General features: G+C 38.4%; 2 protein-coding genes across 3 annotated transcripts; both read right to left on the bottom strand.

Annotated features, from left to right (window-relative positions):
- Nucleotides 1–37,253: 37,253 nt before the first annotated feature.
- Nucleotides 37,254–65,305, bottom strand: LOC104000092 (protein-L-isoaspartate O-methyltransferase). Its single transcript, XM_009422039.3, has 4 exons — nt 65,060–65,305; nt 48,570–48,840; nt 38,798–38,962; nt 37,254–37,753 (listed from the first exon to the last, which is right to left on the bottom strand). Exons 1-4 carry the CDS (start codon nt 65,288–65,290, stop codon nt 37,503–37,505), a joined length of 918 nt encoding a protein of 305 aa, XP_009420314.3. The 5' UTR covers nt 65,291–65,305; the 3' UTR covers nt 37,254–37,502.
- Nucleotides 65,306–68,986: 3,681 nt separating this feature from the next.
- LOC135599125 (MA3 DOMAIN-CONTAINING TRANSLATION REGULATORY FACTOR 1-like) lies at nt 68,987–87,224 on the bottom strand. Of its 2 annotated transcripts, XM_065093886.1 has the most exons (4): nt 87,018–87,223; nt 86,680–86,928; nt 71,210–71,304; nt 68,987–71,075 (listed from the first exon to the last, which is right to left on the bottom strand). In XM_065093886.1, exons 2-4 carry the CDS (start codon nt 86,903–86,905, stop codon nt 69,303–69,305), a joined length of 2,094 nt encoding a protein of 697 aa, XP_064949958.1. In that variant the 5' UTR covers nt 86,906–86,928; nt 87,018–87,223; the 3' UTR covers nt 68,987–69,302. The 2 variants fall into 2 exon arrangements, with proteins under 2 accessions (XP_064949958.1, XP_064949957.1); XM_065093885.1 differs by having other exon boundaries at nt 86,680–87,224.
- Nucleotides 87,225–141,464: the final 54,240 nt, after the last annotated feature.

The following is a 141,464-nucleotide window of genomic DNA, read 5'->3' as shown; positions in this document are numbered from 1 at the left end:
TCATGGCAACTTGAATGGTAACACTGTGGCATATTCTTCAAGAGTACCCGTCTCCACGTCCTCTTGCCCCATGCCAAGGCCTTTTGAACCCAACTTCGCCTCTGCAAGTTGAGTCGCCTTAGTTCCTCCATCAAATGCTTCTTCGAGATAAGGTGCATATGCCCAGAAGCTCCCTTTGTCTTTGGCAACATGCAAGATGAGTCCGCTCTATCAGAATGAAGGACCCATAGAATAACATGATCCTACTCTTACCTCTCCAAGAGTTCATGTCCTTGACCTCTGTCCAAGGAAAGCACTGTGCCTCCGCTCCATGTTCCATCTTCTATGCTGGCTCCCTTCATGCGGCTTGGGTACTTCGCCAAGTTACACCCAAGTTGCTCCGCTCCTCGTTTTTGCATTGAGTTGATAGTGGCCCTCGCACCCACCATTCCACGGGTCAGCCCTCCTTTGAGTCCGATCTCCATATCGACTCCAAGTGTGCCTTCATTTGTGTTGCTTTGGGTCGCTCCCCCACTTAATCTCATAATGCATCCACCAATGCATTCTCTCAAGTGAGATCATGTGATGACTCCTCGCCGTTTGCTCGGTCCATTGAGCTTCGTGGGGTTGTTGTTTGTTAAGGTACTCCTCCTCAACATATGCGGTCTGTTACACATGATTCTCTCTCTGGAGTCTGTGTAGCCTTCAACCTTAAGGCTACTGCCTTCATATACTAGTAAAAGATCCTTAGTCCTTCTCAAGTACTTAAGGAGACACTTTACTGCTTTCCAATGCTCCAAGCCTAGATCTGCCTGATACCTACTCGTGACACTCAGAGCATGCGCTATATCAGGCCTGGTACATAGCATAGCATACATGATAGACCCTATTACTGAGGCATAAGGTATCATATCCATATTCGCCCTTTCTGCTGGAGTCTTTGGGGACATACTCGTAGAAAGCGATATCCCATGTCTCATCGGTATGAGACCTCTCTTGGAATTTTCCATGCCAAACCTTTTGATAATGGTTTCTATGTACCTGAACTGGGACAAGCCAAGCATCCTCTTGGATCTATCTCTATAGATTCTAATCCCCAAGATATAGGATGCTTCCCCTAAGTCCTTCATGGAGAAGTGTCTAGATAACCAAGCCTTTACTATGGATAGCATTCATACGTCATTCCCAATGATCAGGATGTCATCCACATATAACACCAAAAAGGTAATAGTGCTCCCACTTACCTTCCTGTATACACAAGGCTCATCTTCATTCTTAACGAAGTCATAAGATCTGATTGTCTCATCAAATCTTATGTTCCAACTTCGAGAAGCTTGCTTTAGTCCATAAATGGATCTAAGCAACCTACACACCTTATCTGGGTAGTTCTTGGACACGAATCCCTCAGGTTGCATCATATACATCTCCTCCTCTCATTGAGGAATGCGGTTTTCATATCCATCTACCAGATCTCATAATCATAGTGTGCTGCAATAGCCAATAGAATTCTGATGGATTTTAGCATTGCTACGGGTGAGAAGGTTTCGTCGTAGTCAACACCTTGCCTTTGACGACACCCCTTAGCCACTAGCCTTGCTTTATAGGTCTCTACATTTCCATCTACTCCAATCTTTTTCTTAAAGATCTACTTGCAACCCATGGGTACAATATTTTTGGGTGCATCAACTAGGTTCCAAACCTTGTTGGAGTACATAGAATTCATCTCAGAATTTATGGCTTCTTGCCACTTCCCGGAGTCTATACTTATAATAGTCTCCTCGTAGGTCTGAGGATCAATATCCTCAACATCCTCTCCTCTAATATGTCCCACATATCTCTCAAGAGGATGAGATACTCTATCAGACCTATATAAAGTTGAAACTTGTGTATTAGGTTCTTGAACAGACTCGGGCTGTAGAGTGGTGCTTGAGCTTAGTTCTCCAACCTCGCTCAACTCTATCATTCTCCCATTATCTCCGCTAAGAATGTGTTCCTTCTCAAGGAACATTGCTCTCTTAGCTACAAAGACCTTTTGGTCCTCGAGATGATAGAAATAATACCAACAAGTTTCCTTGGGGTATCCCACAAATTTGCATCGCTCTGTCCTTGATTCTAACTTATCGGGGTTGTGTCTTTTAACGTGGGCAGGACAGCCCCAAATCTTAACAACCTTAAGATCAGACTTCTTCCCTTTCCATATCTCATATGGTGTAGACACTACCGACTTAGTTGGAACTCTATTCAGAAGGTAAGCTGCGGTTTCTAGGGCATATCTCCAGAATGAGATGGGTAGGTCAGCGAAACTCATCATGGACCGTGCCATATCTAATAGCATACGATTTCTCCTTTCAAAGACACCATTGAGCTGAGGTGTATAAGGAGGTGTCCATTGGGATAATATCCCATGGTCCTTGAGGAACCGAGTAAACTTTATACTTAAGTACTCACCTCCTCGATCTGATCGAAGAGTTTTGATACTCTTTCCAGTTTGGTTCTCCACCTCATTCTTATACTCTCTGAATTTCTCAAAGGCCTCGGACTTGTACTTCATTAAGTACACATATCCATACCTTGAGAAATCATTAGTAAAGGTAATGAAGTAGGAGTAACCACCAATGGCATGAGTTGACATGGGTCCATATACATCACTATGTATGAGTTCCAACAGCTCAGTGGCTCTCTCTCCAGTTCCACTAAATGGAGAGTTGGTCAGTTTTCCACGAAGGCAAGGCTCGCAAGTTGCATATGACACATAGTCGAATGGATCTAGATATCCATCATTTAGCAACTTTTGAATCATTCTTTCATGGATGTGACCTAGCCTACAATGTCATAGGTATGCACTATTCATCTCATCTCATTTCCTCTTGGACACATTTACATTCATGATATGTACCTGAAGCTTCATCAAGCTTTTGTTTCGCCCTTTCTACAAGGTACTCTTTGCAGTTCCTCTTCCAGTGCCTATCTTTACCACAGTGGAAGTACCGGCCTTTGTCCTTTGTTGGGTCTTTCTTAGCAACCTTTGCTTTACCTGGTCTGCCCTTGCCCTTTCCCTTCTTAAGGGACCTTTTTGCTTTCCTTTTTTTTCTGGTCTCACTAGTGTAGAGAACTGGCTTCTCTTTCTTAATAGTACTCTCTACCTCCCTCAACATATTGAGGAGCTCTAGGAGAGTCACCTCAAGCTTGTTCATATTAAAATTTATTATGAACTGTGAAAAGGAATATGGTAGGGACTGAAGCACAATGTCCACATAAGTTATCCTCTAGGACCATTCCTAGACCTGTGAGTTTCTCTATCCACTCAATCATCTTTAGGACATGGTTTTGAATTGGTGTCCTCTCAGTCATCCTAGCGCGGAAGAGGCTCTTGGATATCTCATATCACTGAGTCCTTCCCTATTCCTCAAACAATTTACGGACATGTAGGAGAATGGATCTGGCATCCATCTTTTCATGTTGTCTCTGTAACTCAGGAGTCATAGAACCTAACATATAGCACTGAGCAAGAGTGGAGTCATCAATGTACTTCACGTAGCGAGCGATCTCATCCTCGCTTGCCCCTTCTTCAAGCATAGCATCACTGTATCAAGGACATACACGATTTTCTTCCCCGTGAGAACAATTCTCAAGTTACGGAGCCAATCTGTATAATTTGGACTAGTGAGGCAGTTGACATCAAGTATGCTACGCAAGGGATTTGAAAGCGACATTTTCTGAAAATAAAGATGCAGCAGAAATGAATAACATGTAGATTTTACAAGAAATAAATTATCAAGATATGGACTTCTATCTTAATATGCTCCCACTATTTTACTAACGAGTCACGCGACACCCTCAGCACGTGAAACGGAAGTCTCCGGCAGACTTCTAGTGGGGATCAGGATCCAATCAGCGTTTTAGTGTAACCTCGAGGGACTCGACCAATCACACTAAGCCTAAAAGGTAGGCAACTCTTGCCGATCACAACTTCTTGTGATTTCTGTCCTGTTCGGACTCCGAATCACCTTGGTCTCGAGGGACTCGACTAATCATGATGCTCGGTTATGTCAACACCTTCGTTACAAGATAAGTCTGATTTGATGATATACCCTCGAGGGACTCGACCAAGCATATCATGTCCTCAGGTCACCGGTGACATCTCTATATCGTAAGCAAGATAGCGAATCACAATATAGGTGAGTCTCGAGGGACTCGACTAACTCAACCTACACCGGGAATTTGTTCCTACTTATAATGATGGAAGGCCATGTGGGTCAATCTAATTGCCTCACGTTTACCGACATAATATTATCGAGAGAGATGTTTCCATGATTTGGTCTCCTAATATGACATGTCACGCATATACATATTTAATATATATCTACATCGCATACAAATATATATACATATCTAGTATGTGTATAAGCAATCACACCAGATGATCATGGACCACAACCTAATATGATTAGGCCCGAGCCAGTAGGCCTAATCACTCACATCAAGATCTATGTTTGCAACGGTGCATCTCCATGCCCTGTGATCGTCCATCTTGTCCTCGTCGGTTCCGTCGACATCTCGATGCATCTTCTTGCATCGCGATCGTCCATCTCGTGGGTCCCGCTATCGTATCCACACTCCCGCTGCGCCTCCTCATGTGATTACAACTTAATCATATGCATGCAGGCCCGACAATAAACGAGAAATATAATGGAGGCTCGCAGACCCCAATAATAATAATCACAAGTACACATATCATACGGTCCATGATCATCCGTCCACACATCATACATCACATGTATAAATAAGCATCATCATGTAGGACTACTAGATAATAATAAAAATAATAATCAACTAAAATTTTTAATTAATTAGTATTTTATGAAATCAGGGACATATAGGAAATTTCTTAATTCCTATGGGTATTTTCATAATTTAGACAAAAGACAAAAACTGAAATTTCTCAAATTTCGAGGGGCAAAATTATCTTTTGCCCAGAAAACCCTAATGCCCTCATCCTCCCCTGCTGTTGCTGCTACCGCCGCCTCCGCCACCCTGTCGGTAGTGGGCTGTGCGGCGGAGTGTCACAAACTTAGCTGGTTTTGCCTAAGTCGTGCGGCACCCTTGCGTGTCCGTCTGTAAAGGTCAGCTTCCCCGAAGCCTCCCATGTCCCTTAGGACCCACAAAAGAAGGAACGGGTTAGAGAAAATGCCTCATTCGGGATCCACAAGCAAACATCTCCGAAAACACTTCATAGACAATGCAAATTACAAACAGACTTTACAAGCTCTGAACAGTTGCACAACAAAGGGTAAAATGGTCCATTATAGATCAAAAATCTCTCACACGTGTCCACATGACGTAACCTTTATTTACAAGCCTAAAGCGACCACCAACCTAACTAAAATGGGACTATTAAGCCTTCGTCCATCCCTCTACATGATGTACAAAGCACGAACATACCGAAAGATACAGACATACATAAGCATTATATCAAACATCCTATTTAGAAGTTTGTCTGTGACATTCTCCCCCACTTATTCCTTCGACGTCCTCGTCGAAGCCTTTGTCGACACTACAACTCCTCGCCTTTGCTGAGTCTTCAATCTTCTACTCCAGCTGCAATGCGCCTCCTGGCTCCTAGTTGCTCTCCGCTTTTGCTTTCGAGTAGTCGAACCTTTGATCCGCAATGCTGCTTCAACTCGCCAATGACTCTGACTTTAGTGTGGGGTTGGCTGAGTTGTGTTGATCCCTATTGGTTTCTACGGATCCTCCAGATGAAGGAAAAGACCATCCTTACTGCGCCAGTCTCTCAAATGCCTCATGCTGCTAGAACTGGGTGGATGCTTGTTGGAGCTTTAACGAGCATCCTCTCATAAACTTCTGACGTTTTGGGTCCTTCCTCCACAAAATTTGCTCATTGACCCTTCTTTCACTTAGTTGTCACATCCAAGTAGGTTCGCATCACTTCCGCTTTTGATTGGCATTTCGTTGGGAAATGAAGCGGACAATCTACTCTCAGTAGCACTGATCACCGTTGGTGAGGATTTGACAACTATTATCTTCTATTATCTTCGAAGGGTCTTTGAACTTGTACAGAGCTCCTCTGCTGGATAGATAAGAGAATTGGGGTACTCGGTTTCGCCCATTCTCTTAAGAGTTGAGAAGGCAAAGGTTACTTGACTTTGCCCGCCTCCTCGAGGTTGTACTCCATGCATCGAGCTGGTTACTGGCCTTCGCCTACTCTTTGCTCACACTTCTGAAGCACTTGAAGTGTTTGCACTCCTTGCGTTGAGTTAGCTACTGTGATTCACCTTCTCAATGCCATCGAACTTCTGGAATGCAGGAAGTTTTCACCCCAACTTGGAGTAATTCTCTAATAGATTTAGTCGCCTCTAGGATTGTACCGTCTTCTCCATCAACCCTGCTGCCTACTCCACTGAGTAGCAAAGGTACAGCACCGCGTACCGCCTGCTTCGTTCCTTGGTTATGCACTCTTGCATGACCCGAAGTCCTTCACTTTCGGCTATCTTGATGAGAAGCTCATTAACACCTGTCTTACGAAGTTCCTCGGCCTCTGCCCTTCAGCCTTGTCTCGGTACTTGGAGATTGCCTCTGCATGCTCCACCTCCTCGGCCCCTTTCACGACTAAGCGCTCTCCCTCCATGAGAGCAAGGGATCAATGACTTTCACGGAAGTCCCGCCTCAGTGGTACCATGGCGCTGCCATGCCCATGGCCCTACTATCCGTCGCCTCGCATCTGCATCCCTTTTCTTCACGATCAGTAGATGTATCTCCGTGGCATTCCTCTGAGTCCACCTATATTCTAACTGATGCTTGATTTTGGGTAGCTAAGTCCCTCTGGACTCGTCGTCGCTTCCTCGCCCCTTTCGACCCCCTACTTCAACACCTCTGTGTTCTCCAAGCAGCTCCTCTTTGGTCGATGGAAAGACAGACTGCAACTCCTATGCATGGCCTCTGCCATCGCATTATAGGGTTTGCACCAATTCTGTTCTCCTTAGCTTCCTTGGTAGCAACGTTCGCTTACTCGACCTTATCCTCTGACTTGTCGGGCACCCTTAAGCGAATATGGACTCTAGAGCAATCCAACTCTCCAACTGTTTCGATCATACCTCTGCATGATCAAGTCCCTCCCATGGGACTCACTGGTACTTGCATTCGAACTTTTCCCTTGGTGGAACCTAGCCCCCATATGCTGATGACCAAGGTTTTCATCCGATGCAAAATTCGATGCACGCACGGAAGACCCGCCTCTACGGTACCATGGCCTTCACTCCTTGAATCTATAGCCCTTCTTGCCGTCATGTTGTTCACCGAAGTGGAGCTTCCAATAGCTCCCGATCATACCTCCATATGATCTAGTCCCTCACGGGACTAGATCGTGTGTATCGCATTTGCCACGAACTGTTCCACCACGATCTGCTACACCATGTCGCCTCTTGGTGACATCTCTATTGCATTTTGATCCTTGTGGGATGAACTCGAATTGTGAACCCTCCATGTGTGGCCTCTGCCAATACATCGCAAGGTCTCTTTCACCTTCAATTTTGTTCGCTCCTTTGGCAATCGACCTTCATCCACCCACTCTTGGGTCACACCTAGATGAAGCACCGCTCTAGGACAGTCTGTCACCTAGTAGCTCCCGAAGTCCCCCGACTTCGCTGCAATTAGTGCCCCATTGTCTGGATCCTGGGCCTCTGCCCCTACCAGCACAATCTCCGCTGTGCACCGCTTCCTGCCTAGCAACTTGATTTGCAACACTGTGGCATATTCTTCAAGAGCACCCGCCTCTGCATCCTCTTGCCCCGTGCTAAGGCCTTCTGAACCCAACTTCGCCTCCGCAAATTGAGTCACCTTAGTTCCTCCATCAAATGCTTTTTTGAGATAAGGTGCATGTGCCCAGAAGCTCCATTCGTCTTTGGCACCATGCAAGATGAGTCCGCTCCGTCAGAATGAAGGAACCATGGAACAACATGATCCTACTCTTGCCTCTGCAAGAGTTCATATCCTTGACCTCTGTCTAAGGAAAGCACTATGCCTCTGCTCCATGTTCCAACTTCTATACTGGCTCCCTTCATGCGGCTTGGGTACTTCGCCAAGTTACACTCAAGTTGCTCCGCTCCTCGTTTCTGCATTGAGTCGAAGGTGGCCCTCGTGCCCACCATTCCACGGGCCAGCCCTCCCTTGAGTCCGATCTCCATATCGACTCCAAGTGTGCCTTCATTTGGGTTGCTTTGGGTCGCTCTCCCACTTGATCTCGCAATGCATCCACCAATGCATTCTCTCGAGCAAGATCATGCAACGACTCCTCGCTGCTTGCTCAATCCATTGAGTTTCGTAGAGTTGTTGTCTATTGAGGTGGTACTCCTCAACATGTGAAGTCCGTCCCACATGATTCTCCCTCTGGAGAGCCAAGACTTATCCCTCTAGGATAACTGTCCTGTTGGAGCAACATCTCTCTTCGTTTCGGAGACCACCATCCCCTTGGACTACTCCGATCTGCTGAACAAACTGTGCATTTTTCTGCCTCCTGCAAACGCACTTGCTAGATTGCGACTCCACGTCAATACAGCCCCCGCTGCACCACTCAAGGCCTAGCAATATGCTGAACTCGTTGCTCACTTCAGCCTCCTACGGACGTATCCTTCACATGCCAAAGAGAAAGTTTCAATGCTCCATGGCGCCGAGTTTCGGTCGCCTTAGGATGGCCACGAACATTCCATCATTCGCATACAAGTCCATGCATGAGTACCAAATTCTTCGAGTTCGCAATTCCTCTCACCTCTGTGAGCTTTGCATAACTCTTTTGGTCATTGAGCAACTCATTCCACCTTGCATGGTCTCAACCTTTACCAAGCGCCTCGCTTGTCTTGAGCACCATCAAGTATAGTTGTCAACGTTGAGTCGTAGCTCAAACTCAACCATCCCAACCTTTGTGCGCTCCGCATTCTTCCAAGCTTGCTTGTTCTCGTGATACCTCTTGTGCGAAGGGTTGGCCATTCCTCTGAATGTCAATGTTAGATGCCCGCTCCTCCAAGCGACTCCTTTTCCCTACATCTCTATGCTCGTTTTCCCCCAAACGGTCGCGCGTGTGCTGACTGCCCTCAACGCAGCCCCGCTAAGTTCCCCACGTTTGCATGCTAAGTATTTCTATGAGTGCTTGTCCCACTCTGATACCATCTGTCACGAACTTAGCTGGTTTTGCCTAAGTCGTGCGGCAATCTTGCGTGTCCGTCCGCAAAGGTCAACCTCCCTGAAGCCTCCCATGTCCCTTAGGACCCACAAAAGAAGGAACGGGTTAGAGAAAATGCCTCATTCGGGATCCATAAGCAAACATATCTGAAAACACTTCATAGACAATGCAAATTACAAACAGACTTTACAAGCTCTGAACAGTAGCACAACAAAGGGTAAAATGGTCCATTATAGATCGAAAATCACTCACACGTGTCCACATGACACAACCTTTATTTACAAGCCTAAAGCGACCACTAACCTAACTAAAATGGAACTATTAAGCCTTCGGCCGTCCCTCTACATGTTGTACAAAGCATGAACATACCGAAAGACACGAACATACATAAGCATTACATCAAACTTCCTATTTAGAAGTTTGTCTGTGATAGGAGGGCGAGGTCGCTGCCCTCGCCTGCAGGCGGCACGCCCGTTAGCGGCGCTACCCCTGTATTTGGGCGCCCCCGCGGGCGCCGCCGGCTCCGCGGGCAGGCACCCCTGTGGGCGTCGTCCCCTCCGCGGGCAGTTCTGCCCATGAGGTAGTGCCCGCAGGCGGTGTTGCCTCGCCGAGTGGCCACCCCTGCTGGGTTTTTGCCCGCGGGAGCAACGGCCATAGGCGCCGCTGCCCTACGGCGCGTCACCACGCGAGAGCAGCGGTCGCAGGCACCGCTGCCCTTGCGACTACTGCTGCAGGCTGCCTGTCTGCACGCAGATGGCAGTGCTGCCATCTACGATGGCAGTGAGGGCAACAACAGTTGCTGCCCTTTTCCGCTTTTGCATCAATGATTTTGACGTCAAAAGCTTCTCCAAAATACAACACACGTAGTTTAAAACTAATCTATCGCATAAACAACCTGGCTCTGATACCAGTGTTGGGAAAATCTTCGAGGGCAACATCACATGCGTAGCGGAAGAATAAGAAAAACAAAATCCCCGATTCCTAAAGAGATGTTCGTCGTCGTGCACAAAATCCGCGAAACTGAAAAACTGCGTATAGAAGTGATTGTGTTACCTAGGGAGATCGTATATCCCTGTTTCCTTGTAGATCCTTAGGAGAGAGTGAAGGAGGTCAAGCATCCTCCTCTCTAATGGTGATCCACATAACAGGGCTGCGACGACGCTCCTCAAAACTCAGGCCTGCCCTGAGGTGGAGAGGGGAAAGAGAATAGGAGAGGCAAGCAAAGGCTCTAGCCTATGAGGCTCTTAATCCCTCCTATTTATAGAGGTCCCTTGTCAAACCCTAATGGATCCTCGCCTAGTGGGTATTGGATCTGCATCCAATAACCCAAGCCTTTTAGATTAGTGGAACTCTATCCAATAATCTCTCATGGGCTCTTATTGGATCTCGTCCATGGGATCCAATAATTCAGGGGCTTATTGGATATCCAACAAGACAAGGGCTCCGTCGGATATCTTATATCCGAACCTCTACTCATCGCAATGCCTACCATATGTGTGTGACCCTCTAGGCCCAATATCGAGCTGGCCGTGAGTCATACCTGTCAGAACTCCTTCTAACTCAGTGAATTATTATCTCTGTAATAATTCACTTGACTCATCGACTACGGATGTACTAGGCCACTACGCCGTAGTCCCCAGACGATACAGGGGAATCCAATCCATTGGACTTGTCTATCTTCAGTTACCGTGTACCTATAGTCCCTCATCCATCTAATATCCCAAAGACCGTATATCGGGCATGGTGCTGTTAGACCCATATGGTTTCTACTCGAGTCTCGCTCTAATCGGATTCTCCTGGAGAACTTTTTCTCTCTCAACCCGAATGGCCCTAGCCAAGGATTTGTCTGAGCAAGAACACGTGGGATATTCCTCTCATGACGCCGAGAGTGGATGATCCTCTATCGACACTCAATAGCCCTCGTATGGTCGACTACCACTCCCAATGACCAGCTGTACTAGATCTGGGACAACCAAACCTATAAGTCTGGTATCAAAGAGTTGAGCGCTCATACAGGACATCCTTGGTGTCTCAAATCTAAGGACCAGATATACCACTAGGACTACTGAATCGCTGTATGACAATAAGGCATCATCAACCATCCAACATTCGGTAAGCGGATTAATCAATAAACTCATTCTCCAATGAGCACCTGTACTGTATCCCTAGTATCCCTACATAAGCAGCTATGAGCCCCGCTGCATCCATCATATAGGCGGGTATATAGCACACCAGTCTGTCCGGTTATCACGATGTCCCTCTCGAGTAACCTATGACCGGGATTATTTATAATATGTATTTAAAGGTGAATCGATCTCATTTTTGTGATCTCATCACGATCTGATTCTTATTGCACAAATCCAAGGACATCACAATATATATATGCATTTATGCAATAGTTATAAAGTGATATATGCCAAAATATAATAAGCAAAAAGATTCTATATATCAAGTCATACATGCCATCACTCACGTGATTGGCTTGCTGGGCACCTATGACTAGCAATTACGTGCTAAGTATGAAATCTAAGACATAATCTGAGCTAAACAAGTCCGTAAGTCTTGGTTCTTCCAACGAGCTTCTAGCGATCTTCCGGCAAACTTCCGACGATCTCTCGGCAATGTTCCGGCGGACTCCCGACAAGCTCCTGGATTTCACGATGATCTTCTTGGCGAGTTCCGACGAGCTTTTCTGGCAAGCTCCGAGACTTCTTGGCTGGTTCCGTCAGAACTTCCGATGAACGTCCGGACTTCTGACGAACTCTCAAACTCCCAATGAAGTCACGTCCTTGACTCCGAGACTTCATTTTACTTCATGTCTTGCTATCGTAGTTAATCCTACACATGTAAAAATATACTTCGATCTAGACAATTAATACTAAGCATTAATCATGTTGTCCGGCATGTCATTGTTCCCTCGACGCTTCGTCCGATTCTTCGACGCATCGTCCTCTCTTGCGGCCTATTGCCCAATCGGTCAATTGACTCCGCATCTTCGGTATCCTTGACGCAATGTCTGCTCTTCTTGGCCCTGTGCCCGAATCCATGGCCCGAAGCCTTCTGTCGATATTTGGACCAATCCTCCAACCCAACGTCCAATCTTCTAGCATGTTCCTCCGGCCCAACATGATTCTTTTTGCTTTAATTGTCTTATCCTGATCGAAGCATCCTACATCACTCGAAACGTAAATTAAATCATAAATAATTATTAATTGGTTTCATCATCAAAATACGAGATTCAACAATTTTGGGCTAAGAGAAAGGCCCATTCAGTGACCCAAAAGTTGGTCAGGCAATGGCACTACTAGAAGCTCAGTCTCCAAGACACAATCTCCAAGATTGTGTTAGGTGGTAGTACCGCTAGACTGGGCGATGGTACCGCCTAGTGTTAGGTGATGGTATTGCTAGTCTAGGTAGTGGTACTGCTTAGATACAGTCTCCCAAATTGTGTCAAGTGATGGTACCGCCAGACTAGGTGGTGGTAGCACCCAGTGACCACCACCCAGTGTTAGTGCTGCAGGCGGTGGCACCACCTAGCATAGGCGATGGCATGATTAGTTTGAATGGAAACAATTGGATGATATGGAAACCAAGAATGGAAGATCTCTTGTATTGTAAAAATTTGTATGGACCTTTGCAAGGGGATAGTGCAAAACCGACAATTATGATAGATGATGAGTGGGAGACGTTAGATCGAAAAACAATTGGGTTTATTCGACAATGGTTTGATAATAGTGTCTTTCACCATGTTTCTACTGAAAGTTCTGTATATTCTCTTTAAAAAAGTTAGAATGTCTCTATGAAAGAAAAATAGCTGGTAACAAAGCTTTTTTTATCAGAAAACTTGTGAACCTAAAATATAGAGAGGGTGCTTCTATTGCTGAGCATTTGAATGAAATGCAAAGTATCACTAACTAGTTATCCTCTATGAAAATATCTTTTGATGATGAGTTGCAGGCATTGTTACTTCTCAGTTCATTACCAGAAAGTTGGCAGACACTAGTGGTTTCCCTCAGTAATTCTGCGCCAGAATGATTCACAAGCACTTATCTCAGAGAACAAAGGAAGGTCAAAGTCTAGAAGTAGTTTACGCATGGGTAGAAGCAAGTCAAGATCAAGAAAAGATATTGTGTGCTATAACTGTGGTGAGAAAAGACATTACAAGAATCAATGTAAGCAACCTAAGAAGAGCAAGACAAAGGGAAAAGAAGTGGAGTCTACAAAGTCAAAAGATAATATCACAACTGCAGTGCAAGGTGGTGATTATTTGATTTTGTCTCCTTCTGATAATATTTTTTCTTGTGTGTGTCAGGATCTTGAGTGGGTGATTGACACAGGTGCTTCTTATCAGGCTACACCATGGAGAGAGTTTTTTGCTACATACAGGACTAAAAATTTTGGTGTTGTCAAGATAGGTAACTATGGCATGACAGACATCATTGGCATGGTTTATATCCATTTAAAGACCAAGCTTGGCTGCAAGTTAGTGATTAAGAATGTGAGGCATGTGGTTAACTTGAGGCTGAATTTAATTTCAGTTGGAAGACTAGATGATGAAGACTATGATAGCAGATTTCACAAAGGGTAATTAAAGCTCAGTAAGAGTTCTCTTATTGTGGCTAGTGGAAAGAAATGTAATACCTTATACAGGTTGCAGGCCAAGGCTTGTGGTAAGCAGTTAAATGCTATAAAGAAAGACTTCAGTATAGAGTTGTGGCATAGACGATTGGGATACATGAGCGAGAAGGGGCTGCAAGTTCTTTCCAAGAGAGAGGTATTGCTAGACCTCAGAGGTATACATTTGAACCCTTGTATTGATTGTTTGGCTGGTAAACAACATAGAGTTTCATTTGCTAGTCCTGCTTTGTCTAGAAAAATGCATGCCTTAGACCGTGTTTATATTGATGTATGTGGTCCTTTGAGGACAAAAACTCTTGGTGGATCTATTGATGTTCCTGATATTAGTGGTGCACTTTATTTTGTCACTTTTATAGATGATTTTTCCAGAAAAGTTTGGGTCTATACTTTGAAAACCAAAGATCAGGTTATTAATGTCTTCAAAAAATTTAATGCTAGAGTTGAAAAGGAGACAGAGAGGCAATTGAAATGCATAAGATCAGATAATGGTGGTGAGTATTCAGGATTATTTAATGATTATTATAGGTCACATGACATCCAACAGGAGATGATAGTTCCTAGTACACCTCAGCATAATACTATTGCAGAGAGGATGAACCACACCATCATGGAAAAGATAAGATGTATTCTTTCACAGGCCAAGCTACCCAAAAAGTTTTGGGATGAGGCTTTGAGGACTACAGTTGATGTGATCAACTTGTCACCAAGTACAGCCCTAGATGGTGATGATGTAGAGCATGTATGGTCAGAGAAAGATATTTCCTATAGGCATTTAAGAGTGTTTGGTTGTCGTGCATTTGCACATGTTCCAAATAATGAGGTCTCAGCTAGATGGTAAGACAAAAGAATATATTTTTCTTGGCTACTCACATGATCATTTTGGTTACAGGCTTTGGGATCCAAAAAAGCAGAAGGTGTTTAGAAGCAGAGATATGGTCTTCTTTGAGGATCAAACCTTTGAGGATTTGAAGAAGAAGGTACCAGCCAAGACTTCTACAGAAGGATTAACATATTGTGACCCAGTTACTCATCCAATATATTAGGGTGATGGGGAAGATGTGCAGGAAGATGGTGTAGAGCCTGATGTTGATCTACCTGTCAGACATGTTGAGCAAGAAGAAGTTGGAGAGCAACTTCCCGCAGAACCTCAGTTGAGAAGATCTTCTAGACAACTTCAACCTTCCAGAAGATACTCTACATATAAGTATGTGATGCTTACTGATGCAGGTGAACCAGAGAGTTACCAGGAAGCAATTGAAAGTGAGCAGAAAAAGAAGTGGTTAGTTGCTATGTAGGAAGAGATGGATGCTCTTTAGAAGAACCACACTTATGATTTGGTGCTACTACCAAATGGAATGAAGGCCTTGAAAGACAAGTGGGTTTTCAAGTTGAAGACTCAAAAATATTATTCTCAACCAAAGTACAAAGTTAGATTAGTTGTAAAAGGCTTTGGTCAAAGGTAAGGTATTGAGTTTGAAGAGATTTTTTCTCCTATTATTAAAATGTCTTCTATTCGTGTTGCTCTTGGTATTATTGCTAGCTTGGACTTTGAGGTTGAGTAGTTAGATGTTAAGACAACTTTCTTTCATGGTAATTTGAAGGAGAAAATTTATACGAAGCCATCATAAGGCTTCAAAGTCAAAGGTAAAGAAAATTTTATATACTAGTTGAGGAAGAGTTTGTATGGGTTGAAGCAAGCTCCAAGATAGAAAGTTTGATTCATTTGGTGAGAATTTTATTATTTTCTTACTTTATATTGATGACACGCTTATCCTTGAGAAAAATATGTCTACAATTGATAGGTTGAAGAAGGAACTGAGTGAGTCATTTGTAATGAAGGACATAAGGCTAGCAAAGCAAATATTGGGCATGTAGATTTTCCGTAATAAAAAAAAATAAAAAGATTTGGTTGTCACTTCAAGTTGTGCCTAGAACAAAGTTTAATATATGTGATGGTATGTACGAGGTTAGATTTTTTATAAATATGAGCAAAGAGCATTTGTAACATTCCATTAGTCCCATATCGGAAGTGGACAATGAGTATGATTGGTTTATATGGGCCCGAGTCATATCTCTAACTCAATTAGCTTGATGTCCTCGTCAAGGCCCAACATGACTCAGATCGAACCCTAGTGCATGTGAGGTTTTAACTCAATTAGCTTGGCGTCCTCCTTTTATGCCTCCAAATTCAATGATGCAAAGCTGTGTTAATTGTGAAGTTATATAGGTTCTTAAAATGTTTTCTTTCAGTTACTTTTTTATTTTTGAACATTTGACCTTTCACAATTATGATGAAGAATATGAATTTTATATGACTAATATATTATATTTAATTTGAAGGAGAAGAGGAGGAAGAAAGGTGTTTTTTTCTTTCAATCTTCTCACAATCTCAAAATTACAGTAGTCATTCTTCAAGTTTTCTCCGTAACTCATGAATTGAGAACCCTAACTAATACTTAGTTATTTTTTCTTAAACTACCCATTACTTGAGTGCAACATGTCTGGTGTGACTATGGTAGATAGGATTCTTAGCCATTGCTATTGCTAATTTGTTGTTACAAAAGATCTTCATTTCCTTCAGTTTAATTTTCTCCAAAATCTTCTAGATTCTTGTCAACCAAATTGCTAGAGAAGTAGCCATACATGATGAAACATACTCAGCTTTTGCGATGGATTATGCCACTGATTGCTGCTTCTTTACGCTTCAAGAAAGCACAAATGCACTAAGAGAAAAAAACATAATCAGAAGTACTTTTCATATCATCTGTACATCCTCCCCGATCACTATCACAAAATCTAATCAGTTCCAAGTTTTCTTGCTTGTCAAAATTGATTCCAAATTCTTTAGTATTTTACAAATATGTAAGAATTCTTTCTGCAGCTCAAAAATAAATATGACTAGGACTATTGATAAATCTAGAAAGCATACTTGCAGCAAACATAATATCGGGCCTTATAACTCTTGAATCTCGGATTTTGATGATAAAATCAATCAATATGTATTTATGTTTCAATCTGTGTTTTGAGTGACGCAGGATGCTTCGATCAGGATGAGATAATTAAAACAGGAAAAATCAAGTTATGCTGGAGGAACATGTCAGAAGATTAAATATCGAGCCGGTGGATCGGTCGACGTATCGATAGAAGGCTTCGAGCCATGGATTCGAACATCGGGCCAAGAAGAGCGGGTATTGTGCCAAGGATATCGGAGTTGTGGAATCAACTGACTGATTGGGCAATAGGCCGCAGAAGAGGACGATGCACCGAAGAATCGGATGAAGCATCGAGGGACCAATGACATACCAGACAACTTGATTAATGCTTAGTATTAATTGTCTAGATCGAAGTTTATTTTATATGTGTAGGATTAACTACAATGGCAGTAAGATATGCAATAGGAGTTGTGCCGGAGTCTAGACATAATCACATTAGGGATTCGAGAGTTCGACGGAAGTCCGGACGGTCGTCGGAGGTTCTATGGGAACAAATTCGAGAAGTCCAGGAGCTTGCCAAAGAAGCTCATCGAAATTCGCCAAGTGGATCGTCACAAGTCCAGGAGTTTGCCGGAAGTCCGCCGGAGCATCACCGAGGGTTCGTCGGATGTTCGCCGGAAGTTCGTCGGAAGCTCGCCGGAAGAAGCGATTGATGCACCGGAGCAAGTTGCAATATTAATGTCTTAAATATCGTAGTTAGCATGTAGATTAAGTTAGGAATAGGAGGTGATCTCATTAACTTAATTTGGGGGCAATTGGGCCCTTGACAAACCCAAATTAGGTCGAATGAATCAACCCATTCGGACCCAGAATTCCTGGTCGACGGTGGCATCACCTAGGAGATCAGTCTCTCAGGAATGCTAGGTGGTGGTACCGCCCTTGTCAGGCGGTGGTACCGCCTGAGCTCGGTCTCCGAGCGAAGCTGAGCGGTGGTACCGCCCTTGTCAGGCGGTGGTACCGCCTAAGCTCGATCTCTAAGCAATGCTAGGCAGTAGTATCGCCCAATTATGGCGGTAGTACTGCCCAGTTATGGCGGTAGTACCGCCAGGACCCCGAAAATCCGGGAGATGACATTTTTAAGCTCCAAATTCGAACCAGTTGGGGCCTATATAAACCCCACCCTTTCTTTCATGAAAAGGCACTGAAATCTTGATCTTATTCTGAGAATTTGAGAGCTCAAAAGTGTTGTAAAAGGCCAAAAGTTCTTCTCCCTCTTTTCATCTAAGTTTTGATCATTCAAGAGAGGAGTGAAAATCTGTAAGGGTTGTCTCCTAAGCCCGTCAAAAGGAGTAAAGCTGTAAAAAGGTAGTTGGCCTTCGCCTATTGAAGGAAGGCTTTTAGTGGATGTCGGTGACATAATCGGAGGAGGAAGCCAAAAGTGGATATAGGTCAAGTTTGATCGAACTACTCTAAATCTCGATTTGCATTAATCTTTAAATTGAAGAACTTTTCGAAATGGTTTTTTATCGAAAATATTTTTATTGTACGAACGTTGTTTTAAATCGTCGAAAGTTTTTCACTGCACTAATTCATCCCCCCCCCTCTCTTAGTGCTCTTGATCCTAACAATAACTGTCAGGTATAACAAATTACCAATATAATTTATGTAAAGAGTAATATCAATCTTCTTTCCTTTGTATCTTTCATCTTTTATTTTTCACCAATTAGTAAGGGTAGTGCAATGGGATGAAATAAATATATCATTTTCATCTTGATATATCTCAATGCCAAGAAAGTGTCTTAGTATTCACATGTCACTTATTTAATATTTATTTACCATGTCATTTTTGAACTCTCCTATTATTTTTGTACTATTTTCTGTAAATACTAAATTATCAACATAAAGTGCAACAATGATTATACATAAACCTCCTCTCTTTTTGGTGTATAAAGAAGGTTCACTGTTACATTTCATGAATCCTTTTGCATTGAGGTAGTCATCAATCTCACTATACCAAACATGTGGTGCTTGCTTCAATCCATACAGTGCTTTATTCAATCTATAGACTTTGGTTTCATTATCTTCAATAATAAAACTAGGTGGTTGTTCAACATAGATCTCTTTTTTTAATTCTCTATTAAAAATACTGATTTCACATCAAGTTGATACAATAACATCCTTTGTGACATGCTAATGCAAACAAAATTTTACTAGTGTCAACGCGAGGAACTAATGCATAAGTTTCATCATAATCAATTCCATATTGTCATGAGTAGTCTTTTGCCACAAATCTTGTTTTGCTTCTTTGCATTGAACCATATATTATATGGTATTTCACCTTATAGATCCATTTAACACCACTAACATCTTTATTTTGAAGTTTATCAACTAGTCTCCAAGTCTTATTCTTTTCAATCACATTAATTTCTTCTTTCATAGCTTCCTTTCATACTTTCTATTTGATTGCTTCTTCAAAATATTTTAGTTCTAGCATACAGTAATTACACCTTCGGTAAATGTCATTCAAACTTCTCATTCTGATTAGAGTTAGGGTTGAGATATTCTGAACTTGAATTAGAAGATGATGCAGTAGAACTTGAGGTATTTGAAGATGAATCTCTATGATTCACAACTTCTTGAACCAGTCCTTATAATACTATTTCAACATATTCATATTTTTCTTCCCTTCCCTTTCTTTCTAATTCAAGACAGCACTCTCATCAAATATAATATCCTTGCTAACTCATTTTTCTAACCTTCCTTTTCTTTCTAATTCAAGATAGCACTTTCATGAAATATAGCATCTGTGCTTACTATTATTTTCTTGCTTTTTAAACTGAAAAGCCTGTAGCCTTTAGACTGTGATGCATAGCAAAGAAAGATACACCTCTTACTTGAGTTTTCTCTCTTTTGAAACCTGAGCATAACATAGGCTTCCAAAAATTCTTTGATGTCTCACTGAAGGTCTTTTTCTATTCCAAGCTAAAAACTTTATATTTTTATCTCATAAAATAAACCCAAATCATGCCTATATAATCATCAATAAAGAGAATAAAGTACTCATTCTATGCATGAGAGAGGGTCTTCATAGGTCCACAAATATTTGTGTGCACTAATTAAAGTATTTCTCTTGTTCTCAAGCAACACCTTTAGGGTAATCCTTCCAAGTGCATGTCCTTCACTAATGCCTTCCAAGTGCATGTCCTTCACTAATGCCTTATTTTTTAATAAAGGGTAATCCTTCGACCATTGATCTTTGTGATAAAAACTTGAGGCTACCAAAATTCAAGTGATCAAAGCCTCTTGTGCTACAACTGTGAATCATCCATTACATTTTCTCTTCTAACAACATCATTTATATACCTGAGGAAAAATGTGAAGCTCTTATTCACCATTCTTACTTGTGTCAATATGTCTTCTATCTCTTTTGTCATAGATAATATATCTATCACCTTCAAAATGTAGAGAATATTTATGCTTCATAGTCCAACACAATAGGTTTTGATCCAAATCAGGTATAAATAGCACATCATGAATTTTTTCAACTCCATTTTTATTTAATACCGATTGTGCCCTTTCCTTTCATTCTACAAGTGCGCCTGTGCCCTTTTGAACTTTAGATTAAAATGAGGTGTTCATGTTAAGAAAATTGTTTTCTTTTGCCTGCTACAAGCACTATCAACATACCATTATTCACCTTTTTGTTCTTGAACACTTTGACATGCATAAAATAAGTTCACTTCATCTTCTTTCCTTATGAAAAGTTTGCTTGCTAATTTGTGTTAAAATAATAATCTTTTTATTGGGATCAAACTTTCTACACTTGTAACGTTATGCTCTTTCTCTGAAATATCATTCTCTTTATGATTGGTCCTATTGCATATTCTGTATCTTTTTTGCAGTCCTTCGTTGAAATTTTTATCATAATTTTTTCTTCCTCTTCCTCTTGATAAACTTCTATCTCTTCCTCTTTCTTGATTTTTACTTCTAGGTTACTCCCTCTTTACTTTATGATTGTTATTTGATTTTTGTCACCATTCTTAGAAGTAATATTGAGTTTTGATTGAAATATATTCTCCACAACTTTCTTTGAATATTAAATTAACCTTTGTTTATAACCTTTCAGGGAGGTCGTAAGTTTTACAACACATAATGTAGAAAATCTTTTGTTTTGTCAATCATAACCATAATAGGATTAAGCTTTTCTAGGATAGATCTTCTCTATAATTCTTTGGTCACTGATCTCTTCACCATAAGTCTTCATTTGGTTGACCAACTCTATAAGCTTTGTTTTAAAGTTATTCAAAATCTCAGTTTCTTTCATTTTCATGTTCTCTAACTCTTCTTTTAAGGTTTGAAGTTTGACAACTCTAACTTTCATATCTTGTTGAATTTTCTTTTTTGCAAAAGATCACACGCATCTTTTGCTTTTGTAACCCTCATGATCGCTAGGAAGATTGCATCCGAAACACTAATTTTTTCAAGAGCCAATGCATTTTGATGTTGTTTCTCTTTTAATATAATTGTTTGATCTCTTGTCATGGTTCCCATTGATAGCAGATAAGATTTCTCTAACCATACGAGGAAATCTCTTTAAGGAAATCCTCTAATATATTGAGGAAAATGCTTCCTCCTAACTTGTATAAATAGGAGAAGGACATGTTAATGCAAACAAGTTTGTTCTGTAATTTATGTCTCTATCCTTCTTCTAACATGGTATCAGAGCATTCTCCCTTGCGGATGTAGGCAGCTCTGCCGAAGCCTTCTACTACTCCTCTGGGTGTCGGTGTGGAAGCCAGAAGGACTGGTGTTGACTTCTTTCCTCCACTGCAGTTTCTCCCCATCCTCCTCCCCTTCTCCTTCCTCCACTATAGTTCCTCCCCATCCTCCTCTCCTTTCGGCCCTTCTTTCCCTTTGCCGGTCACCTTCACCATTGCCGCCAGTTGTGGCATCTGTTTCTCTCACAAGAAAAGCAAGAACCGAAGCTTCCGCTGCTGACACCAACCTCTCTAACTTGGCATAACTCCACGATCGCTTCCTGGCCAATAGCAGCTGCTGGCGCATAACTCGAACCACTGTGAGATTCCTCACCATTGGGAAGATCTCCTTCTGCCCAAGTATACTGGGAAGAACATCTTTAGAAGGACTGCTCCCTGCGGATAGAAGACCGGTGATTCCTCTCTCACCACCTCCTCCTCTTTCCTGTCCAACTGGAAAGGGCAACATCACTGCTTACCTCTCTTCCGGCGCCTATGGACTTCTTCTCCCGCCTCTCCGACTCCATCACCCGTTGCCTCTCGGAGTACTATAGTTGGTCCGAACATCACCAAAGGTAATCTTGATCCTATGGGTCCCATGCAACACTCTCCTTATCCTCCTAATCATAACTTCTCGTAAAGTGGCAACTCAAATACTTGTCCGCCTTGGCATCCTACCCCTTCAAGCCAATAACGACGGGTCGTATGCTAGTTGTGTCATAAAATCAGACACTTCACTAAAGTTTGTTAGTCTCGACCCTGCCTTCTTACTCCGTCACACTAGCCACAGGCAAATCTCCTCACTACTCTGATGACTAGCCAGCCCAACTAGATTTTGGACTCTAGCACCTCCCATCACATCACCTCTGATCTTCAGAATTTGTCTCTCCACAATCCCTATGGTGGCGATGAAGATATCATCATCGGTGACGGTAAAGGCCTTTCTATAACTCATACTGGTTCCACAACGCTTACTTCTGATACTACCATATTTGTACTCGATGATGTTTTATGCGCCCCTAATATTAAGCGCAACCTCATCTTTGTTTCTCAATTTTGCAAAAATAATAATACTTCAGTTGAATTCTTTCTTGATTCCTTTCTTGTTAAGGACTTGAGCACGGGGGCATCCTTGGTCCAGGGCCCGAATAGAGGCAACATTTACGAATGGCCATCAGCTCCATAAATAACCCAGCCCACTGTTCATTCTTCCGTTGCGGCTCCAATTGATGTGTGGCATCATCGTCTTGGTCATCCCTCGTCCCTTATTTAGTAGAAATTACTTTCTCGTTTCTCTCTTCCTATTTTTAAATCGCATAGTTCTATAACGCATTGTGATGCATGTCTTAGTAATAAAAGTTATCAACGGCCTTTTGGCACATCTTCCATTTCCTCCTCTAAACTATTTGAAATTATTTATACAGATGTTTGGGGCCTTGCCCCAATCCTATCTTTTGATAAATTCAGATTTTATGTCATTTTTATAGATCACTTCACTAAGTACATATGGTTATATCCTCTTCACCATAAATCTTATGTTTTGACCATCTTTCCCACTTTTCAAAAGTTGGTCGAAAACCACTTTCAGTCTACCATGAAAATGACTTACTCTGATGGTGGCAGTGAATATCAAGCCCTAGCGTCATATCTTTCATCTTGTGGTATCCAACACCTCAAGTCTCCCCCGTATACTCCTCAACTTGTTGGCTCCGTCGAACGCAAACATTGACATATAGTAGAAATTGGGCTCACACTTCTCCATCAGGCCTACATGCCTTTAAACTTTTGGACAGCAGCCTTTTAAATTGTCGTCTACCTTATTAATAGAATGCCTACACTAGCCCTACAATACTAGTCCCCCTTTGACATACTATTTGATAAATCCTCAAACTTTCATAAACTTAGAGTATTTGGTTGTTTTTGTTATCCATAGTTGTGTCCCTATGCCTCTCATAAGTTAACATCATGATCTAATCCTTACGTTTTTATAGGTTACTCTCTTGAACATAATGTTTTTCACTACTATAATATCCACACTCACAAAATCTTTATATCACGTCACGTTATTTTTGTTGAGTCTGTCTTTCCTTTTCAGAACCATATCTCTCCTACCATTCTGATCACCTTATTAATCATTCCTCACTGGAGTATACCTCCGATCCAACCGGACGAGCCTCCCATGACATCATCTAGTTCCTCCTCTCGTGATCCATACTATTCCACTCCTCCAATTCAGCAATTGCCCATTCCCTCCATTCCTACTCTACTTTTTTTTCTCCGACTATTGAGGTAATTAGTTCAGGATCACAATCGTTATCTTTACCTCTTACTCGGCCAAGTGACCCTGACGTACCTCCACCTGACCCAACCTGTGTCAATGACTCTCAACCACTTCTTCCAACAACACAACCTCACGGTCTCGTAGTCTCCAACTATCCTATGACCACACGCTCTAAGAGTGGTATTTTCAAACCACGTCAGGTCCTTGATCTACATGCTATCATGGATTCCTCATCCACCATCGTTGAACCCACCACCTTTACTCAAGCTCAAAAATCTCCGCATTGGCGTACCACCATGTGTGAGGAATATAATGTCCTCCTCCATAACTCAACATGGGATCTAGTACCCTTTCTTCATACACAAAACATCATCGGGTGTAAGTGGGTTTTTTGAGTTAAGTGGATCCCCGATGGATCTGTTGCCCGATATAAAGCACGCCTCGTCGCCAAAGGGTTTCATCAAAGACCTGGAGTTGATTTCACTGAGACATTTAGTCTCGTTGTTAAGCCCACTACAATCAAACTTATCCTGAGTCTGTCCATCACTAAGGGCTAGAATTACGACAACTGGATGTTAATAATGCATTTTTACAGGGGACTCTAACTGAAAATGTTTTTATGCAACAACCTCCTAGTTTCACTCATCCTCAGTATCCAAGGCATGTCTGCAAACTTTGAAAAGCTATTTATGGACTCTATCAGGCTTCAAGAGCTTGGTACACTGAACTTGGCTCTTTTCTAACTTCAGTTGGCTTTCTCAACTCTAAATCCGATTCCTTGTTATTTTTACGATAACATCATAGCGACACAATATATATTATGGTATATGTGGATGATATCATTATCACAGGCAACAACCCCGTAGAAATCTAAGCGTTCATCAAACAGTTGGCAGCTCGATTGTCACTCAAAGATCAAGACCCCTGAACTACTTTCTGGGTGTAGAGGCTACATTCACATCTTCCGGACTCTTTCAAGTACATTCAAGATTTATTATCCAAAACAAACATGTATGATGCAAATGTCGTTACAACTCCTCTCTCTGCTAGTGGTTCTCTCAAATTTTCTGATGGGAGTCCTATTATAGAACCCACTCAATACCGACAAGTCATTGGTTCCCTACAGTACTTAGCTCTCACTCATCCCAATATCTCATTTGCAGTCAATAAATTATCACAATTTATGCATAGGCCATCTACTATACACCGGTCCGCGGTCAAATAAATCCTGCGATATCTTAAGGGGACCCTCAATCATGGTCTCTTTCTTCGTAAACACTCTCCACTTTAGCTTCATGCATTTACCGATGCTGATTAGGCAGGTAACTTTGATGATAGAACGTTCACATCGGGTTACATTGATCCAAAATTGGTGTAAGGGTAACTTTGATGATAAAACGTTCACATCGGGTTACATTGATCCAAGATTGGTGTCCTTGACAGGAGCACTACGAGGGCATGATAGCAGATAAGATTTTTCTAACTATATGAGAAAATCTCTCTACTCTATTGAGGAAAATTCTCTATTCTGTTGAGGAAAATCCTCCCTCCTAACTTGTATAAATAGGAGAGGGACATGTTAATACAAACACGCTTCTTATGTAATTTTTGTCTCTATCCTTCTTCTAACACTCATGTCATCAAAATCATTCTCAACCAAATTTCATAGATCAAGTGAAACAATACAGTTTCCATCTTCACAAACCAGAAATCATAGTTCTCATCATTGAAAATCAGAACACTTACATATATGTTATTTGAGTTGCTACCACTTGCCATGATCATCTCAAAATCTTCTTCTTTTTAGTAATTTGAGTCTTCAAGAATGATCAAAAGAGGGCTTTGACTCTGATAGCAGTTGATGAAAAATATGAGATTTATATGACTAATATATTAGATTTGATTTCAAATAGGAAAAAAGGATGAAGGTGTTTTTTTCCATTCAATCTTCTCACACAATCTTAATTATTTCCTTAAACTACCCGTAACATTTCATAATATTTAAAGACCCACATGCAACATATTAATATAACAAATTAAGAGCAAAAGTAAAATTTTATTTCATTTTTCATATTCAGGATTCTCTGAATAAAATTTTAATGACTTATTGAATGGTTGAAGCTCCAAATCATTGTGACCACATTGTGACCATATATATATATATATATATATATATATATATATATATATATATATATTTATATATAAAGAATAAATGGTGGTGAAGATAAGATTTGGTCCAAAGACCTTTGTATCAACAATTAGATAGATAGCATCTTAAAAAATTTGTAAGATTTCAAGCTCAACCTATTTTCAAAAATTGGTCAGATATGTCATCTTCTTTTCTTATTTTGTTGTGTTGGTTCACTCTTTTATCAATATTCTTCAGTATTTATCACTAGTAGCATCCGAAGTTATGTAGGAAATATTTGACTTAAGTTCCAGAGAAACCTATTCTCCTTTCTTCCATGTGGAGAAAAAAGATTCTTGTTTGCAAGAATCTCTGGGTAAAAAATTCTAAAAGAAAAGACTATAATTTTTATCCAGCTTCACAACAGGTGGATGGCATTCATACAGTGACAGGTGCTCCTTGCACCATGTACTTTACTTTCACAGTAGGGTTTCCAAAGACCAAAAGGCATACAGAGAAACTGGAGTGTGAATGAACAATGAACCCACTCGGAAAGGATCTACTGGAGACCATAAAGAAGATTGAGGTGACCATTACCTGGTGAATTCTCTCATAATTCACTGCATTTGATGATAACAGCAATAATGCCATGGTTCTTCTTGCTTTCTGAATGTGGGGGCAAAAAGCAAATGCCCACTATCATTAATATACTATGATTAAAGCGAACGCTGGCTGTAAAGGAACGTCGGCATGGTTTGAGGAGAAGAAAGCATGTTTCTTATCTGAATGGTATATAATTATTGGCTTTATATATCCAAAAGCTGGAATGCTTCTTTGCCCATTTGATACTTTCACGTGGGAATACACAACTTATGGAAGTGATGAGGAAGTGGTTTATTTAAATTTGTAATGAGAAGCCCATGAATGGCTTGGAAGCAGCTGGCAGATTGCCAAGTCTCCTCCGTGGCTCTAAGCTGGAAACTTAACAGTACAAGGACATACTACATGATCCATAATTGCAGCCTTTCTCTTACTCGGTTACAGCTAAATTATGCAAACAAGTCTTGTTTGTAATACTACTACTACTAGTAGTAAAACTATCCGATGGGGATATAAACAGGAATAAGAATAAATACTAGAAGACCAAAATACGCAGCGGAATAAAATGAAAACACAATCAAACAGAACACCAAGATATACGTGGAAAACCCCTTCAATGTGAAGGGTAAAAACCACGGGGCAAACTAGAGATAATCCACTATGAGAATAATGAATTTACAAATCTCAATCTCTTGCCCAAAACCCTAGCAACAACCACAAGAGAATAACTGGGATACAAGGATCACGTCACTGCCCACAATATCTAAAACCTCCCAAGTAATCACAGCAAGAGCCTACTGTAGATTTGATCTAACCTGATATGAGAACACTGCTAGATGATTGAGAACAGTCTCTCTGCGTTGTCCTTGTCTTCTTCCCTTTCTTTCTCTTCCTTTTCTGCCTTGTTCTCCTTCTTCTCTTTGGAATCTCGTGGCTGCCAAGATCTGCCTCGTTGCTGCCTTTTTATAGCTTTAATCTGCATCTAAAATGCAGCCACCACACCCCCCTAATCTTAATTAGGGTTAGGTTAAGAGGGGGTGTGGGCTGTGGGTTGATAAAGCCCACATGGGCTGAATATGGGCCATCAGCCCAACAACCTCCCCCTTCAGCCCATAAGGGAGGCTGTCTCATGACTCCTCAATGTAAAGCCATGCCGACTAACTGTCGGCATATCTCCTGTCTTTCTTTTGGTAAGGTCTTCGTCAACATGTCTACTCCGTTGTCATCTGTATGAATTTTCTGAAGCTGCAACTGCTTCTCTTCAAATACATTTCGAATCCGGTGGTATCTGACATCTATATGCTTTGACTTGGAATGAAACATTGGGTTCTTACACAAATGGATGGCACTCTGGCTGTCACAATGCACCACATAATTTTCCTGTTTCAGCCCCAATTCTTGTAAGAATTCTTTCATCCATAACATTTCTTTGCATACCTCTGTAGCAGCAATATATTCTGCTTCTGTGGTAGAGAGAGCAATACACCTTTGCAACCTGGATTGCCATGACACAGCTCCCCCTGTAAAAGTAAGTACATAACCTGAAGTAGACTTCCTCGTATCTATATCTCTTGCCATATCTGCATCTGTGTAACCTGTTAACACAGGTGGTCCACCTCTAAAGCTTAAACAAACCTTAGAGCTCCCTCTGAGATATCTAAAAATCCACTTCACTGCTGCCCAGTGCTCTTTGCCTGGATTTGCAAGAAATCTGCTAGTAACACCCACTGCATATGCGATGTCTGGCCTCGTACATACCATTGCATACATTAAACTTCCAACTGCTGAAGCATAAGGAACCTTTTGTATTTTCTCCTTCTCCTCATCACTTGACGGACTCTGTTCTGAGCACAACTTGAAGTGACCTGCAAGAGGAGAACCAACTGGTTTAGCATTGCTCATACTAAATCTTTCCAATACCTTCTCGATGTATTTCTCCTGTGACAACCAAATCTTCTTGTTTTTCCTGTCACGGGAAATCTGCATGCCTAGTATTTGCTTTGCTGGCCCCATGTCCTTCATTGCAAAAGACTTACTCAGTTCCTTCTTCAACCTGTCAATTTTAGACATATCTTTCCCAAGAATAAGCATGTCATCAACATAAAGTGAGAGAATAATAAAATCCTCACCAAACCATTTGATGTACACACAATGATCTGAAGTCGTTCTTTTGTATCCATTTTCTGTCATAAATGAATCAAACTTTCTGTACCACTGTCTTGGAGCTTGCTTTAGCCCATACAAGCTCTTCTTCAACTTGCAGACAAAATTATCTTTACCTTTGACTTTGAAGCCTTCTGGTTGCTCCATATAAATTTCCTCCTCCAAATCACCATGAAGGAAAGCTGTCTTCACATCTAACTGCTCAACCTCCAAGTCCTGGCTAGCAGCAATACCAAGAGCAACACGAATAGAAGACATTTTAACAATAGGAGAAAATATCTCTTCAAAGTCAATACCTTTCTTTTGACCAAAGCCTTTCACAACCAATCTAGCTTTGTACTTTGGTTGAGAACAATATTCTTGAGTCTTCAACCTAAAAACCCACTTGTTCTTCAAGGCCTTCATTCCATTTGGTAGCAGCACCAAATCATAAGTGTGGTTCTTCTGAAGAGCATCCATCTCTTCCTGCATAGCAACTAACCACTTCTCTTTCTACTCACTCTCAATTGCTTCCTGGTAACTCTCTGGTTCACCTGCATCAGTAAGCATCACATACTCATCTGTAGAGTATCTTTTGGAAGGTTGACGTTGTCTAGAAGATCTTCTCAACTGAGGTTCTGTTGGAACTTGCTCTCCTACTTCTTCTTGCTCAACATGTCCTGCAGGTAGATCAACATCAGGCTCTACACTATCTTCCTGCACATCTCCCCCATCACCCTGATATACTCGAGGAATAACTGGGTCACAATCTGCTAATCCTTCTACAGAAGTCTTGGCTGGTGCCTTCTTCTTCAAATCCTCAAAGGTTTGATCCTCAAAGAAGACCACATCTCTGCTCCTGAACACCTTTTGTTTTTCTGGATCCCAAAGCCTGTAACCAAACTGATCATGTGAGTAACCAAGAAAAATACATTCTTTAGACTTACCATCCAGCGTGGATCTCTCATTGTCTGGAATATATGCAAATGCGCGATAACCAAACACTCTCAAATGCTTGTAGGAAACATCTTTCCCTGACCATACATGCTCTACAACATCACCATCTAGGGCTGTACATGGTGATAAGTTGATCACATCAACTGCAGTCCTCAAAGCCTCATCCCAAAACCTTTTGGGTAGCTTGGCCTGTGAAAGCATACATCTGATCTTTTCCATGATGGTGCGGTTCATCCTCTCTGCAATTGTATTATGCTGAGGTGTACCAGGAACTGTCATCTCATGTTGGATCCCATGTGACCTGCAATAGTCATTAAACAATCCCGTATACTCACCACCATTATCTGATATTATGCATTTCAATTTCCTTTTTGTCTCCCTTTCAACCCTGGCATGAAACTCTTTGAAGACATTAATAACCTGATCTTTGGTCTTCAAAGCATAAGCCCAAACTTTCCTGGAAAAATCATCTATAAAAGTGACAAAATAAAGTGCACAACTTATACCAAGAACATCAACAGATCCACCAGGAGTTTTTGTCCTCAAAGGACCACATACATCTGTATAAACACGGTCTAAGGCATGCATTTTTCTAGACAAAGCAGTACTAGCAAATGAAACTCTATGTTGTTTACCAGCCAAACAATCAATACAAGGGTTCAGATGTATACCTCTGAGATCTGGTAATACCTCTCTCTTGGAAAGAGCTTGCAGCCCCTTCTCGCTCATGTGTCCTAATCGCCTATACCACAACTCCATACTGAAGTCTTTCTCTGTAGCATTTAACTGCTCACCATAAGCTTTAGCCTGCAACCTATACAAAGTATGACATTTCTTTCCACTAGCTATAACAAGAGAACCCTTACTGAGCTTCCATTTCCCTCTGTGAAATCTGCTTTCATACTCTTCATCATCTAGTCTTCCAACTGAAATTAAATTCAGCCTCAAGTCAACCACATGCCTCACATCCTTAAGTACTAACTTGCAGCTAAGGTTGGTCTTTAAATGGATATCACCCATGCCAATGATGTCTGCTGTGCCATAGTTGCCCATCTTGACAACACCAAAGTTTCCAGACCTGTATGTAGCAAAAAACTCTCTCCGAGGTGTAGCATGATAAGAAGCACCTGTGTCAATCACCCACTCAAGATCCTGACACACACAAGAAAAAATATCATCAGAAGGAGACAAAATCAAATAATCACCACCCTGCACTGTAGCTGTAGTATTATCCTTTGACTTTGTAGACTCCACTTCTTTTCCCTTTTTCTTGTTCTTCTTAGGTTGCTTACATTGGTTCTTGTAATGTCCTTTCTCACCACAGTTATAGCAAACAATATCTTTTCTTGATCTTGACTTGCTCCTACCCATACGTGAACTACTTCTGGACTTTGACCTTCCTCTGTTCTCTGAGATAAGTGCTTGTGAATCATTCTGAGATATTGCTGAACTTTTTCTTCTCAACTCCTCATTCAACAAACTGCTTGTTACTTGACTCATAGTGACAATACCATCTGGTGCAGAATTACTGAGGGAAACCACCAGTGTCTCCCAACTTTCTGGTAATGAACTGAGAAGTAACAATGCTTGCAACTCATCATCAAGAGACATTTTCATAGAGGATAACTGGTTAGTAATACTCTGCATTTCATTTAAATGCTCAGCAATAGAAGCACCCTCTCTATATTTTAGGTTCACAAGTTTTCTAATCAAAAAAGCTTTGTTGCCAGCTGTTTTTCTTTCATAGAGACTTTCCAATTTTTTCCAAAGAGAATATGCAGAAATTTCAGTAGAAACATGGTGAAAGACACTATCATCAAGCCATTGTCTAATAAACCCAATTGTTTTTCGATCTAACCTCTTCCACTCATCATCTGTCATAGTTGTAGGTTTTGCACTATCCCCTTGCAAAGGTCCATACAAATCTTTGCAATACAAGAGATCTTCCATTCTTGGTTTCCATATCATCCAATTATTTCCATTCAAACTAATCATGCGAGAAATATTATAGGCCTCCATGTTCAAATACAAAAATTAAATCACCAAAACCCCGCTCTGATACCAATTGATGGGGATATAAACAGGAATAACCTTTGTATAGGAACAAATACTAGAAGACCAAAATACGCAGCGGAATAAAATGGAAACACAATCAAACAGAACACCAAGATATACGTAGAAAACCCCTTCAATGTGAAGGGTAAAAACCACGGGGCAAACTAGAGATAATCCACTATGAGAATAATGAATTTACAAATCTCAATCTCTTGCCCAAAACCCTAGCAACAACCACAAGAGAATAACTGGGATACAAGGATCACGTCACTGCCCACAATATCTAAAACCTCCCAAGTAATCACAGCAAGAGCCTACTGTAGATTTGATCTAACCTGAGATGAGAACACTGCTAGATGATTGAGAACAGTCTCTCTGCGTTGTCCTTGTCTTCTTCCCTTTCTTTCTCTTCCTTTTCTGCCTTGTTCTCCTTCTTCTCTTTGGAATCTCGTGGCTGCCAAGATCTGCCTCGTTGCTGCCTTTTTATAGCTTTAATCTGCATCTAAAACGTAGCCACCACACCCCCTTAATCTTAATTAGGGTTAGGTTAAGAGGGGGTGTGGGCTGTGGGTTGATAAAGCCCACATGGGCTGAATATGGGCCATCAGCCCAACACTATCATGTTCAACATGTTAGAGAAACTAACAGTTCAGTGCTTCTTCTTGTCAATGCCCTGAGAGTTCTTTTTCTTCTTGTCATTTGTTAAACCAGTGTAATGTAACGGATGCACTTAAATCACAAGAACACTGAGAGTTTGGTTAATGATGAGGTTCATCATTAATAATGATCACTTGTATCAAGCAGCAGCTTGATCTCACTACTGTGACCATGGAACAAGGCAAAACTGCGATATATTCTTCGGTATTTATCGTTTATAAATGCTACGACAAGCTTAGATTCAGGCAGAATATCCACAATAAAGTTTGACAAGGTTTGTGGTTCCATCGAAAATGAACCAAGAAAGTAAAAGAACATGGTGAGATCGAGTTGAAGACCGAAGAATCTTGTTTCATAAGCAACTTGATAACAGAGTCATACAGATAAATAGCAGCTGCTGGATAACAGAGATTACTACTTAATGAGATCCACATGTCAGTATAAGCTTCTAGACTATTAGGAAAGATGAGATCTAGAAAGATAAGATTAAAAAGAAAGAAAAATCTTGAAAAGATTATTTTGATTCTCTCGATCACAAAGAATTATGTTAATATGTCATCATGATTTTTAATTATAGAAATATGATAATATATTATCATAATTCTCTCAGTCATGATAATCATACTAATAATCTTATCATGATATTCTCAATTATGCAATGATTAACATATATTTTTTATTTATTATTGATTACAAAATTATATAATATTTTCTATTTTGTAATCTTTAGTTTTGTATATCTTTATGCACATTATTAATAAAAAAAATATTCTTTTATTGTATCATAGTCATATGCTTAAACAGTCTTTTCATTCTTCTAAGCTGCCTTAGATCCTTTCTTTTTTTTCCTCCACATTCCTATATGATCGGTGATATTTGCTCAACTACATTCTTGTCATGTTATTTCTAACTCTTTTCATCCTATAAATAATATTATCACCATGAATGTTGCAATCTAAACTCCTCAAATTCGCACTAACTATTTATAATTTTTTGACATACTCAATTTTATTATATCTTAATAAAATTACTCACGACAAACAATCAAGGAAAATAATCTTAAAGGTTGCCGATGCTAAATACACTTTTTAGATCCATCATAATCATCTTCTTAAGTGTGTCATTCTTACCTCTATTTTCACTCAAAATACAACTGGAACTATGAAATCAACGTCAAGTATTATTAACCATCCAGCATTCCATAAACGGATCAATTAATAAACTCATTCTCTAATTAGCACCTGTAATGTACCTTTAGTGTCCCCAGATAAGCGATTATGAGATCAATCGCCTCCATCATATGGATATGTATACAGCGCATCGGTTTATCTAATTATCTCGATGTCCTTATCGAGCAACCTATGACCGAGATGATTTAGGATTTATGTTTAAAAGTGAATTGATCTTATTATCATAATTTCATTACGATCTAATTCCTATTGCATAGATCTAAGGATATCACAATGTATATCTAGATAATATATGATAAAATACTAGTAATAATAAGCAAAAAGATTGTCACAATATGTCACATGTGTCATTACTCATGTGATTGGTTTGTATGACACCTATAACTAACAAGTGAGACCATTGACACTCCGCATCGATGTCCACGTCGTTACCATATCTTTAGACTAAGCATGTTGTTGAATGCAATTGAGAATGTATTTTATCACTCGACTAAATTCTTTCTAACTGTACAACTGATGCTACTACCTTCTCTATTGTCTTTACCTTTGCATGTTATGCAGATGACTATGACGAATGAAAGGATTTAAAAACTCTTTCCTCTGGTTCAAATGGTCAAATAGACCATTTGAAATAGGGCAATCTAAGACCTTGATTGGTAACGATCGAAATCCGACTATTACCGATTGATTCAAACCCCGTATCACCTGATACAAGATCATGTAATGAGTATAACCTAGTATATGATAGTTTATGTATCAAGCCCCTATTGGATCGATATGTATCAAATGGTATAACGTGATATGACAAACCTTGGTATCAAGGCTTGCCCTCAACAATCATAAACGTAATATGATCAAATGCAAGATTGACTAATATATATGTAGGATTAAGCAGCAGGAAGAGTAATCAAGTCAAGGCCACTTGATCAAGTCATAGCTGTGTTGGTGGATTGACTTTTTCTGCAATACAGTCACAAGTGACTCCTCACTGCTTGTTTTGAACGCAAGATAAGGACTGATATATTATGTTTGCATTAGCCAAAAGATTTCTCATGACAATCTCTAGCCTCCGTTGAGTGGAAAATAATAGTCTCACTTACACGTAAGAGAGATTATTTCTGATGAAAAACATGAGACTTCGTAGGATCTTATGATCATAAATTTTAATCGCTTTTATTAAAGGATTGGGTCATTGCCTCGAGACAATAAGAAACAACTTCACCGTGGAGACACGTGATGGCATCTATAAGATTAAGTCAGATATATCGAATATAGGAACACATATAGATAACATGATTAGTGAAGAACTAAAACAAAAACAAAAAGCTATAACTGTGTTTTACCACCTGAAATCCCCTCTACCTATGGATATGATATTTATATTTGATTATTTTATCGTTTAAGTTACCATATGTGTGATATTTTATTTATTATTGATAATTAGCATGTTGTTTGCCATATTTCCTTATATGCAATGGCTAAATCTAAGTTTGTGCACACTCCTCATTACAATTTATATTTATATCAATTTGAAATTCAAAGTTTCTTATGCAATGGAAAAATTCAAAACAAATGTGTTGATGCCCCGTTTACAATGTTTTTTAATATAATATTTTTAAATATAGTTACATTGTCTTTGTTGTAACTAAACAAAAAATATTATAAACAGTATGTATAACAAAGCGTCTTAAGTTATTTTGGGCTACTGCTTTGAAATTTTGAGAAATGAGGTAATGTTTTTTTCCTCGGATGTCATTATTCAATAACGATAATAAAAGTATCGGAAAGCATAAATTCCTCGCTTAAGGTTGTTTATCGATTTGTTTTTCAATAAAATATGGCCAGAATGAAACTCATCAAATAATTCTATATTAATTCTAGATTTAAAAGAGTGTTGACAAATTATATTGAGGACAAAATCAATAAGGCAAAGGAAAATTATTTTGTATTTAGTTAGAAAATTATCTTGAAATATAATTATAAATATTATTTTTAAAAAAAGGGGATAATCTTAAGCATAAGAGATTTACTAAAGTAAAGAGAATAATGAGACAACGACTGGAGGGGACTTTGCTGATGAGTGAGAGGAGAGCAGAGACATGAAGAGGGATATGTAAAAGGTAGAGGTGGAGAGAAAATTGATCAAAAGCAAAGGAGGGAACATCCTTTTATTTACATTATATGATATGATATGATGTAGCAAACCTTGATCAAACCTTAATGGATATAGCAAACCTTGATCAAAAGCAAAGGAAGGAACATCCTTTTGCTTGGACCAATATAAAATGTAATATTGATGGATATACAAATCCATCTCGATCTGGTCTATCGTAGAAGAGAAATAGAAAACCTTAATTCTCATTTCTCTCATGAGCATCATGGCTCGTGAGAATTACCTCCCTCCAATGGTCCGATCGATGCACACAAAGGCGATTATTGAACCGAGCTATGATCGCATTCTCATTACTTCCTCTTCTTTCATCTTTTTTTTTTCCCTTCCCTTTCTCTTCTTTCTTTTTTTTTTCTCTCTAAAATATTAGTACTTACCTGTGCATCATGTGTCGATATATTAGTACAAATCGATATATACTAACCCGATAAATCTTTGAGTTGGATCTGACACTTGGTTTGACAAACCCTACGAAATAGCATTTCCTTCATCCCAATATTTTTATTTTTTAAATTGACCTAATATTCATGATAATAAATAATAAAAAATATATATAAGTAATTTTGAGCATATTACAGGACTTGACCTAAGTGATTTAAAACCATCTAGGCTAGCTGGTGCATTCCCTTTTTCAATCAAAACCAATCTAATAAGTATACCAACCAATGATAGTGCAGTTCTTAATTTTTCTGGTCCAACAATCCAATAACTACGGATCAAAGATGTAAATGGTAATGTGGAAGCTCAAGACACTATCTAAATTCTGTTTGCTGAATTTTTTTGTCCCTTCAAAAATAAATTCATTTATTCTCTTTCAAAAAAACAAAAAAAAGCCATACAGAATAGAATCAGAGGTCACTCGGAATTCATCAACCCATTGATTAGTGCTGTGATGAACTCCAGCAAAAGTAGCATGAACATAGACCGCCTGGTCATTAACCCACTTAACCAACCATCTCAATGCAATCATTTAAAATACTTGCCAAGGAAAAAGATGAGATGTTAAGTAAACTGATAGATTCTGAAATTTTAGAATTAACTCAGATATTGTGCAGTGGAAAAGTGGCGGCGTGCATGAGCTGCCAAGAACAATTCCGCGAAATGCAAGAAAACATCAAATGGGCTAAAGTGTACCTTTAAAATCGTTGCTCCATTTCGTTTCCAGCATCATTGAGATAGAAGCTTGAACAGCAACTCAGTCCTGCAACATGATCCAAAAGAAATTAATGAAAGACTTGGGAAGTAGGCATATTTGGTCAAAGCAACAGCAACAGCAACATCTGTGGTTTTAAGAGGTCAGCGACAATCTTTTTCTTCGCCGAAAGAAAAAATCACAATCCAATCCAATGAGATAATTAATAGACTTGGATCACTAATGTAAAATACTTAAACTTACATTGATAATAATAAATCCATCTATCTTATAGGGTAATTTATTTATAACATGAGATTAAACTGAGATATCACAAGACCCAAAAAAATAAAAAACTTGGACATATCATAAAATAATGATGACCAGCTATAACTGCCAAGGGGATTTTGCAAAAGAATACTCCAATGGGCAGTCATGTACACCAAATGCCACTTTATAAGAGTAATTATAGGCATCCAGTATATAAACAAGAAGCCATTTCTATTTATGGAGAAAAAACACAACAGATAACTAATCGGAGAAGCACAATCTGAAGAATGCCCATACACAAATTTATTCAGCTTGTCTTGCCGTATATTCCTTTTGATTTTGACCAAGTCTCACAAATGCTTCTGAGCTACATGGTTAGCTCGTCATCAGGATACTTTCATCAAAATCATAACTTCATTAGTTGCTATGCAACTGAGCTGCTTTACTAGTCAGCGGAACATAGCGTACTGATGTCTCGCTTCGAATGCTCACTGAGCCATCCATCTTCTTGTCGATCACCTGCAAATCCTGGAAAACCGTTCCTACTGGGATCACCAGTCGGCCACCTGGCTTCAACTGGTCAATCAGTGGCTGAGGAATCTCAGGTGCAGCAGCACCAACATGAATGGCATCATAGGGTGCCAGATCTGGCCATCCCTCTCTTCCATCTGCAGTCAGCAGATACACCAGTCAAATGTTTTTTTTCACCTTAAAAAAAAAAGTGACAATCTAATTGTTAATAGTTATCAGTGGCATTACACAACCCCATCATTTGATGTAGTCTGATCTTCATAAATTATTTTGCCAACACAAGACATGATGCTAATACCTGATGTATGAAAAGCTTCTATCATAATCGAGGAAACAACCACCTCATTCAAGATAATTCACTCATAATTTTTAACACATCAAACCTACAAGAAACCTCTGTTGATGAGATTGAACTTATCATGCAACAATCTAGAAGACCACAATAATCCAACTAATCACTCGTCCAGGCGCAAGTATATTTGTGAAGCTCTCTTTCCTGTCATCTACATCAACAAACATATTCTGACTTATCTGTATTGTTTTTCACCCTTCTTTACCATTTTTAAGTTGCTATTTATCAAGGAACCCCTTGTTTACACAGAACCATTAGTGAAGTACCAACTCTCCATATAAAATTTTGTAATTCCTATTCTTGCTTACATGTAACTATTTTCAGTGTAACATTCTTGGATAGCATTAGTTAGTTATATAGTATAAAATGATGAAGAAAAGCTAACCAGCTATTTTATTTTTGACAAGAATTGGCCAGTGAAAAAAATGAAAAATAAACAAGCAATAGAATCATCCTTTAAGATGTGGATATAAAAAGAACATTCCTGTTTGAAGAAAGTGCTAATGTACCAGGAGGATAGAGGATACGAATTGCTAATGTAAAAAAATAATCTTTCTTGCATTCACTTATGTAGGAAGTTACAATTAATAATAGTTATGTTTGAATCACAGTTAAAGGTCACCGACAACTGAATATACAGATGAACATAAGGTGTCATGCATAGATTTCATGAAGAAATGGATAAACACAGAAATAGAGAAAGATGCAAACAGCAAAATCATGTGCTAGAGTTTTCATAAAATATATATTTAGTACAATTTAAAAGATAGGTACTCTCATAACAAAATTTGTTCAGTTTTTGCCATAAGAAAGGCTATGTTCAGCATACCAGCAATATGCATAGACAGTGAGCCTTCTTTCAGAAATGATGATGCTGCGCTATTCTTAATGTTGTTGATTGAGAAATCAACTAGCTCAGCAATGTGTTCAACCCCTAGAGCACGACCTTCTGGTCCAAGCATCATTGCAAAGCATGCTGTTAAGTAGCCAGTCCCTACAGAAAGGATAGATGGCATAATTTTTTCACCTCATACCATTTGTTAAATAGGTACTTTTTCAAGCAAAGATGTCAACTTCCATGCTAAAACCTTATATTTCCTGTTCATAGATCCATAGAATTTAAGCATCATGAAACTATGATAAAAAAACATAAGCATAATAAACATAGATGCATCTTGCAAATTATTCTCATGGTGCAAGAGTCCTTAGTCTGATGCATATTAGAAAATAATTATTTGGTGCTATGTCATCTTTTGCCATACAAGAAGCTAATACAACCTGTTGAAGTGTGAGAAGATGTAGACTAGATGATGTAGTTCAAGACCACAATCCTATTCAGCTCTTAAAGGTCTCAAGTAATTTGCATAACAATGAAAATTTCAAGTTAATTCAATCCAGTTCAGATCTTGTCCCTATCAAAAATTTTGCATATTTCTCAGAAACTTATCTCAAGAGAATGATGATTTGGGACAGAGCAAGTAACAATGATCGCAAATGGAAAAGAATGATAAAACAGCAAGGGCAATTGCATCCTTTGCCATGTCTAATATGCTGTTCTTCTCTTCACAAGCTCAATTAACAATTCTAAGTCTGCAGCCAGATGCTACCCTGTTTGTATTAGCTTGGTCAGACCCCTTTTTACATCATCCTATAGGAAATACAAGAAGCCAAATCATACAAGAACAAGTAATCCTACACAACCCATTAAAATCAGTGAAAAATGAAACAGAAAAACCAACTCCTGATTAACACCAAGCACTCTTCAGCTCTATTCAAATAAATCACAAAGTGAGTTAATTCAGGAGATGAAAAGTTCTCATGCTTATGCGTCAACTAGTCTCCTATGGTCATCCCTATGACATAATTGTAATTTTCAAGGAAAAAATGAAATATAGTCAGAGGCCCAGAAAGAGGAGAAAAGCATATCTTTGTCCAACTTGAAATGGCCTGCCAATAATCTAATAAGTGCAGCCACTTTTTTCTTATAGATCACGTTCAACTGAATATAAGCAGATGACCAGTCGCTCTCTCCCTACTGCAAATTGTGGTCCCTGATCATGCACTTCATTTTTTACTTATCTCCCATGACATGGGACGATAAAGACAAAGACATCCTTTAAAACATTAAGAACAACTATTACGTTTTTATTTTTTAATATGAGCAATGATTATGCACCTAAGCAAGCTACAAAAATGAAAAGAGCTTTCCTTGATCATATTTTTTGCTCATAATATGATTCAAATTTATCGACCCAATCAGGATTGCAACATGCCAACATCAATTGATAAACCCGATATAGAAATAAACTATTCAGTCTGCAGTTGTTTCAGACAGATATGATCGATCAGCATCCAATATTCTAAGCTTCTTCCTCATAATCACCTTACTACGGACATTATTGAAAACTGCTTAAACCATATTCTTACAAGTGTTTGCCAGTACATGTCCTCTAGGAAGTAACAAGTATAACTCAATTCACAATGCTTCATTTAATTCAAGGTGTGGTGAAGGTTAGATATAACAAACATTGTTCCTACTAGGGAATTCACCGGGCACTTGAGCACTCGCCTAGGTGCTCGAGCAAGATGAGGCGAGACCTGAGCACCTTGATGGTAGGCTGGGCAGGTGTCTGCAATTGGGCATTACCAGATACTGATTTGATCGAATCAGATGAGTGATGCTGGTTCGATTGAGCCAGATGACCCATCGCATAAACCACCATCCACCCTACGCACGAGATTGACCATGACCACCTCTTTGAAAAACCTTGTGCTAGTGGCAAAGAACAGCTTCCTCCTCCCACGACATGGCGAACCTTCCTCCTGCTGCAAAGGTGCTACTCCAGTGATCAACGAGCAACTTCCTCTCACACAATGACCCTCTAGCAACTTCTTCTCACAGTAACTCTCTCTTCTTCCCAACTTGCTCTCTCTCTCTCTCCTCGCCCTTCTCCATCGCATCGAACATCGTCAAGCCTCCCCAACGACTCCCCTCCCTCAGCTGAGCCTCCCTGAACCCAATCAATCCCCATCTCTCTCCTCGTCCTCCTCCTACCTGATTCCTCCACCTCCCTCTTCTCCTTCTCTCTACTTGTCACCCTCTTCTTCCCTCTCACTTTCCCCTCCCTCTTTCTCCTCTATCATCACCCTCTCCCCCTCCTCCTCTTGCCTTGACTCCTCAATACTTCTTCCCCCTCTCCTTCCCTCTCACCATCCCCTCCCTAATGTAAAACAAAGTAGGGAAGTAGAGAAAAAGAGAGGGGAAGAGAAAGAAAGAGAAGTGTGAGATAAGAGAGGAGAGTAAGAGACTAGAGAAGATGCAATTCTTTTCATTCAAATCTGAAAATACTTGATCCATTGACAAGCTCCACTATTTATAGGGGCTTAGGAGCCTTAGTATACTTAATGAAGACAATGATCCTGAAGAGTAATCTCCTAAGGAATTAGTATGATTTTTAGAAAATCAAAAGGTGACTTCTAGGATATCTTAATAGTAAATGAGTGTACTTAATACAAAAGGAATCCCTAGAAAGATCAAAAGTTTTTTTCTTTTAATTTTCAACACAACTCTTAGAATTTCTAGACCAACTAATTGATGACTTTTTGTTGACTTATTTGCCTAGAATAAACTTTTGTAAAATCCTTTGGAAAGCCAAATGGTTCTCCATCATTCTCCCTTGATGGAAGAGAACTCGACTCAGAGAGTGATATGGAAGGTATTGGTCTAATACGTCTAGTGCAAAGTCACAAAGTTCCTCCAAAGTAATCCAAGTGGCATCGGAAGTTGGACGATCATGCCACTTAACAAGAAAGTGTTGAGTAATACTAATAGCAAGCGTGACAAGGCGATCACCAAGAATGGTCTCTAGGTCATCCTTGTGTTGTGAGAAATCAATGCTTTAGGAGGATTGTCACCTATGGGAACACCGATAGACAGAAGAGGAGTGCAAGGTCAATGACATGTTGGATTTCCTATAAATGTGGCAGCTCACTAGGTAATTTCCAGGGTATAACATCAAAATATTAATCTAATAAGGACTTGACCTCAGGAGTTAAGTCAAGAGTAGTGCAAGTTCTAGGAATTTCTCTAGCAATGATAGCTACACAAAATTTGTTGTCTAGGCTCTCTATTACAAAAGACTTAGGATCCCATTAAGTGGAGTCCCTTGGTGGTTGGGGCTTATGGAGGAGACTTGAAAATTCTTGATTTGTCCTTTTCTAACAATTTTGCTAGTCACAAGATGATGCTTTTGCCTTGTATGGAAAGATATAGGTGTTTTCTCTTCTGTGATTGGTAGCATCAAGATCATACAACCAAGATCGACCTAAAAGAATGTGCGCAATGTCCATTATTAGGACGTCATAATAAATCTCATTTTCGTAATCACCCATTTTGATTGGTACTAAACATCTCTCGATCACGGGTAGAGTGGTTTTGTCAGCCTAAGCTACTTTGAATGGAGTTAGATGTGACTCTATCTTAAGGTTTAGTCTCTTGATAGCAGATTTTGAGACTACCTTCATAGTGGTACCCCTATCAATAACTAATTTGCAAGTTCTTTCCCTGCTTCGAATAAAAGTATGGAAGATACTTGTCCTCTTCCATTCATTGGAATCACTAGAAGTAGAAAGAATAATGCAGACAACATTAACATGAGCATCTTCAATTTTTAGTTCATTTTCATTACCTGAGTAGGCTTTGGGAACAACTACTTGGTCTACTTCCTCAATTGAATCTTCTGGTTCTTGTTTTAAGATAAGGGTAAATGGAGGACAATGAGAGATAATGTAACCTCTATCATGTCAATATTGACACTGGATTGAAGGCAAACTAATTTGAAAATCAGTAATTGAATGAGTTGGACGATTCATAGCAGTGATTTAAAAAACGCTAGGCGCCAAGGTCCAAAAACGCCCGAGGCACTAGGCGCTCGCCCGAGCGAAGCGAGGCATTAAAATATAAAAATATATAATATAATTAATAAATATAATTATTTAAATAAAAAATATGCTATTAAATTAAGAAAATCGAGTACAAAATCATAATAAATAAATAAATCATAATAGTATTTTTAATTTTTTAAATAAAAAATATACTATTAAATAAATAAAAATTAATAGTATTAAAATCAAAATAATATATTATTAATCTAATAAATAAAAATACTATTATTAATATACAGTTAGCAGTATACTGTTACTATACCGTTAACAGTATAGTGAGAAGACTGAGGCTGCTGAGGCAACAACAACGGTAACAGGCGACAGCCGCAGTTGCAGCGGGAGCGACGAGCAACGGCGACAGCGGGAGTGGGAGCGGGAGCTGCGAGCAGTAGCGGCAACGGCAAGCGACAACGGGAGCAGCGACAACAGCGGCGAGCGACGACAGCAGCGACGAGCAACGATTATGGCAGTGGCAAGTAGCGACAGTAGCAGCGATCAGCGACAATGGCAACGGCAGCAGAGAGCAGCGACAGCGGAGAAGAAATCTCGATGGCAAAATCGCAAGTGTTAGGGTTGGGGAAGTTGGGGAAATCGCGAGAGGAAGCCTGATATTGGTGATTTAGTTGGTTCGATTGAACTAACTAAAGCACCGGAGACCAACCAAACCTAAAAATCTGGTTCGATCGCCTGGTTTAACCCAGGCGCTCACTCGAAGCGCCCGGCGCCTGGGCTCAGGCGAGCGCCCAGGCGGCGCCTCTTTGAAGCGAGGCACCTGGATATAAAGCGAGGCGCTCAGGCCTCGCCTCGCCTCGCCCGAGCGCCTAGGCGAGCGCCCGAGCACCTATTGAAATCACTGATTCATAGTTAGGCCAGGATTATTACTAGTAGTAGGGATTTTTGACTTGACAGAGCTACTACTTGGGGTAGATTGGATAATAGTTCTATTGTCGAGAGACTGAGAAGATGCTCGACAAATTGAATAAAGTTTAATGTACTACTAAATCTCAAGGGCTCATTGGGAAGCTTTCTCCATGGTGTCAGGGAAACTAAGGGAGACTTCTTGTTAAATATTAAACCTCAACCTATTAATAAATCTTCAGACATTGATAATTTGGGCCTCTTCTATTTCATACCTAAGTACAAGTTCCTCAAATTGGGCCAAATATTCTACCACACTAGAATTCAATTGTTTATGGTTTATTAGTTGTTCAATCAATTGGCTTCGAAAGTATATTGATAAATTTTTTTTTTTAATTTTTTATTTAATGACTTCCCATCAAGTGATGGGGGGCTCTCGACGGTGTTCGATACTACGTTGGACATGTTGCCAAAATTTCCTAGCAGATCCTATCAATTTTATTTTTGCAAATCGTACACATTCAATATCAATCATTCCATACCACTCAAAGTAATCTTCCATGCTATCTAACCTGTCAACAAACACATTTAGGTCAAATCTACTGTCAAAGTTCGACACGTCCACTTTGACTCTTCTAGCCATTTCCCCCAGATTGTCAACAATCGAACTTATTCGCCCATTACTCAGGTTTATGGATTTATAGTACGGTTTACGAATTCATCATCACAGTTAAAGGCTTAGTCATCAGGAATTGTTGGAGCATGATTATAAACAAGTGCCCTATAGGTGGACCTAAAATTTGTTCAAACTGAGGCTTAGGAAATAGGTAAAATTCCTTAATTTAAAGACATAGATTGTGATGAATAAACATGTTGCCTAACTAACTTATCAACCTCCTCATTCATGAGTTGTTTTTCAAGATGTTGGAGAGCTGTTAAGACTTTGGTCATTTGGTCATATAATCGGTTCAACATTTTGTCATGATCTGCTAGTTTGGTCTTAATGGTTTCTACCTCACTCTGTTGGTTTGAATCCGGATTGGATTAATTTTCACCTTGCCAAGTCATAATTCTAATGCTATCAACAAATTACCTTTTGGTAATAAGATTGTTAATTGTTGCAATACATAAGATAAAAATGCAATGTTTCAAATGGTTCTCACTTTTTGTTTTGTTTTTTTTTTTTTTTTTGAGACAACTTTCATGGGTTCAAATTTTAGTAGGTTATAGTTATAGCTAAAGGGGAGAGAGAGGGTGATACATATAAAAAACAAAGAAAACAAGGGGAGAAGCGTTAAAAACCACGTCTAATGAAATATACAATTTTTCTTTCCGACAAAAAATTATATTATTAAAATTTTAAAAAATTTACCCAGCACTGAGAACTATGTGGTTCACCAATACCATAGGGCTAGTCACCCCAATGTCCAACTCCACATGTAAGGGGTTGACGTTGGAGGTGTAAGGATCATTGAGTATTAATCAAAGTTTTTGCTGCTAGTTGAAACCCAATGGGGTAACAGGATAGGTTTCTTGACGGGCTCTAATACCAAACTGATATAGAATAAAGCAAGGAAGTAGAGAAAAAGAGAGAGGAAGAGAAAGGAAGAGAAAGAAAGAGAAGTGTGAGATAAGAAAGGAGAGTAAAAGACTAGAGAAGATGCAATTCTTTTCATTCAAATCTGAAAATGCTCGATCTATTGATAAGCTCCATTATTTATAAGGGTTTAGGAACCTTGATACAATTAATGAAAATGATTCCCAAGAGTAATCTCCTAAGGAATTAATATGCTTTTTAGAAATCCAAAATGTGACTTCTATGATACCTAAATAGTAAATGAGTGCACTTAATACCAAAGGAGTCCTTAGAAAGACGAAAAGATTTTTTTTTTTTTCAATAGAACTCTTAGAATTTGTATGCCAACTAATTGATGACTTTTTTATGATTTCTTAGCCTTGAATAAACTTATCTGAAATCCTTTATAAAGCTAGATAGTTCTCTGTCACTCCATCTTTGTCCTCCTCTACCATCACCCCCTCCCCCTCCCTCCTCCCAGATGGCTCCCTTCCCAATCGATAGTCGTGAGCCTTCCCAGACCCCCAACAGCTCCCCCGTCCTTGCTCCTATCCAATTCCTCCTCCTTACTCTTTTTCTTTATTATATTTTTAAAATTTTAATATTTACGAGCTTCTCGTTTCACTTGGGCGAGCACTTAGCACCATGGGGATTTTGCCACCTTGGTGCCTTTTAGGATTTAATTCCTTCGACTAGTTCAGAGGATAAAAATGACCTCCCAACGTAGACACATGGACACCTCAATGACCATGTCATCAGCCACCTCGACGAAAATTATGCTCAACAATCGAACTACCACCCCAAAGGGTGTTAGGCTATATCATCAAACACTTTAACGATAGTTATGCCAGCTTAACAGTCAAACTACCACCCTAGAGGTGCTTAGGTCATGTCATCAACCACCTTGGTGGTCGTTATAAGACCTAAGCGATCGAACTACCACCCAAAATTGGTTAGGCCATGTCATCGCCACTTTGACAATAATTATGCTACCTCAGCGATCGAAAGTGTCACCTTAGAGGCAATTAGGCCACATTATCAAGCCCCCTCAATGGCTATTCCAACTGTCCTAACTACGAATGGATAGAGATCTCAAACTATTAATTAGTATTTCTCTGTTATTATTTCTCTCTCTTCAACACCTCCTAAGCCCACTACACTTCGAACACCTCACTGACTTGAGTATCCAATGGATCGAGTCGGGAATCCCAAACATCAGTCTTCTATAGATGTTCATTTGACATCTCGAGAGTGGCGATTATGCATCAACTACTCAAATCCACATCAGTTTAACCATCCCCGATCGCTTTTCGAGATATCAAGTTCTACTACCATCTCGAGTCCCCAACTAAGTCAGGTACTTTGAAGATAACAATTCCTACTAAGTATTTGAGTTTATAATGTTTGGATGCAATGCCCAAAACATTTGGTTTTGCTTGAAGCTTGGGCTTATAAAAGAACAATCTTGGAATAACCAAACTAGTATCTAAAAGGAGTGAATCATCAATTAAATGGCGATATTGGATACAAAATTGAGGGATTTCTTCTAGAGTTCAATATTTCACCCGGATTGTAAGCAACTCCCCTCCTTATCACTGACAATGTCACCTCAAAATGCCATGTTACTACTTCCCAGTACTAAATAGGTCAAAGGAAATAATTAACACTTAAAAGCAAGTAAACTACAAGGTATATTTCATTTTAAACAACTTGGATCGATCATCATTGGTTTCTTTTCTGTATTTAATTACCAATGGCAGAGTCCTGAAAAAATGATTTCTTCTACCATGTCGATGACATGAATCATGCCACCGCCACGAAGAAGTCTCTTATTTCTTTTATTACACATGTATGCTATTTACAAGACTCAAGACCTTTACACTAAGTACAACCTTATCATGGATCATGGTGCCAAGGTAGAACCTTTATTTTAAGACTCCAAACAATTATAGTTGGATATTATTGTTTTCAAATTTTACAAAATTATGAAAAACCAGACAGTCCACTTTCAACTGTATTCAGAAAACTAAAAACATTATGCACCACACTATAACCATCTTCTATAAATAATATACTAAGGTTAAACCTAAACCTACATCCATGTCAACAAGTCATGATATCCCAACTATTAGTGATGGCCTACATAGAAATCTTCCCTCTATTGAGCTATGTAAAAAGCAATAACTCTAGTTAAATCAAGAGCATTCATACCTATATCCATGTCAAATACTTAATATGAATTAGGCTTTATAGTTCTGTGCACAACAACCTGGGAAGCATGGACACTTCAAATATGTGCTATGTCCTTGTAAAATCACTGTGGTTCATTAAAACTTGTTGGGTATAATACCTTATGTCAAATACTGGCAACAATTATGTCACTGGGACATTTAATTTAACATTTGATATATCCATTTCACATATCTTTGTGAATGTTTGCTACTGATATAAGTGTTATGATTCTCATACAGATATCATATATGATGATCATAGATTCTCTAAATTGTATAGAGTATAAAATTATCATAATATATTGAAAATGTATATGCATAAATTGCCATGTCAATTTGTGTCATATCCTACTTTATAAAATCGACTGTGCAAGTGTACGACTATCATGTCATGTCTATGTACATGACATTCCAATTCTTTCTAGATAAAATTTAACAGAAAATAAAAAACCTGCAATTTGGACCCTTTAACCAAAAGATCAAGAAACACAGGATACTGACAACTCCAACAGAACTACTAGCATAATTGTTCTAAGTCTCGAAGAACCTCGTGGTAGCTGCAATTCTAACAAAATAATCTCCATTAACGCATCAACAATGTAGAACATGACTACATGAATGTTGCATAAACAAAACCTATGTTAATTAAATAAAGTTTCAATAATTTCAAGAGCCAAGAACACAAAAAACAATAATAACTTAATCATCGAAAGAGTCAAAACTTAGACCGGAAGAAATAAAGACTGCTCTGAATGAAAGATCCTCTGGATTCAGAGATTGGCAATGCTTTTGCTAATTTTAAGGACTTGCTATGCAATGTCAGCAAAAATATTATAAAGATAATTGTTTAAGCTATAGATGCCACATATATCCACATCCAGTTTTTTTTTTCTTTTTTGCATCCCTGTTAGAGCATAATGAGTGAGGGAAAAAATAAAAAATATATACAAAATAAGGGTGACAAAGCAGAACAAACAGATATATAAATGGACCTGAACCAACATCCAAAGCTCTCATTCCTGGCTGCAGATGCTCCCTCAGTAGCTCTAGACAAGCTGCATGCATATGAGGTGCAGAAATAGTTGCATTATAACCTATCAGAATAGGGGTATCAACATAAGGTGCGCTGCCAGGAGGTACAAATAACCCCCTGTCAATTGCCTCCATTACTTCTGCCACTTTCTTTGACTTGATTATTCCATACAGCTGCAAACGTTCTACAAGTTCTTTGTTTCTACCAAGTGATCCACTAGTCCAAAGCCTCTGTAATGGTAATAGCATCAATGCAGCTCATCATCAAATACTTACATGCTTAGAAAAACATGTATGTCGATATTAATCCTTGAATTAAGATCTCATGATGTAGGAAATTATTAGATGCTTATAAAACACAACTTCTGGAAGAATAATTGTTGAATACCAAGAATTAACCAAACTAAGTCTACTTAATCTTCTCCTAGAAAGGCCTTTAACACCAGTGCTACATGGATAGAGACGTGAGATTTGATACACACATGTAGTCAAATGCCTAATCTAGCAAGGAAAACAAAATTCAATAAAATACTTATTTGTGATCACATCAGAACATGAAATATCAGAAATTCACAGTATTGAAATAGTAGAAGTTCGCAATATCATAAAGTATCATACTCAGATTGTTTAACTGTCTGATATTGAAATAATTGTTAAAGATTCTGACATATGTCCAATTGCAAACACAGACATGCATCCCACATGGCTTATAGGTATGGTACTTATCAGTGGACCTTCTAAGTTATGAGACATATATGAAGTTTAAACCAACAGCTTGATTTGACATCTTAGAACAAGTCAATGTTTCCGAAGAAACAAAAGGCACAACCACATATTTCATTGCAAAGTTGAAGGTAGTCTATGACAACATCTGAAGACAATGCATCAAGTTTAATGTAAAATACCCTATCATGGAAAGCAACACACTTCATTTAAAGAAGGAAGCAAGATACACTCGTACTAGAGGATCATACATAATGAGAGAATTTACAAATAAGGAATTGGTGAAATATGGTGTCATATGTTTTGTCCCTTTATCTCTATTCTTACAAAGTGCGGATATATATATATATATATATATATATATATGGAATGAGGAAAAGTGTAATGACATCTTTGCAATCATACATAAAAGATGAGACAGTCAACTTCGTCATCCGCTACATGGAACAAGACACTATTTAAACCTATTTTTTTTGGTCATAACTCCTCCATTGAGTTTGATATAATAGTTGTCTTTGGGTTATATCAATGCATTGCAAGATTGGTTCCTAATCTTAAAACTCAAGATAAGATCACAAATGAATTGTCTTTATGTAAGAATGCTATTGGTCTTCTTTGAAATTCTTATAGTAATTTGGTCGAGGAATACTAAGTATCCAGGTATTCGTAAATTCATATAATTAAACATATATCCATTTTTAAAGTATATTATTGCTAACGGTTTATAATTTGCAGCTAAGTGGTGGATTTTATTTGAAAATTCCACACTGAACTTGCAAGTTGCAACAATTAGCTATCAAGATTCTAAATTTGACTTGTAGTGATGTGGGTTATGAATGCAATTAGAGTATTTGTGTTTTGATAATGTTAGTATAAGAATCAAGAACAATCTAGTTTCAACCAATATTGATAGAATTAATTGCATCTTTAATTCGCATGGCATGATAGATACATACAAAGAAAAGAAATTAATGGCTAGATCTTGTCTATAAAAAATATAATCAAAGGTTCCAGGCTCATTATAATTCGTGAGAGACCATTGGTCTTATTTTGTTAGATGATATTGATGTTTCAAACGAATGGCTGGTGGGAGTTTAATTCGTTTAACAAGACAGATTCATACAAAGAAAAAATTTTGTTAAAGCATCAATGACTACACCATCTTCTCTACATAAGATATAATCAAATGTTGAATCTCGTATTTTGATGATGAAACTACTTGATATATGTTTATGATTTAATCTGCGTTTTGAGTGACGCAGGGTGCTTCGATCAGGAAGAAACAATTAAAGCAGGAACATCATGTTGAGCCGGAGGAACATGTCAGAAGATTGGACGTCGGGCCGGTGGATCGGTCGACGTATCGACAGAAGGCTTCGGGCCGTGGATTCGGGCATCGGGCCAAGAAGAGCGGGTATTGTGCCAAGGATATCGGAGTTGCGGAGTCAACTGGCCGATTGGGCAATAGGCTGCAGGAAAGGACGATGCGCCGAAGAATCGGACGAAGCGTCGAGGGACCAATGACATGCCGGACAACTTGGTTAATTGCTTAGGATTAATTGTCTCGATCGAAGTTTTTCTTTAATTGTGCAGGATTAACTATGATAACGATGAAGACATAAAGCGAAACAAAGTGTCGGAGTCAAGCGCGAAGGATTTGTTGCGAGTTCGAGAGTTCGACGGAAGTCCGAAGGTTCGTTGGGAGTTCGCGGAGCTCGCCGAGAAAGATCGGAGCTTGCCGAAGAAGCTCGTTGGAACTCGCTAAGAATAAATCGTGAAGTCTAGGAGCTTGCCGGGAGTCCGCAGAATGGTTTCCGAGAGTTCATCGGAAGACCGCCGGAAGTTTGCCGAAAGCTCGCCAGAAGAAGTCTTGACTTGCGGACTTTGTAATAGCTTAGAAAATGTCTTTAAAATCATAGTTAGCACATTAATTAGGGTTAGGATTAGGTGTTAATCCTATAACCCAAGTAGGGGTCAATTAGGCCCAAGTTCGGACTGGTTTGGGCCAAGTTTGGAGCCAAACCAAGTGAGCTGAAATAGTGAAAGAGGTGGCACCGCCCCAGCCAGGAGGTAGCACCGCCCAGGCTATGTCTCCCAGCGAGACTGGGAGGTGCAACCGCCCCAGCCAGGAGGTAGCACCGATTGGGGCTCAGTCTTCGAGCAAGACTGGGCGGTGCAACCTACCTGACAGAGAGGTGGCACCGCCTGAGCTCAGTCTTCGAGCTCTGCCAGGCGGTGCAACCTCTCCAGTCAAGAGGTGCAACCGCCTGATCCCGGAATTCCGGGATTTGATCGTTTTAAGCTCCAAATTTGAATTGGGTTGGGGCCTATAAATACCCCACCCATTCAGCACTGAAAAGAGAAAGAACTTACCCGAAATCTTGATCTTTTCAGTGGTTCTTAGAGCTCAAAACTGCTAGTTTTCCTCCTCCTTCTGTTCTTCAAGTTTGAGTTGTAAAGAGAGGAGAGAAAACATCTGTAAGGGTTGTCTCCTAAGCCCGTCAAAAGGAGTGAATCTGTAAGAGGGTAGTTGGCCTTCGCCTATTGAAGGAAGGCCTCTAGTTGATGTCGGTAACCTCATCGGTGGGGGAAGCCAAAAGTTGAGTAGGTCAAGACTGACCGAACCACTCTAAATCTCTGGTTTGCGTTTATTTTGAGCACTTTATCATTACTGCAAACCTCCTACATAGCTACTGCTCTCTACGCTTTTACGAACGAGTTCTGTGCAGTTTACGTTCATGTCTTAATTCCATTTACAAACTGCAAACTGCTCTCTGCGCTTTTACGAACGAATTCTGTGCAGTTTACGTTTACATCTTGATTCCATCTACAAACTGCAAACTGTCTCTCTGCGCTTTTACGAATGAGTTCTGTGCAGTTTACGTTTACGTCTTGATTTCACTTACAACTGCAAACTATCTTCTGCGCTTTTTTTACGGACAAGGTTCTGTGCAGTTTACGTTCACGTCTTGATTTCATTTACAACTGCAAACTGTCTTCTGCGCTTTTACGAACAAGGTTCTGTGCAGTTTACGTTTACGTCTTGATTTCATTTAGAACTGCAAACTGTCATCTGCGTTTAGACGCAAACTGCGTTTAGACGCAAACTGCGTTTAGACGTAAACTGCGCTTAGACGCAAACTGCGTTTAGACGCAAACTGCGTTTAGACGTAAACTGCGTTTAGACGTAAACTGCGCTTAGACGCAAACTGTGTTTAGACGCAAACTGCGCTTAGACGCAAACTGCGTTTAGACGTAAATCTGCGTTTAGACGTAAATCTGCGTTTAGACGTAAAACTGCGTTTAGACGCAAACTGCATTTAAACGTAAATTGTGTTTAGACGTAAACTGCACTTAGTCATAAGTTATCTTTGAGTCGGCTTTTGCTTCAAAACTGATTTTTATCGAACGAACGCAGCTTTTGTTCGCTAAAAGATATCCGCTGCACTAATTCACCCCCCCCTCTTAGTGCTCTCGATCCTAACAATTGGTATCAGAGCGGGGTATTTCTCATTTCGGATTTACACCCGAGAGAAATGGCTCTTCAAGAGGGCTTTTCGGTCTTTCGTCCACCGTTCTTTAACGGATTGGACTACACTTATTGGAAAACTCGAATGAGAGTTTTCTTGATTTCTCTAAATCTGGATTTATGGAATATCGTTGAAAACGGTTTTCAACTTCCCTCTAAACCGATGAACGAATGGTCGGATTTAGAGAAGAAGTATTTTTCTTTAAACGCAAAGGCTATGAATGCCTTATTTTGCGCTTTGGACAAAAATGAGTTCAATCGGGTTTCTTTGTGCGAAACGGCTTTCGATATTTGGCGTGCTCTTGAAATCACGCACGAGGGAACTAGTAGAGTCAAAGACTCGAAAGTTAATATTTTACTGCATGATTTCGAGCTTTTTCATATGAAACCAAGCGAAACCGTTGTTGACATGTACACCCGTTTTACGGATGTCGTCAATGGTTTAAAATCACTTGGTAAAAGCTTTTCGGATTTTGAACTCGTTAACAAAGTTTTGCGCTCACTTTCTAAAACTTGGGATTCAAAAGTAACTGCTATTCAAGAATCGAAAAACTTGAACCAATTTCCACTTGAAGAACTAATTGGTTCATTGATCACATATGAAATGACGTGCAATGCACGTGAAGAACTTGAGAACCACCTTCCAAAGAACAGGAAGGATTTGGGACATAGAACATTTGAAGACCACTCGAGCATAAGCTCAAGTGATGGTGAACTTCAACTACAAATGAAACAAAAATTAAAAAGTAAAAAGAACGGAACTACTTGCTTTGAACGCAAGAAGAAGAACAAAAACTGGGATGAATCGAGCTCCTCCGAAGACGAGGAGAAAATCAACAAAGGCGAGGTGGCAAACTACGCCTCTACGCCTTTCGACGCTAAGGTAATCAAAATGCCTTTAATTTACTTCGAAATTACATGATGTTCTTCATGATGCATTTTTCTTTTTCTTTAAATTTTCTTGAAAATTATATTTTTAATAATTTAATAATGTAAATGCAAAAATATGAAATGATATGGTTGCTATTACTGATAATGATATGGTTGCTATTACTGATGATAATATGGTTGCTATCACTGATGCTATGATTAGGTCGTACTTGCATCACCAAGAAATATATGATTGCTATCATTGCTATATGCCCTGTATCAAGATATCAAACAAAAAATTTGCATCATACGAGCTGATATCTTACCATGTGATGCAATGCTACACTTGCTAAAATATTCGAAATGTGTACATCATGCCCTGTATCAAGATATCAAACAAAATCTTGTTTCACAGTTTTACGCATTGATATCTTACCATATGATGAAATGCTACAATTGATGAACACTTGAAATGTAATCCTCTATCTTATTGATTTTTCAATAAATCTATGCTTGTCATACGTGAATTTATTGAATGTAATTTTGAGGATGATTTCAGATTTGACAAATGCTTGATTCGTATTTACGACATAAGATACACTTTAAATATGAATCATGCATCAATCATGTTAAATACTTTTCCCATCTTATCGAGATTAATGATTTCATGATATTGTGTGAATCTCGAAATTGATTTTGATGAAATAGTAATAACGTTATTCATGTTATGAATCTTAAAAATGATAATATGCTTCATGTGATAATATGAATACACGAAACACTTATGATATGATTTTTATACAATTCCGTGTATTCATAAAATATTTATTTCCTCATCCAATAACTTTTCTTGATATTCCTTATGAGATGAAATGAAATAATGCATGAAATACAAATGAGGAGTTATTGATCATGCATGGTAGGATATAATTTGACAAAATTGATACCATCATGATATGAAACATTTATGATTTGCAATTATGCATGCAATACTTGTGCTTTCTAATTATGATGTGATGTATTGCATATGATGTAAATCATGATGAGTGCTAAGTTACACATTTTGAGAAGAAATTGCTATATTGAAACATTAATGTAATTATGAATGATGATATGATATTATGCATGTAATACTTCAACTTATGATAATGCAATGATAAAATATTCATGATGAAAAATTGTCTTGACATTCATAACTTGATTATTCATCCTTTGTCATGATTTTGAAATTGTTGTAAAAGAAAAAAAGAACTACAAAACTGTATTCTTCCTTTCTTTTTGACAATGACAAAGGGGGAGATAGCTAGCTTGCACAAGTCAAGAAGATGCAAAAACTTGATTGCTAACTTGCTTATTTCAAGAAGCAAAAATTGTCTTCTTGAAAATCACTATCTTGAATATCTCAAGAAGCAAGACTTGCAACCTGCACATTACAATAGGAAGCAATAATCATGAGCCTACACAAGAAAGTTATCTTGCATTTGCGTTCGAAATTTTTGCTAGCCTGTATAGTGCGAAACTTGTATATCGTAAAAATTGCTAGCTTGTAGTCTAAAGAGAAGCGAAAAGTTGCTATCTCAAAAGAAGCATATGTGCTATCTTGCCTATCTCAAGAGACAAAAATGCTAACTTGCACATCTAGCAAAACTTGACAAATTTGCATATTTCAAGAAACAAGAGTTGCCTTCTTGAACATCTCTAATTTGCTAGCTTGCATGATATAGAACTTGCTATCTTGAACATCTCTAATTTTCATACCAAGTGCTATCTTGTATACTGTAAAACTTGCATATCTAAAACTTGATAGCTTGAATGTTCTAAGCATGATGTAACATTTGCTAAATTTTTTGGCTTCAAAACTGCATGATGATAAAACTTGATATTATGTTTTTCATGCAATGAGTTGAACCAATATCACAAACACTTGATTGTGATACTTCTCCTTTTTGTTGATGACAAAGGGGGAGAAGTATGTTGATGAAAGTATGTTGATGACATGACATGTGATGCATAAGTTTATGCATATGTTCATGTTGACGTGTTGCAAGTATTCATGATGAATATTGCAATGACTTGAATTCAGTTTGAATTCAAGGTTCTATCAATATGGCATATTGATAGGGGGAGTTTGTTTAAACTCCGGGAGTTAAGTTTAACTCCGTCATCAAGTGGTTGTCATCATCAAAAAGGGGGAGATTGTTGAATCTCGTATTTTGATGATGAAACTACTTGATATATGTTTATGATTTAATCTGCGTTTTGAGTGACGCAGGGTGCTTCGATCAGGATGAAACAATTAAAGCAGGAACATCATGTTGAGCCGGAGGAACATGTCAGAAGATTGGACGTCGAGCCGGTGGATCGGTCGACGTATCGACAGAAGGCTTCGGGCCATGGACTCGGGCATCGGGCCAAGAAGAGCGGGTATTGTGCCAAGGATATCGGAGTTGCGGAGTCAACTGGCCGATTGGGCAATAGGCTGCAGGAAAGGACGATGCGCCGAAGAATCGGACGAAGCGTCGAGGGACCAATGACATGCCGGACAACTTGGTTAATTGCTTAGGATTAATTGTCTCGATCGAAGTTTTTCTTTAATTGTGTAGGATTAACTATGATAACGATGAAGACATAAAGCGAAACAAAGTGTCGGAGTCAAGCGCGAAGGATTTGTTGCGAGTTCGAGAGTTCGACGGAAGTCCGAAAGTTCGTTGGGAGTTCGCGGAGCTCGCCGAGAAAGATCGGAGCTTGCCGAAGAAGCTCGTTGGAACTCGCTAAGAACAAATCGTGAAGTCTAGGAGCTTGCCGGGAGTCCGCAGAATGGTTTCCGAGAGTTCATCGGAAGACCGCCGGAAGTTTGCCGAAAGCTCGCCAGAAGAAGTCTTGACTTGCGGACTTTGTAATAGCTTAGAAAATGTCTTTAAAATCATAGTTAGCACATTAATTAGGGTTAGGATTAGGTGTTAATCCTATAACCCAAGTAGGGGTCAATTAGGCCCAAGTTCGGACTGGTTTGGGCCAAGTTTGGAGCCAAACCAAGTGAGCTGAAATAGTGAAAGAGGTGGCACCGCCCCAGCCAGGAGGTAGCACCGCCCAGGCTATGTCTCCCAGCGAGACTGGGAGGTGCAACCGCCCCAGCCAGGAGGTAGCACCGCCTGGGGCTCAGTCTTCGAGCAAGACTGGGCGGTGCAACCTACCTGACAGAGAGGTGGCACCGCCTGAGCTCAGTCTTCGAGCTCTGCCAGGCGGTGCAATCTCTCCAGTCAAGAGGTGCAACCGCCTGATCCCGGAATTCCGGGATTTGATCGTTTTAAGCTCCAAATTTGAATTGGGTTGGGGCCTATAAATACCCCACCCATTCAGCACTGAAAAGAGAAAGAACTTACCCGAAATCTTGATCTTTTCAGTGGTTCTTAGAGCTCAAAACTGCTAGTTTTCCTCCTCCTTCTGTTCTTCAAGTTTGAGTTGTAAAGAGAGGAGAGAAAACATCTGTAAGGGTTGTCTCCTAAGCCCGTCAAAAGGAGTGAATCTGTAAGAGGGTAGTTGGCCTTCGCCTATTGAAGGAAGGCCTCTAGTTGACGTCGGTAACCTCATCGGTGGGGGAAGCCAAAAGTTGAGTAGGTCAAGACTGACCGAACCACTCTAAATCTCTGGTTTGCGTTTATTTTGAGCACTTTATCATTACTGCAAACCTCCTACATAGCTACTGCTCTCTACGCTTTTACGAACGAGTTCTGTGCAGTTTACGTTCATGTCTTAATTCCATTTACAAACTGCAAACTGCTCTCTGCGCTTTTACGAACGAATTCTGTGCAGTTTACGTTTACATCTTGATTCCATCTACAAACTGCAAACTGTCTCTCTGCGCTTTTACGAATGAGTTCTGTGCAGTTTACGTTTACGTCTTGATTTCACTTACAACTGCAAACTATCTTCTGCGCTTTTTTTACGGACAAGGTTCTGTGCAGTTTACGTTCACGTCTTGATTTCATTTACAACTGCAAACTGTCTTCTGCGCTTTTACGAACAAGGTTCTGTGCAGTTTACGTTTACGTCTTGATTTCATTTAGAACTGCAAACTGTCATCTGCGTTTAGACGCAAACTGCGTTTAGACGCAAACTGCGTTTAGACGTAAACTGCGCTTAGACGCAAACTGCGTTTAGACGCAAACTGCGTTTAGACGTAAACTGCGTTTAGACGTAAACTGCGCTTAGACGCAAACTGTGTTTAGACGCAAACTGCGCTTAGACGCAAACTGCGTTTAGACGTAAATCTGCGTTTAGACGTAAATCTGCGTTTAGACGTAAAACTGCGTTTAGACGCAAACTGCATTTAAACGTAAATTGTGTTTAGACGTAAACTGCACTTAGTCATAAGTTATCTTTGAGTCGGCTTTTGCTTCAAAACTGATTTTTATCGAACGAACGCAGCTTTTGTTCGCTAAAAGATATCCGCTGCACTAATTCACCCCCCCCTCTTAGTGCTCTCGATCCTAACAATTGGTATCAGAGCGGGGTATTTCTCATTTCGGATTTACACCCGAGAGAAATGGCTCTTCAAGAGGGCTTTTCGGTCTTTCGTCCACCGTTCTTTAACGGATTGGACTACACTTATTGGAAAACTCGAATGAGAGTTTTCTTGATTTCTCTAAATCTGGATTTATGGAATATCGTTGAAAACGGTTTTCAACTTCCCTCTAAACCGATGAACGAATGGTCGGATTTAGAGAAGAAGTATTTTTCTTTAAACGCAAAGGCTATGAATGCCTTATTTTGCGCTTTGGACAAAAATGAGTTCAATCGGGTTTCTTTGTGCGAAACGGCTTTCGATATTTGGCGTGCTCTTGAAATCACGCACGAGGGAACTAGTAGAGTCAAAGACTCGAAAGTTAATATTTTACTGCATGATTTCGAGCTTTTTCATATGAAACCAAGCGAAACCGTTGTTGACATGTACACCCGTTTTACGGATGTCGTCAATGGTTTAAAATCACTTGGTAAAAGCTTTTCGGATTTTGAACTCGTTAACAAAGTTTTGCGCTCACTTTCTAAAACTTGGGATTCAAAAGTAACTGCTATTCAAGAATCGAAAAACTTGAACCAATTTCCACTTGAAGAACTAATTGGTTCATTGATCACATATGAAATGACGTGCAATGCACGTGAAGAACTTGAGAACCACCTTCCAAAGAACAGGAAGGATTTGGGACATAGAACATTTGAAGACCACTCGAGCATAAGCTCAAGTGATGGTGAACTTCAACTACAAATGAAACAAAAATTAAAAAGTAAAAAGAACGGAACTACTTGCTTTGAACGCAAGAAGAAGAACAAAAACTGGGATGAATCGAGCTCCTCCGAAGACGAGGAGAAAATCAACAAAGGCGAGGTGGCAAACTACGCCTCTACGCCTTTCGACGCTAAGGTAATCAAAATGCCTTTAATTTACTTCGAAATTACATGATGTTCTTCATGATGCATTTTTCTTTTTCTTTAAATTTTCTTGAAAATTATATTTTTAATAATTTAATAATGTAAATGCAAAAATATGAAATGATATGGTTGCTATTACTGATAATGATATGGTTGCTATTACTGATGATAATATGGTTGCTATCACTGATGCTATGATTAGGTCGTACTTGCATCACCAAGAAATATATGATTGCTATCATTGCTATATGCCCTGTATCAAGATATCAAACAAAAAATTTGCATCATACGAGCTGATATCTTACCATGTGATGCAATGCTACACTTGCTAAAATATTCGAAATGTGTACATCATGCCCTGTATCAAGATATCAAACAAAATCTTGTTTCACAGTTTTACGCATTGATATCTTACCATATGATGAAATGCTACAATTGATGAACACTTGAAATGTAATCCTCTATCTTATTGATTTTTCAATAAATCTATGCTTGTCATACGTGAATTTATTGAATGTAATTTTGAGGATGATTTCAGATTTGACAAATGCTTGATTCGTATTTACGACATAAGATACACTTTAAATATGAATCATGCATCAATCATGTTAAATACTTTTCCCATCTTATCGAGATTAATGATTTCATGATATTGTGTGAATCTCGAAATTGATTTTGATGAAATAGTAATAACGTTATTCATGTTATGAATCTTAAAAATGATAATATGCTTCATGTGATAATATGAATACACGAAACACTTATGATATGATTTTTATACAATTCCGTGTATTCATAAAATATTTATTTCCTCATCCAATAACTTTTCTTGATATTCCTTATGAGATGAAATGAAATAATGCATGAAATACAAATGAGGAGTTATTGATCATGCATGGTAGGATATAATTTGACAAAATTGATACCATCATGATATGAAACATTTATGATTTGCAATTATGCATGCAATACTTGTGCTTTCTAATTATGATGTGATGTATTGCATATGATGTAAATCATGATGAGTGCTAAGTTACACATTTTGAGAAGAAATTGCTATATTGAAACATTAATGTAATTATGAATGATGATATGATATTATGCATGTAATACTTCAACTTATGATAATGCAATGATAAAATATTCATGATGAAAAATTGTCTTGACATTCATAACTTGATTATTCATCCTTTGTCATGATTTTGAAATCGTTGTAAAAGAAAAAAAGAACTACAAAACTGTATTCTTCCTTTCTTTTTGACAATGACAAAGGGGGAGATAGCTAGCTTGCACAAGTCAAGAAGATGCAAAAACTTGATTGCTAACTTGCTTATTTCAAGAAGCAAAAATTGTCTTCTTGAAAATCACTATCTTGAATATCTCAAGAAGCAAGACTTGCAACCTGCACATTACAATAGGAAGCAATAATCATGAGCCTACACAAGAAAGTTATCTTGCATTTGCGTTCGAAATTTTTGCTAGCCTGTATAGTGCGAAACTTGTATATCGTAAAAATTGCTAGCTTGTAGTCTAAAGAGAAGCGAAAAGTTGCTATCTCAAAAGAAGCATATGTGCTATCTTGCCTATCTCAAGAGGCAAAAATGCTAACTTGCACATCTAGCAAAACTTGACAAATTTGCATATTTCAAGAAGCAAGAGTTGCCTTCTTGAACATCTCTAATTTGCTAGCTTGCATGATATAGAACTTGCTATCTTGAACATCTCTAATTTTCATACCAAGTGCTATCTTGTATACTGTAAAACTTGCATATCTAAAACTTGATAGCTTGAATGTTCTAAGCATGATGTAACATTTGCTAAATTTTTTGGCTTCAAAACTGCATGATGATAAAACTTGATATTATGTTTTTCATGCAATGAGTTGAACCAATATCACAAACACTTGATTGTGATACTTCTCCTTTTTGTTGATAACAAAGGGGGAGAAGTATGTTGATGAAAGTATGTTGATGACATGACATGTGATGCATAAGTTTATGCATATGTTCATGTTGACGTGTTGCAAGTATTCATGATGAATATTGCAATGACTTGAATTCAGTTTGAATTCAAGGTTCTATCAATATGGCATATTGATAGGGGGAGTTTGTTTAAACTCTGGGAGTTAAGTTTAACTCCGTCATCAAGTGGTTGTCATCATCAAAAAGGGGGAGATTGTTGAATCTCGTATTTTGATGATGAAACTACTTGATATATGTTTATGATTTAATCTGCGTTTTGAGTGACGCAGGGTGCTTCGATCAGGATGAAACAATTAAAGCAGGAACATCATGTTGAGCCGGAGGAACATGTCAGAAGATTGGACGTCGGGCCGGTGGATCGGTCGACGTATCGACAGAAGGCTTCGGGCCGTGGACTCGGGCATCGGGCCAAGAAGAGCGGGTATTGTGCCAAGGATATCGGAGTTGCGGAGTCAACTGGCCGATTGGGCAATAGGCTGCAGGAAAGGACGATGCGCCGAAGAATCGGACGAAGCGTCGAGGGACCAATGACATGCCGGACAACTTGGTTAATTGCTTAGGATTAATTGTCTCGATCGAAGTTTTTCTTTAATTGTGCAGGATTAACTATGATAACGATGAAGACATAAAGCGAAACAAAGTGTCGGAGTCAAGCGCGAAGGATTTGTTGCGAGTTCGAGAGTTCGACGGAAGTCCGAAGGTTCGTTGGGAGTTCGCGGAGCTCGCCGAGAAAGATCGGAGCTTGCCGAAGAAGCTCGTTGGAACTCGCTAAGAACAAATCGTGAAGTCTAGGAGCTTGCCGGGAGTCCGCAGAATGGTTTCCGAGAGTTCATCGGAAGACCGCCGGAAGTTTGCCGAAAGCTCGCCAGAAGAAGTCTTGACTTGCGGACTTTGTAATAGCTTAGAAAATGTCTTTAAAATCATAGTTAGCACATTAATTAGGGTTAGGATTAGGTGTTAATCCTATAACCCATGTAGGGGTCAATTAGGCCCAAGTTCGGACTGGTTTGGGCCAAGTTTGGAGCCAAACCAAGTGAGCTGAAATAGTGAAAGAGGTGGCACCGCCCCAGCCAGGAGGTAGCACCGCCCAGGCTATGTCTCCCAGCGAGACTGGGAGGTGCAACCGCCCCAGCCAGGAGGTGGCACCGCCTGGGGCTCAGTCTTCGAGCAAGACTGGGCGGTGCAACCTCCCTGACAGAGAGGTGGCACCGCCTGAGCTCAGTCTTCGAGCTCTGCCAGGCGGTGCAACCTCTCCAGTCAAGAGGTGCAACCGCCTGATCCCGGAATTCCGGGATTTGATCGTTTTGAGCTCCAAATTTGAATTGGGTTGGGGCCTATAAATACCCCACCCATTCAGCACTGAAAAGAGAAAGAACTTACCCGAAATCTTGATCTTTTCAGTGGTTCTTAGAGCTCAAAACTGCTAGTTTTCCTCCTCCTTCTGTTCTTCAAGTTTGAGTTGTAAAGAGAGGAGAGAAAACATCTGTAAGGGTTGTCTCCTAAGCCCGTCAATAGGAGTGAATATGTAAGAGGGTAGTTGGCCTTCGCCTATTGAAGGAAGGCCTCTAGTTGACGTCAGTAACCTCATCGGTGGAGGAAGCCAAAAGTGGAGTAGGTCAAGACTGACCGAACCACTCTAAATCTCTGGTTTGCGTTTATTTTGAGCACTTTATCATTACTGCAAACCTCCTACATAGCTACTGCTCTCTGCGCTTTTACGAACGAGTTCTGTGCAGTTTACGTTCACGTCTTAATTCCATTTACAAACTGCAAACTGCTCTCTGCGCTTTTACGAACGAATTCTGTGCAGTTTACGTTTACATCTTGATTCCATCTACAAACTGCAAACTGTCTCTCTGCGCTTTTACGAATGAGTTCTGTGCAGTTTACGTTTACGTCTTGATTTCACTTACAACTGCAAACTATCTTCTGCGCTTTTTTTACGGACAAGGTTCTGTGCAGTTTACGTTCACGTCTTGATTTCATTTACAACTGCAAACTGTCTTCTGCGCTTTTACGAACAAGGTTCTGTGCAGTTTACGTTTACGTCTTGATTTCATTTAGAACTGCAAACTGTCATCTGCGTTTAGACGCAAACTGCGTTTAGACGTAAACTGCGCTTAGACGCAAACTGCGTTTAGACGCAAACTGCGTTTAGACGTAAACTGCGTTTAGACGTAAACTGCGCTTAGACGCAAACTGTGTTTAGACACAAACTGCGCTTAGACGCAAACTGCGTTTAGACGTAAATCTGCGTTTAGACGTAAATCTGCGTTTAGACGCAAACTGCATTTAAACGTAAATTGTGTTTAGACGTAAACTACGTTTAGACGTAAACTGCACTTAGTCATAAGTTATCTTTGAGTCGGCTTTTGCTTCAAAACTGATTTTTATCGAACGAACGCAGCTTTTGTTCGCTAAAAGATATCCGCTGCACTAATTCACCCCCCCCCTCTTAGTGCTCTCGATCCTAACATCAAAGACTCAAGGCTCATTATAATTTGCAAGATAGCATTGATCCCATTACGTTAGGTTATATTGATGTTTCGAACATATGGTTAATGGGAGAAATTACTAGCTTGTAAAATAATAAAGATAATCTTGTCTTTGATGATGACAGTTTGATATAAGGAGATGTAGCTAGAGTTTCAAATGTTTGAGAAATGAGAGCATATATAAGACAACTCACATGAATACAAATGCCTCAAGAGTTCATTGCCTGTAATTGTCGAATCGAAGAGAAGGAATCTTATTCTGATAAAGATGAACAAAAATATATGAATTAGCTAGAAAGGAGGATGGTGAAAAGATTTGCGATGTTGAGGATGATTAAGTGGATTCTAACGATCGTTGATGTTAATTTTGTTTTATTTCGTTATTTTTGTAATTAGATTTGGACAATATAATTTGATACCTTAAATAAATATAATTTGATATGTCAGTTTTAATTTAATGATCATATTTCTCAATAACAATATATATTTAAAATTTTAATATTCATGAGCTCCTAACACCTCGGACATTTTGACATCTTGGTGGCTTTAACTACGTTGATAAGGTCCAATGTCATTAATTAAACCTCAAGTTTTTTTTATCTAGCAAGACCTAAGTCATTAAACTTCTCGAGCTTAGATGACGAAAAGTCATCTAGAGCCACTAGGAATTTAAGAACATTTCCTAAGAGCATAAGAACAATGTTTAAGGACTGCATCAAGGATCCAAGGTTGTTGATCAGTTTTGTTTCTTTCAATTTTTGAGCTTTGTGAGAGATTATTATTATTATTATTTTAAAAATAGAATCCCCAATTTTTTTCTATTTATCATTTTCTTTCCCTATTTATTTATATGTTTCTTTACAATCTTTAATCGTGACCATTACATTCATCAATTAATATTAATATTTTATTAAATTTACCAACATCATTGACCTTCCACCATTTGGATGATTATTATTCCAAACGATTGATAAGCAATAATGATAGTAAATCGTTAAGATTATCAATGAATGTATCAGACATAATTAAAAATAGTAAATAAACAAATAAGGAACGGAAACGGTGAATATAAAAAAAAAAAATTTGGGGTTTCGGTTTTTGAAATAACAACCATAACAAACGGGAGGATTCAAGTCTGGCATATTCTGGAGAAGGGATTCTGAGTACGATCTTATCTGCTTTTTGTTACTATTCTCAAATTATAGGTTTTTTTTGTTTTAGATGAACCAAAAACTATATAAAACACCACAGATTAATCATCGCCCGTATTCTCTAGCAAGAATCCATCTTTTTTTTCTTGAGAATTCAATTCTCGGTGTATACTTAACACGAAATACAAAAGAAGATCAAAAAAGGCGCTGTATACTTAACACGAAAATGAAGATGAGCAAAGGAAAGAACGAAATTAATAAAAAGGGGACCTCCATTCGTCCGAGTAAGTGATGGGTTTGGGGCCAGCGACCAACGAAGAGAGAAGAAGAGGAGGAGGGAAGGCGACTGGAGACGGCAGAGAGGGAAGCAACAGCGGCGACGAGGAGGCGCTGAGGAGAGGAAGAGCGGGAGGAAAGGTTCGCCGTCAACACCGACACCGGATTCCAAAGCGAGACGGCAAAGAAGAAGCGGCGGCGGAGACCATACGCAAGCCGAAGCATCCGTCTTTATTAGTAGTGTCTCTGTTTCAATTTGTTTCCTTATTTAATATTTAAATATTTATTTTTAATCTTCTTGTTAGCTTTCCAGTTTTGGCTCATTATATTTGTTTTTTTATTTTATAATATAATCAATTATCTTTCGCCGCCCACGACTAACCGCATGGTCCCCGCCATAGCTTCCAATCACAAAAAGATCAGTTCCTCCGCCGACATGGCCGTCGCGAACTCGTGAGGCTCACGAACGAACATAATTCGTCACCTCAAGTGAGCCCCACTTAATTCTTCCACTCGTAAGCACGTCGAACGTACGTGCGAATCCGTTGGGTGGCGCAAATCGGCAGGATATGTGGATTTATTTTATTTTATTTTTTTTAATTTTAATGATAAGATTATAAATGAGAAATGAAAAGTCGGCAAAGGGAGGACTTGACTTGCTAATTGAGGCAAATATGATGGACTTGTTGGCTTCATAAATATATTTGTTAGACATGACTCTGCTGGGGAATATACCATTGGTTTGTTAGCATATCCAAACTCACATAACACAATGACATTAAAAAAAAGCATCTACCTTTTAGAAATTGTATGGCTTCGCACCCTTTTCGATCACAATCCGAAAAATGAATCCCTCCCTTATCCAAAAGATTCTCGAGTTATTAGCTTCATTTTCTGGTGCTGTCGTATGTCTTCGTCGTAGAAAAAGAAATTTCAAAAGAATTTTTACCAAGTTGTAGACTTGTTTCTTTTAACAAAAATATGTGCTCATACGAACGAGAGAGAAGAGAAAGGATAGTGTAGAATTCCTGTCCCCTCTCCCTCAAATATTCACTGTTCTAAGACTAGGGTTTTGATAGGACACATTGTGCTATCGCCCACGACGATGCAGACGTGAAACTTCAAATCCGATGTGGCGCGTAGCACACACGTGGCAGACAGCCGCTCGTCATCCCCTCCGTACGAACGACATCATCATGATACAATCGTCCCGGAAAACTCAGGACGACATCACGCGATACTGATCCGTGCAAGTCGATCGACGCTCGCACAAAAGCTTAAACCGGTCGATCGAGAAGCCGATCGTAGTTAATTAACCCTGTACGACCAACTCATCATCACAGGTATAAAAGCTAACCCTCCTTTGATTAGGAAGAGAGGACACTCAACTCCCCTTAACTCCACAACACTGACTTAAACTTCGAGGGGGTCGAGTCGGAAAACCCCCCTCCCGACCTCTACCTTTGTGCAAGAATTGACAACGAAACAATAGCAACTCGCCGAGAGAGAACTGTGCTCGAGAGATGACGCTTGGACCTAACCCGATCCGACATTAATATGACTCGAGCATCCGCGTGAGCAACCTTACGCATCCAGGACTGGATCGAGCTGTGCTGACACCTCGGCCATTGCGTAAAAGTTCACCAACAGGCTTAAAGATAAATTGGTTCCCTCCCTCCGGAGCCTTAGTATCCTTTTCTTTGCCTGTCGTTTTTTTTCATTTAATAGATAGTAGCTCTTTTGATTTTCCAACGAATTTGCCACCTCGCCGGTTCTCATCTTCATGCTCTTAAATTACAAACACGCTTCCTATGTTGTAAAGAGAGCCCAACCATTTCATGGTGGAAAATTGATCATGCATGTCTCAGTTCAAGCCCAATGAGTACATTTGTACGTAGAACTCAACGTCCCTATATACTTGCAAGTCACCCATGTTCTATATTGGGACAGGGTTGAGTTTGTTTTGGTCCAATTCATGGACGAAACATAGAAAAACTCTCACGGTTTCATTATCCCAGAAAGTTGACTAAAAAGCTTTCTGCTGCACCTGCATTACCAAATATACACCATAAGACGAGAGATGCAATGCAACATTTATCATAGCAGTGGTTCATGATGAGAATCTGACAATATTTAGTTTCTATTTGCCAAATCCCACCAAGAGTTTAGGAAACTTCAAATAGTTTGATCGCCTAAAACCAAATTTCTATCTAGTTGAATCACCCTGAAGAGTTAGTCTACTTTCTCTCCATCTTAGTTGTCTTACATTTATATTTACTGAAACTGTTAACAGAAGCATACCATTGCAATCTATTTCACCTTCCTCTTAAGGCTATTTACATACAAACATTGGAGATCTACCACAAACTCAACTGATAGGAACTTTACTTTGCCATCACTAGTTGAACAATATGGGATGCTAATCGTTGTTATAACATCTATAGTCATCACAAATTGCAAGACACTTTTAAGAAAATAATAAAGTATGCACAAGTAATTTCACCTTGCCTAGTTTTTCACTTGCAACAACTTCTCATCACCTCAGCCTCTTTATCTCCACAAGCCTGATATCCTTTTGCAACACATTTAGTTCCTCATCAATTAATTCAAAAGATCTATATTGATCACTAACAGCATATTTAGTGCAGCCAATCCGATACATAAAGCTTATAAATATGATTTCGCACTAAACAATCTTTTCCGGCAGATTAACCAGAAATAAACATAAATGAAAAAAATAAAAGCAAGGAATGGGGCAAAAGCTAATTAAAAATTTTATTCTAACATCTATAAAGCTAGATTAATCACTTTTGTTCAATTTGGAGATATCTACTGCATGTCACATCCAGATGAGCTTTTGGATGTTGGATCGGGTAATAGAAATGTAATCTATCAAACGAGTCTCATTGCATCAAATCCGACTTTTGAACCACAAGAAGGCAAAGAAAAGTCAGAACATACACGAGGGATGTGATGCCCTTGTGATAATTGAAACTATACATGGTAGAAAATTGATGTGGTTCTTAACAAGGTTTGCCATGTTATACCGACCAAGCACATAGGTCCTACCTACTAAAGAAACATATGGCAGTGGGGTAGGACAGAAGAAACATGTGGCAGTGGAGGAAGAGGACCGGGGAGGAGGAAGAGGAAAGAAGACGAGGATGCAGTGGTGGAAAAGGAGGAAAAGAAAGGAGAAGGAAGAAAGAGGAAGAGGAAAGAAAAGAATGTAGTGGAGGAACAGGGGGGAGGAGGGAGGAGGGAGGAGGAAAAGAAAAGAGAAAGGAAGAGTAGGAGGCAGTGAAGAAAGAGGAGGAAGAAAGAGGAAGAGCAACAAAAAAGAGGAAGTCGTGGATAAAGAGAAGGAAAGTACCTGAAATGAAAGATGACAACGAGCAGCAACAATGACAAGCAGGTTGAGTTGAGGAAGAGGTAGTCCTCTTAAATTGTTTTTTCTTTTTTTATTAGTCTATCCGGACCCCCCAAAATGGAGGCAGTCTACATACCAGCCAATATACTGTCCATTTCATACCAATCTGGTCTGAGTAAATGGTGTTTCTTGGTTCTTATGCATCCATTGGATATCTACCAAAAAGACCAAGGTCACCAAGAGTTGTGACAAAACTAAAAGATGACATATAAGATACTAATAATAAATCAATAAGCTATAGATAGAAGCATGAACAAGTAGAATAACTAACATATAAAGGACATTAGAATAACACAATTCCTTGCATATGCAAACAAAGTACCAAATCAAAGAAAGTGAATGTGATGATATGTCAAACACAAGCTGAAGATATTGCCATAAACTCAACTTGTAGTAGAGTTCTTAATGTTGCTAAACCATGATGACGTAAAATAAACTATCAGTAGTGAATAATACTCCAAAAATATTAGTACTGATCTCGGAGCTCCACAAAACAAAAAAGTGAGACTATTCATTACCAATCATACAAAGACCAAATAATGTGTATCACTGTTCCTTTCCTAATTAGTCCTTGTCAGAAATCTATCCAACACAGATTATCTTGAAAATCAAAACCAAAAAGGTGCTACTTTCTAACCTGATATAGATGCCACATCCATGAAAATTCACCAGAGACCAAAAGAGGCTCATTCTTACCAGATTACCAGAAGAAATAACAGCATGACAGTTGGAGGAAACTAAAGAAATTTCTGATGAGAACTGAGAGCCTGCCCAACTGCCTGCAGTGTCTGGGACTTGATTAGCTGTTTAAAAGGACAACAGTAGCCAACCATGTTTCTTGGCGTGCTCTACAAATATTTGGAACTTCTCCTCTGCATTGGGTATATCAAGGGCCAAATCATCAAGACCATCTCTAACTCTAGAGAATCCTTTCGTCATTTGATTGATCGTGATCAACCCTTCACCAAAACATTCATGTAGAAAGTCCAGGAGTCTATCACTCTTCTCCATAGCCATAATCAAGGTTTTTTTCACTACCTCATGATTGAAGAAAGGCATACCCAAGTCACGAATACACTGGCATGCTTCCCTGACATCACCTCCACTCTCGTACTCCTCCAGAAGCTTTACTATCTTGTCTTTCGCATCTTCCACTGCCCAACCGGTGCCACCACCCCAGCACCTCAGTAGCCTCTCACCAGCATGGCGGGCAGAAATAAGAGACCGAGCCATATGCACAGTTTCACTTCCACTGCAATTGGGAGTGAGCTTGTTGCTGATCTCCTCCAAATTTAGGGGTGCTAGTACGTCATCAATCACAGCTCTAGAAAGAAAAAGAGCTAGCTCATTTGAGGCATCCAAAATATCCAACGCAGTATCCTCAGCAGATTCCAAAAGCATTATGAATCCATTAACAATATCATCTCTTGAGAATATTTCCGTACTTAGTGTGGATAGCAGAACAGATGCCATCTCCCTTTCCCGGTTTTTCCTTTCCATGGAAAGTGTGATCAGTTTTTTGATAAAAACAGGATTGTACTCTGGAACAGCAAGGTCCTGAAGGCTTCGAATGAGCTCAGTTATGTCATCTGAGAGAAAATATTCATGTATTATAGTAACAGCTTCTTCCTTGTACCGCCTTAACTTCTCAGAACTTTCATTATTGCCATCCTCAACTGCACCTTCAGACTTGAGAAAGGAAGGGTCTAACCATCCCTCAGAAATTGCTTTAGGAACTAGTATCTGGAACAAGGATTTAGCAGTTGGAATATCAAGAGAAAGATCGTCAAGACTCTCGGCAACCCTAGAAAAGCCTTTGATCATTTGACTAGAACTGATCAGGCATTCTTCTGCTGCTTCTTTCAAAAGCTTTAAAATTGCATGCTCTGATGTTTGGATCTCCATCGCCAGAACCAGAGCCCGCTTCACAACCTCATGATGAAAGAAAGAGACCCCCAGCTCCCTTATGCACCTGCATGCCTCCGCTGTCTCTCCACTCTCTATATATTCCCTTAACAAATCTGTGATCTTCTTCTTAATCTCTTCGACTGTAATGTGCACAGTACCACCCCATCGTTGTTCAACTAACTCAGCATGGTGTGGAGCAGACAGATAGCTCTTTTCAGCAATTTGTATAACCTGAAATCCTTTAGAGGATTCAGAAAGAGTTCTCTTTGCTCTAGTAAGGAAGGCAGGAGGTAAGATATCATCAACAACTGCACGGGCAATAAACAAAGCTAGGACATCAACTGCATCAGGTATGTCAACCGCCAAATCATCAACAGATTCAAGTAGCATTACAAATCCATGGCTAATCTGAGCTGGACTTGTTACATCAGCATAAAGAGAAGAAAGTAAAACTGACGCCATCTCTTTTTCTTTGTCATGTCGGTCCATTGCCATAGAAATGAGTTTTTTGACAAAGAAGTGATGGTACTCATCAGAACCAAGGTCTCCAAGATCAGTAGCAGCCAATTGTACGTCACCTGTGCTAAAATACTCCTCAATGATTGTCACCACAGACTTCTTGTAATCATCTACAGGGTCTGAAACAGTGGTACCTACCAGCTCATATGGTTCCTAATATTTACAACAAAGAATAATTAGAAAATGAAAGCGGCCTGAACTGCATTTGCTGTATCCTCTACTAGAACACAGAAATATGCACATCAACAAAATTCATGTGTGTGAGAGAAAGAGACCAAGACTCGTACCTCTCCACTATCATAATTTGGGTCATTTCGGTCAAGACATGAAGCTGCTTCAGTGTCAAGGAGCTTACCCCATGTGCCTTTACCACCAGCACCATCTAGAGGCAAATTCAGATGACAAAAAGTGTGAAAAAATATGACACAAAATGTGCTCAGCAGAATAGGATAAGTATAATAGAATTTATCAGAATAAACTGTCACAGATTGTAAAGTTGCACTAGTGATATCATCAAAAAAGCTCAATGACCAAGCAAGTAGAAAAAAATAGAAAAAACAGAAAGATTTATTGATCTCTTAAACTTCTAACAAATCTGATATGCAAAGTTTAATAAATCCAAAACCATTTTCTTTAGCACAAGTGATTTCTATTAACTGAAAAGTCAGGATTATGCGATGTACATTCATAATCCTAGACTTCAGCAAACATAGACTACCCTATTACTCTACAGCCCAGAAATATGGAGTTCTGATTATGATAAAAAAATGTTAAAATTTAAAAGGCTAGAGTCTCCACATTGTCAGAATTTCAAATATTATTTTCAAACTCATATTTATCAGAACTTTTGCCAGAGCTGGATGATACTTAAGCATTAAACAGATGTGACATTTAAATAATTGGACTAAACTATGATAATTTGATCTACAAATCTCCTTACACATGCATAAGCATTAATAAGCACAAAGTGCATAGTTTTTATTTGACTCATAGCTGCTCCAAGCAAGTGGAAAAGGACTCTTTCCAAACTAACAGGTTTATGAGTATTGAAATTTTACTAATACCACTCCTCCAACTTAGATTACTCCTTTTTATTAAACAACACTTTGCAAATTATAAATGCTGTAGCCTTAAAGCCTTCTCTACTCCCTGTTTGAGTAGAGAACATGCACCATTCTGCTTCGACAAGTATAATCTCAAAATGTAAAGAATCTAATGCCAAATTGAAATTAATTTTTCAGTAATCTAGATTATGAAGTTTCTGTGAAAAGTTGAAAAACTAATGGGTCAGTATCTTGTGAGATACCAGATGGTTACAAAGATCACATTTTGAGAAAAAAGGAAAAGTGGGAATAAGTGCTACATGACAAATATGGTGTGAATGATAAACCTTATCAGTGAAGTGATGACAAAACATAAATTTTATTTATGCCTAATACATGGATTGATGAGTTCATTTGCATCAACTGATGGATTTACTAAAGAACCCGACATAGCACACAGGGTAAAATCTCTTGATTGTATTAAAGAAGACAGGATCGATTTCCACCATTAGAGACCTACCATTTAAGAAAAATATTATGACTGCATATTTTCTGTTTTAAATGCTTGAAATTAAAATTAAGATAGTATTCAGTTGGGGAATAATATCTTGTATAATTTCTCCTAAGAAAGCATTAAATCAGATGAAGCATCAGCTGGTCCCTTTTGAAAATCAATTTTACTGATTGCCTATAACGTGTCCTGGCAGTGTCAGAAGAGGCCCCTGGTGATCCATTTATCAGTGTACAAATTATAGGTTGAGCTATAATATGCTGCTTTAATGAAAGCTTGTTTCCTCAGGGAAGGTAACCTTTTCATTCTCTGTTCCCTCCCTCTCATACATTTTCCTTGATACTCCTTTTTTTCCTGCATCTCTTGCTAATCGCCTCATTTTTTCTGTTTTCTCAAGGCATAATTCTATGTGATCAAAAACAAATAAAAGGACTGCAATTACTCTTTACCTTCCCTTCTTTACCTCTGCATATTCTATTTATTATTGCTATTGTAATTATGCTGGCAAAACAATTGGTCTAGATTCAGATCAGAATACTAATATACCAACCACATTGATAAGTTGTATTCATACAACAAGCAACCAAAGTGGAACAAGTTTTAAACATCAAGGCCATTGTTAATGTCCTGGCGATAATCCATGACATCATAAGATATATATGCCACTATCAGTGTTACTATCACTTCAGTTCCTTAAAGAAACAAATGAAAATAAAGCAAGAAAACAACAAAAACAACCAAGTATCAAAAACAAGTTTTAATGTTTCACCGACAAGCCATAAAAACATAAGGGCATGTTTTAAGAAAAATAAACACAGTGCTATATAGGAGACACATCCTGACAGCAAAACCTTTTAAACAAGTTTGCTCCCTCTGTCCCTCACAAGTTAAGAGAGGATCGTTATATAGTAAAATGGAACTTCTTTGGCCAAAAAATGAGTTATAGTCGTAGAACGATTCAAGGAAACCAACACTTCATGAGAGTTGAAGTTAATCAGACCAAATAACTCTTGAAAGTATATAATAAAGACAACAATAATAAAATGTTTTAAACTTTTGAGTCAAAAGTGAATATTTAAAATCATATATACACTTTTTGTTAGATAATTTAAATTGTGCTAACATAACAAATATCTTATTTTTACAATGAATAGTTCCATGGGTCTAAGAAGTGATTATCAAAAAAAGAATAGACAGATATGTACTAAACCCTTTGCAACGAATGCTTGTGTAGACATAATAAGCACTCTAAAGAAACACCAAATGTGTAAGTAAAGACCAAAAAGTAATTAAAGAGTATTACTAAGCTTCTAAATGCCACTAGTCAAGATTTCTTGAAGATTCAAATCAAAAGAAGAAAAAAGGAACGCTACATTGGAGAATAATTATAAATTGACAAAAAGAGAATAGAGAAGATCCATGGTGTGAAGATGTTTCCAATGTTATCAAGGAAAGCTGAATGAGCATGTCAACTGTGGCTTAAATTTTGAACCCAAGCTTAATTGAGTCATACTGCAGTCTGTACAATGCACCTAAAAGAAGCACATAGTGATGATGCATATATTTTAAGACCTTACCAGTTACCACTCACCATAGATCTAGGCGACTGGACTTTATAAATATATTCATTTATGGCAAAGCCCAATATTTGTGTCCTTTGGGAAGGTTTTCTATGCTGAGAAAGGAAAAGTGTAAAGACATTAGTTTAAACACTAAAAATATTCTTATGCTTTTGCTTTTTTCCACTGCTTTTTCTTCCTTCATTCCTTTGTACCTACTACCACCCCTTCCTCTATTGCCATTCCAATTTTCAATTTGTCTTATGCCTGCATTTCTTTTTTTTTTCTTTTGCATTCTCTACTTCCTCTTCTTCTTCATTCTCTACCACACTTAGATTCAATTGTTCACATTGCTTTCTCGCTCCGCTGACCTGCTTCATTCTCTATGTGCTCTTCCTCAACTTTTGCCAAGTTATTAATGTTCCCCAACAATCATCGAGAATGATAGAAACCTTCTAAATTCATTCAAAAGAAAACTATCATGGTCAATCCTGAAAATATGATCCATGAAATCAAAAAGGAAAAGAAAAGTCAATCATGGTTCAAGCAAAGAGGAATGCATGGTTTGTTTCAATTTGTTGTCTTGAAAATAACAGATTACATCACAATATATATGGTCGCTTTCCACTGGTGTAATCATAAATATCTTAAGGATGAGATTCCATAAAACATAAGCAAAATCAATGTAGAGATAGATGCATTTATTGTCTTTTATTATGGCCGAACTATGTTTTAATTTGAGATCTAAGAGAGCACGGACTGATGTATGCAATTTTGGCAATTGAAGCTAATAAAGAACAGTGCCAATTATTTAAAAGGCAACAACTATTTCACAATGTGGATCTAACTAAAAAGATCAATTAAAAGGAGAAAAAAATAGAAATGCATGGAGGTTAAACAAAAAGGTGGAATTGGCTATATTTATAGAAAGTTTATAACATAATAGAATGCTTAGAAATAAGCAGCATATTTCAGAAGATATACTGTCAAATAGTCTACAGATTAGTTCATGGACCAAAACATCCAATCAGGAATTGTACATGAGTAGACAAAGTTCTGTATACATTTAATAATGTATTATGAGGGTAAGCAAGAAAGAACAATGAAAATTCAGATAGATACCTGGTAACAACATCTGGATTTTCAAGATTGCTCACGTTCCCTTGAAGAATAATTACACAATTCACTAAAAGATGAAATAAAAAAGAATTGCAGTCATGCCTCATCAACACTTGGGTGTTGTACCAAAGACATCAACATAGGGTTTAGAGCATAGAGATAGAGAAGAAAAGAGAGAAAGACATACAGTCACCCAAGGGCGCTACACGATTTAGATAAAACCAATTAAGCCTGTAACATATGGTAACAGCATAAGCACACTTGCAAACACTATGTGTGCATTGTGGGAACCTAGTTAAGCTGTATGGAAGGTAGTCTACACATACGATCTTATATGGTAACAGGATAAGCACACTTGCAAACACTATGTGTGCATTGTGGGAACCTAGTTAAGTGGTATGGAAGGTAGTCTGCACATACGATCTTTTAGGGGAAATAAGCATAGAGTAGGGAATATAGTTGCTCAGTAAAGCGCGCATCCGAAATTGGCATTCAGAGACACAACTAAACCTTGGCACAAGAGACACTACGAGGACAAGTAAGCTATGAAGAATGCATAGTACACAAAAGTTAGGATAACTGAATTCCAACTATGACCGACAATTGCAATGGTGCATGCAACATCATCTCAGTGCTATTCGATCAAAGCAACTTAAGTGGGACTCGGTGAAGTACTTGAAACCCACGAAGGGAATCGATTTAGAAGGCAGAATATGCAACAGAAACACCAACTTTATAGAGCTTTCATTGGATGGAGATCAAAGACATGAAAGCTTGTTAAGGCAAGGCAGTATCATGTCATTCCTTAGTTTCCTCATTTAATGGTACCAAAGTCGAAGGGGGCACATGCATGTTATCTTAGTAAGGAAATAGATGGTAGGACTAAGGCTAGAGATCGACTCAACTTACAGCGATGAAGGTGGAGTAGAAAGGCCTTAGCATGAGGCAAGGAGCCACGAAGGCTAGCGCTCTTAAAGAATATGCGAAAGTGTTGTCATTTGAGTTGTTAAAAGGGAAGCGATGGGCAACATAGATTGTGTTGGAGGCATAGGCCCAAGATCCAAACACTAACACACTTTAGTGGACTCCAAGAGCTATTGGGCAATGGACTAGCTTAGAGTTGAACTTCCGTCAATGACCAAATGCTATGGGGACTAATCAAGTGGACAAAATTCAATTGCCAAAGAAAGCGATTATAATTGAAAGGTGACGAAGGCCTTGTAATGTGTTGGTAGAGGCTACACAAGGAAAGATCGCCAATCTGAATTTTCAACACCATGATCATAGGGCAATGGAGATATCGCTAGGAGGCGATGTGGTGCAGTAGGTTGTTTGTGGAATAGTTCGAGGTAATACAACACACAAGCAAGTCCCATGAAGGCATGGTTGAAGCTATTGAGAGCTTTGGTTTCATTGGGCAACACGATGGTAACAAGGCCTAAGGATTCAATGAGTGAATTCCAAGGTAACATAGAGGTAGGTCTTCCGTGCATCAGTGATTTAAAAAGAGCTAGGCGCCAAAAGGCGCTAAGGTCCAAAAATGCCTGAGGCGCTAGGCGCTCGCCCGAGCGAAACGAGGCACTAAAATATAAAAATATATAATATAATTAATAAATAAAAATATGCTATTAAATTAAGAAAATCTAAGATACAAAATCATAATGTCACATTAACAAAAAGTTTCAAAATTCAAAACAATAAAATTTTACATCAAAGTCATTCTTCATAATTAATATTATTGAAAATTAATAGTATACTGTTGAAACCTAACAGTATACTGTTGTATACTATTATATTAACAATATTAACAGTATTGAAAATTAATAATTTTAAATAAACTTAACAATATTAACAGTATACAGTATACTGTTAACAGTATACTGAAGAAGAAGAAGGAAGAGTGTAAGGGGGTACTGACTGAGAAAAGAGGAAGCGGCAGCGGGAGCGGCAACGGGAGTGTAAGGAGGCAGCGGCAGCGGCAGCAGGAGTGTAAGGAGGCAACGGTAGTGGGAGTGTAAGGAGGCAGCGGCAGCGGGAGCGGGAGCGGCAAGCAACGGGAGCGGCAAGCGGTGACAGCGGCAGCGGTTGCGAGTAGCGACAGCGTCGAGCGTCGAGCATCGAGAACGGGAGCGGCAGCGGCAGCAGCAACGAGCAGGGTTAGGGTTGGGCAACGATAGTTGATATCAGTTTTAGTTGGTTTGATTAAACCAACTAACCACCAGAGACCGAACCAGACCTAAAATCCTGGTTCGGTCGCCTGGTTTAACCTAGGCGCTCGCTCGTGTTGAATCTCGAATTTTGATGATGAAATCAATTGATGGGTTAATTGATCTAATCCATATTATTGAAGTTAAGTGTGCAGGATTAACTACAGTAGCCTGAAAACATAAAGCAAGGATACCGGAGTCAAGTTCGATGGACGTTTGAGAGTCCGAAGATTCGTCGGAGATGCTGCCGGAACCAACCAAGAAGAAATCGGAGACTTGTCGGAACTTTCGGAAGTCCGCCGAAGAGATCGTCAGAGGTTCGCGGAGATCACCGAGAAGGCTTGGCTACTCGTCGAATTCGTCACAAGATCGGGAGCCTGCTGGGAGTCCGCCGGAAGAAATCCGAGGGCGTATCGGAAGTCCGCCTGAAGATCGCCGGAAAGCTCGCCGGAACAAGACTCGACATTTGCCGGTTAAAAACTTGCTTAGGATTATGTTTTTAGTTACGTAGTATGTAATTAGGGTTAGGATTAAGGGATAATCTTATATCCTGGTTAAGGGCCAATTGGGCCCGACATCGGACTAGTTTGGGCCAAGTTTGGAGCCCAACCAGTGAGCTGGAACAGTCCAGGCGGTGGCACCACCCAGCACTCGAGAGGTCCGGCGGTGGCACCGCCAGTACACTGTCTGTGTCAGACACAGACAGGCGGTGGCACCGCCAACCTCGGAAACCCAAGAGAATTCAAAATTTGGAGCCCAAATTTGAATCCTCTTGGGGCTTATAAATACCCCTCAATTCTCAGCTGAGCTTACAACCTTTGAGAAGCAAGAGATTGAGATAAAAGTCTTAGCAAAGCCTTTAGCAAGTTTTTGTTTTCAATAGCTTGAGTGTTCACCTCCCTCTTTCTCTTTGAAAATTTGTAAGAGTGTGAACCACTTGTAAAAGGTTGTAAGAGGGGTATATGTCCTTCCCCTTCAAAGTGATTTGCTAGTGGAAGTTGGGAGCCTCTTCGAAGAAGGCTTCGCAAGTGGATGTAGGTCATTTTGACCGAACCACTTTAAATTGGTGTGTTCCTTGAATGTGTGAGTTCTTACTTTCCTGAAATTGTTATTTACACTACTGCTAGTTTTCGGTTTTCATCTACTCAAGTTACTATCGAAACGAAATCTCCTCGTATTTACGAATTCGGTTTCAAACTTACAAGTTTTAATCCGCTGCACTAATTCACCCCCCCCCCTCTTAGTGCCGCTCCGATCCTAACAATTGGTATCAGAGCCCAGTATTTCTCATTTTGTATTTACACCCGAGAGAAATGGCTCTTCATGGCTTTCAAGAGGGCTTTTCGGTTGTTCGTCCACCTTTGTTTAACGGATTAGACTACACTTATTGGAAAACTCGAATGAGAGTTTTCTTGATTTCTATGAATTTGGATTTATGGAATATTATTGAAAACGATTTTCAACTTCCCTCTAAACCGATGAACGAATGGTTGAATTTGGAGAAGAAGTATTTTTCTTTAAACGCAAAGGCTATGAATGCCTTATTTTGCGCTTTGGACAAAAATGAGTTCAATCGGATTTTTACGTGCAAAACGGCTTTTGATATTTGGCGAACACTTGAAATCACGCACGAGGGAACTAATAGAGTCAAAGACTCGAAAGTTAACATTTTATTGCATGATTTTGAGCTTTTTCGAATGCAACCAAGCGAGACTATAGGCGACATGTACACCCGTTTCACGGATGTCGTCAATAATCTAAGAGTTCTTGATAATTCTTTTTCGAATTTTGATCTCGTAAGCAAGATCTTAAGATCCCTTCCAAAAAGGTGGGATCCTAAAATAACCGCAATACAAGAGATAAAAAATTTAAATGATTTTCCATTAGAAGAATTAATCGGGTCATTAATGACCTATGAAATGACACTTTTAGAACATTTTGAACCCGATGAGCACTTAAACCACCTTCCAAAGAATAGGAAGGATTTGGAACTCCGGACAAATGAATACCACTTGAGCGATGACTCAAGTGATGAGGACAATGATGAACTTGAACTTCGAACACTAAATCTTAATAAGTTCATTAAACAAAAATCTAAAATAAATAATGAACTTGAACGGTGGAAGAAGCCAAAGAAGAGGAAGGCAACCAAGAGTGAATCAAGAACTTCCAAAGGTGAAACGGCGAATTGGGCTTTGATGGGCTTCGACTACAAGGTAAGTAACTTAACTCTCTTGAATTATTTTGAAATTACTTGAAGTTTTTCATGAGTGCTTAATTTAGATAGTAGGAATAGGAAATAAAAAAAAATTGTTTTTCAAAAATTATATCATGTTTTTCTTTTTAGCATCATTGAAAAATTAAAAATTTTCAACATGAATTTCATGATATAAATGTGAGGCATGATTTCATATGATCAACCAATCTGAGAACTTACGATATACTCAAAGATTTTGCAAGGCATATAAGACATTTGTATTACACAAGCTTTTGCAATTCATATAACTCATGCTATCGATGCGCATAAGACATTTTCATTAAGTCATGCTATCGAAATGGTACAAGTCATCACTTCTCCCCCTTTGTCATCAACAAAAAGGAGATTAGACTCGAAGCACACAACTGTGATCATAAAATCATTAGAAAAAGAATTCAGCATTAAGATTAATCATACAAAATTCATTCAAAATTAATCTCGCTAAAAATATTTATCCAGAATTCATCTAAAAAATTCAGCATTCATCCAGAACAAATCAGCATTTATCCAAAATTTTAAAATACAACTCAAAAGAAGGTTCAGTTTTCGTTCAAAAGAAGATGACAAACTTCTAACTTGACATTAAGAGAAATCAGAACAGAATAAGAAGGTACATCGATTAATCCTTAGGAGGTAATCCATAGTGCTGATACATGACATTTATTTTTTGATTCATTTGTCGTAATTCCTTCAAAATTTCAATTTGCTGGATTTGAATTTGTTCTTGCTGCGATTTGAGTTGGTCTTGCTGTGATTTGATCTGATACAATTCTGCCATAATGAGTTCTTCAGAGGATGAAACAGAAGCTGAAGGTGCTGCGCCAAAGGGAACTAAGCATGTTAAATTGTCCCTGAAAATAAGTTTCTTTGAATGCATTTTCCGAAAAATGTCTCGTCCTTTTTCCGTTCTTTTATGGATTTGATTTCATCCTTCTCTTTCGATTCCAAATGACATATTAAAGTACAACCCAATATCTTAACCTATCTTGAGTCAAACACCTCTGAAAAACAAAAGGGGGGAAGAAAGATTTTTTTTTTTTTCTTTCTCTTCCGCAGCATGCCAGCGGTGGCACCGCTCGTTTTGGCGGTGGCACCGCCCGAGAGCCCCTTTATAAGCCGAAGGGTTAGGGCCGACGGTGACACCGCCCCCAACCCGTGAGAAACTGGCTCAAGCTCTCCCACAACCTCTCTAAACTCTCATTCCAACCTTTAGAAGCCTTGGAGAGGAATTCTTGTTGGTCCAAGCTCTCCATCTTCCAAGAAATTCTCCATAAGGTAAATTCTCCATAAGGTAAAATTCTCCAAGCTCTCCATCTTCCCTCTCTTCTCATTAGTTTACCTACTCTTTACAGTTTCATCTATCATCTTGTCTAGATAATAACTCCTAAGAGATCAAAAAGGGAAAAGGGTTGAAGGAGATTCATATGACCAAGATCTTTTTAGATCCAAAGAAGTAGCTCTTAGGTTTCTAAATTTCGAAACAAGATGTATCCATAAGGGTAAACACATTGATCTCAAATAACTACGAAACCTAGAACCCATTAGGTGGTTTGCACATCTAGATGCCCTACCTCTCCTACAAATAAATGAACCAATTTATCCTAGGTTAGTTAGACTATTTTATGCAAACTTATGTGTGGATAACGATAGCCTAAGTACTTACCTACTAGGAACACAAATTAGAATTTTTTATAGTACTATTTGTGAACTAATTGGAATCACTGAAAAAAATAGGGGCTGTTATTTTAGAGGTAAATGGGATGTCAATATAATCGGAGCAACTTACTCCGAAGCCGTCGAAACTATTTTTGCAAATCCGGACCTAGGCATAATACCCAAGAGTTGCAAGCACTTACTGCCCTTTAACTCTAAAATTCTTCATCATATCATAACAAACATACTATTCCCTAAGCAATTTCATCTTGATGAAATGAGTCAAATAGAGATAAGCACAATGTATTGGATTATGACCGGTCAGCATAACTGTTTTGGATACTCAATCCGGCAACACATGCAGGATATTATAGCTAGAGACACTATGTAGCCATATAGGGGGTTAATTACTCGACTTCTACTTGCCCATGACATTTGTATCCCACCCGATGAAGAAACAATTCATCATCAATAGAAATCTACTGAAAAGACATAGGTGCACATTTAGCAATGGTATATGGGTTAGGCAACCTAGAAGGACTGATCCAATTCTCCCACTAGTAGAACACCCCGAAACACCAATTCTTAGGGGAAATGAATCTCCTCCTCCTAGTCCCTTTGGCGCAGCACCTTCAGCTCCTGTTTCATCCTCTGAAGAACTCATTATGGCAGAATTGTATCAGATCAAATCACAGCAAGACCAACTCAAATCGCAGCAAGAACAAATTCAAATCCAGCAAATTGAAATTTGAAGGAACTACGACAAATGAATCAAAAAATAAATGTCATGTATCAGCACTATGGATTACCTCCTAAGGATTAATCAATGTACCTTCTTATTCTGTTCTGATTTCTCTTAATGTCAAGTTAGAAGTTTGTCATCTTTTGAACGAAAACTGAACCTTCTTTTGATATGTATTTTAAAATTCTAGATAAATGCTGATTTGTTCTGGATGAATGCTGAATTTTTTAGATGAATTCTGGATAAATATTTTTAGCGAGATTAATTTTGAACAAATTTTGTATGATTAATCTTAATGCTGAATTCTTTTTCTAATGATTTTATGATCACAGTTGTGTGCTTCGAGTCTCATCTCCTTTTTGTTGATGACAAAGGGGGAGAAGTGATGACTTGTATCATTTCGATAGCATGACTTAATGAAAATGTCTTATGCACATCGATAGCATGACTTATATGAATTGCAAAAGCTTGTGTAATACAAATGTCTTATATGCCTTGCAAAATCTTTGAGTATATCGTAAGTTCTCAGATTGGTTGATCATATGAAATCATGCCTCACATTTCTATCATGAAATTCATGTTGAAAATTTTTATCTATCATCGTAGTGAAAATTCTCTTATCATTCGACTTGAAAATGATTTTCATAGTTGGAAAATATGAGAAATACAAAGTTTCGTATTTGCTCATGCTTAATGAGAATAGCGATAAGTTCAACGGTTAGAACTTATCGGTTTATGCTTGAATTCAAAGGGATGGAATTCAAGTGTTTTTATCTTCTCATAATATAGCATATAGATAGGGGAGTTATGTTTAACTCCGTCATCAATTGATTGTCATCATAAAAAAGGGGGAGATTGTTGAATCTCGAATTTTGATGATGAAATCAATTGATGGGTTAATTGATCTAATCCATATTATTGAAGTTAAGTGTGCAGGATTAACTACGATAACCTGAAAACATAAAGCAAGAATACCGGAGTCAAGTTCGATGGACGTTTGAGAGTCCGAAGATTCGTCGGAAATGCTGCCGGAACCAACCAAGAAGAAATCGGAGACTTGTCGGAACTTTCGGAAGTCCGCCGAAGAGATCGTCAGAGGTTCGCGGAGATCACCGAGAAGGCTCGGCTACTCGTCGAATTCGTCACAAGATCGGGAGCCTGCTAGGAGTCCACCGGAAGAAATCCAAGGGCGTATCGGAAGTCCGCCTGAAGATCGCCGGAAAGCTCGTCGGAACAAGACTCGACATTTGCCGATTAAAAACTTGCTTAGGATTATGTTTTTAGTTACGTAGTATGTAATTAGGGTTAGGATTAAGGGATAATCCTATATCCTGGTTAAGGGCCAATTGGGCCCGACATCGGATTGGTTTGGGCCAAGTTTGGTGCCCAACCAGTGAGCTGGAACAGTCCAGGCGGTGGCACCGCTAGACTGGGCGGTGGCACTTCCCAGAACCCGAGGATCGGGCAGTGGTACCGCCGGACTGGGCGGTGGAATCGCCAGTACACTGTCTGTGTCAGACACAGACAGGCGGTGGCACCGCCAACCTCGGATACCCAAGAGAATTCAAAATTTGGAGCCCAAATTTGAATCCTCTTGGGGCCTATAAATACCCCTCAATTCTCGACTGAGCTTACAACTTTTGAGAAGCAAAAGATTGAGATAAAAGTCTTAGCAAAGCCTTTAGCAAGTTTTTGTTTTCGTTAGCTTGAGTGTTCACCTCCCTCTTTCTCTTTGAAAATTTGTAAGAGTGTGAACCACTTGTAAAAGGTTGTAAGAGGGGTATTTGTCCTTCCCCTTCAAAGTGATTTGCTAGTGGAAGTTGGGAGCCTCTTCGAAGAAGGCTTCGCAAATGGATGTAGGTCATTTTGACCGAACCATTTTAAATTGGTGTGTTCCTTGAATGTGTGAGTTCTTACTTTCCTGAAATTGTTATTTACACTACTGCTAGTTTTCGGTTTTCATCTACTCAAGTTACTATTGAAACGAAATCTCGTATTTACGAATTCGGTTTCAAACTTACAAGTTTTAATCCGCTGCACTAATTCACCCCCCCCTCTTAGTGCCGCTCCGATCCTAACAGCTCGAAGCACCCAGCACCTGGGCTCGGGCGAGCGCCCAAGCGACACCTCTTTGAAGCGCGCCGCCTGGAAGTTTAGCGAGGCGCTCGGGCCTCGCCTCGCCCGAGCGCCTAGGTGAGCGCCCGAGCGCCCTTTTAAATCACTGTCGTGCATGCACCAAATTTGCATCAGATGAAAGCTTGGACATCTACGATGGAGGCACAATACCACAAGGATGGATCTTTTGAGTGCAACCACTAAGTTCTATGAGGGACTTAATCATACTAAGGTACGATAGTATATACTCAATGGTGGGCTTCTCCAAAGCTTATATTGCAAGCCTAACAAGTCAATAAACAAGACCAAGTAAGCAAATATTATTACCAAGGACACAGAGAAAAAAATCGACACGAGCATTGCAACATGATGGCAAAAGCCATGTGTAGGAGTTGCAATCGACTTTCCATCAATTAAGGGAGAACTACTTGGATAGCACAAAGGTGTTGAAGTGGTCAAAACGGGTAAAGTAGCGACAATGAGTCCAAAGAGACTTAACTAGTCAAAATCAAATATGGTCAAAACGAAGATAGACTTGGAGGGAGTGTCACAATGTCTAAATATTTTGAATTGCAAAGAGAAGAGAAGGGACACAATTTTGAGATGAAGGATAGTAGGATCGTGTGCAGGAGCATACATCACTGTATCGTGAAGACGGGATTTCCATGGAGCCCCTGATTCCTCACTCTTATGGGGGGATAGCATAATGGTTGTGGAAAGGGGCAGGGAAAGTGGAGAATGTAGTGCTTGCTCCTAGTAACAAGACAAGATAAAGGGGCAATAACCAGGGAACTTTATGAGACCTTTGTCGAAAGACTTCTCATCAATAGCCAAAAATGAGGGGTCTTTGAGTCGATGTAGTAGTGATCGACCAAGGAACGGAGTAGGCAACATGCGGTGTGGTACCTATTTTACTCATGAGAGTAGGTGACAAAAATGATAAAGAAGTTCGTACAATCCTATAGAGATGACCAAATTTATCAAAGATTTGCTCTAATCGAGGCAAAATTTTACTCCTAGCAATACTTGTATTCTGGAATTTTAATGGCAACGAAAAGGCGAAGTTCACTAGCTAACTTAGCACAAATACAACATTTTGAGTGTTTTAGAAGTGTGAGCAAAAAAACAAGCAAAGGCTAATAACCAGCTTAATGCATAAAGCACAACCACAAGCGAAGTTAAGTAACCTTCTCAAGTTTTGAAAGAATAGGTGGGACCAAGTACACTAGTCCTATTAGTTATCGAACAAAGGAGCTCGACACGTTTTTAAATAACCTTCGAAGAGTACTTAGAATAGGACAAGTCAACAAATCCACACCAATTGTGATATGTTCTACCAAAGGTAGCTTGTCTGCTTCATTTCCTAATGTAGTGATAATCAAAAGGTGGAGGTGATGTAGGGACCTACTTGGATGTGATGGCTAAGAAAAAGTGGAATCATTGGACAAATTTGACGGAGAATAAGGCCTCAAAATTTCAAATTCTGTACGGCCATGATAGTTAACCTTCAAGCAAGACATTCAAGGGATTACACGTAATAGGGAAGGCCATTTTCCTTCATCAAGGGGATCTAAGGGACCAACAAAGATTAGCACAACTCGACAGACCTTTTTCCTTCATCAAGGGGGTTAGAGAGACCAACGAAGATTAGCATATATATATATAATATACATATATATGTATATATATATACATATATGTATATATATATATATATATAATTATATATATACATATATGTATATATATATATAATTATATATATACATATATATATATATATATATATATTAAGGGGGTTTAAGATCTTACTCACTAAATTATATATATATATATATATATATATATATGATATAAAAATATTTAAATATCCTTTAATTTCTTACTATTAGAGAAGGGATTTTAAAAGGCATTGATGTTTAATTAGAGTGCCAACTAGCAAACAAATGATAGACCACTCAGAGGAATATATGCAAAACTTAAATCTAGAGAGGCAAATGTAAAATTCATAACTTTAGCAGGGCACACACACACACATATATATATATATACACAATTTAGTCATATCTATGTATATACATATTATCAAAATGGAGCTCAATGACATCTTAAATGAACCTGGGCCCTTGACTTCAATTACTACGAATCTTCTCAACTTTGGTACTTGAAAGAAGCATAAAATGCATAGGATGATGAACCCATATCTGTCTGAGGCACCAACAGATAATGCCATAGACAATGCACAGGTCATCATATCATGTGCAGTGACCTATCAGTTTTCACTTTGGATGCAACTTCAGACACCATAACTTAGTAGAGAATACCTTTGAAACTGTTCTTTTATATGTAATTTTAGACATCATAATTTAATAAACGAAAACTTTTGACTTTACATCTTATTCTGTCCAGATAAATGTGAAACAAAATCAAAGTAATGTTGCAAAGGATTCTGTTAATCATCCAAGTATGAATTACTGAAAACGAAAAGAAACACGCGATTGCGGCAAAATGGTTGTTCAGTAAGGCAATCATCAGCATTGCGCAAACTCACCCTTCTTCACTCGCACTGGCTTCCCCGAATGCGAGCGCCGGACATGCCTCACGCCGCCTCCAACCGCGGTAGACTTCCCGCCACACCCGACCTTGCTCTTAAGTTCCGGAAGCAGCAAGGAAGTCCGGGACTTCGGCGACGAGGACAGTACCTCCGCGTTCTGCACCGCTATCCTCAGCACCTCCCTCTGTTCGTCCGTCAAGAACCCCTCCTTCGGCGATGCCATCTTCTCCGACAGCCCCGGCCGATCTGGAACAACGAACAAACCACAAATGTAGCTCAAATGAGAACCCGAGTCAGTCAATCAAGAAGGAATCCGCGCCTCCCGCAAAGTCTACCGTCGGAGGAGGAGGGAATCGAAGATTCCAAGAAGAAACGGAAGAGAGAGATTTCGAGAAAGAGGGGTATTCGCAGTGGTGTTGGTCGAAACGGGGGCAGCGAGTGAGAGCGAGCGTGAGGAGATGAGGATTTTGAGGGAAGCGCTTCCGGATTGTGATCACACGTCAGGGCAAGGAGAGGGCAGCGGCCGACTCACACGTGGCGCACTCGGTTTTGCGGCGCCGCGAAATGTTAGGGTTTTGCTGCCCCAAGTTTAGAATTGAGGATGTCGGGTTTTCGAATATACCAAATCACATATTTTCGACGAATTCAGAAATATATATATATATAGTTAAATCAAATTTGGCATCAAATTATCACATAAATCCCAACTATCAACTATGATTAGGGATTCCACATTCTTCTATCTCCTCTCGATATTTGATATATTTTGTCTCGTGGATTTTATTTAAATTTCATCTTTGTTGGTAGGAGGAAGCATGGAAGTTTGATTTAATCGAGTGCCTTTTTCTTCAACCATCTTTTGTCAAAGTTCATGTCGGTGAGTGCTTTTCCAAGTATGCTAAGATTCAAATTAGGGATCAGAATGAGCTGTCTTCAAAATTCATATTAGCAATCTACTTCTAGACTAACGATTGTTGTGGATTCATATTAAATTTGTAAAAGTTATGTAACAAAGACGTACTTATAATCAAGCACGAAATTTCTTTTTCGAATACGAATAGTTTTAAATTGATATTTGAATAAATTTAGATACAAATGTAGGTATGAAATGATTTGTTAATGAATTCTGATAGAAATGTAGATATACAAGCAAGTTCAAATTTCAATAAAGGTCAAGTAAATTCATAGGTATCGTACTTTGTCGTTCCTTCCAAAATACTCAAAAGATAATAATACGAAATGATATTTTTCTATTCTGTTATTTTACAAGAGTTAATAATCATAACGATTTAGCCTAATTGTGCAAAAATATGATTGGTTTCAAACTTGAAACCAAGTGCCTGAATAACGTTCGTGGAATCTTCAATCAATAATTATTTTTATATAAAAAATATTAAAAAATTTGAGATAACATCATATGTATATGTATAGCAGAATAATAGAAATAAAAATCTCATATTTTTACAAAAAAAATAGTCTATTGTCGTCGTGTGAAGATTGGTATGTAAAAACCCACGAAACCAAAAAACTATTGAATCTCATATTTTGATGATGAAACCAATCGATAAGTGTTTATGTTTTAATCTGCGTTTTGAGTAACGCAAGATGTTTCGATCAAGATGAGACAATTAAAGTAGGAAAAATCATGTTAGGCCGAAGGAACATGTTAGAAGATTGGACGTCGGACCGGTGGATCGGTCGACGTATCGACAAAAGGCTTCGGGCCGTGGATTCGGGCATCGGGCTAAGAAGAGCAGATATTACGCTAAGGATATCAAAGTTGCGGAGTCAACTGACCGATTGGATAATATGCTGCAAGAGAGGACGATGTGCCGAAGAATCGGACGAAGCGTCGAGGGACCAATGACATGCCGGACAACTTGATAAATGCTTAGTATTAATTGTCTAGATTGAAGTATGTTTTACATATACAGGATTAATTACGATAGCAAGACATGAAGAAAAATGAAGTTCCGGAGTCAAGGACGCGATTACGTTGGAAGTTCGAGAGTTCGTCGGAAGTCCAAACGTTCATCGGAAGTTCTGGAGGAACCAGCCGAGAAGTCTCGGAGCTTGTTAGAGAAGCTCATCGGAACTCACCAAGAAGATCGTCGTGAAGTCCAGGAGCTTGCCGGGAGTCCACTGAAACATTGCCGAGAGATCGTCGGAAGTTCGCCGGAAGATCGCCGGAAGCTCACCGGAAGAATAGATATAGGGACTTGTTTAGCTTAGCATATGTCTTAGGATTTCGTAGTTAGCACGTAATTGGGCTTGGATTTAGGCCAACCCAATTAGGGGCCAACTAAGCCCATGTAAGAGCTATGTTGGGCCCAATAAGAACCCCAAACAGTGTCCCAAGGAGTCTCACCGTCATGGCAAAGTCTTCGAGACTGTATCAGGCGGTGGTACCGTCAGTTTGGGTGGTTGTACCACCCCTAGCAGGGTGCCAGGCGATGGTATCGCCCAGCACTACCCCCTAAGCAGTGGTACCGCCAGACCTGGGCGATGGTACCGCCCAGGGCAGTGTCAGCCAAACTGACATTGGGCGATGGTACCGCCCAGCACTACCTCCTAGGCGGTGGTACCACCAAGGGCAGTGTCAGCCAAACTGACATTGGGTGGTGGTACCGCCCGTGCCCAGGGAACCCAGGATGGGAAAGTTTTTACTCCAAGTTTGAATCAACTTGAAGCCTATAAATACCCCTCTCATCCCTAGTTAAAGAATACAAGCACAGAGAGTCTAAAAGCAAAGAAATGCTGTTGGAATCTTGTATGATCTCCTCTCCCTCTTTTAAAGTGTTAGACTAGTTTAAGAGAGGAGTAAGTGAGTGCTTGTAAGGGTTGTCTCCTAAACCCAGTAAAAGGAGAAGAGGGGGGTAAAAGGTGATTGGCCTTCTCTTATTAAAGGAAGGCCTCTAGTGGACGTCGGTAACCTCGTCAAAGGTGGAAGCCGAAAGTGGATGTAGGTCACGTTGACCGAACCACTCTAAAATCTGGTTTGCATTTACATTTGTGCAATATATCTTTACTACAAACCTCTTTAAGTGCTTACTGCCTTAATTACTTTTACGAACTCGCTTTCAAGTTAAGTTTCCAAAAACGGTTTTACGTCGGAAATGGTTTTATCGTACAAAGTCTTTTTAAACCGTCGTTATCTTACCGCTGCACTAATTCACCCCCCCTCTTAGTGCCAACCCCTGATCCTAACAATTAGCATCAGAGCCTCGTGATTTCTCAGTTGATTTAACACATAAGAGAAATGACTCATTTCGGCTTTCAAGAGGGACTTTCTCTCATTTGTCCTCCCTTTTTCAATGGGACGGACTACACTTAATGGAAAACTCGAATGAGAGTTTTCTTGCTTTCGTTGGATTTAAATTTATGGAATATTATCGAAAACGGTTTTCGAATGTCTTCTCTTCCAATGAACCATTGGAATGATTTGGAGAAGAAGACATTTTCCTTAAATGCAAAGGCTATGAATGCCTTATTTTGCGCCTTAGACAAAAACGAATTTAATCGGGTTTCTTTGTGTAAAACGACTTTCGATATATGGCATACTCTCGAAATCACACACGAAGACACGAGTAGTGTAAAAGATTCTAAAGTCAATCTTTTAATATATGATTTTGAACTTTTTAATATGAAATCAAGCGAAACCGTTGTTGATATGTACACCCGTTTTACGGATGTCGTCAATGGTTTAAAAGCACTTGATAGAAGTTTTTCGGATTTTGAACTTGTAAACAAGATTTTGCGTTCTCTTTCTAAAGATTGGGATTCAAAAGTAACTACGATACAAGAGGCTAAAAACCTAAACAACCTACCACTTGAAGAACTAATTGGTTCATTGATGACATATGAAATGGTGCATAATGCACATGATGAACATGATGAACAAAACCACCTTCTAAAGAACAGGAAGGATTTGAGACATAGAACATTTGAAGACCACTCGAGCATAAGCTCAAGTGATGGTGAACTTAAAATCACTAAGAAATTTAAAAAGTTAATGAAACAAAAATTAAAGAACAAAAAGAACGCAACTACTTGCTTTGAACGCAAGAAGAAGAACACAAATTGGGATGAATCAAGCTCCTCCGAAGACGAGGAGAAAATCAACAAAGGCGAGGTGGCAAACTACGCCTTAATGGCTTTCGACGATGAGGTAATCAAAATGTCCTTAATTTACTTTGAAATTACATGATGCTTTTCATGAATTATTTTTAGTTTAGTTTAAGAAAATTATATATATTTTTTTAATTGCATGTTTTATGATGTAATGAAAATGAAAAAATAAAATTATATTATGCTTACCTTTCTAGTGATTTAAAAAAAAATAATCATGAAAATTATATGTTTTATAAAAATATAACAAAATATTAGACTTAAATGTAATGATAATCCTATGTATGTTTTTGAAAAATTTCTTCTTGATGATTTCCGATTTTGATTAAAAAATGATTTAAGCCTTATGAAATCATTCTTGAGGCTTTAATGATGTAATGAAGTAATAATGCATGATTTTCGTATTATTTTTTATTTTAAATGAAAATGCTCTATGTTTAATACAATAATGCTTGATGTTTTAAAGACATAATGATATAAGACGTAATGAAAATGGTAAACGACTTTGTATCTTGCTTGATGATTTTATATTATGTATGAGGATTTGAAGTAATGATTTGAAGGTTAACATTTCCAAATTATGCTTAATGATTTATAGTGCATTTAAAGTTTCATTTTTAAATGATGATGCTTGTTTTCATTTGAAATAAATAAAAAAGGGATGCTTCTATGAATTGAATCAAATAAATTGAAACAACTAAAAAGAGGAAAGGTTTCTCCTTGAAGAATTTATTTTTTCCTACTTTATCGATTTTTTAAAAAGAGAGATTAATGAATCTATCTGTATCATTTTTATGAATCTCTTAAAAATGACTATAGTGATTTGACAAGTTGAATGATTTGAAGATAAATGTTGATTTTTCTCTTGATCATAACTTGTGATATTTTGTTTATGAATCACCATCTTGATTTCTCGATATTTGATATATGAGATTTCTCTATGAATCAAGATCTTGTTTTTGAACTCCTATGTTTCTTCTTACCATTTTTCTAAAAAGGAAAGATTAATGAATCTATTTATGTCCTTTTTATGAATCTCTTGAAAACGATTTTGTTTTGATGATTTAAATTTAAATGAGTTTTATCAAAATCAAATCTTGATTTCTTGGAATTACTTGAGATTTTTTTCAAGATCTCTTCTTTGAACTCCTACGATTTTTTCTTGATATTTTATTTAAAGAAGAGATTTACTATATGAATAATGTCTTTTGGTATTTAATTGGTCTTATCTTTCATGATATGATATCTTTGTATTTATGACTTGTATGGCCTGAAATGTTTTGGAATAATGAATGCAACACTATGATTTTTCTCTTAGGTAAAAATGCATGCAATACTATGATTTTTGAAATAATGTGAAAATCAATAATTATCATTTTTTGAAATAATACTCTAGAATGATGATTTAGAATCATGTATGTAATGATGATTTTATATTTTATATACATGATGATTTGGTGTTATGCATGTAATACTTTAACTTATGATAATAATACATGCAATGATGAAATATTCATGATAAAATAATTGTTTTGAAATTCATGACTTGAATTATCATCTATGCTATTTACCTTTGTTATAATTTGAAAATTGATGTAAAAGGTCTTCCCTTCTTTTTGACAATGACAAAGGGGGAGTAAAACATGCTAACTTGCACTATGCAACGGAAGCAAAATTGCTAGCTCAAACTTTGCAAAGGAAGCAAAAAAAAAAATAGCACTTCTCAAAAGAGAAGAAATAAATTGCTATCTTGAACATCACCAAGAATTGCTAGCTTGAAATTTCAAGAAAAGGCAAAAATAGCTATCTTGAACGTCACAAAAAATTTGTTACGTTGCATGATGTAAAATTTGTTAGAATTGCTAGTTTGTGATCTAAAGAGAAGCAAAGAATTGCTATATCAAAAGAAACAAAAGTGCAATCTTGCCTATCTCAAGAAGCAAAACATGCTAAATTTGCACATCTCTAATTTGCTAGCTTGTATAAAATAGAAATTGCTATCCTACTATCTTGCATATCTATGATGATAGCAAAATTGCATGATGGTAGAACTTGAGGATTTATTATGCTACGATTTGAAACAAGTATGTTATGTCAAACACTTAGAAAGTGGAACTTCTCCTTTTTTTTTTATGACAAAGGGAGAGAAGTATATTTATGTTATGCATGATTTGATCATGACATGTTTGCTAAGATTTTTGAATCTAAAAGTCTCTATCAATATGACATATTGATAGGGGGAGTTTATTTAAACTTCGAGAGTTAAGGTTAACTCCGTCGTTGATTGGTTGTCATCATAAAAAAGGGGAAGATTATTGAATCTTGGATTTTGATGATGAAACCAATCAATAAGTGTTTATGTTTAATTATGTATTTTAAGTGATGCAGGATACTTCGATAAAGATGAGACAATTAAAGCAGGAAAAATCATGTTGGGCCGGAGGAACATGTTAGAAGATTGGACGTCGGACCGGTGGATCGGTCGACGTGTCGACAAAAGGTTTTGGGCTATGGATTCGAGCATCGGGCCAAGAAGAGCGGATATTACACTAAGGATATTGGAGTTGCAAAGTCAACTGTCCAATTGGGCAATAGGTCGCAAGAGAGGATGATGTGTCGAAGAATCAGACGAAACGTCGAGGGACCAATGACATGCCGGACAACTTGATAAATGCTTAGTATTAATTGTCTAAATCAAAGTATGTTTTACATGTGCAGGATTAACTACGATAGCAAGACATGAAGCAAAATGAAGTCTCAGAGTCAAGAACGTGATTACGTTGGGAGTTCGAAAGTTCGTCGGAAGTCTGGACATTCGTCGGAAGTTCTGGAGGAACCAGCCGAGAAGTCTCGGAGCTTGCCAAAGAAGCTCGTCGAAACTCACCAAGAAGATCATCGTGAATTCCAGGAGCTTGCCGGGAGTCCACCAAAACATTACCGAGAGATCATCGGAAGATCACCGGAAGCTCGCCGGAAGAATAGACATAGGGACTTGTTTAGCTTAGCAAATGTCTTAGGATTTCGTAGTTAGCACGTAATTGGGCTTGGATTTGGGCCAACTCAATTAGGGTCAGCTAGGCCCATGTAAGAATTGTGTTGGGCCCAATAAGAAGCCCAAATAGTGCCCCAAGGAGTCTCACCATCGTGACACAATCTTCAAGACTGTGTCAAGCGGTGGTACCACCAGTCTGGGTGGTTGTATAGTCCCTAGAAGGGTGCCAGGCGGTAGTACCACTAGTCTGGGTGGTGGTACCGCCCAGCACTGCCCCCCAGGCGGTGGTACCGCCCAAGGTAGTGTTAGCCAGATTGACACTGGGCAGTGGTACCGCCCGTGCCCGGGGAACCCGGGATGGGAAAGTTTTAGGCTCCAAGTTTGAATCAACTTGAAGCCTATAAATACCCCTCTCATCTATGGTTAAAGAACACAAGCACAGAGAGTCTAAAAGTAAAGAAACGCTACTGAAATCTTGTGTGATCTCCTCTCCCTCTTCTAAAGTGTTATACTAGTTTGAGAGAGGAGTAAGTGAGTGCTTGTAAGGGTTATCTCCTAAACCCAATAAAAGGAGAAGAGGGGTATAGAAGGTGATTGGCCTTTGCCTATTGAAGGAAGGCCTCTAGTGGATGCCGGTGACCTCGTCGGAGGAGGAAGTCGAAAGTGGATGCAGGTCACGTTGACCGAACCAATCTAAAATCTGGTTTGCATTTACATTTGTGCAATTTATCTTTACTACAAACCTCTTTAAGTTCTTACTGCCTTCATTACTTTTACGAACTCACTTTCAAGTTAAGTTTCCAAAAACGGTTTTATGTCGGAAACAATTTTATCGTACGAAAGTTTTTAAACTGTCGTTATCTTACCACTGCACTAATTCACCCCCCCTCTTAGTGCCGACCCCTGATCCTAACAAAAACTACGCATATAAAAATATTATGTTACCTATAGAGATTGTATATCCTTGAATCCATGTAGATCTATAGGAGACGATAAAGGAGGTCAACTGTCCTCCTCTTTAATGGTGATCCACATGGTAGAAGTTGCAAAGACGATCATCAAATCGCTGCTCAAATTCTTCACTACTCACCACGCGGTCAAGAAGGAGTCAACCCTTCTTCTTGCTATCCATATGCCTCAAACATGGGCTACTAGATGAGGAAGAGAGAGAGAGAGAGAGAGAGAGAGAGAGAGGAGAATAGGATGTGGTAGCCAAAAGGAGTTTAGCCTATGGCCCTTTGGTTCCCTATCAACTTAACCCTAGGGAGATCGTATATTCCTGAATTCATGTAGATCTGTATGAGATGATAAAGGAGATCAACTATCCTCCTTTTTAGTAGTGATCCACATGGTAGGAGCTACAAAGACGATCCTCAAATCGCTGCTCAAATTCCTCATTGTGCATCACGCAGTCAAGAAGGAGTCAGCCCTTCTTGCTATCCACACGCCCCAAACAGGGGTTGCTGGTTGAGGAGGAGATAGGGAGAGGAGAATAGGAGGTGTAAGCCAAAAGAGGTCTAGCCTATAGCCCTTTGGTTCCCTCCTATTTATAGAGCCCCCCTATCAACTTAACCCTAATGGATCCTACCTTATTGGGTATTGAATCTCTATCCAACTATCCAAGTCTTTTAGATTAGTGGATCTCTATCCAATAATCTCTCATTGGCTCTTATTGGATCTCATCTATAGGATCCAATAATTCAAAGGTTTATTGGATATCCAATAAGATAGGGGCTCCAACAGATATCTTATATCCGAACATCTACTTATCGCAACACCTACCATATGTGTGTGACTCTCTAGGCCTAATATCGAGTTGGTCGTGAGTTATACTTGTCAAAACTCCTTATGGCTCGGTGAATTATTATCTCTATAATAATTCACTCGACTCATCTACTATAGACGTACTATGCCACTACGCCATAATCTTCAGATAATACAGAGGAATCCAATCTATTGGATCTATATGTCCTTAGTTACTATGTTCTATAGTCTCTCACCCATCTAATATCCCAGAGGTTATATTCCGGGCATGGTGTTGTCAGGCCTATACAGTTTCTACTCAAGTCTCGCTCTAATCGGATACTCTCGATGGACACTTTCTCTCTCAATCCGAATGACCATAGCTATGAATTTGCTTAAGTAATAACACATGAGATATTTTTTTTATGACACCAAGAGAAAATTATTCTCCATTGACACTCAATAGCAATCGTAAGTTTGGCTGTCACTCCCGATGACCGGTTATGGTAGATCTAAAACTTCTAGACCTATAAGTTCGGTATCAAAAAGTGGAATACTCATACAGAACATCCTTGGTGTCTCAAGTCTAAGGATCAGATACACTACTAGGATGACGAAATCACTGTTTGACAATGAGGTATCATCAACCATCTAACATTCCGTGAGTGGATCAATCAGTGAACTCATTCTCTAATGGGCACTTGCACTATATCTCTAGTGTCCCTACACGAGTAACTATGAGACCATTTACTTTCATCATATGGACGAGTATTCAAACACACCAGTCTATCCAGTTATCTTTATTGGGAAATCTAAGGGTGACATCACGTACGTAGCAAAAGAATAGAAAATAAAAATCCTAAATTTTCATAAAAAGGTTTCATCAACAAACGAAGATTAGTGCAAAAACCCACAAAACTAAAAATCATATGTGAGATAGTTGTGTTACATAGGGAGATCATATATCCTTGTATTCCTGCAGATCTATGGGAGAGGATTAAGGAGGTCAACTATCCTCCTCTATAGTGGTGATCCACACGGTAGGGGCTGCGAAGATGCTCCTTGAATCGCTGCCTAAATCTCCACACTTGTTGGATGAGGAGGAGAAGGGGAGAAGAGAATAGGAGATGACAGTCAAGAAGGCCTTGACTAATACTCTTTGGTTCCATCCTATTTATAGAGGCCCCCTATCAACTTAACCCTAATGGATCCTGCCTTATTGGGTACTAGATCTCTATCCAACTATCCAAACCTCTTAGATTAGTGGATCTCTATCTAATAATCTTTCATTGGCTCTTATAGGATCACATCCATATGATCCAATAATTAAATAACTTATTGGATATCCAATGAGATAGGAGCTCCAACGGATATTGTTGAATCTCGTATTTTGATGATAAAACAAATTGATAAGTGTTTATGATTTAATCTGCATTTTGAGTGACGCAGGATGCTTCGATCAGGGAGAGACAATTAAAGCAGAAAAAATCATGTTGGGCCGAACAAAAACATGTCGGAAGATTGGACGTCAGGCTAGAGGATTGGTCGATGCATCGACAGAAGGCTTCGAGCCATGGATTCGGGCATCGGGCCAAGAAGAGCAGATATTATGCCAAGGATATCGGAGTTGCGGAGTTAACTGGACGATTGGGCAATAGGCCGCAAGAGAGGACGATGCACCGAAGAATCGGACGAAGCGTCGATGGACCAATGACATGCCGGATAACATGATTCAAGCTTAGTAATAATTGTCTAGACCGAAGTGTGTTTTTACATTTGTAGGATTAACTTCGATAGTAAGGCAAAAAGCAAAATGAAGTCCCGAAGTCAAGAACGCAATTTCGTTGGGAGTTTGAGAGTTCGTCGGAAGTCCAAACGTTCGTCGGAAATTCTGCAGGAACTAGCCAAGAAGTCTAGGAGCTTGCTAGAGAAGCTCGTAGGAACTCACCAAGAAGATCATCGTGAAGTCCAGGAGCTTGCCGGGAGTCCGCTGGAACATTGCCAAGAGATCGTCGGAAGTTCGCCAGAAGATCGCTGGAAGAAACTAGACCTATGGACTTGTTTAGCTTAGGAAATGTCTTAGAATTCGTAATTAGCACGTAATTGGGATTGGATTTGAGCCAACCCAATCAGGGGCCAGTTGGGCCTATGTAAGGACTGCGTTAGGCCCAATTAAAGGCCTAAACAGTAATCCAAGAAGTAGCACCATCATGGCATAATCTTCGAGACTGTGTCAGACGGTAGTACCACCAGTCTGGGCGGTGGTACCGCCCCTGATAGGGTGACAGGCTGTCACGGACAAACTTTGAAACAGGATGTTTGATGTAATGCTTATATCTGTCCGTGTCTGTTGGCATGTTCATGCCTTGTACAGCGTGTAGAGGGGCAGCCGAAGGCTTATAAGTCCCATTTTAGTTGGGTTGGTGGCCTCTTTAGGCTTGTAAATAAAGGTTGTGTCATGTGGACACGTGCGAGAGCTTTTCGATCTGTAATGGACCATTTTACCCTTTGTTGTGCCACTGTTCAGAGCTTGTAAAGTCTGTTTGTAATTTGCATTGTCTATGAAGTGTTTTTCAGAGATGTTTGCTTGTGGATCCCGATTGAGGCGTTCTCTCTTGCCCGTTCTCTCTTTTGGTGGTCCTAAGGGACAATGGGAGGCTTCGGGGAGTCTGACCTTTGCCGACGGGCACGCAAGGGTGCCGCACGACTTAGGCAAAATCAGCTAATTCCGTGTCACATGGTATCAGAGCGGGACAAGCACTCATAGAAACACTTGACATGCAAACGTGGGGGACCTAGCGGGGCTGCGTTGAGGGCAGTCAGCACACGCGCGACCGTTTGAGGGAAAACGGGCATGGAGATGTAGGGAAAAGAGTCGCTCAGAGGAGCGGGCATCTGAGATTGGCATTCAGAGGAATGGCCAACCCTTCGCGCAAGAGGCACCACGAGAACAGGCAAGCTTGGAAGAATTTGGAGCGCATAAAGGTTGGGATGGCTGAGTTTGAGCTACGGCTCAACGTTGACAACTATACTTGATGGTGCTCTAGGCAAGCAAGGCGCTTGGCAAGAATGAGACCATCCAAGGTGGAATGAGTTGCTCAACGACCAAAAGAGTTATACAAAGCTCACAGAGGTGAGGGGAATTGCTAACTCGAAGAATTTAGTACTCATGCATGGGCTTATATGCGGACGATGGAATGTTCGTGGCCATCCCAGGGCGACCGAGACTCGGTGCCATGGAGCATTAAAACTTTCTCTTCGGCAAGCGAAGGATACGTCCATAGGAGGTTGAAGTGTGCAGCGAGTTCAGCATGTTGCTAGGCCTTGAGTGGTGCAGCGGGGTCTGTATTGACGTGGAATCGCAATCTAGCAAGTGCGTTTGCAGGAGGCAGAACATTGCACAGTTTGTTCAGCAGATCGGAGTAGTCCAAGGGGATGGTGGTCTCCGAAACGAAGAGAGATGTTGCTCCAACGGGATAGTTATCCAGGAGGGATAAGTCCCGGCTCTCCAGAGGGAGAATCATGTGAGATGGACCTCACATGTTGAGGAGGAGTACCTCAACAAACAACAACTCCACGAAGCTCGATGGACTGAGCAAGCGGCGAGGAGTCGTCGCATGATCTCGCTCGAGAGAATGCATTGGTGGATGCCTTGCGAGATCAAGTGGGGGAGCGACCCAAAGCAACTTAAATGAAGGCACACTTGGAGTCGATGTGGAGAGCGGACTCATCTTGCATGGTGCCAAAGACGAAGGGAGCTTCGGGGCACATGCACCTTATCTCGGAGGAGCATTTGATGGAGGAACTAAGGCGACTCAATTTGCAGAGGCGAAGTTGGGTTCAGAAGACCTTAGCACGGGGCAAGAGGACGCAAAGGCGGGTACTCTTGAAGAATATGCCACAGTGTTGCCATTCGAGTTGCTATGAAGGAAGCGGTGCACAGCGGAGATTGTGCTGGTAGGGGCAGAGGCCCAGGATCCAGACAATGGTACACAAATTACAGTGAAGTCGGTGGACTTCGGGAGCTACTAGGCGACAAACTGTCCTAGAGCGGTGCTTCATCTAGGTGTGACCCAAGAGTGGGTGGATGAAGGTCGATTGCCAAAGGAGCGAACAAAATCGAAGGTGGAGGAGACCCTGTGATGTATTGGCAGAGGCCACACATGGAGGGTTCACAATTCGAGTTTATTCCACAAGGATCAGAATGCAATGGAGATGTCACCAGGAGGCGACATGGAGCAGCGGATCGTGGTGGAACAGTTCGATGGCAATGCGATACACATGACCTAGTCCCGGGAGGGACTAGATCATATGGAGGTATGATCGGGAGCTATTGGGAGCTCCACTTCGGTGAACAACATGACGGCAAGAAGGGCTATGGATTCAAGGAGTGAAGGCCATGGTACCGCAGAGGCGGGTCTTCCGTGCGTGCATCGAATTTTGCATCGGATGAAAACCTTGGTCATCAGCATATGGGGGCTGGGTTCCACCAAGGGAAAAGTACGAATGCAAGTACCAGTGAGTTCCATGGGAGGAACTTGATCATGCAGAGGTATGATCGAAGCAGCTGGAGAGTTGGACTGCTCCAGAGCTCATATTCGCTTAAGGGAGCCCAACAAGTCAGAGGAAAAGGTCGAGTAAGCGAACGTTGCTACCAAGGAAGCTAAGGAGAACAGAATCGGTGCAAACCCTACAACGTGATGGCAGAGGCCATGCATGGGAGTTGCAGTCTGTCTTTCCATCGACCAAAAGGACTGCTTGGAGAACACAGAGGTGTTGAAGTAGGGGGTCGAAAGGGGCGAGGAAGCGACGACAAGTCCAGAGGGACTTAGCTACCCAAAATCAAGCATCAGTTAGAATGGAGGTGGACTCGGAGGAGTGCCACAGAGGCATATCTACTGATTGTGAAGAAAAGGGATGCAGATGCGAGGCGACGGATAGTAGGGCTATGGGCATGGCAGCGCCATGGTACCGCAGAGGCGGGACTTCCGCGAAAGTCATTGATCCCTTGCTCTCATGGAGGGAGAGCGCTTGGTCGTGAAAGGGGCCGAGGAGGTGGAGCATGCAGAGGCAATCTCCAAGTACCGAGACAAGGCTGAAGGGCAGAGGCCAAGAAACTTCGTAAGACCGGTGTCAACAAGTTTCTCATCAAGATAGCCGTAAGTGAAGGACTTCGGGTCATGCAAGAGTGCACGACCAGGGAACGAAGCAGGCAGTATGCGGTGCTGTACCTTTGCTACTCAGTGGAGTAGGCAGCAGGGTTGATGGAGAAGACGATACAATCCCAGAGGCGACCTTATCTATCAGAGAATTACTCCAAGTTGGGGTGAAAACTTCCCGTATTCCAGAAGTTCGATGGCATTGAGAAGGTGAATCACAGTAGCTAACTCAACGCAAGGAGTGCAATCACTTCAAGTGCTTCAGAAGTGTGAGCAAAGAGCAGGCGAATACCAGTAACCAGCTCGATGCATGAAGTACAACCTCGAGGAGGCGGGCGAAGTCAAGTAACCTTTGCCTTCTCAACTCTTAAGAGGATGGGCGAAACCGAGTACCCCAATTCTCTTATCTATCCAGCAGAGGAGCTTTGCACAAGTTCAAAGACCCTTCGAAGATAATGGAAGACAATAGTTGTCAAATCCTCACCAACGGTGATTAGTGCTACTGAGAGTAGTTTGTCCGCTTCATTTCCCAACGAAATGCCAATCGAAAGCGGAAGTGATGCGAACCTACTTGGATGCGACAACTAACTGAAAGAAGAGTCAATGAGCAGATTTTGTGGAGGAAGGACCCGAAACTTCAGGAGTTTGCGAGGCGATGCTCGTTAAAGCTCCAATAAGCATCCACCCAATTCAAGTAGCATGTGGAAATTTTGAGAAACTGGCGCAGTAAGGATGGTCTTTTCCTTCATTTGGTGGATCCGCAGGAATCAACGAGGATCAACACAACTCAGCCAACCCCACACCAGAGTCAGAGTCATTGGCGAGTTGAAGCAGCATGGCGGATCAAAAGTTCGACTACTCAAAAACAGCAGCGGAGAGCAGCTGGGAGCCAGGAGGCGCATTGCAGCTGGAGCTGAAGATTGAAGACTCAGCAAAGGCGAAGAGTTGCAGTGTTCACAAAGGCTTCGACGAGGACGTCGAAGGGATAAGTGGGGGAGAATGTCACGGACAAATTTTGAAACAGGATGTTTGATGTAATGCTTATATCTGTCCGTGTCTGTTGGCATGTTCATGCCTTGTACAACGTGTAGAGGGGCAGCCGAAGGCTTATAAGTCCCATTTTAGTTGGGTTGGTGGCCTCTTTAGGCTTGTAAATAAAGGTTGTGTCATGTGGACACGTGCGAGAGCTTTTTGGTCTGTAATGGACCATTTTACCCTTTGTTGTGCCATTGTTCAGAGCTTGTAAAGTCTGTTTGTAATTTGCATTGTCTATGAAGTGTTTTTCGGAGATATTTGTTTGTGGATCCCGATTGAGGCGTTCTCTCTTGCCCGTTCTCTCTTTTGGTGGTCCTAAGGGACAATGGGAGGCTTCGGGGAGGCTGACCTTTACGGACGGACACGCAAGGGTGCCACACGACTTAGGCAAAATCAGCTAAGTCCGTGTCAAGGCGGTGGTACTGCCAATCTGGGCAGTGGTACCACCTAGTGGCCTAGTGTCAGGCAGTGGTACCACCAGACTAGGCGGTGGTACCACCCAGCATAGGCGGTGGTACCACCCGGACCTAGGAAACCCGGGATGAGATATTTTTAGGCTCAAATTTTAAATCAAATTGAAGCCTATAAATACCCCTCTCATCCCTGGTTAAAAGACACAAGCACAAAGAGTTTAAAAGTGAAGAAATGCTATTGCAATCACTTGAGAAATCCCCTCCTCTAGTCTAAGTTTAGAATTTTGTTTAGAAGGAGTGAGTGCTTGTAAAGGTTATCTCCTAAACTTGTAAAAATGAGAAGAGGGGTGTAAAAGGTGGTTGGTCTTCGCCTATTAAAGGAAGATCGATAGTGGATGCCGGTGGCCTCGACAGAAGAGGAATCGACGGAGTGGATGTAGGTCACGACGACCGAACCACTATAAAATTGGTGTGTTCTCTGGTTTGTATTTCTATTATTGCCATTTACTTTACTGCAAACTATTTTACTTGCTTACCGCCTTCATTACATTTATGAACACGTGTTTGAAGTTAAGTTTTTGAAATTGGTTTTTATCGTACGAAAAGTTTTCAGAACCGACATATTTTACCGCTGCACTAATTCACCCTTCCCCTCCCCCCCCTCCCCCCCCTCTTAATGCCGACTCGTTCCTAACAGTTGGTATCAGAGCCTCGTTATTTCTCATTTGGTTTAACACCCAAGAGAAATGACTCTTTTCGGCTTTCAAGAGGGACTTTCTCTCATTCGTCCTCCCTTGTTCAATGGGACGGACTATACACATTGGAAAACTCGAATGAGAGTTTTCTTACTTTCTTTGGATTTAAATTTATGGAGTATTGTGGAAAACGATTTTTGAAGGTCTTCTCTTCCAATGAACCATTAGAATGATTTGGAGAAGAGGAATTTTTCTTTAAATGTTAGAGCTATGAATGCTCTATTTTGTGCCTTAAATAAAAATAAATTCAATCGGGTTTCTTTGTGCGAAACGACTTTTGATATTTGGCACATTCTCAAAATCACACACGAAGGCACGAATAGGGTTAAAGAGTCTAAAGTCAATCTTTTATTGCATGATTTTGAACTTTTTCGAATGAAGCCTAGCGAAACCATTGTTGATATGTATACCCGTTTTATGGATGTCGCCAATGGTTTAAAAGCTCTTGGCAAATGCTTTTCTAATTTTGAACTCATTAACAAGATTTTACGATTGCTTTGTAAGAATTGGGATTCGAAAATAATAACTATATAAGAATAAAAAAATTTAAATACTTTTTTGATCGAAGAACTTATCGAGTCTCTAGTGACCTATGAAATAACGTGCAGTGCATGTGAAGAACTTGAGAATCACCTTCCAAAGAATAGGAAGGATTTCGGACATCGAACAAAAGAAGACCACTCGAGCGAAAGCTCAAGTGATGATGAACTTGAACTTCTCACAATAAAACTTAAAAAGTACTTAAAGCAAGAATCAAAAAATAAAAAAAAATTAAAAAGAAGAAAGCATTTTGGGACGAATCGAGCTCCGACGAGGAGAAAATCAACAAAGGCAAGGTGGCAAACTACGCCTTAATAGCTTTCTACAATGAGGTAAACAACTGAAGCGAAATTCCTTTAATTTATTTCAAAATTACATAATACTTTTCATGAGTTGTTTTTAAATTAGTTTAGAATAATTATTTTTCCTAAAAATTACATGTTTAATAAATGAAAATGCAAAAAAAATAGGAATCATGCTTATCATGTTAGTAATTTTGAAAATAATAATAAAAATTACATGTTTTATGTTAAATGTGTTAGGATCAAGAGCGCACTAAGAGGGGAGGGTGGGGGGGGGGGGGGGGGGGGGTGAATTAATGCAGCGAAAAACTTATACGATTTCAAAAAATATTTCGTACATTCAAAGGAAATCGATTCGGAAAGATAATTACTTTAAAACATAAGAGAGCGTAAGTGTAGTGAAAGTAAGATGAGGAGAAGAAGTACTTTGCTATAAAATGATTTGTAATTAAAGAAGATTGCTCAAAACGAAATGCAAACCAGATTTAGAGTGGTTCGGTCAATTGTGACCTACATCCACTTTTGGCTTCCTCCTCCGACGAGGTCACCGGCATCCACTAGAGACCTTCCTTCAATAGGTGAAGGCCAACCACCTTTTACAGCTTTTCTCCTTTTACCGGGTTTAGGAGGCAACCCTTACAAGTTTCACTCCTCTCTTGAATGATCTCAATACTTAGAAAAGGAAAGAGGAGAACTCTACCACTTTTACAATACTTTAACACTTCAAAGACTCAAGAATATATCAAGATTTCAGTGCCCTTTCATACAGAAAAGGGTGGGGTATTTATAGACCCCATTGACTTTCAAAAATGGAGCCAAGAAGTTTCTTATCCCGGATTTCCAAGGTCCTAGCGGTACCACCGCCATTACTGGGTGGTACTACCGCCTGACATATGACACTGGGCTGTACTACTGCTCAGTTTGGGAGGTACCACCGCCTAATAGAGCTCGGAGACCGAGCTCTGGCAATATCACTGCATAACAGGGGTGATACCACCACTGGCAACAATAACTGCCGGCGGTGCCACCACCTGACAAGGGCAGTACCACCGCCTAGAATTCTTGGGAGACTAAGTCTCCCAAGCAGTGCCACCGCCGGCCCTTGCGGTGCCACCGTCGGCCAAGAATTCAGGGGCCGAATGGGCTACTCCATTCGGCCCAATTTAGCCCTGTTAAGGGCCCAATTGGCCCCTAATTAAGTTAGTGGGATTACCTCCCAATCCTAATTTAATTTATAGTCTAACTATGATAATTAAGACATGATTACTGCAATTTATGTTCCTGTGTGTCAATCGCACTTCCAGCGAGCTTCCGACGTACTTTCGACGAGCATCCGACGAACTCTCGACAATGCTCCGGTGAACTTCCAGCAAGCTCCTGGACTTTGCGACGATCTTCTTGGCAAGTTCTGATGAGCTTCTATGGTAAGATTTTGGACTTCTCGGTTGGTTCCCGTAGAACTTCCGACGAACGTCCGGACTTCCGACGAACTCTCGAATTCCCAAAGTGATATCGATCTTGACTCTGGCACAACACCTGCTTCAAGTCTTACTGCCATCGTAGTTAATCCTGCACACTTTTCTCAACATATAGATTAGATCAAACAAATTACAATTGACTTCATCATCAAAAGCCGAGATTCAACAATCTTCCCCTTTTTTATGATGACAATAAATTGATGACAGAGTTAACCTTAACTCCCCCTATCTATATGCCATACTTGAGAAAAGTCATTCTTGAATTCAAAGCCTTTGAATTCAATAGACATATTGATAAGTTAAGTTCATTTAAACTTATCAATACACACATCATGATTCCTATCATAATGTAACATTCTGAAAATGATATCAAGGCATGACATTCATTTTCAAGTCTTGATATTTCAAATATGAAGGATGACAAACATAGCAATTCATTCTATGGCAAGATATTAATTTGTAAAATTACAAGTTAAGCTCTAGATATCTTATCATAATGCAAACATTTCAAGTGTAAAATTACGTATATTTATCATCAATTTATCACATTTTGGTATTATTTCTCCCCCTTTGTCATCAATAAAAAGGAGAACGATTCACCAATAAATGCAAGTGTGGTAAAAATTTATGTCATATTTCAAATTGTAAAGAAATTTATACAACTCATATTTCAAGTATTCATGACATGATATCATTCAAAAGTTCTCACATTAAAAGTTATAAATATTTAACGAGATGGCTTCCATCATCTTCTTCCATTTTATTTTTCATTAAAACTTCACATGAAGGAGGAAAATAAGGAGGAAAAACCATTGAGAACCAACTTTGAATGAAGTTAAAAAATGATAAAAGAGTGTCATTAAATCATGCTTCATTTTTCACAAGGATCAAGATATTCATGTGAAATTAAATTCTTACAAGTGTTTATCTAAAAAAAATTCTTCCTTCATTAAGAAAGAATTCATGTGAAAGAATTATCACATTAAATCCATTTCTCAATTAAAAATTGACAAGAGATAAATCCATGAGAGATGCATTTGTCAATGACTTCTATGTATAAAAAATCATTAAGTGATGGAGCAAGGATATGAAATAAACTTGATATAGCATAGACTCATGATAGCTCCATTCAAGAAATATATTAAGTGAAAGATAGTCTGGAAAGAAAATATACATCAAATTCATGCATTTATAAAGTGTTTTGTTATAGCTTTTCATCACTACTTGCATGAGGCAAAATCATTAGTGTTTTATAGTACTCAAAGATTAAGAATTTGATATATGATTAAAACTTATTAATATTCAATCATAATTATAAAAGTAAACATGATATTGAGGCACACAATCTTATTATCATGTAAAATTCGTAGTATAGAATTTAAGTGATTGATCAAAGAATCAAGAAAGTCCGAAAACTAAATTTAACAAATTCATGCATTCGGACATATTAATATTCCTAACTCTCTTCTAATAAAATCAAATTGTTCTTCACTTAAAGGCTTTGTAAAAATATTGGCTAATTGATGTTTTGTATCAATAAATTCTAAGATTATATCATGATTAGTGACATGATCTCGTATAAAGTGATGCCTAATATCAATATATTTTATTCTAGAGTGTTGAATGGGATTCTTGGTTAAACATATTGCACTAGTGTTATTACATTTTATAGGAATATTTTTAAGATGAATCTTATAGTCATCTAAAGTGTTTTTCCATCCATACAACTTGTGCACAATAGACACTAGCTGCAATGTACTTGGCTTTGGTTGTAGATAGTGCAACCAAATTTTATTTTTTGGAAGTCCAAGAAACAAATGCATGTCCTAAAAATTGATATGTTCCTGAAGTACTTTTTCTATCTAATCTATATCCAGCAAAATCTACATCAGCATAAGCAATTAGCTCAAAGTTTTTAGATTTTGGATACCATAATCCTAGATTTGTGGTTCCTTTAAGATATCTAAGTATTCTCTTAACTACTTTAAAATGAGATATCTTAGAATTAGATTGAAACCTAGCACAAAGTCCTATACTAAATATGATATCCGGTCTAGTTGTGGTGAGGTAAAGTAAACTTCCTATCATACCCCTATAAGCTTTTTGATCAAAGCTTTCTCCACTTTCATCAATTTCTAACTTAGTAGAGGTGCTCATAAGAGTGTTGATAGCTTTTGAGCTATCCATATTGAACATTTTTAGCAAATCTAAAGTGTATTTTGTTTGACTAAGAAAGTTGTCATTACTTAGTTGTTTGATTTGCAAACCTAAAAAGAAGGTTACTTCTCCCATCAAACTCATTTCAAATTCAAAATTTATACTTTTAGCAAATGATTCACAAAGAGATTCATTCGTGGAACCAAAAATAATATCATCAACATAAATTTGAACAATAAGAAAATTATTTTTAAATTTTTGATAAACAATATAGTATCGACCTTGCCTTTAGAGAAATTATTTTCAATAAGAAATGAACTAAGTCTCTCATACCAAGCCCTTGGGGCTTGTTTTAAACCATAGAGAGCTTTAGTCAATTTAAACACATGATTAGGGAGACTATCATTCTCAAATCCGGGAGGTTGTTCAACATAAACTTCTTTTGAAATAAAGCCATTAAGAAAAATACTTTTAACATCCATTTGAAATAACTTCAAATTATTACTACTAGCATAGGCAAGGAGAATCCTTATGGCTTCTAATCGAGTCACAGGAGCGAAGGTATCTTTATAATTGATACCTTTTTCTTGGTTGTAACCTTTGGCCACTAATCTAGCCTTATTTCTAACCACGATACTGGATTCATTTTGCTTGTTTCTAAAGACCCATTTAGTATTAATAACGAAATGATCATTTGGCCTAGGAACAAGCTTCTACACCTCATTTCTCTCAAATTGATTTAACTCATCTTGCATGGCGATAATCCATGAATCATCTTTCATGGCTTCGTTAATACATTTAGGTTCAATTTGGGAGAGAAAAGTGGTGTTGGCACAAAAATTCTTAAGAGAAGAATGAGTTTGAACCCCTTTAGATGTGTCTCCTATGATTAGTTCTTTAGAATGAGCATCTACATACTTCCAATCCTTAGGTAAGGATGTTTCGGAAGTAGATGCATCCAAGTTGCTGGATGGAAAAAAGGGTTTCATTTAAATTCAAACCATCAAAATTAACATCATCATCAAAATCATTTTTCTTAATTTCGGAAACCTCATTGAAAACAACATGAATGAATTCTTCTATAATCAAAGTTCTTTTATTAAATATACAAAATTCTTTAGAAATAGAAGAATAGCCAGGAAAAATTTTTTCATCGGATTTAGCATCAAATTTTCCTAAGACATCTTTTTCATTCAAGATAAAACACCTACACCCAAAAACTTTAAAATATGAAATATTGGGTTTTTTGTTGTTCCACAACTTATAAGGAGTTTTGGTGAGTAAGGGTCTTACTAGAACTCTATTCATGATATAGCATGCCGTGTTTACGGCTTCGGCCCAAAAATATTTGGGTAGGCTATGTTCATTCAATATGGTTCTTGTCATTTCTTGTAAATTTCTATTCTTTCTTTCTACTACTCCATTTTGTTGAGGATTTCTTGGAGTAGAGAAGTTGTGGTTTTATCCATTAGATTCACAAAATTCTTGAAATTCATGGTTTTGAAATTCACCATTGTGATCACTTCAAATTGACGAAATCATAAAACCCTTTTCATTTTGAACAAGTTTACAAAACTTAGAGAAATACCTAAAGCATTCACTTTTGTGTGCCAAAAAATAAGTCCATGTGTTTCTACTAAAATCATCCATGATGACAAATGCATATTCGCTACCTCCTAGGCTTGATGTAGAAATTGGTCCGAACAAGTCCATATAGATTAATTGCAAAGGTCTAGAGGTGTTTATTTGGTTCTTAGGTTTGAAGCTACATTTTATTTATTTTCCTAGTTGACATGTATCACACACATTATCTTTGATGAACTTGATATGAGGAATTCCTCTTATAAGTTCTTTAGATAAAATTTGGGTGATTAGTTTCATGCTAGCATGACCTAATCTCCTATGCCAAAGCCAAGCATCATCATTCAAAATCGAAAAATATATTTCATTGCAAAGATCATTAATATCGATGGTGTATACGTTATTTTGTTTTAATACAATCATAGATGTATTTTTGTGTGGTTTTTCATTAATGCAAGCATTAGATTCAAATTTAACAATATATCCTTTATCACACAATTGACTAATGCTTAAGAGGTTATGTTTTAAGCCATTAACTAACAATACATCTTCAATAAAGAAGTTGGATTTGTTACCTATGGTTCCTTTGCCAATGATTTTACCCTTGTTGTTGTCTCCGAGGTGACATATCCTTCGTCTATGCTAGCGAGCTTAAAGAATTGAGATGGATCTCTGGTCATATGCCTTGAGCATCCACTATCAAAATACCATCTCTTGCTCCTAGCTTGTGATGGTATTTGTTTCTACAAAAGAGGATGATTTTTAGGTACCCATTTGACCTTGGGTGCCTCAAAAATCGATCGGCTTAACTTATCATTTTGCATGGAGTTCTTTATGGTTCCTTTAGGAACCCAAATCAATTTGTGTGAACTAAACTTTTTAAATGGACAATGATAAGCTATATGTCCAAGTTCGCAACAAAAGTTGTATTTCTTTTGGGGCGAAATATGCAAGGTAGGGCCTCATCTCCAATGGCAATTAGCGTATAGTGAGCAACTTGCTCAATGTTTGTTGGCTCCTCTTCTTCGAATGCGCTTGAGTCGTCCCATGTTGCTTTGAGCGCATTCTTCTTTGGTGTTCTCTTCTTGGCTTAGGGACATTTACTCTTGTAGTGTCCCGGTTTCTTGCATTCGTAACAAATTACTTGATCTTTCTTGGGTTCAAATTTATTTTTAGTGTCATTTTTAAATTTGTTTCGTTTAATAAATTTTTTGAATTTCCTTGTTAAAAGTGCAAGTCATCATCAAAGTCCTCATCACTTGAGTTTTCTCTCAAGTGGTCTTCTTGTGTTCTCAATGTCATATCCTTCCTGTTCTTTGGAAGGGTGTCCTCAAGCTCTTCATGAGCTTTACATATCATTTCATAGGTTATTAGTGACCCAATTAGTTCTTTAAGAGGAAAATTATTTAAATCTTTGGCCTCTTGAATAGTAGTGACTTTAGGGTCCTAACTCTTTGGAAGAAATCTTAAAACTTTATTAACGAGCTAAAAATTTGAGAAAATTTTACGAAGTCCTTTTAGACCATTGATGACATTCGTAAATCGGGTGTACATGTCTCCAATGGTCTTACTCGGTTTCATTCGAAACAATTCATAAGAATGCACTAAAAGGTTAGTTTTTGACTCTTTCACTCTACTGTGTGCCAAATATCATGTAAAGCTTCGTGAGTCACTTCGAGTGTGTGCCAAATATCAAAAGTCGTTTCACAAATCGACACTCGATTAAATTCGTTTTTATCTAATGCACAAAACAAGACATTCATAACCTTTGCGTTTAAAGCGAAAGTTTTCTTCTCCAACTCATTCTAATTGTTCATTGGAAGAGAAGACTATTGAAATCCATTTTCTACAATATTCCAAAGCTCAAAATCCATTGAAATCAGGAAAATCCTCATTCTTGTCTTCCAAAATGTGTAATCTGTCCCATTGAACATGGACGGACGTGTAATTGAATGACCCTCTTGGTTGTCGGCAAATGTTATATCTCTTAGGTTTAAAACCAACTAAGAGTGAACCATGCTCTGATACCAATTATTATGATCAAGAGTGCACTAAGAGGGGGGGGGGGGGGTGGGGGGTTGGGATGAATTAGTGCAGCGAAAAACTTATGTGATTTCAGAGAATATTTTGTACGTTCGAAGGAAATCGATTCGGATAGATAATTACTTTAAAACGTAAGAGAGCGCAAGTATAGTGAAAGCAAGATTAGGAGAAGAAGTACTTTGCTATAAAATGATTCGCAGTTAATGAAGATTGCTCAAAATGAAATGCAAACTAGATTTAGAGTGGTTCGGTCAATCATGACCTACATCCACTTTTGGCTTCCTCCTCTGACGAGGTCACCGGCGTCTACTAGAGGCCTTCCTTCAATAGGCGAAGGCCAACTACTGCTCAGTTTGGGAGGTACCACCGCCTAATAGAGCTCGGAGACCGAGCTCTGGCAATATCACTGCCTAACAGGGGTGATACCACCACTGGCAGCAATAACTGCCGGCGGTGCCACCACCTGACAAGGGCAGTACCACCGCCTAGAATTCTTGGGAGACTAAGTCTCCCAAGCGGTGCCACCGCCGGCCCTTGCGGTGCCACCGTCGGCCAAGAATTCAGGGGCCGAATGGGCTACTCCATTCGGCCCAATTTAGCCCTGTTAAGGGCCCAATTGGCCCCTAATTAAGTTAGTGGGATTACCTCCCAATCCTAACTTAATTTATAGTCTAACTATGATAATTAAGACATGATTACTGCAATTTATGTTCCTGTGTGTCAATCGCACTTCCAGCGAGCTTCCGACGTACTTTTGACGAGCATCCGACGAACTCTCGACAATGCTCCGGTGAACTTCCAGCAAGCTCCTGGACTTTGCGACGATCTTCTTGGCAAGTTCTGATGAGCTTCTATGGTAAGATTTTGGACTTCTCGGTTGGTTCCCGTAGAACTTCCGACGAACGTCCGGACTTCCGACGAACTCTCGAATTCCCAAAGTGATATCGATCTTGACTCTGGCACAACACCTGCTTCAAGTCTTACTGCCATCGTAGTTAATCCAGCACACTTTTCTCAACATATAGATTAGATCAAACAAATTACAATTGACTTCATCATCAAAAGCCGAGATTCAACAATCTTCCCCTTTTTTATGATGACAATAAATTGATGACAAAGTTAACCTTAACTCCCCCTATCTATATGCCATACTTGAGAAAAGTCATTCTTGAATTCAAAGCCTTTGAATTCAATAGACATATTGATAAGTTAAGTTCATTTAAACTTATCAATACACACATCATGATTCCTATCATAATGTAACATTCTGAAAATGATATCAAGGCATGACATTCATTTTCAAGTCTTGATATTTCAAATATGAAGGATGACAAACATAGCAATTCATTCTATGGCAAGATATTAATTTGTAAAATTACAAGTTAAGCTCTAGATATCTTATCATAATGCAAACATTTCAAGTGTAAAATTACGTATATTTATCATCAATTTATCACATTTTGGTATTATTTCTCCCCCTTTGTCATCAATAAAAAGGAGAACGATTCACCAATAAATGCAAGTGTGGTAAAAATTTATGTCATATTTCAAATTGTAAAGAAATTTATACAACTCATATTTCAAGTATTCATGACATGATATCATTCAAAAGTTCTCACATTAAAAGTTATAAATATTTAACGAGATGGCTTCCATCATCTTCTTCCATTTTATTTTTCATTAAAACTTCACATGAAGGAGGAAAATAAGGAGGAAAAACCATTGAGAACCAACTTTGAATGAAGTTAAAAAATGATAAAAGAGTGTCATTAAATCATGCTTCATTTTTCACAAGGATCAAGATATTCATGTGAAATTAAATTCTTACAAGTGTTCATCTAAAAAAAATTCTTCCTTCATTAAGAAAGAATTCATGTGAAAGAATTATCACATTAAATCCATTTCTCAATTAAAAATTGACAAGAGATAAATCCATGAGAGATGCATTTGTCAATGACTTCTATGTATAAAAAATCATTAAGTGATGGAGCAAGGATATGAAATAAACTTGATATAGCATAGACTCATGATAGCTCCATTCAAGAAATATATTAAGTGAAAGATAGTCTGGAAAGAAAATATACATCAAATTCATGCATTTATAAAGTGTTTTGTTATAGCTTTTCATCACTACTTGCATGAGGCAAAATCATTAGTGTTTTATAGTACTCAAAGATTAAGAATTTGATATATGATTAAAACTTATTAATATTCAATCATAATTATAAAAGTAAACATGATATTGAGGCACACAATCTTATTATCATGTAAAATTTGTAGTATAGAATTTAAGTGATTGATCAAAGAATCAAGAAAGTCCGAAAACTAAATTTAACAAATTCATGCATTCGGACATATTAATATTCCTAACTCTCTTCTAATAAAATCAAATTGTTCTTCACTTAAAGGCTTTGTAAAAATATTGGCTAATTGATGTTTTGTATCAATAAATTCTAAGATTATATCATGATTAGTGACATGATCTCGTATAAAGTGATGCCTAATATCAATATATTTTATTCTAGAGTGTTGAATGGGATTCTTGGTTAAACATATTGCACTAGTGTTATTACATTTTATAGGAATATTTTTAAGATGAATCTTATAGTCATCTAAAGTGTTTTTCCATCCATACAACTTGTGCACAATAGACACTAGCTGCAATGTACTTGGCTTTGGTTGTAGATAGTGCAACCAAATTTTATTTTTTGGAAGTCCAAGAAACAAATGCATGTCCTAAAAATTGATATGTTCCTGAAGTACTTTTTCTATCTAATCTATATCCAGCAAAATCTACATCAGCATAAGCAATTAGCTCAAAGTTTTTAGATTTTGGATACCATAATCCTAGATTTGTGGTTCCTTTAAGATATCTAAGTATTCTCTTAACTACTTTAAAATGAGATATCTTAGAATTAGATTGAAACCTAGCACAAAGTCCTATACTAAATATGATATCCGGTCTAGTTGTGGTGAGGTAAAGTAAACTTCCTATCATACCCCTATAAGCTTTTTGATCAAAGCTTTCTCCACTTTCATCAATTTCTAACTTAGTAGAGGTGCTCATAAGAGTGTTGATAGCTTTTGAGCTATCCATATTGAACATTTTTAGCAAATCTAAAGTGTATTTTGTTTGACTAAGAAAGTTGTCATTACTTAGTTGTTTGATTTGCAAACCTAAAAAGAAGGTTACTTCTCCCATCAAACTCATTTCAAATTCAAAATTTATACTTTTAGCAAATGATTCACAAAGAGATTCATTCGTGGAACCAAAAATAATATCATCAACATAAATTTGAACAATAAGAAAATTATTTTTAAATTTTTGATAAACAATATAGTATCGACCTTGCCTTTAGAGAAATTATTTTAAATAAGAAATGAACTAAGTCTCTCATACCAAGCCCTTGGGGCTTGTTTTAAACCATAGAGAGCTTTAGTCAATTTAAACACATGATTAGGGAGACTATCATTCTCAAATCCGGGAGGTTGTTCAACATAAACTTCTTTTGAAATAAAGCCATTAAGAAAAATACTTTTAACATCCATTTGAAATAACTTCAAATTATTACTACTAGCATAGGCAAGGAGAATCCTTATGGCTTCTAATCGAGTCACAGGAGCGAAGGTATCTTTATAATTGATACCTTTTTCTTGGTTGTAACCTTTGGCCACTAATCTAGCCTTATTTCTAACCACGATACTGGATTCATTTTGCTTGTTTCTAAAGACCCATTTAGTATTAATAACGAAATGGTCATTTGGCATAGGAACAAGCTTCTACACCTCATTTCTCTCAAATTGATTTAACTCATCTTGCATGGCGATAATCCATGAATCATCTTTCATGGCTTCGTTAATACATTTAGGTTCAATTTGGGAGAGAAAAGTGGTGTTGGCACAAAAATTCTTAAGAGAAGAATGAGTTTGAACCCCTTTAGATGTGTCTCATATGATTAGTTCTTTAGAATGAGCATCTACATACTTCCAATCCTTAGGTAAGGATGTTTCGGAAGTAGATGCATCCAAGTTGCTGGATGGAAAAAAGGGTTTCATTTAAATTCAAACCATCAAAATTAACATCATCATCAAAATCATTTTTCTTAATTTCGGAAACCTCATTGAAAACAACATGAATGAATTCTTCTATAATCAAAGTTCTTTTATTAAATATACAAAATTCTTTAGAAATAGAAGAATAGCCAGGAAAAATTTTTTCATCGGATTTAGCATCAAATTTTCCTAAGACATCTTTTTCATTCAAGATAAAACACCTACACCCAAAAACTTTAAAATATGAAATATTGGGTTTTTTGTTGTTCCACAACTTATAAGGAGTTTTGGTGAGTAAGGGTCTTACTAGAACTCTATTCATGACATAGCATGCCGTGTTTACGGCTTCGGCCCAAAAATATTTGGGTAGGCTATGTTCATTCAATATGGTTCTTGTCATTTCTTGTAAATTTCTATTCTTTCTTTCTACTACTCCATTTTGTTGAGGATTTCTTGGAGTAGAGAAGTTGTGGTTTTATACATTAGATTCACAAAATTCTTGAAATTCATGGTTTTGAAATTCACCATTGTGATCACTTCAAATTGACGAAATCATAAAACCCTTTTCATTTTGAACAAGTTTACAAAACTTAGAGAAATACCTAAAGCATTCACTTTTGTGTGCCAAAAAATAAGTCCATGTGTTTCTACTAAAATCATCCATGATGACAAATGCATATTCGCTACCTCCTAGGCTTGATGTAGAAATTGGTCCGAACAAGTCCATATAGATTAATTGCAAAGGTCTAGAGGTGTTTATTTGGTTCTTAGGTTTGAAGCTACATTTTATTTATTTTCCTAGTTGACATGTATCACACACATTATCTTTGATGAACTTGATATGAGGAATTCCTCTTATAAGTTCTTTAGATAAAATTTGGGTGATTAGTTTCATGCTAGCATGACCTAATCTCCTATGCCAAAGCCAAGCATCATCATTCAAAATCGAAAAATATATTTCATTGCAAAGATCATTAATATCGATGGTGTATACGTTATTTTGTTTTAATACAATCATAGATGTATTTTTGTGTGGTTTTTCATTAATGCAAGCATTAGATTCAAATTTAACAATATATCCTTTATCACACAATTGACTAATGCTTAAGAGGTTATGTTTTAAGCCATTAACTAACAATACATCTTCAATAAAGAAGTTGGATTTGTTACCTATGGTTCCTTTGCCAATGATTTTACCCTTGTTGTTGTCTCCGAGGTGACATATCCTTCGTCTATGCTAGCGAGCTTAAAGAATTGAGATGGATCTCTGGTCATATGCCTTGAGCATCCACTATCAAAATACCATCTCTTGCTCCTAGCTTGTGATGGTATTTGTTTCTACAAAAGAGGATGATTTTTAGGTACCCATTTGACCTTGGGTGCCTCAAAAATCGATCGGCTTAACTTATCATTTTGCATGGAGTTCTTTATGGTTCCTTTAGGAACCCAAATCAATTTGTGTGAACTAAACTTTTTAAATGGACAATGATAAGCTATATGTCCAAGTTCGCAACAAAAGTTGTATTTCTTTTGGGGCGAAATATGCAAGGTAGGGCCTCATCTCCAATGGCAATTAGCGTATAGTGAGCAACTTGCTCAATGTTTGTTGGCTCCTCTTCTTCGAATGCGCTTGAGTCGTCCCATGTTGCTTTGAGCGCATTCTTCTTTGGTGTTCTCTTCTTGGCTTAGGGACATTTACTCTTGTAGTGTCCCGGTTTCTTGCATTCGTAACAAATTACTTGATCTTTCTTGGGTTCAAATTTATTTTTAGTGTCATTTTTAAATTTGTTTCGTTTAATAAATTTTTTGAATTTCCTTGTTAAAAGTGCAAGTCATCATCAAAGTCCTCATCACTTGAGTTTTCTCTCAAGTGGTCTTCTTGTGTTCTCAATGTCATATCCTTCCTGTTCTTTGGAAGGGTGTCCTCAAGCTCTTCATGAGCTTTACATATCATTTCATAGGTTATTAGTGACCCAATTAGTTCTTTAAGAGGAAAATTATTTAAATCTTTGGCCTCTTGAATAGTAGTGACTTTAGGGTCCTAACTCTTTGGAAGAAATCTTAAAACTTTATTAACGAGCTAAAAATTTGAGAAAATTTTACGAAGTCCTTTTAGACCATTGATGACATTCGTAAATCGGGTGTACATGTCTCCAATGGTCTTACTCGGTTTCATTCGAAACAATTCATAAGAATGCACTAAAAGGTTAGTTTTTGACTCTTTCACTCTACTGTGTGCCAAATATCATGTAAAGCTTCGTGAGTCACTTCGAGTGTGTGCCAAATATCAAAAGTCGTTTCACAAATCGACACTCGATTAAATTCGTTTTTATCTAATGCACAAAACAAGACATTCATAACCTTTGCGTTTAAAGCGAAAGTTTTCTTCTCCAACTCATTCTAATTGTTCATTGGAAGAGAAGACTATTGAAATCCATTTTCTACAATATTCCAAAGCTCAAAATCCATTGAAATCAGGAAAATCCTCATTCTTGTCTTCCAAAATGTGTAATCTGTCCCATTGAACATGGACGGACGTGTAATTGAATGACCCTCTTGGTTGTCGGCAAATGTTATATCTCTTAGGTTTAAAACCAACTAAGAGTGAACCATGCTCTGATACCAATTATTATGATCAAGAGTGCACTAAGAGGGGGGGGGGGGGGGTGGGGGGTTGGGATGAATTAGTGCAGCGAAAAACTTATGTGATTTCAGAGAATATTTTGTACGTTCGAAGGAAATCGATTCGGATAGATAATTACTTTAAAACGTAAGAGAGCGCAAGTATAGTGAAAGCAAGATTAGGAGAAGAAGTACTTTGCTATAAAATGATTCGCAGTTAATGAAGATTGCTCAAAATGAAATGCAAACTAGATTTAGAGTGGTTCGGTCAATCATGACCTACATCCACTTTTGGCTTCCTCCTCTGACGAGGTCACCGGCGTCTACTAGAGGCCTTCCTTCAATAGGCGAAGGCCAACTACTGCTCAGTTTGGGAGGTACCACCGCCTAATAGAGCTCGGAGACCGAGCTCTGGCAATATCACTGCCTAACAGGGGTGATACCACCACTGGCAGCAATAACTGCCGGCGGTGCCACCACCTGACAAGGGCAGTACCACCGCCTAGAATTCTTGGGAGACTAAGTCTCCCAAGCGGTGCCACCGCCGGCCCTTGCGGTGCCACCGTCGGCCAAGAATTCAGGGGCCGAATGGGCTACTCCATTCGGCCCAATTTAGCCCTGTTAAGGGCCCAATTGGCCCCTAATTAAGTTAGTGGGATTACCTCCCAATCCTAACTTAATTTATAGTCTAACTATGATAATTAAGACATGATTACTGCAATTTATGTTCCTGTGTGTCAATCGCACTTCCAGCGAGCTTCCGACGTACTTTTGACGAGCATCCGACGAACTCTCGACAATGCTCCGGTGAACTTCCAGCAAGCTCCTGGACTTTGCGACGATCTTCTTGGCAAGTTCTGATGAGCTTCTATGGTAAGATTTTGGACTTCTCGGTTGGTTCCCGTAGAACTTCCGACGAACGTCCGGACTTCCGACGAACTCTCGAATTCCCAAAGTGATATCGATCTTGACTCTGGCACAACACCTGCTTCAAGTCTTACTGCCATCGTAGTTAATCCAGCACACTTTTCTCAACATATAGATTAGATCAAACAAATTACAATTGACTTCATCATCAAAAGCCGAGATTCAACAATCTTCCCCTTTTTTATGATGACAATAAATTGATGACAAAGTTAACCTTAACTCCCCCTATCTATATGCCATACTTGAGAAAAGTCATTCTTGAATTCAAAGCCTTTGAATTCAATAGACATATTGATAAGTTAAGTTCATTTAAACTTATCAATACACACATCATGATTCCTATCATAATGTAACATTCTGAAAATGATATCAAGGCATGACATTCATTTTCAAGTCTTGATATTTCAAATATGAAGGATGACAAACATAGCAATTCATTCTATGGCAAGATATTAATTTGTAAAATTACAAGTTAAGCTCTAGATATCTTATCATAATGCAAACATTTCAAGTGTAAAATTACGTATATTTATCATCAATTTATCACATTTTGGTATTATTTCTCCCCCTTTGTCATCAATAAAAAGGAGAACGATTCACCAATAAATGCAAGTGTGGTAAAAATTTATGTCATATTTCAAATTGTAAAGAAATTTATACAACTCATATTTCAAGTATTCATGACATGATATCATTCAAAAGTTCTCACATTAAAAGTTATAAATATTTAACGAGATGGCTTCCATCATCTTCTTCCATTTTATTTTTCATTAAAACTTCACATGAAGGAGGAAAATAAGGAGGAAAAACCATTGAGAACCAACTTTGAATGAAGTTAAAAAATGATAAAAGAGTGTCATTAAATCATGCTTCATTTTTCACAAGGATCAAGATATTCATGTGAAATTAAATTCTTACAAGTGTTCATCTAAAAAAAATTCTTCCTTCATTAAGAAAGAATTCATGTGAAAGAATTATCACATTAAATCCATTTCTCAATTAAAAATTGACAAGAGATAAATCCATGAGAGATGCATTTGTCAATGACTTCTATGTATAAAAAATCATTAAGTGATGGAGCAAGGATATGAAATAAACTTGATATAGCATAGACTCATGATAGCTCCATTCAAGAAATATATTAAGTGAAAGATAGTCTGGAAAGAAAATATACATCAAATTCATGCATTTATAAAGTGTTTTGTTATAGCTTTTCATCACTACTTGCATGAGGCAAAATCATTAGTGTTTTATAGTACTCAAAGATTAAGAATTTGATATATGATTAAAACTTATTAATATTCAATCATAATTATAAAAGTAAACATGATATTGAGGCACACAATCTTATTATCATGTAAAATTTGTAGTATAGAATTTAAGTGATTGATCAAAGAATCAAGAAAGTCCGAAAACTAAATTTAACAAATTCATGCATTCGGACATATTAATATTCCTAACTCTCTTCTAATAAAATCAAATTGTTCTTCACTTAAAGGCTTTGTAAAAATATTGGCTAATTGATGTTTTGTATCAATAAATTCTAAGATTATATCATGATTAGTGACATGATCTCGTATAAAGTGATGCCTAATATCAATATATTTTATTCTAGAGTGTTGAATGGGATTCTTGGTTAAACATATTGCACTAGTGTTATTACATTTTATGGGAATATTTTTAAGATGAATCTTATAGTCATCTAAAGTGTTTTTCCATCCATACAACTTGTGCACAACAGACACTAGCTGCAATGTACTTGGCTTTGGTTGTAGATAGTGCAACCAAATTTTATTTTTTGGAAGTCCAAGAAACAAATGCATGTCCTAAAAATTGATATGTTCCTGAAGTACTTTTTCTATCTAATCTATATCCAGCAAAATCTACATCAGCATAAGCAATTAGCTCAAAGTTTTTAGATTTTGGATACCATAATCCTAGATTTGTGGTTCCTTTAAGATATCTAAGTATTCTCTTAACTACTTTAAAATGAGATATCTTAGAATTAGATTGAAACCTAGCACAAAGTCCTATACTAAATATGATATCCGGTCTAGTTGTGGTGAGGTAAAGTAAACTTCCTATCATACCCCTATAAGCTTTTTGATCAAAGCTTTCTCCACTTTCATCAATTTCTAACTTAGTAGAGGTGCTCATAAGAGTGTTGATAGCTTTTGAGCTATCCATATTGAACATTTTTAGCAAATCTAAAGTGTATTTTGTTTGACTAAGAAAGTTGTCATTACTTAGTTGTTTGATTTGCAAACCTAAAAAGAAGGTTACTTCTCCCATCAAACTCATTTCAAATTCAAAATTTATACTTTTAGCAAATGATTCACAAAGAGATTCATTCGTGGAACCAAAAATAATATCATCAACATAAATTTGAACAATAAGAAAATTATTTTTAAATTTTTGATAAACAATATAGTATCGACCTTGCCTTTAGAGAAATTATTTTAAATAAGAAATGAACTAAGTCTCTCATACCAAGCCCTTGGGGCTTGTTTTAAACCATAGAGAGCTTTAGTCAATTTAAACACATGATTAGGGAGACTATCATTCTCAAATCCGGGAGGTTGTTCAACATAAACTTCTTTTGAAATAAAGCCATTAAGAAAAATACTTTTAACATCCATTTGAAATAACTTCAAATTATTACTACTAGCATAGGCAAGGAGAATCCTTATGGCTTCTAATCGAGTCACAGGAGCGAAGGTATCTTTATAATTGATACCTTTTTCTTGGTTGTAACCTTTGGCCACTAATCTAGCCTTATTTCTAACCACGATACTGGATTCATTTTGCTTGTTTCTAAAGACCCATTTAGTATTAATAACGAAATGGTCATTTGGCATAGGAACAAGCTTCTACACCTCATTTCTCTCAAATTGATTTAACTCATCTTGCATGGCGATAATCCATGAATCATCTTTCATGGCTTCGTTAATACATTTAGGTTCAATTTGGGAGAGAAAAGTGGTGTTGGCACAAAAATTCTTAAGAGAAGAATGAGTTTGAACCCCTTTAGATGTGTCTCATATGATTAGTTCTTTAGAATGAGCATCTACATACTTCCAATCCTTAGGTAAGGATGTTTCGGAAGTAGATGCATCCAAGTTGCTGGATGGAAAAAAGGGTTTCATTTAAATTCAAACCATCAAAATTAACATCATCATCAAAATCATTTTTCTTAATTTCGGAAACCTCATTGAAAACAACATGAATGAATTCTTCTATAATCAAAGTTCTTTTATTAAATATACAAAATTCTTTAGAAATAGAAGAATAGCCAGGAAAAATTTTTTCATCGGATTTAGCATCAAATTTTCCTAAGACATCTTTTTCATTCAAGATAAAACACCTACACCCAAAAACTTTAAAATATGAAATATTGGGTTTTTTGTTGTTCCACAACTTATAAGGAGTTTTGGTGAGTAAGGGTCTTACTAGAACTCTATTCATGACATAGCATGCCGTGTTTACGGCTTCGGCCCAAAAATATTTGGGTAGGCTATGTTCATTCAATATGGTTCTTGTCATTTCTTGTAAATTTCTATTCTTTCTTTCTACTACTCCATTTTGTTGAGGATTTCTTGGAGTAGAGAAGTTGTGGTTTTATACATTAGATTCACAAAATTCTTGAAATTCATGGTTTTGAAATTCACCATTGTGATCACTTCAAATTGACGAAATCATAAAACCCTTTTCATTTTGAACAAGTTTACAAAACTTAGAGAAATACCTAAAGCATTCACTTTTGTGTGCCAAAAAATAAGTCCATGTGTTTCTACTAAAATCATCCATGATGACAAATGCATATTCGCTACCTCCTAGGCTTGATGTAGAAATTGGTCCGAACAAGTCCATATAGATTAATTGCAAAGGTCTAGAGGTGTTTATTTGGTTCTTAGGTTTGAAGCTACATTTTATTTATTTTCCTAGTTGACATGTATCACACACATTATCTTTGATGAACTTGATATGAGGAATTCCTCTTATAAGTTCTTTAGATAAAATTTGGGTGATTAGTTTCATGCTAGCATGACCTAATCTCCTATGCCAAAGCCAAGCATCATCATTCAAAATCGAAAAATATATTTCATTGCAAAGATCATTAATATCGATGGTGTATACGTTATTTTGTTTTAATACAATCATAGATGTATTTTTGTGTGGTTTTTCATTAATGCAAGCATTAGATTCAAATTTAACAATATATCCTTTATCACACAATTGACTAATGCTTAAGAGGTTATGTTTTAAGCCATTAACTAACAATACATCTTCAATAAAGAAGTTGGATTTGTTACCTATGGTTCCTTTGCCAATGATTTTACCCTTGTTGTTGTCTCCGAGGTGACATATCCTTCGTCTATGCTAGCGAGCTTAAAGAATTGAGATGGATCTCTGGTCATATGCCTTGAGCATCCACTATCAAAATACCATCTCTTGCTCCTAGCTTGTGATGGTATTTGTTTCTACAAAAGAGGATGATTTTTAGGTACCCATTTGACCTTGGGTGCCTCAAAAATCGATCGGCTTAACTTATCATTTTGCATGGAGTTCTTTATGGTTCCTTTAGGAACCCAAATCAATTTGTGTGAACTAAACTTTTTAAATGGACAATGATAAGCTATATGTCCAAGTTCGCAACAAAAGTTGTATTTCTTTTGGGGCGAAATATGCAAGGTAGGGCCTCATCTCCAATGGCAATTAGCGTATAGTGAGCAACTTGCTCAATGTTTGTTGGCTCCTCTTCTTCGAATGCGCTTGAGTCGTCCCATGTTGCTTTGAGCGCATTCTTCTTTGGTGTTCTCTTCTTGGCTTAGGGACATTTACTCTTGTAGTGTCCCGGTTTCTTGCATTCGTAACAAATTACTTGATCTTTCTTGGGTTCAAATTTATTTTTAGTGTCATTTTTAAATTTGTTTCGTTTAATAAATTTTTTGAATTTCCTTGTTAAAAGTGCAAGTCATCATCAAAGTCCTCATCACTTGAGTTTTCTCTCAAGTGGTATTCTTGTGTTCTCAATGTCATATCCTTCCTGTTCTTTGGAAGGGTGTCCTCAAGCTCTTCATGAGCTTTACATATCATTTCATAGGTCATTAGTGACCCAATTAGTTCTTTAAGAGGAAAATTATTTAAATCTTTGGCCTCTTGAATAGTAGTGACTTTAGGGTCCTAACTCTTTGGAAGAAATCTTAAAACTTTATTAACGAGCTAGAAATTTGAGAAAATTTTACGAAGTCCTTTTAGACCATTGATGACATTCGTAAATCGGGTGTACATGTCTCCAATGGTCTTACTCGGTTTCATTCGAAACAATTCATAAGAATGCACTAAAAGGTTAGTTTTTGACTCTTTCACTCTACTGTGTGCCAAATATCATGTAAAGCTTCGTGAGTCACTTCGAGTGTGTGCCAAATATCAAAAGCCGTTTCACAAATCAACACTCGATTAAATTCGTTTTTATCTAATGCACAAAACAAGACATTCATAACCTTTGCGTTTAAAGCGAAAGTCTTCTTCTCCAACTCATTCTAATTGTTCATTGGAAGAGAAGACTATTGAAATCCATTTTCTACAATATTCCAAAGCTCAAAATCCATTGAAATCAGGAAAATCCTCATTCTTGTCTTCCAAAATGTGTAATCTGTCCCATTGAACATGGACGGACGTGTAATTGAATGACCCTCTTGGTTGTCGGCAAATGTCATATCTCTTAGGTTTAAAACCAACTAAGAGTGAACCATGCTCTGATACCAATTATTATGATCAAGAGTGCACTAAGAGGGGGGTTGGGATGAATTAGTGCAGCGAAAAACTTATGTGATTTCAGAGAATATTTTGTACGTTCGAAGGAAATCGATTCGGATAGATAATTACTTTAAAACGTAAGAGAGCGCAAGTATAGTGAAAGCAAGATTAGGAGAAGAAGTACTTTGCTATAAAATGATTCGTAGTTAATGAAGATTGCTCAAAATGAAATGCAAACTAGATTTAGAGTGGTTCGGTCAATCATGACCTACATCCACTTTTTGCTTCCTCCTCCGACGAGGTCACCGGCGTCTACTAGAGGCCTTCCTTCAATAGGCGAAGGCCAACCACCTTTTATAGCATTTCTCCTTTTTCTGGGTTTAGGAGACAACCCTTACAAGTTTTACTCCTCTCTTGAATGATCTCAACACTTAGAAAAGGAAAGAGGAGAACTCTAGCACTTTTACAACACTTTAACACTTTAAAGACTCAAGAATATATCAAGATTTCGGTGCCCTTTCATGCAGAAAAGGGTGGGGTATTTATAGACCCCAATGGCTTTCAAAAATGGAGCCAAGAAGTGTCTCATCCTGGATTTCTGGGGTCCTAGCGGTACCACCGCCATTACTGGGCGGTACTACTGCCTGACATCTGACATTGGGCGGTACTACTGCTCAGTCTGGGCGGTACCACCGCTTAACAGAGCTCGAAGACCGAGCTTTGGTAGTACCACCGCCTGATAGGGGCGATACCACCACTGGCAGCAGTAATTACCAATAGTGCCACCGCCTGATAGGGGCGGTACCACCACCCAGAATTCCTGGGAGACCGAGTCTCCCAAGCGGTGCCACCGCCGGCCAAAAATTCAAGGGCCGAATGGGCTGCTCCATTCAGCCCAATTTAGCCATGTTAAGGGCCCAATTGGTCCCTAATTAAGTTAGTAGGATTACCTCCCAATTCTAACTTAATTTATAATCTAACTATGATAATTAAGACATGATTACTGTAATTCATGTTCCAGTGTGTCAATCGTACTTCTAGCGAGCTTCCAGCGTACTTCCGGCGAACATCCGACAAACTCTCGGTAATGCTCCGGCGGACTCCCGGCAAGCTCTGCGACGATCTTCTTGGTGAATTCCAATGAGCTTCTATGGCAAGCTTCTGGACTTCTGGGTTGGTTCCCGTAGAACTTCCGACAAACGTCCGCACTTCCAACGAATTCTTGAATTTCCAACGTGATCTCGATCTTGACTCTAGCACAACACTTACTTCAAGTTTTATTGCCATCGTAGTTAATCCTGCACACTTTTCTCAACATATAGATTAGATCAAACAAATTACAATTGATTTCATCATCAAAATCTGAGATTCAACAAAAGGAATAAAATATTAGATTTAAATATTATGATAATCAAATGTATGTTTTTCAAGAAAATATAATGTATATCATGTTGATTTTCATATTGTTTCTCGATTTTAATTGAAGATGCTTCATGTTTAATGAAATCATGCTTAATGATTTAATGATGCATAATGATGTAATGATGTAATGATGTAATGGAAATGTTAAAAAGTCTTGGTATCATGCTTGACGATTTTATAATTATGCATGGTGATTTGAAGTAATAATGAGTTTTGGGTTTATTGAGCTTGATGATTTCTATGATTTCCATATTATTTTTTAATTATAAATAATGAAGCATGGCCTTTGTATGAAAGACTTGAACATGAAATCAATCACAAAATTTGGAACTAAAAGAACTTGAGCTATTTTTAATATATCTATGGTGCTTTTATTAAATGATCCGGAAAGTGATTTTGATGATCATTTTGGATTTGATAATTTGTTTTCATATTTAACCAAATACTTAATTTATTCATGTTTATGACATGAGATGTATTTTATATGAATCATTTTGTTCTCATATGATTTTATCGTCTAAAGAAGAAAATTATCATAATGAATCTATGAATCTCTTGGACTATGTAAAAGATTTTGATGATTTTACATGATGATTTTGGATTTCTTTTCATATGATTCATTTTAATAATAAGATAATATATCCAATCGAATCATTTTTTGAAATTTATAACTTGAGATTTCTTATGCACGAATCAAGATCTCCGATGTTTCTTTTATCCGTTTATAAAAAGAAGAGATTTGATGAAATAAATCATGTCTTGTGGCATTCATGATTTGATTTTATTATCTTTCATGACATGATGTATAAATTCATGATTTGATATTATTATCTTCCACTCTACTTCTTCCTTGATTACAATAAAGGGGAGAAAGAAAATTGCTAGTTTGAATGTTAAATTTAGCCCAAGTACAAAAGATACATAAACTCTCCTTATACATTCTTTTTGGGATCATGATCTTGATTTCTCGAATTTTAAACTTGAATCTTCTTTTTGAATCAAGATTATTTTTCCTATCATGCTTTCTTGTCAAAAATGATATATGATCTTGTGACATTCATTTTTGTTGTTTACCTTTGTCATACTTTGAAAATTGTTGTAAAAGAAAAAGAATTACAACATTGTATTCTTCCCTTTCTGACATTAACAAAGGGGGAGAAATATCGCTAGCTCATCTTGCAAAATTTAGAAACTTACACTTTGCAAAGGAAACAAATTGCTAGCTCAAACATTGCAAAGGAAGCAAAAATTTGCTAGCTTGCAAATTGCATGGAGAAAGAAGTGCTATCTTGCTTATCTCAAGAAGAAAAACATGCTAACTTTCACTTCTAGCAAATTTTACAAATTTGTATATTTCAAGAAGCAATAGTTGCTTTCTTGAACATCTCAAAATTGCTAGCTTGCATGTTTTAAAATGTTGTAAAATTATTGCTAGCTTGCATGATGATAAAACTAAAGATTATGCTTAGTATGCGATGATTTGAACTAATATCCAAACACTAGAAAGTTATATTTCTCCTTTTTGTTGATGAAAAAGGGGGAGAAGTATGATCATATTATGCATGATGACATGTTGTAAATATTCATGATAAAATTTGCAATGACTTGAATTCAAGGTTCTATCAATAAGGCATACTGATAGGGGGAGTTAAGGTTAACTCCATCATCAATTGGTTATCATCATCAAAAAGGGGGAGATTATTGAATCTCTTATTTTGATGATGAAACCAATTGATAAGTGTTTATGATTTAATCTGCGTTTTGAGTGATGGAGGATGCTTCGATTAGGGAGAGACAATTAAAGCAGGAAAAATCATGTTGGGCCGGAGGAAAACATATCAGAAGATTGGACGCTGGGCCGAAGGATCGATCGATGTATTGACAGAAGGTATCGGGCCATGGATTCGGGTGTCAGGCTAAGAAGAGCGAATATTGCGCCAAGGATATTGGAGTTGCGAAGTCAACTGGCCAATTGGGAAAAGGTCGCAAGAGAGTATGATGCGCTGAAGAATCGGACGAAGCATCGATGGACCAATGAAATGCCGGACAACATGATTCAATTTTAGTAATAATTGTCTAAATCAAAGTGTGTTTTTACATGTGCAGGATTAACTACGATAGCAAGGCATAAAGCAAAATGAAGTCCCGGAGTCAAGAACGTGATTTCATTGGGAGTTTGAAAGTTCATCGGAAGTTCGGATGTTCGTGGAAAGTTCTGTAGGAATTAACCGAGAAGTCTCGAAGCTTGCCAGAGAAGCTTGTTGGAACTCACCAAGAAGATCCTCATAAAGTCCAGGAGCTTGCTGGGAGTCCGTTGGAACATTGCCGAGAGATTGTCGGAAGTTCGCCGGAAGATTGCCGGAAGAAATTAGACTTATAGACTTGTTTAGCTTAGGAAATGTCTTAGAATTCATAGTTAGCAAGTAATTGGGATTGGATTTGGGCCAACCCAATTAGGGGCCTGTTGGGCTCATGTAAGGACTGCGTTGGGCCCAATCAAAGGCCCAAACATTGACCCAAGAAGTAGCACTGTCATGGCACAGTCTTCGAGACTATGTTAGGCAATGGTACCGCTAGTCTAGGCGGTGGTACCGCCCCTGACAGGGTGCCAGGTGGTGGTACCGCTAGTCTGGGTAGTGGTACCACCTAGTGGCCCAGTGCCAGGCAGTGGTACCGCCAAACTGGGCGGTGGTACCACCCAGTGTAGTGTTAGTGTCAGACTGACACAGGCGGTGGTACCGCCCAGCACAGGCGGTGGTACCACCTGGACCCAGGAAACCCAGGGGGAGATATTTTTAGGCTCGAAGTTTGAATCAATGAGAAGCCTATAAATACCTCCCTCATCCCTGGTTAAAAGACACAAGCACAAAGAGTTTAAAAGTGAAGAAACGCTATTGCAATCACTTGAAAAATCCCCTCCTCTAGTCAAAGTTTAGAATTCTGTTTTGGAGGAGTGAGTGCTTGTAAAGGTTATCTCCTAAACTTGTAAAAAGGAGAAGAGGAGTGTAAAAGGTGGTTGGTCTTCGCCTATTGAAGGAAGACCAATAGTGGATGTCGGTGGCCTTGACGGAAGAGGAATCGACGGAGTGGATGTAGGTCATGACGACTGAACCACTATAAAATTGGCGTGTTCTCTGGTTTGCATTTCTATTGTTGTCATTTACTTTACTGCAAACTATTTTACTTGCTTACTGTCTTCAATATATTTACGAACACGTGTTTCAAGTTAAGTTTCCGAAATCAGTTATTATCATATGAAAAGTTTTTGGAACTAACGTATTTTACTACTGCACTAATTCACCCCCCCTCTTAGTATCGACTTGTTCCTAACAGTTGGTATCAGAGCCTCATTATTTCTCATTTGGTTTAACACCTAAGAGAAATGACTCTTTTCAACTTTTAAGAGAGATTTTCTCTCATTTGGCCTCCCTTATTCAATGGGACGAACTACACATATTGGAAAACTCGAAAGAGAGTTTTCTTACTTTCTTTGGATTTATATTTATGGAATATTGTGGAAAATAGTTTTCGAAGGTTTTCTCTTCCAATGAACCATTGGAATAATTTGGAGAAGATGACTCTTTCTTTAAATGCTAGAGCTATGAATACTTTATTTTGTGCCTTAGATAAAAATGCATTCAATCGGGTTTCTTTGTGCGAAACGGCTTTCGATATTTGGTACATTCTCAAAATCACACACGAAGGCACGAATAGAGTTAAAGAGTCTAAAGTCAATCTTTTATTGCACGATTTTGAACATTTTCGAATGAAGCCTAGCGAAACCATTGTTGACATGTACACCCGTTTTACGGATGTCGCCAATGGTTTAAAAGCTCTTGTCAAATGCCTTTCTAATTTTGAACTCGTTAATAATATTTTACGATAACTTTCTAAGAATTGAGATTCAAAAATAACGGCTATACAAGAATCAAAAAATTTGAATACTTTTTTGATCAAAGAACTTATCGGGTTTCTAATTGTTAGGATCGGAGAGGCACTAAGAGGGGGGGGGGGGTGAATTAGTGCAACGGATTAAAACTTCGATTTTGACAAATCTTTCGTACGATAAAAATCGAACTTGAAAAGCTTAATTTGAATGCATGTTCGTAAAGGTATGCACCAAAGATAACGAGGAAATAAAGTACGTAAGAATGTTTGCAGTAATGTAAATAGCAATAATGAAATGCAAACTAGAGATCACGCCGATTTTAAAGTGGTTCGGTCAAATGACCTACATCCACTTGCGAGGCCCTCTTCGATGAGGCTCCCACCTTCCACTAGTAAATCTCTTGAAGGGGAAGGGCAAATACCCCTCTTACAACCTTTTACAAGCGGTTTACACTCTTATAAATTTTCAGCAAGATAGAAGGAGGTGAACACTCTAGCAAATTGAAAACAAGACTTGCTAAGACTTTTCTAAGACCTTTTTCTCAATCTATTGCTGCTCAAAAAGTTGTAATCTCAGCTGAGAATTGAGGGGTATTTATAGGCCCCAAGAGGATTCAAATTTGCACTCCAAATTTTGAATTCTCTTGGGTTCCCGAGGCTGGCGGTGCCACCGCTCAGTCCAGCAGTGCCACCACTCAGTTCTCGGGTTCTGGGCAGTGCCATCGCCTAATCTGGCGGTGCCACCGCCTACACTATTTCAGCTCACTGGTTGGGCTTCAAACTTGGCCCAAACCAGTCCGAACTCGGGCCCAATTGGCCCCTGCTTGGGTTATAGGATTAACACTTAATCCTAACCCTAATTAACATGCTAACTACAAATTTAAAGACATTTTCTAAGCTATTACAAAGTCCGCAAGTCAAGACTTTTTCCGGCGAACTTCCGACGGTCTTCCGACCAACTCTCGGAAACCATTCTGCGGACTCCCGGCAAGCTCCTAGACTTCACGATTTGATCTTGGCGAGTTCCAACGAGCTTCTTCGGCAAGCTCCGATCTTTCTCAGTGAGCTCCGCGAACTTCCAACGAACCTTCCGGCGAGCTTCCGAAAAACCCTTCGGCAAGCTCCCTACTCATTCTCGGCTAGTTCCGACAGCATTCCCGACGAACCTTCGGACTTCCATCGAACTCTCGAACTCGCAACAAATCCTTCGCGCTTGACTCCAACACTTTGTTTCGCTTTATGTCTTCATCGTTATCGTAGTTAATCCTGCACACACAAGCCAAAACTCTACTCCGATCTAGACAATTATTACAATGTGAATTGACATTCTGTTGCCCGGCACGTCATTGGTTAGCGCTTCATCCGATTCTTCAGCGCATCGTCCTCTCTTGCGACTTGTTGCCCAATTAGCGGTTGACCTCCGCAACCCTGATATCCTTGGCTCAATTCCGCTCTTGGCCCGATGCCCGACGTCCGAAGTCTTCTGCCATCCAATATCCTAACGTGATCTCCTTCGGCGCAACGTCAATTCCTCCTGCGTTAACTGTCTAATCCTCATCAAGTAGACCTGCATCACTCAAAATGTAGTTAAACATCTAAACACAATCAATTAGTTTCATCATCAAAATCCAAGATTCAACACTAATGACCTATGAAATAATGTGCAATGCACGTGAAAAACTTGAGAACCACCTTCCAAAGAATAGAAAGGATTTTAGACATCGAATAAAAGAAGACCAATCGAGCAAAAACTCAAATGATGATAAACTTGAACTTCTCACAATAAAACTTAAAAAGTACTTAAAGGAAGAATCAAAAAATAAAAACAAATTGAAGAAGAAGAAAGCACTTTGGGACAAATCGAGCTCCTCCGAAGATGAAGAGAAAATCAACAAAGGCGAGGTAGAAAACTACGCCTTAACAGCTTTCTACAACGAGGTAAACAACTCAAACGAAACTCCTTTAATTTATTTCGAAATTACATAATACTTTTCATGATTTATTTTTAAATTAGTTTAGAATAATTATTTTTCTTAAAAATTACTTGTTTAATAAATAAAAATGTAAAAAAAATAGGAATCATGCTTATCATGTTAGCAATTTTGAAAATGATAATGAAAATTACATGTTTTATGTTAAAAGAATAAAATGTTAGATTTAAATCTAATGATAATCATATATATGTTTTTCAAGAAAATATAATGTGTATCATGTTGATTTCCATATTGTTTCTTGATTTTGATTGAAGATGCTTCATGTTTAATGAAATCATGCTTAATGATTTAATGACACATAATGATGTAATGATGTAATGGAAATGTTAAAAAGTCATGGTATCATGCTTGACGATTTTATAATTATGCATGGCGATTTGAAGTAATAATGAGTTTTGGGTTTCTTGAGCTTGATGATTTCTATGATTTTCATGTTATTTTTTTATTATAAATAATGAAGCATGGCCTTTGTATGAAAGACTTGAACATGAAATCAATCACAAAATTTGGAACTAAAAGAACTTGATCTATTTTTAATATATCTATGGTGCTTTCATTAAATGATCCGAAAAGTGATTTTGATGATCATTTTGGATTTGATAATTTGTTTTCATATTTAACCAAATACTTAATTTATTCATGTTTATGACATGAGATGTATTTTATATGAATCATTTTATTCTCATATGATTTTATCGTCTAAAGAAGAAAATTATTATAATGAATCTATGAATCTCTTGGACTATGTAAAAGATTTTGATGATTTTACATGATGATTTTGGATTTCTTTTCATATGATTTGTTTTAATAATAAGATAATATATCCAATCGAATCATTTTTTGAAATTTATAACTTGAGATTTCTTATGCACGAATCAAGATCTCCGATGTTTCTTTTATCCGTTTATAAAAAGAAGAGATTTGATGAAATAAATCATGTCTTGTGGCATTCATGATTTGATTTTATTATCTTTCATGACATGATGTATAAATTCCTTTGTATTTATGGTTATAAACCTCATGTTATAAGTAGAGTATTGATGTCAAAATTGTATTCTTCCAAGGGAATCCAATTTACATGATGTGTAAATTTTACTATTCCATTGTCTCCAGACGATACAGGGGAATCCAATCCACTGGTCCTATCTATCCCTAGTTACTATGTACCTATAGTCCATCATCCATCTAATATGCCAATGACCATATTTCAAGCATGGTGCTGTTATGCTTATATGGTTTTTCCTCGAGTCTAGCTCTAATCGAATTATCCTGAAGGAATCTATCTCTCTCAATTCGAATGACCTTAGCTAGGGACTTGCTTAAGTAATAATATATGAGACATTCCTCTTATGACACTGAGAGAAGATGATCATCTATTAACACTCACTTGCCCTTGTAAGGTTAGTTGCCACTCCCGATGATCGGCTGTGCTAAATTTGAAACTTCCAAACCTATAAGTCTGGTATCAAAGAGTGGAGTACTCATATAAGACATCCTTAGTGTCTCAAATCTAAGGACCAGATACACCACTAGAATAATAGAATCACTATTTGACAATGAGGTATCATCAACCATCCTATATTTCGTAAGCTAATCAATTAGTGAACTCATTCTCCAATTAGCACCTACACTGTATCCCTAGTATCCCCACACAAGCAACTATGAGACTAGCCATGTTGGGATATCTAAGAGCGACATCACATGCGTAATGGAAGAATAGAAAGATAAAATTCCCAAAATTTTCAAAGATGTGTTCGTCATTACGTGAAAATTGGTACACAAAATCTGTAAAACTGAAAAACCACGTGTGAGATAGTTGTGTTACCTAGCAAGATCGTATATCCCTGAATCCCTGCAAATCTCTAGGAGAGGATGAAGGAGGTCAAGCGTCCTCATCTCTAGTGGTGATCCATATAGCAGGGCTGCGACAACGCTCCTTAAATCTCTAGGCCTGCTATATGAGGAGGAGAAGGGGAGAGGAGAATAGGAGGTGGCAACCAAAAAAATCTTTGGCCTATGAGTGTTTAGTTCCCTCCTATTTATAGAGGCCCCTATCAACTTAACCCTAATGGATCCTACCCTATTGGGTATTAGATCTCCATCCAACTATCCAAACCTCTTAGATTAGTGGATCTTTATCCAATAATCTTCTATTGGCTCTTATTAGATCTCATCCATAATATCCAATAATTCAGGGGCTTATTGGATTATCTAATAAGATAGGGGGGTTGGCGGATATCTCATATCCGAACCTCTACTCGTCATAATGCCTACCATATGTGTGTGACCCTTTAGGCTCATTATCGGGCTGGCCATGAGTCATACTTGTCAGAACTCATTCTAGCTCAGTAAATTATTATTTCCATAATAATTCACTCGACTCATCGACTACGGACGTACTAGGCCACTACGTCGCAATCCCCATACGATACAAGGAAATCCAATCCTTCGGATATATCTATCCTTAATTACTATATATCTATAGTTCCTCATCCATCTAATACCCTAAAGACCGTATACCATGCATGGTACTGTCAAGCTCATACAATTTCTACTCGAGTCTCGCTCTAATCGAAATCTCTCGGAGAACTCTTTCTCTGTCAATCTGAATGACATTGGTCAAGGATTTGTTTGAGTAAGAATACAAGAGATATTCATCTCATGACATTGAGGGTGGATGATCCTCTATTGATACTCAATAGCCCTCGTAAGGTTGACTACCACTCCCGATGACCGACGGTGCTAGATCTGGGACATCCAAACATATAAGTCCAATATCAAAGAGTGGAGCACTCATACAGGACATCCTTGGTGTCTCAAGTCTAAGGACTAGAGACACCACTAGGATGATAGAATCACTGTCTGACAATAAGGCATCATCAACCATCCAACATTCTGTGAGCGAATCAATCAGTGAACTCATTCTCCAATGAGCACCTGCATTGTATCCCTAATGTCCCCACACGATCAACTATGAGACCAACTACATCTATCATATAGATGGGTATATAGCACACTAGTCTATCCCGTTATCTCGATGTCCCTCTCGAGTAACCTATGACCGAGATTATTTAGGATTTGTATTTAAAGGCGAATCAGTCTCATTATCATGATCTCATTACGATCTGATTCTCATTACATAAATCCATGAATATCACAATATATTCATGCAATAGGTAATATAAAGTGATAAAAGACCAAATAATAATAATAAGAAAAAAGATTATGTGTCAAATCACATGTGCCATCACTTACGTGATTGGCTTGCAGGACACCTATGACTAACAAGCCACCTCCATCATATGGATGGGTATATAATACACCAATTTGTCTAGTTATCTCTATGTCCCTCTTAAGTAACATATGACCAAGATTATTTAGGGTTTATGTTTAAAGACGAATCAATCTCATTATCATAACCTCATCACGATCCGATTCCCATTGCATAGATCCATAGATATCACAATATATGTAGCCTGCAAAATAAAGTGATAAAATGCTAAATAATATAATAAGCAAATAGAATGTGTATTATGTCATACGTGTCATCACTCTCGTGATTAGCTTGTAGGGCACCCATGACTAACAATCTCGATGTCTCCCTCAAGTAACCTATATCCGAGATTATTTAGAGTTTATGTTTAAAGGCAAATCGGTCTCATTATTATGATCTCATCACGATCCGATTCCCATTACACAGATCCATGTACATCACAATATATACAATCATACAAGATAAAGTGATAAAATATCAAATAAATAATAAGTAAAAAGAGTGCACATCATTTCACATGTGTCATCACTCATGTGATTGGCTTGAAAGACATATATGACTAGCAATCTTCTACTTGACCTAAAGCCAATTACCTATATATTTAATCCCCATCAGACTCCTGTGATGCTCAAAGATAATTTGAGACAATGGCATCGTTAGTGGATCTGTAATGTTATCTTCAGATGGTACTCTTTCTACTACTACATCTCCTTGGGCCACGATCTCTTTGATTAGGTAAAATCTTCTCAGAATGTGCTTAGACTTTTAATGAGACTTTGGTTTCTTTGCTTGAGCAATCGCCCTGTTGTTATCTCAATAAAAGGAAATCAACTCCTCATTGCTCGATACAACTCTTAGATGTGTGATAAACTTCTTCATCCAAACTCCCTCCTTAGCTACTTCTACCGCAGCAATGTACTCTGGCTCTATGGTCAACTTAGCAGTAGTATCTTGCTTGAAACTCTTCTAATATATTGCTCCTCCATTTAGAGTGAACATATACATTAAATTAGACTTGCTATTATCAATATTGGACTAGAAACTCAAGTTCATGTAGCCCTCTACCTTGAGGCTGTAAGAAAATCTAGGGGGCGATATCAAATACACAGCAGAAGAACATAAAATAAAATCCCCAAATTTTCCAAAGATATATTTATCGTCATGCGAAGATTGATGCACAAAATCCACAAAATTTAAAAGCCAATTGATAAAACCATCCTATTGAATCTCAGATTTTGATGATGAAACCAATTGATAAATTATTTGATCAAATCAATATGTTGAGAACTGTGTGCAGGATTAACTATGATAACAATCAAGGTATAAAGCAAAACGAAGTGTTGGAGTCAAGATCGAGATTTCGTTGGAAGTTCGAGAGTTTGTCGGAATTTTGGACGTTCATTGGAAGTTCTACCAGAATTGACTGAGAAGTCCAGGAGCTTGCTAAAGAAGCTTGTCAGAACTTGCCAAGAAGATCGTCATGAAGTCTAGGAGCTTGCCGGTAGTCCATTGGAACATTGCCGAAAGATCGTGGGAAGTTCGCCGGAAGATCACCGGAAGAAACATAAATTAACCGAACTTATTTTGCTTAGTATATGCCTTAAGAATCATAGTTAGCATGTAATTAGGATTAAGTTTGAGAGATAATCCTACTAACTCAGTTATGGGCCAACTATGCCCATAATTGGACTAGCTTGGGCCAAATTCAAGGCCTAACCAGGTTGCTGGACCCTGTCAGGCATTGGCACCGCCAGATTGGGGCGGTGGAACCACCCAGGGAATGGTCTCCTAGGTGGTCTAGGCGGTGGTACCACCGACAGTTATTACCTACCAGGCGATGGTACCGCTAGAGCTTAGTATCTGAGACTCTATCAAGCGGTCGCCAGTACCCCGAAAATCCGGGATGAGACACTTTTTAGCTCCAATTTTGAAGCCATTGGGGCTTTTAAATACCCCACCCTTTTCTGCATGAAAGAGTAACTAAGTGCAATCAAAGTGTGAAAGAAACTCTTAGTGTTGGGGTGTTAAAAGTGTTATAAAAGTGAGAAGAGTCCTTCTCCTCCCTCTCTTTAGCTTTGAAATCATCCAAGAAGAGGTGTGAGGCTTGTAAGGGTTATCTCCTAAACCCGTGAAAAGGATAAAACACTATAAAGAGGTGGTTGGACTTCGCTTATTGAAGGAAGACTATTAGTGGATGCCGGTGATCTCGACGGAGGAGGAATTGGAAGTGGATGTAGGTCACAACGACCGAACCAATATAAATTCTAGTGTGTTCATTCCTTACTACTTAATCTCTTTACTGCATTCAACTTTACTTCATTACAAACTATCCAATCCCCTCTTCTATACTCATTTAAGAAAAATGAAACGGTTTTCGTTGGAATTGAATTTCATCGTACGATGATTTTCAAATCGACGTAATTTTTTCACTGCACTAATTCACCCTCCCCCTAGTGCCACTCTTGATCCTAACAATTGGTATCAGAGCAAGGTCACTCTCGGTTTGGTTTGAAATCCAAGAGAAATGACATTTACTAGCAACCAAGAGGGTCACTCAATTACATGTCCACCCATGTTCAATGGGATGGATTACACCTATTGGAAAACTAAAATGAGGAATTTTCTAATTTCTATGGATTTTAAGTTATGGAACATTGCGGAAAATGGCTTTCAAAAGTCTTCTCTTCCAATGAACGATTGGAATGAGTTGGAGAAGAAGACTTTCTCTTTAAATACAAAGGCTCTAAATGCTTTATTTTATGCTTTAGATAAAAACGAGTTCAATCGAGCATCTATTTGTGAAGCAGCTTTTGATATTTGACACACACTCGAAATCACTTACGAAGGCACTAGTAGAGTAAAGGAGTCCAAGATAAATCTTTTAATTCATACTTATGAATTGTTTCGGATGAAGCCAAGTGAAACTATTGTTAACAGGTACACTTGTTTTACAAATGTCGTCAATAGTTTAAAAGCTCTTGGCAAATGTTTTTCGAACTTTGAACTTGTTAATAAAATATTGAGATCCCTTCCAAAGAGTTAGGACACTAAAGTAATGACCATTCAAGAGACAAATGATTTGAATAATTTTCCTCTTGAAGAACTTATTGGGTCATTAATGACCTATGAGATAACTTGCAATGCTCAAGAAGAGCTTGAAAACAACCTTCTAAAGAACAGGAAGGATATGACACTAAAAACTCATAAAGACCACTTGAAAGAAAATTCAAGTAATGAGGACTATGATGATGACTTGACACTCTTGACAAGAAAGTTCAAAAAATTCATAAAAAGAAATAAATCTAAAAATGACATTAAAAATAAAATTGAACCCAAGAAAGAACAAGTCATATGTTACGAATGCAAGAAGTCGGGACATTTCAAAAGCAAATGTCCCCAAGTGAAGAAGAAACAACTAAAGAAGAAGGTGCTTAAAGCAACGTGGGATGATTTGAGCGATTCCGAAGATGAAGAACAAAGCAACAAGGAAATCGCCAACTACACACTAATGTCCATCAAAGATAAGGTAGGTAGTTCATTATATGCAAATTTATCTTTCGATTAGATTTTAAGTGCCTTTCATGAATTATTTGATGAACGTAGAACATTGAGTAAAAAGTATAATTCTTCGAAAAAGGAGCATACCCTTTTAAATGTTGACTTTAAAAAAATTTAAGCATGATAATACTTCTTTGCCTCAATGCACTAAGTGTAAACACTTAGAGGCACTTGAGAAGGAAAACTTGCTACTCAAAGAAACCTTAGAAATGTTTAAGGTTGGTGGTTGTAAGTCCTTGAACATGATCCTTGCCAATAAAGGTCATATTTATAGAAGAGGCGGAATCGGATTTGTGAGTAGCTCTCACCAAAATCCAACCACCTTTGTAAAAGGCCTTACATTGCATGTATCACCCTGCACCAAATGTAACTTTTGTTGCAAACTCGGACATATTGCTCATAAATATCCATTTAAGAGATATAGTCCACATAAACTGATTTGGGTTCCTAAAGGAATATCAAATAACTCAATGCAACATGATAAGTTGAGTAGATCGATTTACGAGGCACCAAAGATCAAATGGTTGCTTAAAAATTACCCTTTCTTGTAGAAGTGTCTACCATCATAAGCTAGGGGCAAGAATGATAGTTTGATAGTAGATGCTCAAGGCTTATGACCGGAGATCCAAAATACTTCATAAAACTCTCTAGCTAAAACAATAAAGGAAATATCATTGGAATTAGAACTATCGGTAACAAAATAAATTTAAATGAAGATGTTTTATATTCAATGAAATCATGCTTGATGATGTGATTTGAAATCATATGTTTTGAAATTATGTGCTACACATTTGATCTTGAAAATTTTTGTTTGGTTTTCGATTTTAAATTATGATGCAAGATTTTTTAATACTAGAGCATACTTAGGAAACCATCTACATTGCCTCCATTGGGTTTCACAAAAAGTGATGATGACTTTGGATTTATTGAGATGATATGTCGCCATCTACAACTTGAGATGTACCAAACATAAAATAATATGCTTATTTCTCGAAGATATTCTTCAATACAAATCTTGATTCTTTCATCTTATTCTGCCCTGCTTTAACTAAGGAAAGGAGTTATACAAATAAACGATTTCATCTTATTCTGTGACTTGAATTTTTCGATATTTATGGTTTGTATGATTGAATCATTAGTACACAGATAGAAAAATATTGGCCTGCAAAAGTACTATGAAGCTTGCACTTTCCTTAAGCACAAAATGATGTATGGAATACTAAATATAGCTGCTAGGTTGAAAGGTAAAATTGTAGCTTGAAAATGGGCTGAAGATTATGCACTAGCGGTAGCACCGCTGGACTGGTAGTGGCACCGCCAGAGCATACTACCCATAGGCGGTACCACCGGCCGCAACTTTACCCTATAAAAAGGGCTTTTAAGGCCGATGGTAGAACCGCTCCCAAGCCTTCCTAGACCTCTTCCCCACACCTCTAAACCCTTCACCACCTCTCATTCTCCTTGCTCTTCCTCTAGAAACCCAAGAAAATCCTTCTCTTCTACAAATCTAAGGATCAATCTCAACTTTTCAAGACATCACTATAAGGGTAATTCTCAAAAATGTTCTCTCAATTCATTGATAGATCTTGCTTCTTATATGTAGTTCTCTTATTGTTTATGTGTGTAATCTCATGGCATCTAGAAGATCCTCAAGGGACAAAGGAAAGAGAAAAGTAGATAAAACCTACGACTCTACACTCTTTGATTCCCCCCAACATGCCCTTAAATTCCTAACCTTTGAATCTAGAAGTATTCATAAGGGAAATTATGTAGATTTAGAAGAATTGGGTAATTTAGAACCAATTTAATGATTTGCCAACTTAAATGCCCTTCCAATCCTCCAAATAAGTGAACTCATTTATCCTAGACTTGTTCGGTTGTTTTATAATAACTTGCAAGTAGATGAAAATGATAGGGTGTCCACTTATCTCTTAGGGCATCACATACCTATCACGGATAGTGTAATTTGTAACATTATAGGAATTCCTAAGAAAAGAAGAGGTTGTTACTTTAGAGGGCTATGAGATGAAGAATCAGTTGGGGTTATGTATTCTGAGGCATTAGGAACTATCTTTGGTAACCCAAATCTTTCCATCATTCCAAAAAGTTGTGAACATTTGCTACTCTTTAGCACAAAATTACTACATCATTTAGTGATAAGTATTCTACTTCCAAAACAACACCATCACGATGAAGTTAGTTAAATAGAATTAGGAATAATGTATTGGATTATGATAGGACATGACAACTGTTTTGGATATCTGATAAAACAAAATATGATTGAACTATCAATAAAAGATGTGATGCTTCCTTATGGTGGTTTAATCACTAGACTAATGTGTGCATATAACATAGTTATTCTATCTGATGAAGAAACCTTAAAACTAGATCGATTCAATGTTATCAATGGAAACCTATTAAGGAGATTAAGATACGTAGTAAGAAATAAAATTTGGACTAGATTACCTAGGAGGACTGAACCTCCCCTACCAGAACCAGAACCAGAAACACCTATCTACCGGGAAAGTCATTCTCCTCCTACTAGTCCCCTTAAGATAGCACCTTCAACAGAACAAGCACCCTCATTATCTGCTGATCCAATAGTGACTCGAATGGATCGAATTGAACTACGTCAAGATCAAATATTAACCGAGACATAGCAAATTCGTCGGCAACTGAATACTTTGTTTAGGCATTTTTATTTACCACCACCTGAATAGGTTATGTATTCTCTTTTGTCGATAAAAGGGAGTAGGGAACTAAAAAGTACCATGATGAGTTGTACTCTTTGATATACTATACTTCTTACATTCTATGATGTCATGTGCTGATGCACTTTATGTTGATGGTTTAAGGCTTACATCACTCTAAGAATTAGACATGATAAATCTTTTGAATGCATAAATTCCTTAATACATTCTTCAAATTTTTTAGTTTTCTTTTTAAATCAAGAACATT

The sequence above is a fragment of the Musa acuminata genome, chromosome BXJ2-1, assembly GCF_036884655.1.
Source record: "Musa acuminata AAA Group cultivar baxijiao chromosome BXJ2-1, Cavendish_Baxijiao_AAA, whole genome shotgun sequence".
In the NCBI taxonomy this organism is placed as follows: Eukaryota; Viridiplantae; Streptophyta; class Magnoliopsida; order Zingiberales; family Musaceae; genus Musa; species Musa acuminata.
The sequence above is the reverse complement of the archived record's forward strand: the minus strand, read 5'-3'. Positions and strand labels throughout refer to the sequence as shown.

Bases quoted from the DNA above. Each gene is read 5' to 3' on its own strand.
- LOC104000092 (XM_009422039.3), bottom strand. From the start codon at position 65,290: ATGCTTCGGCTTGCGTATGGTCTCCGCCGCCGCTTCTTCTTTGCCGTC. The intron at 48,841-65,059 runs GTCCCCTTTTTA...TTACCATTACAG, and splicing joins ACTTACTCGGACGAATGGAG to AGGCTTTGGACTAGTGGATC. The intron at 37,754-38,797 runs GTATGCTGAACA...TGCTGACTGCAG, and splicing joins ACTGTCTATGCATATTGCTG to ATGGAAGAGAGGGATGGCCA.
- LOC135599125 (XM_065093885.1), bottom strand. From the start codon at position 86,905: ATGGCATCGCCGAAGGAGGGGTTCTTGACGGACGAACAGAGGGAGGTG. The intron at 71,305-86,679 runs GTGAGTTTGCGC...ATTTGCCTCTAG, and splicing joins GCCAGTGCGAGTGAAGAAGG to ATGGTGCTGGTGGTAAAGGC. The intron at 71,076-71,209 runs GTACGAGTCTTG...TGTAAATATTAG, and splicing joins CAAATTATGATAGTGGAGAG to GAACCATATGAGCTGGTAGG.